Raw genomic sequence first — 144,179 nt, forward strand, 5'->3', positions numbered from 1 at the left:
AATTTGGAAAAATAAGATTCTCAGTACGAAACTTTGCAACAATAAGACACTTTAAAAATCTTTGCAAAATTAGGACTTTTGAATGTGTATTAGACAAAAATACCCCCACTTTTCAGTTGACTCTCTCTCCGTGTTCTTCCTTCTTCTTTTTTAATAGGTCTTTCCTTCTCTCTCTGTTACTCTATATATAAAGTACATATATATATATTTATCTACTATTTTTTTTCTTTAACCACTCTCTATAACCTAAATATATGTATATATATTGTTCACGTTCAATGATTGAGTTCAAGAGATGTGGGTCTCTTTCCTTCTCTTTCCATTGTGTATGTATTATACATGTACTGTGTGTTTTTGCATTAATGGGAGAGGAGAAGAATCAGATGGCGGCCATGTATAGAAAAAAGAGTAAAACGACCTCAGTGACGGCCATGGCGTTGCTGATATATCGGTTAACAGATATCAATTAACAATTAATAAATATTTGTTAAAATATTAAAAATTTGAATTTAAATTGAATTAACATTAATTAGTTTAATTAATTTTTTTATCTTCAGTTCAATTTATTCTAGGTATTCTAAAAGTTTGAATTTTTCATTTGGTTTGAAGACTAATATTCTATAAATGAGAATCGAAGGAAACAGTAATTGTGAATGGAGTGGTTATTAAGTAGGGATGACAATTGCAACTGAAATCGTGGGGAATCGAACCGAAACCGAACCAGTCAACGCGGTTAAAAATCGTTTGACTGGGTAATGGTTTGGTTCGGGGAAAAACCGAACACTGTTTCAATGGATATGGTTTGGTTATGGTTTTCACTAAAACCAAACCAAAACCCGAACTGAATGGTGGGTAACCGAACCAAACCGAATATATATAATATATTATATATATAATATAATATATATATAATATATATTATATACAACCCCGTCCACTTGAGCCCAGCCCACCTGAGACTAGCCCACCCTAGCCCAATTGCCTTGCTTGCAAACCCTTCTCCCCTTCTCTTCTCCTTTCTCTCTCAACCTCGCTCTCACTCTCTCTCACCCTCGCTACCTCTCGCTCGTCCGCCCGCTCTCGCCCTTGCTCTCTACATGTCTCTTGCTCTTGCTCGCTCTCGCTGGATCTCTCTTGCTCTCGCTAGGGCTTGGCCTCTCTTGCTCTCGCTCGCCCTCGATCTCTCTCACCCCTTCTGCCTCATTTCTCTTGCTCCTCCGTGTGAGCTCGCCAATCGCCCTCGCTCTCTGCATCTCTCTTGCTCTCACTTGCTCTCGCTAGGGCTTGGCCCCTCTTGCTCTCGCTTGCCCTCGATCTCTCTCACCCTCGTTGCCTCTCACTCTCTGCCTCATCTCTCTTCATATTAATTTATTTTTTATATTTATAATTTTGTTAGATGGAGTTGGCTCATTCATTTCAGATGGATATGCATCAATTTACGAAGAATATATTAATGTTGTTGATGAAAGTATTAACTTTCGTAACTAATTTTTTTAGCTTACATTACAATTTAATTATGCACATATTAATTTATTGATCTTAACAATTGTAGGTTTGGAAATGTGATTTTATATCCAATAAGTTTTGTAACTTTATGCAAGAATAAGGTAACTTTATTAGAATTTATCTTTGTTTGTTGTGAAATTATCAAAAAAAATTATGAATGCTATCTGTCTTTGTTTGTTGATATGGATTAAACTAAAAAAACTATGGTTAAACTGAAACCGAACCGAAATCGAATGATTTGGTTATGGTTTTAAATTTTTAAAACCAAATGGGTAATGGTTTGGTTTTGGTTTTAGTAATTTAAGTTTGGTTTGGTTATGGTTTTGACAAAAACCAAAACCAAATCGAACCATTTCCAACCCTATTATTAAGGTACAATTTACTTAGAACAAACTTAGTTAATTACTTTCAATTTGATTATTTTGATAAGAAAGAAGATAGAGGGTTTATATATAAAAATATTTTGATAAATTTTTTATATTTTAACAGATATCTGTTATGAATCTCGATTAACCAATATCATATTGGTTAATCGATATCTGTTAATAACTGATATCGATTAACCGGCATTTGTTAACAATCGATATTGATTAATCGATATCTGTTAACAACCGATATCGCATAACTGACATCTGTTAATAACCGATATCTCTTAACCGGCATCTGTTAACCACCGATATCAGTGAAGCGATATCTGTTAATCGATATCCTTAGCAGTTATTATTTAATCGATATCTGTTAAAGATATCTATTAAACAAATATCGGTTAAAAATATCAAAATTTTGAATTTGAATTGAATTAACATTAATTAATTTGATTCAATTTTTTTTTTAATCTTCAGTTCAATTTAATTTGGGTATTATAAAAGTTTAAATTTTCCATTTGATTTGAAGACTAATATTCTGTAAATGATAATCGAAGGAAACAGTAATCATGAATGAAGTGGTTATTAATGTACCATTTACTTAGAGAAATTGAGTTAATTACGTTCAATTCAATTCGATTAACAGATATTGGTTAACAGATATTGCTTAACAATATCAGTCGTTAACAGATGTCAGTTAAGCGATATCGATTGTTAATTGATATTGATTAAGCGATATCGGTTGTTAACTGATATCGATTAACCGATATCAGTTGTTAATAGATATTGATTAACCGATATGATATTGGTTAATCGAGATCCATAACAGATATCTGTTAAAATATCAAAAATTTATCAAAATATTTTTATATATAAATCCTCTATCTTTTTTCTTATCAAAATAATCGAATTGAACGTAATTAACTAAGTTTGTTCTAAGTAAATTGTAACATAATAACCACTCTATTCACAATTACTGTTTGAATTTCTCATTTGAAAATTCTGTTAAATTAATTAATTAATGTTAATTCAATTTAAATTCAAAATTTTAATATTTTAACTGATATTTATTAACTGTTAATCGATATCTGTTAATTGATATCAATTAACTGATATATCGGCAACGTCATGGTCGTCGCTGCGGTCGCTTTACTTTTTTTTCTGTACATGGCCGTCATTTGGTTCTTCTCCTCTCCCATCAACGCAAAAACACACAGTACATGTATAATACATATATACACAATGGAAAGAAAAGGAGAGAGACCCACGTACCTTAAACTCAATTATTGAACATGAACAATATATACACAAATATTTAGGTTATAGAGAATGGTTAAAGAAAAAAAATAATAGGTAAATATATATGTATATTTTATATATAGAATAATAGAGAGAGAAGGAAATACCTGCTAAAAAGGAAGAAGAGAGAGAGAGAGTAAACTGAAAAGTGGGGATATTTTTATCCAAATTCGAAAGTTCTAGTTTTACAAAGATTGTTAAGGTCTCTTATTTTTGCAAAGTTTCCTACTAAGAGTCCTATTTTTCCAAATGTCCCGAGACCTATAAAGCCACCGCTCTCACCCCATTGTAGGTGTGAAAAGTTTTTGAGGACCAAAGGGGCACCGACTCTCTCCCAGGGGAAGCCCCACTAATGGAGTCTGCGTCTGCAGGGGATGATTTGGGGAATTTATTAACACAAAATTATTTATGGGTCAGAGAAGAAGGTGGTTCTGGTTGGTGGGTCTTGCTCAATTTTCTCTACACACCATCTTCCTTGTCCCCACTCCAATCCCGGAACCCTCCACCATTTGCGAGAGAGAGAGAGAGAGGGCAAGAAAGTTACTGGTAAACAGAAAACCAATTTAAAAGATAATTGAAATTCTTGCAGATACGGCAGCAATATAGTTGCTGCTTTCTTCCTTCGCTTTAAAGTCGACACCATCCACAGACACCGAGAGAGAGAGAGAGAGAGAGAGAGAGAGAGAGTTCTTCTTCAGATCTGTGTCTGAGTTTCTTCTTGACTCGGGTTGACTCGATTTGGAATGGTTCCTTCTACAGCTTAACTCTCAACTGGTTAAAGAGAAGACGACGACGACGACGACAATGTCTTGGAAGAGCAGAGGAGCCGAGACAACTTCGAAGAGTGTTGTTTCGCGGAAACTGACTCTTCTGCTCTGTATCGGATGCTTCTGCGCCGGAATGCTCTTCACCGACAGGTGGGCTTCGATCTGTCTTTGTTTGAGTTCGCAATTCAATTCGTTTCTTCTATTGGTTCATATAGCGAATGCGTTAATTTAATGAAGTGGGTTCCGAATTTCGCGTTCGTATTTAGGAATTTTGGCTTCTAGTAACGTTTGTAGTCGCTATATAAGAATTTTGACTTGGAAATCGTGAGAATCTTTCTTTGTTTCCGCTCTCATCGGTGTAGGTTTTTGTCAATTTGCTGTGCTATGGACTTGTGATTGCGTCGAATTTGCTATTATTGGCCATGGTTGGGCGTCATTCATGCTATTTTTTCTCTATTTTGAGTCTAGTTGTAGGTATTGATTTATATCCAATTGAATATAAAGATTTGGAAGGATCCAAGGTTTTGTTACCAATTTACAGGTTCCATCCGAGCTGAGGTTTGAATGTTAGACTTAGTACTATATCTGCCATGTTCTCGTTTCTGCGGGTGAAAGGATAATGCTAATTATGTAGTTAATTCTTCTGACACCTTAATCCTTAGGTTACCTTGTTTTATTTTCTTTTTGTCACGACAGATTGAATGCTGCAATTTTATCTTATGATGACCAAAGCCTTCCCTACATGCTTACTAGAAAAAACCCAAAAAAGAAAAAGTGACAAAACGAAGCCTCATAATGAGGAAGACATCGTATGAATGTGTAAAATATTTTTTAGGATTATTATTGTTGGCAAATTGCATAAACAAAATATTTGAATTCTAATCCCCTGTTGCATTGATGCTGATACCAGTGTCTAAGTGTGAGGATTTGTTCCATCTCAGATTCGCCAGTGATTATAAATATACAGTTGTGGACTAATTCTATATATTTTGGCAATATGTACAAGATTGACATATTGTTGACAGCTTGTTTAAAGGTCTCTAGGAAATCTTGAAGATGCATAATAGAGGTTTTGTAGGAGTGTCAAGATCAAAGTCGTTAAGCAATAGTCCTTCTTTCTATGATCAAGATTAAAGGGTGGTGATTCTATTTCAGTTCTTGATAGACTCAGAAGTCCCTTGGATTCAACACTTGAGCAATTGTTATTCAATTGAATCCTCGACCTGCTATGAAGTCAGAGAAACTTAGTTGATACAAGAAGAGCACACCACCTAAGGATCGATAGGGACTTAAATAACTGTTGGGTTTATAGATTGTTTCTGATAGCAGTATTTAGCTGAACCAAATTCCATAAAATTTTCCTTTACGGTCCTTATAAGGTTTTCTGCATAAAAATTCTTTTTACACGTGATTGGTTGTAAATGTTTTAATTGAATAATTAATTAATTTAACCAATACACTAAGCCTCCGCATTATTGGTAAGGCATAGTAGATAGTGAATAATTAATTTAACCAATACACTAAGCCTCCACATTATTGGCGAGGCATAGTAGATAGTGAATTATTCATTTATTTATTTTCTCAATTGGTACCATACCATACATATTTCTTTTCAACATCGTTTGCTTCTTGGGATGCCAGATGAGTGAAAGAAAAGTACTTTGGTTCCTATATACAAGAACAAAGGAGATGTTCAAAACTGTGAAAATTACAGAGGAATTAAGTTAATGAGCCATACCATGAAACTTTGGGAGAGAGTAATAAAGTAGAGACCCAGAAAAGAAACAGATGTCTCGAAAAATTAGTTTGGTTTCATGCCTGGTAGGTCAATAATGAAAGCTATATACCTACTGAGGCACCTAATGGAAAGATATCAGGATCATCAGAAGGACTTGCATATGGTGTTTATAGATTTAGAAAAGTCCTATGATAAGGTCCCTAGAGAAGTATTATGGAGGGTTTTAGAGAAGAAATGAGTCTGAATAGCCTATATACAAGTCCTTAAGGACATGTATCACAGTGCAGAGACAAGGGTCAGAACAGGCAGAGGAGATACTGAACCGTTTAAAATTACAATAAGACTGCATCAAGCTTCTGCACTAAGTCCATACTTATTTGCTTTAGTAATTGATGAACTCACTAAACACATTCAGACAGAGGTGCCATGGTGTATGCTATTTGCAGATAACATAGTGTTGGTGGATGAAACAAAAGAGAGTGAACACTAAACTTGAGTTGTGGAAAAACAATTTAGAATCTAAGGGATTTAAATTAAGTAGAAGGAAAACAGAATATATGGAATGCAAATTTAGTAAGAATACAAGAGTGGAGGATGTTATAATAAAATTAGAAGACCAAATTATACAAAGAAAATACCATTTTCGATATTTGGGATCAATCATTCAAAAAGATGGAGAAATTCACGAGGATGTCACGCATAGAATTAAGGCAGGTTGGCTAAAATGGAAAAATACATCGAGAGTGTTATGTGATGGTAAAATCTCATTAAAACTGAAAGGAAAATTTTATAGGACAACTATAAGACCAGTTTTGTTGTATGACTCAAAATGTTGGACAGTCAAATACCAGTATGACCAAAAGACGAGCGTAGTGGAGATGAGAATGCTAAGATGGATGTGCGACTATACAATAAAGATAAAATTAGAAATGAAATTATTCGTAATAAGGTAGAAGTAGTGCCAATCGAGAAGAAGATGAGAGAAACTAGACTAAGATGGTTCAGTTATGTGAGAAGAAGATCAAGAGACGTTTCTGTGAGAAGAGTTGATGAAATAGAACAATTAGTCAAAAAAAGAAGTAGAGGCAAATTCAAAAAGACTTTGGGAGAGACATTAAAGTTTGATATGAAGTGTATGGGCCTAAATGAAGATATGAAAAAAGACAAAAATACATAGAAGTCTAGAATTCTTGTAGCCGACCCCACATAGTGGGATAAAGGTTGGATATGTTGTTGTGTTATTGTTGTTGTTGTATTGTTTGCTTCTTGGAAACCTATATGCTTAAATCAATTTGGACCAAGTATATGTGGACCTTCTCTTCCTTTCTGTGTCTTGTTTTGGTCCAAGTGCCTCAGCTAACTGCACCACCTGATGGTAGAACTTGGGCAGTGGGTTAAGTTTTCTGTTGTAAGCGAGAACTTAAGAGCTGCAGAGGTCCAAGTCTGCAAGCTAAGAGTTCTTGTCAGTGAGGTACTTGCACTTAAAACCATAGGAAGCAATCATCTATATCTGGGCCATGAATGGATACCATGTCATTCTGTACTTCTTCATTTAATTGGGTAGCGATACATAGCTTCTTGCATATAGATGTTATTATAATCGCTAATCAGGGTGCCTTGGTAACAGGATGTGGACAGTGCCAGAAGCTAAAGGAATTCCAAGGAAAATGGGGAACGAAGATGAAAGGCTAAAAATTTTGGATGGGTGTGATCCAAATCTAGTGAGGACTTCTATTTACTGTTTTGAGAAATTTCTTTTCCGTAGTTTCTCATTTGGAGGTTAATGGCATTCTAAATTGATTTCTCTTTTATGATTTTACCAGAAGGATGGAAAGGAAGAGTCAAAGGACATATTAGGGGAGGTGTCAAAAACTCATCATGCTATACAGTAAGCTAACTAGTATTCTTTATAGCTGGAATTTGTTCAGGTTGAAAATACTTTAATTTATTCATTGACATTAATGTCAAATTTTTGGCTATATATGGTGTGCAGAACACTTGATAAAACAATTTCGAATTTAGAGATGGAATTAGCTGCTGCAAGGGCTGCCCAGGATTCTATTCTTACTGGTTCTCCCATATCTGGAGACTTGACGATTGCAGAGCCTACTAAGAAAAGAAAATATCTCATGGTCATAGGTATCAACACTGCTTTTAGCAGCCGAAAGAGAAGAGACTCAGTCCGTGCTACATGGATGCCACAAGGTTCCTAAAAGCCCCTCACTTTACTTAATTGCCTTCTGATTGCTTAATTTGGTACATGACTGCTACTATTTTTTCAAATTTACTTGAAACAGGTGATAAAAGGAAGAAACTCGAGGAAGAAAAGGGTATCATAATCCGATTTGTAATAGGTCACAGGTAGGTGATGGTACAAGTTGATCGAGTATATCTATCTCTTATATTTAGTCACTTTTATGCTTTATCCATGAGCACTTTTGTCAATCAAATGCTTTTTACACATTAAAGCCTGGGATGTGGTCTTTGTTATCTTATCTTTTGGAAAATCATTTATTGGTTTCATAGAAGCTCTATTGGGAAGAGAAATGCAAATTAAATACTCAAGAAGTCTCGTGCCTGCAAATACTACTGCAATTGTAATTAATGGTCCAAAGTTTCTTGTTTGCCTCTGTAAGTACACTAGAGAACCATTGATAGGATTTGAGCAAACTAAATAGCAAAGTGGTGATGATGCAACTTAATTTTGAACACACGTGTCTCACCTTTTGTATTGTTCTTGGTGTGGATTTTGGTTTGGTGGGTACAGGTGGATTAACTAGTTAGGTTTAAAAACTGTTTTATCTATTTGTGAGTACTTTTTTTGAATATTTTTATCATATTTATTATTTTTTACTTGAAAATAAAATGTAGGGGTCATGATTAAAATGCTTTGGACCAGTGAAAAGAGGATTGGTAGAAGCTTCTGCGAAGCAAGTGGATGAAAAAATGAAAGAAATTTGTAGCAAAAGAGGGAGAGGAAGACGACAAAAAAAAAAAAAATGGAGAGAAACTCTTGGACACGGCACAGGATATAGTAGCCTACTAGTCTTAGAGAAGTTTTGGCCACGGATAGAGATGCATGGAGGTCTAGAATTAAAGTAGCCAACCCCACTTACTATTCTCAGTATATAGGTTTGGTATTTTGTGCCTTATTTTCCTTGTTTGTTGAAGAGAATCCCTCCTGAAAATTGATAATAAGAATCCATTTCTCTTTTGTCTGTTTCATGATAACAAGAAATGAGAAAGATTCACTATTTTGCTCAAATGGAGGAAGTCAGTGCACAATTTAGGCCATAATATTTAAGAAATTGAGAATTTCTTGTGTGAATATTCATGTTGTATAATCTCTAGCATGACTTATGATGGATTCAAATTAATTTTCTCCCTCCTTTCCATTTGGTCATTTGGGTACCAGTGCTACTTCAGGTGGTATTCTTGATAGAGCTATTGAAGCAGAAGATAGGAAGCACGGAGACTTTTTGAGGCTGGTACTGATGTTCTGTCTTGTTTTGTTTACTTTTTTTGATATTAGATGTATCAACCATTTGTTACCTCCACGCTACTGCTTGCTGTCTCTCACATACTCTTGCACGGACCTTCATTCACATTCATTTTCTTGAACACACGTTGGTGCAGATTCGCAACACACACACAGCACAGAGTCTTTTATACATCTGTCCAGAAGAGTGGCTTAAGGAATGTGTACTAGTGCATTTTTAGTCAAAGAAAGCTTGATTTTCCCTAATCAGCCATGTTACAATATGACTAGGAACATGTTGAGGGGTATCTTGAACTGTCAGCCAAGACAAAGGCATATTTCACTACAGCTGCGGCTCTGTGGGATGCAGATTTCTATGTCAAGGTTGATGATGATGTTCATGTAAATATAGGTAAATATGTGGATATAAACTAACCTTCTCTGAAAGTGGATAATGGATTTTCTCTGTATTTTCTTATTTATGTCGAGAATTCCTCTAATTATTTGGTCTTCTTGAACTAACTTTTCTTTTTTTCTTTTTTTTCTTTTTGGTTCTCTTATAACCCACTTTTCTTGTTAAACAGTAGAATACATATATTTTATGCAACCCACTGTCCATAACCTTCTCATGATTCTTGGTTAGATGTTAAAAGTATTGTTTTTGTTTTTTTTAGTATCGGCACAACCTAACATGAACTATGCATCCTTGTATACCATAATATAGACATCCCTGAAAGAAAAATGACAATAAATCTTGCACTCGGATTTGGTATATAACAGTTTTTTTTTTATGTCTGACATCTGTTCTCATATTGCAGCAACACTTGGCGCAACTTTAGTGAGGCATCGGTCCAAACCCCGGGTGTATATTGGATGCATGAAATCTGGCCCTGTCCTTGCTCAGAAGTAAGCAAATCATTTTAAATTATGGTCGCGGCAATCTCAGTAAATTGCTCTGCCTGTTACATGTTCTTTAATGTATTTCTATTTGCTTGTTAACCATGGGTAGAGGAGTAAGATATCATGAACCTGAGTACTGGAAATTTGGTGAAGAGGGAAACAAGTATTTCCGTCATGCTACAGGACAGCTATATGCTATTTCAAGAGATTTGGCTACATATATATCAATAAATCAGTAAGTGACCTTTGGACTTGCAAATTTAAAGTCACATGCTTTATTAATTTTCTCTAATGTCTTTTTACTCTTTACTGTATTCATCACAGGCATGTGCTACACAAGTATGCCAATGAGGATGTTTCCTTAGGATCTTGGTTTATTGGATTGGACGTGGAACATATAGATGACCGGAGATTATGTTGCGGAACCCCACCTGGTAATCATATATTTCTTCCTAGAAATACTTTGTGTTCCTATCACAGTTCTTGGACAGATTGGAGTCGTAAACAATTATTCATTAGCCAAAAAGTATGCCATGAATTTGGTTTTCGGGAGGCAAAATGAATCATGTTTTTGGGCTTTGGCTAAATGATTTTTCTTCCTGTTTCCATAACTTGCTGCAAAAATTTTCAACTGTTTTCTTACTTGTCCAGAATCAGCCATAATCATCAAAAGCTCAATCGAACACATGAACTGACTGCTTCCTTTTACACCTTGTCATGATTAGTCCAATTCTCTTGATGACAAATGAAAGAGATGCAATTGGGCTTCTAATGGGCAGTTCAATAATTAACCTTGCTTGAAGTGAAGGGTGAACTATGATCATTAGATATCCTGATTTGAGTATTGTGATCAATTTGTTCTCCTGTTATCAAATAATTCAAATTCTTTTCCATCGCTTGATCTTTTATCACTAGGATATGTTCAGGCACTACATAGTGAGAGGTTCCCTACTGGCTTAGCCCACTTGAATTGATTCACCTGCTTGGTGTCCTAGTGAGGATAATAACTAGAATCAATATCTATATCACCCGATTTACGAACTGTGTTATTGCCATGAAAAAAATAAAGAGTGGAGAATAGAAGAACTAATGTTTTGATGTTAGTGCATATAAACTTTGTAGCATCTGAAACTAACCTTTGGTAATATCGATTCGTACCACAGATTGTGAGTGGAAAGCTCAGGCTGGCAATATCTGTGTTGCTTCCTTCGATTGGACCTGCAGTGGGATCTGCAGATCTGCTGACCGGATCAAGGAGGTTCACCGCCGGTGTGGGGAAGGTGAAAATACTTTGTGGAGCGCAGTTTTCTAACAAGCAAAATCTCTTCCAACCTCTGGAGGAGGCAACAGATCCAATCTTGTATCTACAACCAGAAACAGGTCAATACACGAGCTTGTATCAGGATTATGATCACGATGAATTGTGACACGAACTTGTAAAATATGAGTGTAGGAGAGAGCGTGAGAGGGGCTGAAGGATTCTTCTCCGTTTTAGCCAAGGAGAGAGCCTTACAGCAACACGATAGAGGAGCAAGACTGTGTAAAGCCCCAATTGGAGGGCCATATTCTTTCTTGGACATTAGTATCACAATAAGTAGCAATTCAGGACTGGCATGTGCTGCTCTTTGCTTCATCTGTTTGAAACTTTGATTAGTTTGATCTCCTTTCCTTAGTGATTAAAGGCCCTATCTTTCATGTATCTTATCTATGAGACTTATGGGCTTGAGTTGGATTCACTCAAGCATCTGTTGTGTTGAATCTTTTGAATTTTGCTTAAGATTTGGAAGTTGCTGATGGAATGGAGCATCCAAATGGCTCCTTTTGAGCTTTAGGGGTGGATGCTATGAAACTGAGCCTCAAGCTGGTTTAAGAGTTGTTACATCTTTTACCAACTGCCATGTTGGTCTTTTTTTGGTAGGCAGCTATGAAAGGACACCAATTAGGAGGGCAAACTTTCTTAATAATAGTAAGATTACTTCTATCACGGTTTAAGTTGTGAAAATAGTTTAAATATAAAGAAAAAATAAAATAATATATAAAATGAGTCTTAGTTTAAATGTAAAGAAAGAATAAAATAATATATAAAATGAGTTCTTTTTTTTTTGTTACCTTCATATAGCGAGGAATTTTATGCATCAATAATATCATATTTTTGTTATTTTATGTAAAGAATTTATAGTACATTATGTGCTTGGAATTTAAGTTAATTTTAAGAGTACATTTGATTGCAAGCATGGAATTTGGGTGAAAAAAAAATATTTTCTTGCCAATTGAATTGCTTAGAATTAAATTCTAGGGAAAATGCCAATTGAAGGTGTTTGATTAGCTTAATTTTTTACCTAGAAATTATTATATTTTTCTAACTTTTGGTATTTGAGTGCTATTATTTTTCATAAAAATAGTCATTTTTTCTAACTTTTGGTGTTTGATTGTCATTATTTTTCCTAGAAAATTGATATTTTTTATGAAAAATACCTTTTTTACCTTGAAATTTATTCATTTTTAGTATTAAATTTTACATTAATATAATATATATTAATAAATTATACACAATTATTTTATAATACATTTTGGGTTAATAAGTGCAATCAAACACTATAAAAGTTAGAATTTAGGTGGAAAATACTTATTTTCCATAGAAAATAAGTGCAATCAAACATGTCGTGTTTAAATAAATATCACATGCAAATTAGGTGGTTTTTGGGTAGAAAAATTAGCTCTACCAAATAATTTGTAGCTCCTGATTTTTTTTCATTAGTGTTTGATTAACTATTATATATATATAAAACTATAAAAGATTGATTAAATTTGAATTTTTTTATGTAAATAAAAATTTTATTAAAACAAAAACATAAAGTATTTACAGTTTAAAGATAAGACATATCTCGAGTTTCATAGCAAAAAAATTTATAGTTTAAAATGCTATACTTTAACATTCCTAAGCACTTAAAGACTTTTGATATGAATGTTAACATTTGTGATGCTAACACCCAATTATTCATTAGTAAAATATTTGAGAATCACATAAAACTTGAAATTATCGGTGCACAAATATCCTTAAACATTATAAGGTATATTCGCACGAATAACAACATTTATAATGAAAATATTCGATTACTCCCTAATTTGAATTTTTTTTATATATAATAGTTATTAAACACTAAAATTTATCTTAATTTAATTTACAAAATCTATATGGGAAGAGAAAAATGGATAGAATGAGAAATAGAGGAGGAGGTTGTCGCCTCATTGTCATAAAGATTGTCATTTCTAATAAATCAAGTGTACTCTCGACCCTTCCACTGAATTTTAAAAGTATTTATTATTTTTTTAATCCAATAATTGGGCCTAGAAAATTGGGCCATACAAATGGTTTGGCGTTTAACTTAAATGAGTTGGGTCAACAGTTGAGGGTGTCGGCCCACAAAGGCCCTCGTGGGCCACCTACTGGGCTTTGATCGGCTAATTGTTATTTATTACTAATATTTATATATATTTTTATTATTCTTTATTACTAAATAAAAGTAAAAAATTGCAAATTTATAATTTTAAATGTACAAAATCTAAAATAATATATTGAGATAATATTAATTACTAAATAATACTTTAAACAATTTTATTGTCTCAAAATTTTTACAAATGCAAACTTACAAAATAAATACAAATTTGTAGTTTTGAAATTGTAATATATAAAATTATAATTAATACACTAAAACAATATTTATATTAAATATTATCTCAATATATTTTTTTGTCATTAAAAATACATATTTTTGTTTATTGGGCCTTGAGCCATGCCTAGTAGGAGATATCTAAAGTTTAGTTTACTCAGACTACCTAAATTGAATTGATCGAACTTGTTGGTTCGATTTGATTTTTTTTCTTGGATCGGTTTGGTTCATTTAATCTTTTTCAAAAATTCAATTATTAATTTTCAGTTTAGTTTTTTAGTTAGAAAAATCAAACTATGCTATTTTGATATTTATAAACATTATTTTTTTTGACTTTGTGTGTTTTCTATCGGTTATTTCAACTCTCTTTATTTATTTTTATATTTCTTCAATTTACCTTTGATTTTTTTAGTTATCAGTTAGTTTAATTTTTTGAGTTAATCAATCTGTTTGGTTCTGTTTTACTTCTCGATTTGATTTAATCGGATAGTGGACACCCCTAATGCCTAAAATGGCTCAATCTAATTCACTTGACATCCTTAATTTGACCATATGATAAAAAAATATATGATATTTCTTGGTTTAACAAATGAAAAATAAGCGAAGAGCCACAAATATAAGGATGGTAAAAATTCAAAAATATACAAAGAACTACAAACAACTTCAGTGTTAACTTATAAGTAAAGGAGTTAGAAATGACATTTTTTAATATTATGAGTTTGATGGTCTCACTAATTCTTGATAGTTTTATAGAAGGTGAACTAATTATGTTGCTAACAAGATCTTATCAAAATATATGAGTGGCTTACCTAAACGTGTTAAAAAGACGAGTAAGTTTTATATCCTCTTGCTTAACAACAAAAGGAAGAGAGAGTGAGAGAGAAAAAGTATAATCAAATTAATTTTTTTTTGTAAAAATGTTATTTGAGTGACATTCATAAAAATTAGGGGTGTGCACAGTGCAGTTTGGGCAGTTTAACAGGGATTTAATACGCCAAACTGCATGTGCGGTTTGGCATTAAACCAGACCGCGCGGTCTGGTTTGGTGTGCACAAACCGCACCAGATCGCATCGCAGTTTCCACGGTTTGGTGCTTCTTTATTGTTTCATTTGGTGTTTCCTCTACTAGTTTATAAATTTTTAATTAAAATATAAAAATCAATGCATAAAATCATAGTTTTTAAATTTTTATAGTATCTTGGAGTTTAAAACTAAAATAAGTTACAATCTAATAAAAAATACAAATTTAAAAGTTTAAAATCTACAACATAACCACATGTTCATAATATAAAAATAACACAAAAATCCACAATATAATTCATGGTCAAGAAAGCATATATTTTTAATTTATTTTTTTAAATTTTAAATAATTAGATATTTTTAATTTTTTTATTAATATACTATTTGGCCGGTTTGGTTTTAACCAAATTAAAAAAACCACAAACCGCACGGTTTGAGAATTTCTCAAACCGTGCCGAACCGCACCCCCAAAAAACCGCGCAGTTTGGTGCGGTGCGGTTTGGTGTAGGCTGTTTCCATGGTTTGATCATTTTTTTGCACATCCCTAATAAAAACAGGTATGAACTCAGATTCGGGTCAGGGACCCGAGTTATTTGCCCATAAAAAGGGCTCTGGGTCGAGATTCAGATTCAGATTTGCAAGGAAAAAACTGCATGTAGCAGTTGAACACGGAGAAATAGATTCCACAATTGCAAAAACTCTCTCAAAAAGTTTTCTTTGCATTTTTGAAGTGAGGATTTTAAACTATGAATAAAATGATTTTCATTTTGTGATTTTGTTTAACCAGTAATTCAACCTTACTCAAAGATCTATATAATTTCTGCTAAAAAAAGATAAGTATGTTTTTACTATTTTCATTTATGGTTTCATATACTGATATACCAGTAATTTTTCTTACAATATATATATATATATATATATATAATTTTAATCTCTTAAATAACGTTACTTAGTGTATATTAATCAATGTTAATATAGCAATTTAAATATAATGATTACGTGAGATTACTCATTTAATTCTTTCAACACAATAACTTGATAAGGTGTGTCCCATCATTATATTAGGAGATTAAATTTTTTATGTATATATATAATGAAGAATTAATATTAGCTGAAAAATACAAGGAGGCCAGATGTTCCCTTTCTGGTGCATGGATAGACACAGCTGAGTGATTCAAATGGACTGCCTTCATTTCATGATTATATGTGGAAGGAAAGTGTTGGTGTTGGCAATAATTAATACCTATTTCACCAACCCATTGACACTATCAATGGCAATAATTAATACTCATTTCACCATCCCATTGACACTGTCAATGGTAGCATTCACACTTCGTTTATTTCATTGCACCACAGGTTCTACATTATTCTTCCTTCCTTTCAAACCTACCTATGATTTATATATATATATATATTAGAAGTGTGATATGTGTTATGTATTTATAAAAAATAAAATTAAATAAAATTTTATTGGATGACATTTTACCATTACAACTTATTTTTTAAATTTATTTTAAGTAAAATTTTTAAGCAAGATGAATTTGATTATAGTGTTGTCTGATAAATTGATTACTATATAAAACTTATGACATAAGGGGTAGTTTAGGAAAATATTTTAACGACGGTTTTTTAACATGAAAATAAGGTGTTTATTTATATAATAGCAGGGGCGAATTCAAGAATTTATGTTGGATGAGATTTAATGTAAAAAAGTTCTTATGTAACTAAAAAATTAATATAAGAAATTTTTACTAAACTTGTGATCGACGAGTTTTTGAAATAAAAAATTTATTTACAACGAAATCTACACCTATTGTGAGAACAAATTCTCTTTCGATATAAAGTGTTATACAATCAGCAAGGAAGTCATTTTTCATTTTGTTACGAAGTGATTGAATTCAGTTTACTTCGTTGCTATTGAGTTTCTCTCCTAATGTTGAATTGAATGTGGAGACTATTATTTGTATTTGTTTGAAATTAACGATAGGATTTCGATAGATTTGATCTTTAGCATACAATTTTTTTATTTATAAATGGGTTATGATCAGAAGTATAGAGTTACACAACACATATTTTGACCTAGCTTATTATTAATTTTTATATATTAAAAAGTTGAATCTAATAGTAGACTGCCCTAAGCTGATCACTAGGAGATCCGTCCCTATATAATAGTATAGATATATTAATTAGAAGTGTGATCAATGTGGTGTTGCAAGTAAAAAAATAAAATATTTTAAATAAAAGTTTATCATATGGTAATTGATAGGAGTGTTCATTTAATTGGTTTGATTATCAAATCAATCAAAATCCTAAAATCAAATGGATTAAAATTTTATAAAAAATCGAATCAAACCGACGAAGCAAACCAAAAAATAAAAAATCGAAAAATCAGAACAAATACAAAAAAATGAAAATATCAAAAAATGCAAAAAAAAACAAACAAATAGAAAAAAAAAACCAAAAAAACTGAACTGGACAAATGAAAAAAGAAAAAAACTGAAAAAATACTAAATAAACCAAAAAAAAACCCAAAATGGAAAATTTCTGTTGGTTCGATTATTTTAATTTTTTCAATACAAAATCTGAATTGAACCGAAATTGTCAAATTTGATAGCAAAACTGAACTTACCCGTAACTAAAACTGACTAGTAGTCCAATTGACCCTTAGTTGTAATTGGATTCTTTTATTTTAAATAAAATAAAATTTGATATGATCTAATTAATTCAATTCTCAACTGAAAATAATGAGTTTAAATCTCATTGAAAGAATTAGTTTTTTTAAATCAAAATATATAAAATAATAAAATTTCATAACATCAAAATAACTTATATATATATATAAATCCTCAACATCCACGTCATCTTGAATAATTGAGTGGACATAAGTAATTGAATAATGGAAAGCATGGTTGCTATCCCAATTCCCTCCACTGTCACATGAGTCCTGGCAAATTAAAGCTGACTTTAAGGCAGACACTTTGATAGCATATACAATTGCACAACAAACCCAATGAATGCAATATGCCTTTCACACCAAAGAAGAAAACCCATATTCTTTCTTCATCATGGGTCTTCCATGTTAGGATGGCCCTTTAAATTTTGTTTTAATGGAAATTAAATTTTTAAGATAAAATCCACTTTTAGTTTAGAATAGAGATTCTGATAAATATCGAAGTCCTAATCTAATTAAGAATATAGTCCAATATTAATTGAATTATACTTAGAGTGATGTGTTTTGGATCACGGTTCACTTATAAAAAAAAAAAAAATAGGCTTATGAATAAACAAACTTAAAAGATAAAAAAGAAAACCATGAAAGATCGGGAGACCCTCCTATCTAAGTCTCCCGAAGACTCATTTCGATAATTCTCGTGTGGGTGTTAAGATTCTCCGAGAGAGTGATAAGTTTGTCAGAAACTCTCTAACTGTAGTCTCGATCAAAGCATGCTAACTAATTTATGAAACTGATGTCTTGAAAATCAAAACAAATGATCTTGAAAAATGTAGATACTCTTTTATCTATCAACTTCAATCGTTATAAATATGGATGACTCCCCCTCTAAGTACATATATAAGAAATCTTACATAAACTATCTGAATACTTTTTAGTTTTTTGGCTGAGATTGACCTAAACATTAGAAGCTTCGCATGAAAAACACCTTGTGTTTTTTATTGTTTTCTATCTTGCAATCTCCCGAAGACTTGCAAAAGATTCTCCAATAAAATAAATTCATTGTTGTATCAAGACAATAGTATTGAGATTGACTATGTCTTCAAATTTTGGCTAATCTATTATCGAGACCTTAGAAGAATGAACTAAGTGTATGTGGAGATACCGAACCACTATAAATTATCTTGTGTCTCATTTATTTATTTTTGTTATTTCTTGTGGCTTATATTTATTATTAATCTCAAACATAATTTATTATATCTATCAAATATATATTTTTTCATAAAATCATTAATCAATAAAATTTATTAAAATTGAGAAAAATTTTAATCATTCAATTCACCCATCTTCTTTTGAGTAGCCATATTCTAAAAGACTAACATACTTCACACCTAAAAAGAAGAAAGTTACAAGACTTTCTTCTTTCGTTTCTCGACGCTGAAACAAGACCAAGGGGGAAGGAGAGCCCACGGGCATAGCACTGATGGTTCACAGGGTAGAAGATTACATCAAATGATGTAGGTTCGAGTCATGCAGCCGCAGTGTTGAGAATTTTATCCTCTTGTGGGGGTGGTTTCTTGTGATCACTATGCAATGTGTCTCCTACTTTGGGGGCCGTTATGTTCCGTGATTAACCCCTCTCATGTGCGTGGGGCAGTGTGTGGGGGCCCTTAAGGTGAGGATTTTACCTTTTGTACCCAAGACCGAGGGGGGAAGAGGGAAGAGTCGTGCGTAAAAGAGGGGGAAGAGGGAGAAAGAGAAATAGAAAGAAAAAAGAAAAAGAATGGTGTTATCGAAGGATATACATATTCAGTGTTATTCAGTGTTGTTGCAATTGCAAAGAAGATGTGAAAAAGCCCGCTCAAAACTCATTTGTTAGTCACGTTTTTTTAACAAAAGACTTTCTTTCTTTCACCATTGACTGAAACATTGAACTTACAATCCACTAATTATTATTTACTATTATTGGACTGTATAAACATGGCTAGTCATCCTTTTTTTCCTGATTTTTCCTTAAACTTAAACGTCTCTTGTATCTATTACCTAACCATCTAGCTCTTGTTGTCGGGTCTTCTCCCAAATAAAAAATAATAGTAAAAAGAATTATCGAAGGGAAAGAAGAAAAACCCAAAGGGTTTGTTCACACTCGTTTGAACGCGCATTTAGATTGCTCTAGAGTTTCTAAATTTTGCCACAATTAATGATCCACATTCAATTCTTGAATACTATTCATGGTTTGCAACCTTAATACACGAAAAGAGTTTATATAATTTAAATAATGTATTACACAACAAATATGATGATATATGAGAATGTACAAATGGTCAGTTAGATTACTGAATTGGCTAAAATTTATTAATTAATTAAATTGAATCGGAGAGTAAAATTGAACTGAACTGACTAATTAATCCAAAAAATAGAACTTAACCGATAACTGAAAAAACTGAATCAAACTGATTAAATTGAAGAAACGCAAAAAAATCGAAGAAAATTGAAATCACTAATAGAAAATACACAAAATCGAAGAAAATGATGTTGATTTATAAATATCAAAATAATATCGTTTTAAAATTCGGTCAGTTTGGTTAGTTTGGTACTTCTAACCAAAAAATCAAATCGAAAACTGAAAACTGAACTTTTGAGAAAAATTAATTGAACCAAATCAATGCAAGAAAAAAATCGAATTGAACTGACAATTAGTTCGAATAAATCGAACTTTTGCTCTCTCCTGATGATACATACTATTTAAATTATATAAAATTCTTTTCATATTATACAAAGTACCTAAATTGCAAGAAAATGAAAATAAGAAATGGATATGATATGAAACGAAAATGAGAAAATAATATTTTTTTTCAAAAATAGGAAATAGAAATGCATGAAAATGAGTAAATAAAAAAATATAAGACTCTTTTTATAAATATAATTTTTAATATAAAAAATAATAAAAATAAATATAAATTTCATAAAAATAAAAATAGACATAAATTCTATCATTCATGAACATGACTTATTAATTAAAAATACAATAAAAAATAATTAAACATAATATAAATAATAAATTTAAAATTTTATTTATTTTTAAAAAATAATAAATTTAAATTTTTGTGTTAAAAATGAAAAAAATCCATCTCTAACATGTTCATAGATGAAAATGCATTTTTAACACTTTTTTAATATTACAAAAAGACTCAAAATGTTTCAAAATTAATAAAAATAACTCGAAAATATTTTTTAATATTTTAAAAATATTAAAATTATGCTCCAAAATATTTTTGTGCATCATGACAAACCACCTGTGTGAATAAACATTTTACAATTTTCAGAGAGATTAAGTGTATCCGATAGCTATGATGACTTTTGAAAATAAAAAGATAATTTGAGGTGACCTTGCAAGACCAGTCCAACATGAGTCCAAACGTGGCACAAGTGGACAGGACCAACTCAAACATTCACACCCAAACTCTTTCTCTATCTAATTTTTAATTTCTTCACTTCTTGTTTGGGACGGTTTGATCCTAAACAATATTAGTAGACTCGATTGTGATAATTTTGATATTTTGTTTCGCGTGATTACATGATTAATAATGTTATCATTCGAAAATAATAATAAATTTATTAATTAAAAATATCATCATCAAATTATTTGATTTCTATAAGAAAAAACGTAATCATATTGTGTAGAATAATTTCTGTGCAAACACTCTGATGCTTAAGTGAGCCACAAAACTTCACAGAAGACTTGAATGCAGTATTGAAATCAATATCAAAGGCGTATTGTCTTTAGAATAAGGGCTCATATATTTATAAAAGAGTATGAAGCTTTCTAAGATTTATTAGAATTAAGATTTTTTCGTATAATGTCTATCTTGATATTCCAAAATTCATTAGGATTAGAATTCTTTATGGATAATGTCTTTCCTTTTCGCAAAACTCTCAAAGGGATTTTCGAATGTTAAAATTATCTAGTTTGTGTTTTGTTCAGGAACCCTTCCCAATCAAGGAAAAACTTACCGAACAAGCTCCAAATTGGATCTTGGTTATGATCTATTGGGAACAATAATAGTCCATCAGCATAGATCTCTAGGAAATTGAAGTCGTCAGATCTTTCGATGTTATGATTTTTGGGAGACTGTAAATGTCTCTTGTGTTTTAATGTCCAAGAGAGTATTTGATCTCTCGATATTTTGCATGTCACTAGTAGTCATATTTATTGGGAACAGTAATCTATGTTGCACGAAAACACCTCATAGGTGCCGTTTTTCCGTTTCGGAAACGTTTCTTATTCATATTTCGGACCCTATTTATGCCTATTTTTTAGAAAAACATTCGTTTCCACGTTTCCATTTCCTATCTGAAACGTTTCTCGTTTTCGTTTTCGTGCAACATAGACAGTAATAGTCCATCAGCATAGATCTCTAGAAAATTGTAATGGTCATATCTTTCGATGTTATGATTTTTGGAAGAACGTAAAGGTCTCTTGTGTTTTAATGTCTAAGAGAGTATTTGATCTCTTGATATTTTGCATGTCACTAGTAGTCATATTTATTCCTTTAATATTTGGTGTGACTATTGCAAGCGATATGACTAACTTTTAGGAATACTTTTAGTACCACAAATGTTGAGCAAATCCATTTCTCAATTAGCAAATTAAGTTAATTGTTGAAACATTGGTATTTAATAATATTGGTGATGGTTGGTGTTGTTCTTCATTAGGTTTATTTGAAGTCAAGTGCATCTCGTTGTTTTTTTTTTAACCTAAGTTTGTTCAAGACCAGCTCTATTTGTAAAGCAAGGCTCAATCTTTTAGTATTTTTTCGATGATCAAATCAATCTTGATATCTGAATTGAAGTAAAGTATCGATGCACAATAATTGATGTACCTATCTTTTGGAATTTATGCTTTTATATAAGAGGCCGAAGAAAGCTCACAATCATGAATTCAGATCTACTATCCTTATTTTATGTTCTCTTAGCTATCTCCCCAATAAAAATAAGACACATTACCAAATTAATACACATCACAAAACAGTGATTATCCCAAACTAATGGCATAAAATTTAATGTTATTCTTCCAAAATCTATTTTGCAATTAACATGAAACATAAATGCGTGGAAATGAATAAATAAAAAAATATATGAGTCTTTTTGTAAATATAATTTTTAATATAAAAAATTATAAAAGTAGTTATTCAATTAAAAAATAAACATAAATTTCATAAAAATAAAAATAAACATAAATTCTATCATCTATGAAGCATGGATTATTAATTAAAAATAAATTAAAAATAATTAAACATAATACAAATAATAAATTTAAAAATTTACTTATTTTTAAAAATAAATAATAAATTTAAAAATTTTGTGTTAGAAATAGAAAAGTTCAATCTTTAACCTATTTCATCTTTAACATGTTCATGAATGGAAATGAATTTTTGATATTTTTTAATATTATAAAAAAATTTAAAAACATTTCTAAATTATAAAAATAGTTCAAAATATTTTTTTAATATTTCAAAAATATTAAAACAAAGCCTAAAATATTTCTGTTCATCATAACAAACCATTTGTGTGAATAAATATTTTACAATTTTCAGAGAAATTAATTGTATCCGATAGCTTAAGATGACTTTTGAAAATTAAAAAATAATTTGACGTGACCTTGCAAGACCAGATCAACATGAGTCCAAACGTGGTACACAAGTTGACATGATTGACTCAAACATTCACACTCCAATAGTCTTGCCTGTCCACATTAGGCATTTTTTATGTTATTCGATACTAACATGTCAAACATTTCGTAATCCTCTACCCAAGAGAGAACCCTCCCTCCCCTCAAAAATTAAAACTCTTTGTTTAGCCCCCTTTCAATAAAATTATGTCAGTCGAGTGCGATTTTGTTCATCCCGGGATAAACATAACTCCCAGCACTTTGGGATTAAAAGTAATAGAGGGACATTCCCAAATACAAATCAAAGTACTGTTCTTCTGTTACTTTTAACTCCCAAAATGTTGGGGGTTATGTTCACCCTGTTAAAGGGGGTGAACAAAATCGCACTCATGTCAGTCGACTCTTACCCTCAAATCATAACTTTCATTTCAAATCATGTCAGTGGTTCTCTACCCCCAAATCAGAACTCTCATTTTGCCCCCCAAGTAGCATTTAAGTCTCAGCTTTTCTCTCGAAACTTCTCTTCATTTAAACACCACCTCCCTTAAAAGATTTCTCACTCCCTTTTTTGAAAATTTTTCACTTTATTATTTTTATTAATTTTAGTAATTTATTTTTCATCTTTTTCTACCCTAATATATTTCATTCTGCCACCACTTTTGGTATATTATTCATATTTTTTATTTTGTTGCTCAAATGACACTTAATTATTTATATTTAATTTTTATCAGCTTTGGAGTGTTAATTTTCACTAGCTTAAAAAATCATTAATTAACTAGCACATAATAAATTTTACCTCCCTCATTTTACCTAATAAGCATCGTCATTTATTGGTAGTATTAAAGCCTTAATTTGTGGTTAATTTATTAATATGCCTTGTATTGCCTTAATATGTTATTTTTAACTAGAGTGTAACTTTTTTTGTAAGAATGAAATCACAAAGTTCTGATAATGTGTATCTTCATCAAGTCTTCATTGGTCAAATTTTGAAAATTGGTCAGATATTTGAATCATGAGGAGACATACACCTTTTACAATGCATATGCACAAGAAATGAGTTTTAGTATTCGAATGGCAAACAACAAAAAGAATAAGGAAACGGGTGAAACCATATGGAAGTTATTTGTTTGCTCTAAGGAGGGAAAAACAAACGAGACCTATCAGATGGGTTGTAAAAATGTTGTGTCATGGGCTGCTGAAAGAAACCGTGGACATGCACAAGTTAAGTGCAATGCTAGATTGTCAGTGGTGAAACAACAAGCTGGCAATAGTTGGGTGATTAGACAATTTGTGGAGGAATATAACCATGGTCTAATTACTCCCAGCAGAGTACATTTGTTAATATCACACCAAAATGTCTCAGCCATAAAAAAGGCACTTGCTTAATAATTTTCAGAAGCCAATATACCAACATGTTAACAATTGCGACTCATGGAGATAGAGTCGGGCGATCCATCATCAATGGGTTATACTGAGAGAAATGTCAAGAATTATGAAAGGGATTTATGTCAACAACAAATGGGTCATGATGTTGAAACACTAATTGAGCATTTCACATTTGAGAGAAAAAAAATCTAAACTTTTCCTTTGATTACGATACGGACTCGAACAATATGATGCTTCGTTGTTTTTAGGCTGATTTTGAGTCAAGAAGATCATATGCCTTTGTGGTGTTCGATACAACATACAACACCAACAAATACTCGATGATTTTTGCCCCATTTGTTGGTGTAAACCACCATGGCCAGACCATTATCTTTGGTTGCAGATTATTAAGTGATGAGATGACCAAATCATTTGTTTGGTTGTTCTTGAAGTTCCTAGAAGCCATGCCAAACCAAGCGGCCTTTACTGTTATAATCACTGATCAAGATGCTGCAATTTCAAAGGCTATCTCGATGGTTGCCATTCATTCTACACCGATTTTGCTTGTGGCATATTTTGAACAAGTTTTTTGAAAAAATCAACACCATGCTGTATAAGGAACAATATCACAAGCTGATAAATATCATTAAATAGTTTGAATAGCGATGGACTGAGATAATAGAGACCACCAATTTGGGCAATAATGAATGGTTGATCAACATGTACGAAATATGCAATCGAGGAGTGCTAGCGTATGTCAAATATGTATTCAGTGCAGGAATGTCTAGCAACCAAAGGGTTGAGAACAGTTACTCATTTTTGAAGAGATATGTCAACAAAAATAACTTATTGATTGATTTCATCACACGTTTCAATAGAGCGTTAGCTCATCAACGCCATGAGGAATTAGTTGACAACTATATTAATCTTAGTGAACTAAGGTTGACCTTAGTTTTTATGATGGAGCAATAGATGGTACAGATATATACGAAATATATATTTGTGTTGTTCTAAAAGAAAGTTGAGCAAAGTGACTTATACATTTGTTCAAAGATATCAAAGACAAAAGTATCGAGATTGACTGTTTTCAAATTTTGGCTATTCAATTATCGAGACTTTGGAAAAATGAACTAGGTGTGTGTGGAGATACCGAACCATTATAAATTATCTTGTGCCTCATTTATTTATTTTTGTTATTTCTTGTGACTTACATTTATTATTAATTTCAAACATAATTTATTATATCTATCAAATATATATTTTTTCATAAAATCATTAATTAAGAATATTTATTAAAATTAAAAAAAAATTAATCACTCAATTCACCTCCCTAGTAGCCATATCCTAAAAGACCAACATATTTTACACCTAAGAAGAAATTTACGTTTGAATTAAATTTGGAGATAGAAAGTCTTCTTTCTTCTTTCGTTCCTCTACGCTGAAACAAGACCAAGGGGGAAGGAGGGAAGGTCGTGCGCAAAAGTGGGGGAAGGGAGAGAAGAGGAAGAGAAAAAGAATAAGAATAGTGTTATTGAAGGATATACATATTCAGTGTTGTTGCAATTGCGAAGAAGATGTGAAGAAGCCCACCTAAAACTCATTTGTTAGTCCCATTTTTTTGAACTAAAGATTTCTTTCTTTCCCCATTGACTGAAACATTGAACTTAGAATCCACTAATTATTATTTTTTTCCCAATTATCAACTATCATTGAACAGAATAAACATGGCTAGTCATCATTTTTCCTGATTTTTCCTTAAACTTAACGTCTCTTGTATCTATATACTTAACCATCTAGCTCTTGTTGTCGGGTCTTCTTCCAAATAAAAAATAATAATAAAAAGAATTATCAAAGGGAAGGAAGAAAAACCCAAAGGGTTTGTTCACACTTGTTTGAACGAGCATTTAGATTGCTCTAGAGGTTCTAAATTTTGCCACAATGATCCACATTCAGTTCTTGAATACTATTCATGGTTTGCAACCTTAATACACGAAAAGAGTTTTATATATTATAAATAATATATTACACAACAAATATGATGATATATGGGTACGTGCAAACGGTCGGTTCGATTATCAAATTAATTGAAATCTATTACTCGATTAAACCGAATCAAAGAACAAATTGATTAAATTGAAGAAACACAAAAAAATTGAAGAAAATCCAAACAACTAATAGAAAACACACAAAATTGAATAAAACAATTATAAACATCAAAACAACATCATTTTAAAATTTAGTTAGTTCGATTATTCCAACCCAAAAACTCAAATCGAAAATCAAAAACTGAACTTTAAGAAAAATGAATTGAATTGAACCGATGTAAGAAAAATATCAAATTGAACCGATGAGTTCAATTAATTCAGATAAATCAAACTTTTACTCTTTTCTAGTTCTAACGTTGAAATTGTTGTCGAGAAAAATACATAAGAGGGGGGTGAATTAGATTTTTTAAAAATTAATAATTTTAACTCTTTTAAAAATTCTTAAATTTTTTATCTTAATATATGATGATTGTAGTAAGATTGATAATAATAAAATCACACAACTACAAAAAACACGAGAAATTTATAAAGATTCAACTCTAAAGAGCCTAATCTTTTCTCCCAAGACTTATCTTAAGGTTTCATTAGAAAGAATGAATATTAGCTTTTAATTAAAACTAGAACCAATATATACAATTCCTTGTCTAAGCAAGAATTACTAGCACACTACTAGCAAATACAATTCCCTTACACAATAAGTGAGTAAAAGTAACAAACTTACAATTAGAGACAATTACAAACAAGTCACCAACGGTTGAGAATTCCATCAGCTAGCACACTTCCAATACTTTAAACATTCTCACTCTTGTTTAAATACTCTATTAAGTTTGTTCTACCTTGAGTTTCCATACTTACCCTATATATATACACCTTCCAAACAAACTAACTAAAAGGGTTAATGTGAAATTTGAAATTCAAAAATTGTTTAGATTTTGTCAAATAACAAGAAACAAAATAAGAAAATATGTCTAAAAATAACTCATATTTAATTCAAAATAAATTTACTTTTTGTATGAGAAATCAATCTTTGAAAATTCAAATATAAGCTTTTGAGACACAAATAATTAAAATAAGGAAACATGTTTAAAAGTAATTCACTTTTAATTTAAAATAAATTTACTTTTTACATAAGAAAGAAATATATTTATCAAAATATGAAAATTCAAATATAAGGGCCTGTTCTCTTTGTTGTTTTCGGGCCGTTTTTTGTTTTCGATTTTTCAAAACACCCAAAACGTGTTTACTTACCCATTCTCAAAAATGCATTTTTCTAAACACAAAAAAAATTTACACACAAAACTCAAAACAACAAAATCCTGTTTTGGCCGTTTTCAGCCAAAACCAGTGAAAAATTCCAAAACATGGAAAACACCTCTTGGTCATTTTCTCTTCCAACTCTTTTCTCCCTTCTCCTTCTCTTCAAGCTCAGCCTCTTCTCTTCCAGCTCTCTTCTCCCTTCTCTTTCTCTTCAAGCTCGGTCGTCACTGCCATCACTACCATCCACGCCCGCCACGCCTAGATCCGTCGTCCACGCCCACCACCGCCACGCCCAGATCCGCCGTCCACGCCCGCCATCGCCACCGCCCTCTACCATTTCTTCATTCCGCTACCACCTCTGCCATTTCTTCCTTCCGCCACCGCCTCTTCCATTTCTTCCTTCCTTCACCGCCTCACCCAAATCCATTGTCCACGCCCGCCACTGCCACCACCACGCCCAGATCCGCCGTCCATGCCTGCCACAGCCACCGCCCTTTGCCATTTCTTCCTTCCGCCACCGCCTCTGCCATTTCTTCCTTCATTCACCGCCTCACACGACCTCTGCCATTCTTCCTTCCTTGACTTTTATGATTTATAATTTTTTTTAATATTTATGTTGTGATAATCTAAATCTGTAGATAATTTCAATTTGTTGATAAAAAAAATTATTATGAAATTAATAGTTGAGTCAAATTAAAAATAATTTTAGGAAGTATTTTGTAATTTTAATACATTACATATGATTAAATTATTAGTTATCTCTAATATTATATTTTAAATTTTTTAAATTAAATTTATAACTTATTAATAAATATTTATAATTTACTTTGAATCAATTTTTTTAAATAAAATATCATAAAATAACATTTTACAAAATTTTAAAATAAACGTGTTTTCCAATTTTCTATTTTAAGAAATAATTTTTTAGAATGATAAAAAGAACGTATTTTTAAAATTTTCAAAATAGACACTTAAAACACAAAATTAAAAATGAATTCAAAACTCAAAACTGAAAAATTGAAACACAAAAAGAATATCACCTAAGCTTTTAAGACATAAATAATTAAAATAATAAAATATATCTAAAAATAATTTATTTTTAATTTAAAATAAATTTACATTTTACGTGAATAAAAAATATATTTATCAAGATAAGACAACTCATCTCTAATTCAAAATAAGAGATACAAATCCATGTTGCAATTGCGAAGAAGACGTGAAGAAGCCCACTTAAAACTCATTTGTTAGTCGCATTTTTTGAACAAAAGACTTTCTTTATTTCCCCATTGACTGAAACATTGAACTTACAATCCACTAATTATTATTTTTTTCCCAATTATCAACTATCATTGAACAGAATAAACATGGCTAGTCATCCTTTTTCCTGATTTTTCCTTAAACTTAACGTACGTCTCTTGTATCTATCTACTTAACCATCTAGCTCTTGTTGTCGGGTCTTCTCCCAAATAAAATAATAAAAAGAATTATCAAAGGGAAGGAAGAAAAACCCAAAGGGTTTGTTCACACTTGTTTGAACGTGCATTTAGATTGCTCTAGAGGTTCTAAATTTTGCCACCATTAATGATCCACATTCAATTCTTGAATTCTATTCATGGTTTGCAACCTTAATACACGAAAAGAGTTTTATATAATATAAAAAAGGTATTACACAACAAATATGATGATACATAGAAGTGTACAAATAGTTAGTTCAGTTATCAAACAGATCAAAATTTACTAATCAATTAAATTGAACTGATGAGCACAACTGAACCAACTGATCATTAATCAAAAAAATCAAACAACCGATAATTGAAAAAATTAAACCGAATTGATTAAACCGAAGAAATGAAAAAAAAATCAAAGAAACTTGAAGTCACCAATAGAAATTACACAAAATCGAATAAAATGACGTCGTTTTATAAATATCAAAATAATATCATTTTAGATTTGGTCAGTTCGGTTAGTTTGGTTCTTCTAACCAAAAAATCAAACTGAAAACCAAAAAATTGAACTTTTGAGAAAAATTAACTGAACCAAACCGATGCAAAAAAAAAAAAAAAAAAAAATTGAATCAATACAAGAAAAAAATCGAGTCGAACTGACAATTAATTCAAGTAAACTGAACTTTTGCTCTCCTCTGATGATACATACTATTTAGATTATATAAAATACTTTTCTTATCATACAAAGTATCTAGATTGCATGGAAATGAAAATAGGAAACAAATATGATACAAAATAAAAACTAAAATGAAAAAATAATATTTTCTTAAAAATAAGAAACAGAAATGCCTGAAAATGAGTAAATAAAAAAATATAAGAGCTTTTTATAAATATAATTTTTAATATAAAAATAGTTATTCAATCAAAAAATAAACATAAATTCTATTGAAACATGACTTATTAATTTAAAATAAATTAAAAAATTAAAAAATAATTAAACATAATACAAATAATAAATTTAAAATTTTTGTGTTAGAGACAAAAAAAAGTTTTATCTTTAGCCTATTCCATCTCTAACATGTTCACGGATGAAAACGCGTTTTCAATATTTTTTTTAATATTATAAAAGGACTCAAAATAATTTTAAAATTAGAAAAAAAGTTTAAAAATATTTTTTTGACATTTCAAAAATAATAAAACAAAGCCCAAAATATTTGTGTGCATCATAACAAACCACCTGTGTGAATAAATATTTTACAATTTTCAGAGAAATTAACTGTATCCGATAGCTAAGATGACTTTTAAAATTAAAAGATAATTTGACGTGACCTTGCAAAGACCAGATCAACATGAGTCCAAACGTGGTACACAAGTTAACAGGATTGACTCAAACATTCACACCCACAATATCTCTTCCATCAACATCTCACAGAAATTCTTGCAAACTCCAGAGACTTCTTGCTAATGTACACATTTTCAAGCTCCAAGTTTAAATCTAGTAATTTTTTATGATGCACAAACTATATTTTTCTTTCTTCCATTGCTTCATGTACAGGCTCAAAATATTTTTGTTCTTGATTTACCATTTGGTCCTTCTCTTCCTGTAAAATTTTAAGATTATCTTCAGTGGCATAATTCATATATATAATTGTTGCTTGATTATCTTCAAGTGACAGCACTGCCTCATTGGATGAGGCTATGTTGTGTCCCATTTTCATGGTTGATGCTTCATTATATTCAAGCAGTGTAGCCTCTTTAGACTCAGAAATTGGCTTCAAGTCTTTATGATGATAGGTACTAATAGAATAAGTACCATCAAGTCTTAATTAAGTTCCAATCAATATTCAATCACCTCATTTTCATCTCCCAATAAGCCACCAATACAAATACTCTACAAGCATCTCATTTTCATTTACATCTCTCATGTTCAAGACTAACTACGTCATTTTTTCAAACAGCTGGTGTGCATTACTTCTCTATCTCCCGTCTCCTCCCCAATTTGAGCCACAATGCCCACAACTCTTTTAAAATGAGTTTCGATATTTGGAACAACTCTTTCAAAATGAGATTATGCTATTTCGAGATGAAATCGACCAACCAAGTAGCTTTAAATGAGAAAAGAAAGAAACATAGCCATTTTGTAATCCCATTCGGTTTTCTTGAAATTAATTAAAAATTCATTGTTGAAGGAAGGAATTTATGTGAGATGATAGAGGAAATTGTGAGTTCATCAAAGAAGAGATGATTTAATTTCAGAAAGAAGACGAACATTTTGCTGAAGAAGAGAAAGAATAGAAAATCGTGTTAATTGTAAAATGGAATTTGGAAGAAAAATCGTTAACTGATTTTCCTATCAATTGCAAAATGGATTTTAAAAGAAGACGAAATTGAATGAGAAGGGAAGATGAAAAGATGGATTTTTTTCAGTTAATTGTAGAATGAATTTTGGAAGAAGAACGTCAAGTTTTTTACTATTAGTTTGGGATAATCTTTGTTTGGTGGCGTGTATTAATTTAGTGATGTGGATTACTTTTATTGGGAAGACAACTACGAGAACAATAAATAGGGACAATAGATTTGGACTCCACAATCATGTGGATTTTTAGAGAAAATTTAAGTAAATATAAGATTTTGTATAGTGATAAAATTAAGTTAATTCTAATTTAAAAGTCAAGAATTCAAAATTTGTTGATAGAGTTTATTTTAATGTTTTGAAATAAAATAATAATTAATTACAAAAAAAAAAGTAATACAACTTCGACTCATATACCAATGATATAACAAACTTTAAATGTTAATAAATTTACATTTAAAGTAATAGTTTTTCTAAATGAATTCAAAAGGTAACGCTGATAAAGATTTTCTTTGACGATTGTACATATTTTCTCTCTTAATGTTAGAAAAATTATATATTTTTATTAATTATTTAAATATTTTAATTTAATTTTTTATCGTGAGACTCAGGATATACCCTAATCTCAAGTTATAGACTTTTTTCTGATTACTTTTAATGATATTTTTAGTTATAAAAAATATATTTCTTAAATAATCTTATTGTTATATAAAAATATTTTTTAAAAATAAATTATAACTATTAAATCCACTTAATGTATTTTTATTTAAATTAATTTATACAAACAAAATATAAAAGGAGATCACACATAACGTGACAAGTCACTCATAAATTGTCAAAGGGATGGGGCCCACAGCCCCAGTCAAACTCAACACGTCCGGATCCGGCTTTCACATTTCCGCCACGCGCAAGTCCAGCACCGACCGCAATTATTTTTCTAAAAATATTTAATTTTAAAAGATATCATTTATATTAAGAGAAAAGCTAATAAAAAATTATTTAAAAGAGTCTGACAACTATTTTTATTTTATTATTTTATTTTATTTTATTTTGCTTTGCTGGCCTTTATAAAGGGCTATGTTCTATCCACTTCAGCTCCACTCAGCACCGCCAACGCCAAGGCCTTGGTTTCGGTTTCGATTCGGTTTCAGGAAGGAATGGGAACGGCTTTCTGTCTCTGGTTCCTCTGCTTCCTGGACTTGGTCTTCATCTTCTCCGATACTCTCGCCGGAGCTCAACCACAAGTTCCGGCCGTTTACGTGTTCGGCGACTCCCTGGTGGACGTCGGCAACAACAATCACCTGAAGCTCTCGCTCGCCAAAGCCGATTTCCCGCACAACGGCGTCGACTATCCCGGCAAGAAGCCGACAGGACGCTTCAGCAACGGCAAGAATATTGCCGATTTTCTAGGTAATTCTCGATCGGCCTGACCTGTAGAAATTACAACTTCAGATTAAAGTTAACTTTAATTACTGCATTCACTTTCTTAATATCTTTTCGATCGAGTTAGTTCGATCGGACTTTATGATTCGACGGGGAATCTTGGATGGATGATTGATTTCTTTATACTTTTCGCATATATAATTCCGCGCCTTCTTTCTCTTTGCCTTTTTACTTTTATTGTTGCTTTTACGTTGAGTTCCTGCAGCAATCGCGTTGAGTGAACATTTCTGTCTCCTCAAATTCTCGTACTCGTAGCATACCCCCCCCCGCTCTCTCTCTCTCTCTCTCTCTCTCTCTCTCTCTCTCTCGTGATGTGATCATCTGTAACTGTAACAGCAGATAAATTATTATGCGGCGCGTTTATCACTACTTATTGTTAAAAATCAATATAAAAGAATATTGAATTTTGTATTTAATAAAATTATTAAATTAAGTTATAGAATAAAATCAAAAAATCATTGTTTATTTACTTCGTTGTTCAATAAATGATGTCGATCTGAGTTTTTAAGCTGCTATTAGCTGTTGAATGAATCTCACCAGAATTTTCACTTGAGTTCATTTCGGTCACAGGAATTTTCATTAACAAACTTTGCAGTTTTACTTGATCATTTATTTTTCCTTTTCTCTTCTAATTTCTTCTCTTTCTAAACATACGTCATCATTTCATTGAATTGTTCTAGGGATGTCTTTGTATCGCTGTTTTTGTGTGTGGTTGTGGGGTCCTCATTGACTGTACCTTTTCATGTTTAGTTAATCAGTTATTGTTTTTTTATCAAAAAAGAGTCACTGAATAGTATATAAATTTTAAAAATTGATGGGAGTGATAGTTTTAGTGACATGAATGTTGGAATATATAGAGAAAAATCTTGTCTTCAAGGATGAAGTAAATTTATTAAGCTACCTTTAAAGAACAACTCATGTATTTGCATGTGTCTTGTTGACAAATAATAAAAAGGTGATTGTCATTTTATTTAACTCAAATTTAAAAGATGAGTCAATAAAATTCAATTCTCGAGTCTTAATAATAAAAAATTTAGTCTTTATAGTAGAAATTCAGAGTTATCTCTATTTGATCAAATTAATTCTTTGTCAATTCAAGATAATCGAGCTTGAGAACCTCAAATATAACTCTTGAATATCTCGATACACTTCACTTTAATATGACCTCTATTAGCAAAGTTCGATGTCATCTCAATCCGACCCAACAAATTCTTAGTTAGTTCAAGATAATCGTTTGTAGGAACTTCGAAGTTAACTCCGAATATCTCAACTCACTTCGTTTATAACTAAATTATATGACTTATAAGTGTTCGTTATACTCTTATCATTCACTCTATATTAACTTTAACTTGAGCATCAAATGCATACTAGCAGAATTAGTCTTGCTCTTCTTTCTGTAAATGTTCACATCGAAACAAACCTTAATGATCGACCCTAACCACCCTCAACAACCATCTTCTCTCATATTTAGGTCCTTGTTGGTCTCTCACAATAAGACTATCTTAGGTGTAAGGGTAAAGTGTGTAATAATGATGATGTAATCGAAGCCTACATGTGTAATACCGATCAATCCCATAGATAGTATCTAGGCATAGTTGAAAAGGTTATCATGAACTCATCTTTGTAAAACTTAAAACTTAATGGGTTGGGTTTATTCCATTTGCGTCACTTGACCATATATCGTATAGAAATTAGGCCTGCTGCTTCTCCATTACTTATTTATAAAGCCACATGAGTTTTTATAAAAATAATTCAAATTACTAGAAATTTAAGTAAAATTTAGTCAATATATAGTTATATAAATCATTAAACATCATCATTATTAAAAAAAGCAAAAAATCACAATTACGTGACTTTAGCAATACTATTTTTGCATAAACTTTTGTAAGTATTTTTTTCTGGTAAAATATTTATGATCTAAGATTAGTGCAATTATGTTTTTTCCCCTTGTTTTTTTTTCTTTTTTTAGATCAAAAGTTTTATTCAAGATGGAAATTTATTGAGAAAATAGTTTATTTATTTGGAAACTAATTAATTGTTGGGCAGCTGAGAAAGTGGGATTACAGACTTCACCACCATATCTTGCATCGAAATCTAACAAGAGCGGCGGGTTTCCGATCACCGGCGTTAGCTTTGCCTCGGGAGGTGCCGGAATCTTCAACGGCACCGACGAACGATATGTAAGTCAAAATCAACTCAATTTTGTGTCTTTTTCTTCTATTCCCGGACTTTTAGAATATACTGATGCAATGGGACCTTACTTGGCTATCAAAAACGCGTTGCGCACTTAGCCATAAATCAGGTAAAAATATTAAGTAAATGAGGCCGTAGTGAAATTACTACTATATTGCTTGATGCATGGCTTGACTTCTCAAATTCAAAATTTTCTAGGCAGAGTCGTTCACTGTCCTATTTGATCCCAGGAAGCTGTTAAAAGTAATTTATCAGATTTCTAAAATTTAGTGATGTGATATTTATTGGTCTAAATAAATATTTAACGAGTTGGGTCAGGTGGGCGCATGAGCCTCCTAACCCAAGAAATTGTTATTCCTACAAAAATATAATTATTTAATTACACCTTAAATTCTTATGTCATAATTACATAAAGAGTAAAGTGTTATCAATAAATTATTTAGTGGTATGGTAACACACCCATACCCATAGTTGGCATGAAAAATGTTTAAATTCAAAAATAAAGTATAATAAACATACATTGATTAGTAATATATTTAATATTTTTTAATCATTAAGCAACTTAGCACCTACCCAATAGCAAATACCTATTAATTTCTTTTTAAAGAAAAGAGGCAGTGTCATAGAATTAAGGATAAATTTAAATTTTTAAAAAGTTATTAGCATTAATGTTATCAAAAACATATATTGAAATTTTCTCCCATTATCATTTTATTTTTTTTTCCTCCCAAATTGGGAGTGATAAAACATAAAAGGCATATAGAACGAATAGATGAAAATTATTATTATTATCAATTTTCATTTTATTTTATTTTATTACTAAAGTTTCCTCCATATGAGAAGAACCTTATTTCATTCATTTTCATTTGTTCCACCAAATGATGAGATCCAAATAGGATTGAATTCCACATCAATATATAACATATATGTTGAAGAGATTTAGGAAATTAGGACATATTAGTTAGTCTAAGAAATTTAAAAGACAACTCCAATCGATATTTTTATATTTTAAAAAGACATAGCATTTATTTTTAAAACATTTAAAAATTCTCAAAAGTAATGTTTTATAAAAAAACAAAAATTATTTCGTGAAACTAAATAAACACTTAGGTGGCATTACGTACAAAAAAAAAATTTGGTATTATAATATATAATATATAATTTTTATTATATATAAACACAACAATGTTACTTTTTTAAGATTTTAATTCATATTCTTTCATGCACGCCAAACACAAGAATTTTATTTTTTTTCTTGAATATAATTTTCAAAAAATAATATTTAAAAAAATAAAAATTAAGAATACACCAAATGCCACGTTAAATTGTGGTGATTTCTTTTTCTAAATCCCAGTTATGTTGCAGCGTAACATTCTCGTTTGTTTCCCCACCCTGACCCTCCTCATTTATTTATCTATATGCAGAGACAATCGATTCCGTTAACGAAGCAAATAGAGTACCACTCGATTGTGTACGAGAATCTGGTACAAGAGCTGGGATCCGGGCCTGCGCTGGACCACCTATCGAGGTCCCTCTTCACCGTCGTGATTGGGAGCAACGATCTGCTCGGCTACTTCAAATCTGGGTCCGATCTTCCCAAGAAGACCCCGCCACAGCAGTACGTCGATTCCATGGCCCTCACCCTAAAACAAGGCCTAAAGGTACACCTTGCCTAATATTATCTTTTTGTATTTAACATTAACATGATTTTATAACTTAATCAAAATTATTTTTTTATTTTTAATTCTAATTAAAAGAATTTGATAACAACTGTCTTTAAAAACTTGATGGTAAAATACTATTGAAATATGATTCCATATTTATATTCAAATATTCTTTTTTTTTCTCATATTAGAATAGAAAGGCCGAATAAAAGTTGAATAACACAGTCAAAATTTTTCTTATTTTTGAAATTGTTTATTAATTTTTTTTTAAGTTTTTACCTATTTATCTCCTAATTTTGAAATCTATTATCATGTTACATTGTCACTATTTTTTTATTAAAATTATACCATAACTGTCGCGTACACTATGAATTTGAAATAATAAGAAATGAATTTTTGAAAATTAAAATTTTTAGAATAATTCAAAATCAAACTAATTAAAAGTGACATTTTTTTTTGGATGAGTTACTCGAAAAGAAAGTACTTATTCAAATAATTTACAATTAGGAAAATAATCATCATTACACTATTTTAATACTATTTTTATATAGAAATATGTAAAAAGAAAAAATCATCATCTTCTATATGGGTAATTCTAAGGCACTCCAAGGATGTCGATGCTTCTACACCCAAATTGCATCATGCTATTTTATTTTTATATTATTATATTCTTTCGTGTTACACTACACCCTTATTATTTGTGCACTGCATCTTTCATTTTAAGCCGACCCTTTTGGGCAATGATACCCAAATGCCGCAATGCCCTCTTCTTATTATTGTGTTGGTTGGATCAGCGGATGCATGATTTTGGTGCACGCAAGTATGTGATTCTTGGGGTAGGGTCAATAGGGTGTTGCCCCTCACAGAGGAATCAGAACAAGAGTGGAGAGTGCAATGAGGAAGCCAATTACTGGTCTTCTAAGTATAACGACGGCCTCAAGTTGATGCTTCAGGCGCTCAAGTCAGAGCTCAAGGACATGGACTACTCCTACGTTGACACCTACAATGTCTTTGATAGCTTTGTTCAGAGACCTACCACCTACGGTATATATACATCCTTTACTTATTCCCATGAAAATTATACATACATGGCATTAATTACTATGAGAGCGACCATTAATGGCGCCACTAATGTCATGTGTCATTTCTAAGAGTTTTACTACAGAGTCAGACGCGCTTATCGAGCGCCTTACAGAAAGGGGGCAAAAAGATAAAATTAACCCCTCAAACTTTGCAAATTTGCAAAGTATTGCCCTTGCTCTTTGCTCGTTCCCTCCCATGGCCGCACCTCCGCTGCCTTCTCTTTTTTGCGACGCCTCGTGGCCTCACGGCCGTCACCTCGCTGCCATCGCCGCCTCTTCTCGCCTCCCGACGACAGCGAGGCATCGCGAAAAGGAGAAGGCAACGGAGGCGCGGCCATGGAAGGGGAGTGAGTACAGTAAGGGCAGGGACAATGCTTTGCAAATTTGCAAAGTTTGAGGGGACAATTTTGTCTTTTTGCCCCCTTTTTGTAAGGCTCTCAGTAACCCTCTCGGGCTCCCAAGACTTTTCCCATTTTTGGTCATGGATTTGAGTTATAAAAATAATTTTCTTATATAAAAGTAAGGATAAGATTGTGGATAGCAATGAAGTAAAATTGTATACCAAAATGACACTTTTGATTCTTAGAAAAGTGAGTATTAGTAGTGACAATAAGATTATGAGAAGTCACGAGTTCGAGATATTGAACATTTTTTTAACAAAAGTAAATATGTAAGAGTACATACAAAAATAATCTTTCTAATCCTTGAAAAGCAGAAGGCCACATGTAATGAAGGAGATGCAGTTTTATAGTGTTAAAACATAAGGTTAAGTCGCTCTACTTTTTGCCTAGATTTGGTTCTTTGGCAACCAACATGCATCAGAGTGTGCATAAACATGTACTTGATAATGTGGGGACTTCTATCTTTGTTCTATTTCAGGATTTACTGAAGTGAAAGCTGCATGTTGTGGGTTGGGAAACCTAAGAGCCGAAGTTCCTTGCATACCAGTCTCCAGCTACTGCTCCAACAGAAGTGACCATGTCTTCTGGGATCTCTACCATCCCACAGAAGCAGCAGCTCGCTTTTTTATCAACACGGTTTTCAATGGATCGCAGCAGTTTGCAATCCCCATAAATGTTAGGCAGCTAATTGCCGCATAAACTTAGTGGGATAAACAACTTTATACATGTAAACGGCCTTATTTCTATATCACAGAGGATAAAACCATAGCTATTTTTTGAGACGATCCAAAGTTCAGTCGAATACATATTCATCCAAATAATTCAACCAACAATTTCTCAAATGAATTGGGCATATGGAACTATATTTTTATGCATTTATGTATGTCATCAATCAAGATAACAGATATGCCAAATTGCAAAATTCTTTGATCAGATAGAAACTGATTATACTGCTCAAATATTGATGCCAAAAGAAGAACAATTTTCGATCTTAGCAGTTCATTGCGAAAATCCTAAATGTGGAGGAAATCATGACAAGCTCCAACTTACCTGTACTCATGAATTCATAGATGGGCAAAGATGAGGGCCGCTCTCGTGTTTTCAGGAAAATTTAATGAGGAAAGATATCCTGGAAGAAGAGGTTAAGATCTCCCTTGAGAGCATCAAAGTTTAACATCTTGTCAACTGCATCCTGCATTTGGTTCAAAAAAGAAAAAAAAAAGTTTTAATATGAAAGAGATTGGAAAACTCAAATTAATAGAGCCTGAAACCCAGCTTCTGAAGACATGGCACCTGGTATTGCTGATCTTGAGCTGATATCTTCTCGTTGCGGACTCGCTCAATGTGCTTATTTGTTCCGATGGCATCTAACACGAATGCTGCTCTCTTTATAACTTCCTCAGGAACACCTGTTCAGAGCATCTATTAAACATCTTGCAATAGATGAGGAATACGAGTATTGTTATCGGATTAAACACTAACACAGTAAGCAGAATAGAGAAATACAGTTCTGACCTCACTGGGTTTTACAGGGCATTTTTAAGAGTTCCAAGAGGAAAGAAAGAAGGGGGGGGGGGGGGGGGGGGGGGGCATGCACTGAAACACTGAATAATACTGATGTGCCTGCCTGGTTTAATTCTATGCCTTGCAGAAATGACCTCATTTCGTGTGCAAGCAAACTGATATTTCCCCAGAATCTACAGTTCTCTAACAGACCATGTGGCCATCTCAACAAAACAAAACAGAAGATACAGGACAAAGGTAATACAAATGTTAATGCAATGACCTCAATGTATGTCATGCTTGCACATCATTAACAGCAGACACCTCCAAATTGTCATGTACCTAGGGTTTATTCTGGGGTTTTAAGAGATAATTGGAAGGAATTGAGGGAGATAGATCAGAAGAAATGGGGAAGGAATTCAGGAAGAACAGAGACGGGGAGAGATTAGGGAGAACCGAGAGAAAGAGAGGAAAATTGAGAGAGATAGAAACCAGATTCGTCTGAATAATACTCTTCGACGCCTTGAATTATGCTGGATCAGTCTTATATACTGATCCAAGAAGCAGTGATTTGGCACCAATAGGGCTGCCAAATATTTTAAATCAAGTACAACTGAAGGCTGTTGCCTTCTAGGTACAACTGCTGGCTAACCTCTAACAGCCTTCTAGGTACAACTGCTGGCTAACCTCTAAGTACAACCGTGTACATGCTATTGAAAGGTACAATCAAAACTAACAGCAGGTACATGACACAAATTTGTTGATCTATTTTTTTTTTTTTTTTACTTCAATATTCCTGATGCTTAGTTGTGATATAAAGAATTATGAGCATGGATTCAATTCTGTAGTTTTAGTCCATCAAGGCCTTCAGTTGACATCAGTTCCTCCACAATATTTATGACAGCTCTCTGCTACTCATATGCTTCGATCTCCTAATCTAATGTCAATAGACATTGTCATGCTAACTCCTATAACTCTGCTTATGTGATTTATGCTTCAGGCCCAAATGTTGAGTTTAACAAGCACCTGTTTAGCGATCAAAAAAATAAAGAGTACATGTCACTGTAGAGCAAATCAATATTTTGCATTGCCAATGCAATAGCAAACAAGTTGAAGAAATACAACAAAAGATGAGAGTATCCTGCCCTGAAATTCTGACCATATTATTTGGAACGTACCGGCAAGTAATGCACAATGTAACCCTGCAAGATATGAACTGAACTACGTGAGTCACTTATTTCATATATGGTATCTGCCACAGAACAAAAGATATTTACACACCGTAGCTAAGAAGTGCATGTCCAGGAACAAGCCTGCATGGAAAAAGGAGACAAGTGGATTCTATCAAACTAATTTCTTGGAATAATCACGGAGTATATCAATTACTGGTGTTAAGACATGCTAAAACTTGTCTACGAAAATATCCTCATAACCACTAGTATGGCTAACAGAACATTCAACATTTTCATGCCACCATGAAATAATCTCTCAAACTTAAACAGTGGGAAGGTTCTATAGACAATGCCGACTAATTTGACAAATGACCAATATTAGAAAACTTAAAAGAAACCACCATCTACAGAAGAGTGGGGGCAGGGGGAACGAGAGCTGAGATCTCTAATCAACAACGCTCCATGAATGCAGCATGTTTATGATAGATTTGCTTGAGAATAATTTAACAGTCAAGAATCACTTACCTGTATAGAAATACAATTTCTTCAACATCTGTATTGTCATCTGGTCTTAGCACACTCATGGTGTAATACTTAATTTTTTCAGACTGGATCAATGAATTAAATCAAAATCTCACTTTCTTAAAATAGTAATAATTTAAAAGAGCACAAAAGAACTGTGCCTGAAAGTATGCCAGTTCATACCTCCAGTAAGCAACTATCATAAAATATCTCGGTCAAATGAGTGCAGACCAAAACCTGTAAATTAGTATTGCATATTCCATTACAAGTTTCCCCACAGACAAATGTGGACATGATAATAGAATTTCTAACAGTTTTGAAGATCTAAAAATAATGACCTCTTGCTCAAGGGTAGCAATATAGATGCTGTATCTTATTTTCTTTTTATTTGATTAATTTATTTCCATGCAACTTATGCAGAATGTTGTTGTCAACAATATCAGAAATCTTTATCATACTGCTTATTGAATTATTACCATATCTTTTTTGACCATATAGAACACTGTTACACAAATGAACTGCAAAATTCACAAATCCCTTTCTTCTTTAAACCAATAATAAAAAAAAAAAACATAAGCAAGACAAAAAAGAAAGGAAGGTTCTTCATTGTTGTTTCTGTTAGCATTTTGAGCGTTGGCAATTAGTAGACAACAACTCCAAGGAAAGACCAATTTAAATATCTTGGGTCAATCATTCAAAAAGATAGGGCAGATTAATGAGGAGGTTACACATAGAATTAGGGCAGGCTGGTTAAAACGGAAAAGTGAATATGGCATTTCATGTGATGGAAAGATTCCACTAAAGCTAAAAGGAAAATTTTATAAGATAGCTATGAGAGTAGCTTTGTCATATGGCACATAATGTTGGGCAGTAAAGAACCAACATGTGCAAAATATGATCTCAGAATACTTATACTTGGATACTTCTGGGATCATGTAAACCTGATGATCTCCAGAAATTCTTTTTTAACATTTAAGTCATTATTTATGAATTCGAGTTGCTTAGCTAGTCAGAGTATCAAACCTTTGGAGGGTCGGAGCAATTGGCAAAATGATTCATAGTTCCACCCAGTAGACCTACACCATCTGAAATCAATATCATGACCTGATTACAATGGCTTCAAAGTTACATTTACTGCCTGACACATCCTGCGCACATAAGTATATTCAGAAGGCTAACCTTCAGTAAGAGTGCCTTTACCAAATTCATCCAACAAGCATAAAGATCGAGGAGTTGCATGCCTGCATTAGTTTGGATCATCAATGTTGACAAATAGATTTGAGAAAATTAGAAAATCATTTCCCATACACAATATCTGTCCATAAAAAATGAAGTAACATAGGCTGAACAGCCAAGAAAAGAATTTACTGGACTTATCACAAAAACCAAATGCCAAGGATGCAAGAAGTAGGTGTTTTCTGTATGATCACATTTTCCTTTATCTTTTTGCCTTATTACTACTTATAGTCAAGGTTTATGTGAATTCTGTTCAAATTTTAGTATCATTCTCCTCAATCAAATTTTGTTACAGAGAGAAGTAATTAACCATGTTCTACTAAGCATATGTCAAACATTAAAATGTCTTAGGATTTGTTCGCAAATTATGCCATAATTATTGTTTTGTACATTTGTTTAGTTCGAGACTATTCATAATTAAAAATATATGTCCTTGCAGTTCATAAAATATTTAATTCTGGTTGAATTTACTTCTCAATTATTTAATTATAACCTTTATGTTGAGAGATCAATACACCTTAGAAAAATAATTTTCCAATTACTAAACTTGTATAGCATTTATACTAATACCAGTTTTTGTTTCCAAACAAAAAGTTTATGCTTTTCCAATTCTTTTATCCTTTCCCTCGTGTTTCAGAAATGTCTTAGAAACATTTATGTTTTGGAGATTAAAAAAAAGCACATAGAAACTGCATTTTGATCCTTGGAGTACATTGTATTAGTTTTCAGAGGAAATTGTTGGAGTATACCTAAGCATAATTCCTACTTGATGCAGATCAATCATAAATGTTGACTGCTCAGCCATCATAAGTTTGCTTCCCATTGCACAGAATATCCTATTATTCAGAAGTCTGTTAAGTACACTTGCTTTCTTGATAAAATATTTGAGCCAAGTACAGAGAAATAAACTATCCCCAAAAGATGGAAAGGTAAGTATCAAACCTGTCAGTCAAGCCCACAGTAGCAGCATCTGCTGGCACAAAACTTCCAATGTGGGAAAGGAAAACAATTAAAGCTACCTGAAAAAACATCTCACAGAGCATATTTTTAAGTTTGTGATTGAAGTTTATATTAGCATCCATACACCAGTGGCAGCTCATAAGTAAAATCATATAGAAGTATTGGTATCTAAATGAACTCAAGATGTCCAAAAAAAGTGATTTGAGACAAGTACAAGATTTGGTCATGGAAATTTTACAGAACATCATCATGTATTGCCTGATACTACAAAAGCATAGAATGCCTTAGTTAAATGGTAAATAACTACGGGACACCAAAGAAGTATTATTTATTTAGTTAATTGGGTCAAACATAAGAAGAAATACCAACAAAGCCATCTTATAGCCAATAACCAAAATTTTTGTGACAGGACACAGAGAATTCTATTAAATAAGGATTTCCATAGCAAGATTGTACATAGGTACCGACATAACAGAACATAAAACAGTGTAACAATCAAATGTTTGACACACAGAAAATAACTTCTCATGTCAACAGATAAAACTATTAATGATGTAACATATAGAATAAATGAACTTAAAAGGATATTTTACATAAGAACTCAAATTAGGGACTAACATGAACACCAAAGGCAATATGTAAGCATTTAGACACAACATATATCTACTGACAGATGCATGTAGAGACCTAAAAAGGCATATTCTTCTTATAGAAGAACATAACAACTATTTACCTGCTTTATGTAGATACTTTTCCCCGAATAATTGGGACCTGTAATGATGTTAACCCTTCCTGAAAATACTTGATTTTGTTAGTTTCTAAAAACATAACCAGCATGGTAGAAAAAGATAGATTTTTCTTGAGTCAAAGACAACCATATAAGGAACAGTCAACCAGAAATACCATCATGATCGATCTTTGTATCATTTGGGATGAAGGTGTCTACTGTAATTTCCTGCAAGACATGTCTGGATGAAATCGTTATTAGAAAACTATAGGTAGAGAATTTTTTTTTTTTTTTTTGTTTCCTCTTTTTTCAAAGAAAAAAATTCTATTAGAATATGACACTTCACACGGTCTATAGAGTCTAACCTTCCATTCCGTATCTCAAGCAAGTTCTCCATACTCAAAATTGGCCTCACGTAATTGTTTTGGCGTGCAACCAGTGCAAGTGATAGAAGGCTGAGGGAGTAGTGAGGAAATATGTGATGTAAAGCAATAAAAAATGCAGAAACTTCAAAGAAAAATTACAATGCCAATAAAGCACAACTAACTAAATTACCAATCAAGTTCGGCTGCAAAACTCACAGCCTTGAGAAGATGTGCTGCAAATAGAAGAATGCGTGACACCAAGTCTCTAGTAATTGCCCTCTCCATGTCTTCAAAGGAACAAAAGATCATCATCAACATGTTCTTTAAAACAGACAGAAAAAAAGGAATCATCAAATCATTACTCTTCCAATTGGTCTACAATAAGGTTATAGAAGATTTTATATTAAGAATTATCGTGGTGCATGTGCTCAGCAAAGTGGTGCATCGCTTATGGTAAAATGAATGGTAGGGCTTTCTAACCTTCTGTACAACTGCTTAGAGTTTATCAATGTTATCTCAATATATTTAATTTTTTATTCAATAAGCACACACATTTATAGAAATTGTCCTTGGGACTAACACATAGCAGGCAAGAAAATTAAACAAACACACCTAAGATTTTGTGATACATATCTCCAAGAAGGCTATCCAACTCTCTTGTCTTGGAGGTGCGATAGAAGTATTTTTTGGTGTCACCATCTTCATCTGAGAACTAAATTAAGCACATAAATTTTAGAGTTGACAAGAAAAAAATTCCCATTTACATAAACTATACGTGCAATTCATGTTATTGGTTGACTTACTACAAATTCAAAATCTTGAAGACTTGCTAGTGTAGTTTCAGTAAGTTTTTCTCCAAAAATGCACATCAGGTATCCTACAAATGAGCAAACAAAAATCTAATAACAATCAAACATACTGAAGCTTGCTTGAAGCAACTGATATGGGCACCTTAGCTAATTCCTTGAGAATAATAATGAGAACACAAAAGAGAGGAAAAGATAAAATGTCATAAAAATTTCCTAACACAATAAGAATATACAAGTAAACTTTTGATGTTGTGCTTAGGAATAATCAGTAGTCCAAAAAAGGGTGAAAAGCAAAGTACCAGGTCTAGAATTCTGGTTTGAATTACTTTTGCAATACATATTCATAATTTGACGGCCATTATGTAGAAACTCAAAAATATATTTACATGAGGGCTACAAAAACCCTACGATCCTAGCCCTTGAATATATTATGATCTTATTTAATCTAGATCTTTCAACCTAATTAAAAGACACATGATTATATGTGTTAAATTGTTAACCATCTCATCTAAATGCTTAAACTCTTAGATAGAGGGTTAACTTTATCTTTCATATTATTATTTTACTCTCAACATGCCCCCTCATGTGTGGCCACGCTTGACTCTAAAACTGGTCCAAACACGTGTAACTAATTAAATATTGGGCTAGAGGTCGAATTTGAAATCAAGACCTTTGCCTACTTTAATACCATGTTAACTTGTTAGCCACCATCTCATCTAAAAGCTTAAGCTCTTAGATAGAAGGTTAATTGTATCTTTTATATTACAATTTTACTCTCAACAATATGGATTTTAGTTTACCAATCATCTCAAAAGAAGAAATACTATCCTCATGTTGCTGTTGCAGCAAAGAAGAACAAGAAGAGAAAAATGCCTGTATTTAGTCTGCTCTTGGTTGGAGTCAGTCTGGCAAAGTCTCAGAATTTTTCCCCATGAATACAATGACTGAAGAAATCTACAATCTCTCTCCATTTTCTCAATTTGGGAAATCACCCCCTGGACCACAAGGCCAACCACCATAATACAGACAGCAAATTGGCCACATTTTAACCTAAAATATTGCACATGTAGAACCAGATAGCAATACTACCCAATCCTATATCCTCACCTACTAAGAGCCTAAAATAAAACTACTTTTTGTGCAATCAAGATCAATAGTATCATATGATTCCAAGATCCAGATCAAGATTTTGATATCTATGCCTAGGAAACTATTTACGTTTTTAGTTTCACCACACAGTATTAGCATAAATACCAATGTTTCAGTCATACTAGAAAATCCATAATTTCAGACATTCATTAGCATCCACAATGCTGTCACTGAGACAATATGCTGCCCTATCTGCTTATCTAGAACACCTACACTTATTTCCTAACAGATTCATCTGTAAGATATCATACAATATTCTTCAATATAATGCAAAGGATCCAAGTGCTGCACTTGAAGAGTGAATATTTTGTCAGCAATTATTGAATGCCATTTTATTATACATAAAAAGGAAGGTTACAAGAACCAAAGAAATAAAGTAACAAGAGAAACAAAGCTGGACACTCTGGACCTAGTCAAAATCTGGAAACCTTGATCAATATGTAGATGGAATCATCCATTAAACTTTTGTAAATTTTTAAAATGGTATTGAAATATAACCAACCTATTTGATGTATATAAACAATGGAAGGAAGAAACTTTTCTCCAGACATACTAGGAAGTCTATCAAGTTCCAATGACAAAACCTGTAAAGCACTGGTTTCATTAAAACATATGTGGACTCAATTCCATTTTGTGGATCAATTCAGTCTGCAACTACCTCTTCCAGAAATTCTGGTAATTCCTCATATATTTGCCTCAGCTCATCCAACTAATGTTCAACATGAAGAAATGATTTGTCAGTGGTGAAAACAAAAGGCAGCCGCAATTAATAATAGAACACAAACCAAATATTACAAGGGACCTCACACCAGGAGTAAGCTAAACTTCTGTATTTCATAATTGGAACAAAATAAGAGAATATGGGAAGCACCGAGACACCAAAAAATCCTTTTAAGGGGCTTTAATTCATGAAATAAGCACACAGCAAGATTTATTACCTCATCGCAAAACCCATCCTTCACCAATGTCTCATAACCTTTGTCCTTGCTTCTGTTTACATCAATAACACCAATTGCCTACACAAACAGACAAGTAAAAGAAAAATTTTATAACACAACCAAAAAAGAAAAGCAATAACAAATAAAGAACAAACTACTAGGAAAATGAAAAAAATTAATAAATCTCAAAAACAATAAAACACAGTACTTCATAAATGAAGCCCTTTTTAACTGGATATCATCTGAGAAAGCAATTGCAAGAAATCTTATGGTCTATGTGGTGCTGAAGACAGCAAGTATGCTCAAGTGGTTCCTGTTGTATTAATTTTGATGGTGTTTTGATGATAAACATTGTTTACACAAAACTTTAATAAATAGAATTGAAACATTCATTTTGATCTTGTATTTCAAAGACAAATGTCAAAACTGTCGACTAAATGATTTTACCTGTCAACCGATTGTTGTATTATCTCTTTGACAAAGTTTTTCAAAGTTAAATTTGTCGACCAGTCTTTGCATACTGTTGACAGATCTCCAAAACTGTCGATCGATTCTTTAAACAGTCAACCATTCAAAATACATGCTCTCAATTGTTTGCTGTCGACAATTTCTATAACATTTACAGTTAAAAGTTTCATTAAATTGTTGATTGGTTTTACTATACTATTGACCTACCTGACCAAAAATTAAAAAAATTTGTCGACCGATTGTCAAACCAATCGACCGTTTTGTTGTAAAAATTTAAACCGCTAATTGTACTTAATCACTAGGTTAACTTAGTTTTTTTACTCTAACGGCTAGAACTTTCAAATGGACGACGAAGCCTATAAATTTGAAGCTCAAAGGAGAGAAGTTGACTATTGGGCTTTCAAATTTCAGATAATATATTCTCAAGTGACATTGTGCTTCAATTTTTCACTCTTGTTCTCTGTCAAGGTTCTTTTTTTTATTGTAATTTCTTTTCAAAGCCTTGTATTAGCTAGATTTCTGAGAGAGTGGTGTGTTTTTGATAGTTGTTATTCTTGTTATCTTTCTTGTATTGTATACTTCCTAGCAAGTTGTGCTAGAAGAACTAGCTTGTGTGCTAGTTGGTTTAATAGGTTGTGGTTTGCAACCTGAAGCTTATTTAGTGGATTTCAAAATCTCTAGATAAGAGCTAGAGTAGTGGATGTAGGCTGGGTTGAACCAAACCACTCTAAAATTGTTGTCTCTTGTGCATTTTCATCTTTTCTATCTTGGTATTACTTATCTCACTTCAAAGATTACTGTTTTGTTGACAAAATCTTGATACTTTTTAGAAAATTTTCAGAACAAACAATTTTTACAAGCACCCAATTCACCTCCCCTCTGGGGTGTGTGGTTCCATACTACTGTATCATTCTAACAGTTCCCTCTTGGGCCTAAAATAAAATGGTAGAACAGGTGGACAGCATGTTTAGGTTGACATATCACATAGAGAGGGAAAAAAGAAGTGTGGCAAAGGGTGAATGACAGAAATTTAAATAAAAATTTACGGCTGCTTCTAACATTTATTCCATTTCTTCTTAATATTAGCCAAACCACTGGTTTACAACAAATCATACACTGAAACTTGTAAAGAAAGTAGAGGAAAAGATCTTTACAAAGCCAAGAACATAGATATTGGTTGCCATAGAACAGTAGAAACTGGTACAGAAATCCCGAGAAAGAGTTGGCATGTTAACTTCTCATTGAAACAGTAGTTAATGACATCAAGCAGAAGCTCTTAATAACCTGCTAACTATTCAGAGCAAGTCCTGCAAACTGCTGGACATAATTAATAACTGAAAAATGTGCATATGCTTTACCCGCATGGGCCATACCCGCAACCCTAGACCTTTTCACAGTTTCAGACTTTTTTACTCTTAAGGATTATTAAGGAAAAAAACTATGACCAAATTTAATCAATACAAAAACTTTAAGCTTTCCTTCTTTTCTTATTTTTCCCTCTTTCTTACATCAAACAAAAAATTCTTATAAACAATTAGAGATAATATCAAAAGCATACTTTCAAACTAGAGTTGTTACTAAATCAAATGGACATTAGTTGTACATGAGCAGTAGTAGTACTTCCATAGCAGACAGAACCAGTAAAGCAGGCAGATTTTCAAGCATCTCATTAAGATATTGGCTGGTTTTGAACCCAGATTAAAAGATAAAACTGTAAGAAAGCTTTCTTGACAGATGAATCTGGCTGTATCAAAATTACAATACAGCTCAACAAAATGTTTATGGAATTAAGATAACTAACCAACTCATATACATAAGCCAATTCCATTGAGATAAATGAACCGGCCTGCAAATGAATTTCAACATGTAGAAAAGTAACATTTCTGGAGAATATTAACATGATGTGAAATTCTAGAACTGCTACAACTGATGGCATTCATACTTTTTCAACAATGTCCAAATTCAAAGTCTTCACTTGTTCTGAAAGGTTTCCAGAAATGCCAACTTCAAATATCATGTTCACGTGCAGGAGTGAAGAGATGCTCTACAAGTGTAGAATGGATTACTTTTCCAGTTCTATTGCTCAAGTAGATGATATAAACATTCAACTTGCAGATATCAAATTGATCAGTTCAAATTGTTGATGCCTATAATTATAAGCTTTTTTGCAGTTTTCACAAGTAGCAAGCTCTTAATCTACTGAAGTTTGTTTTCTCATCTCCTGAAAAAAGCCACAAAAGAAGTAATATTCAGAAGAAAAACAAAGACTACCATCTATAGGGAATATACAATCTAAAAAATCCAGTCTCATTCATGTGAGCCAAAACACATAGTTCAATGCCCTCCTTTTTCTTTTTTCTTTTTTTGAAATAAGTGAGCACAAATATGATATTAATAAAACTAAAAGAGAAATACAACAATCCTTAGAAAAACACTGACACCCCCCCCCCCCCCCCCCGCCCCCCCAAACACCAGCCATTAGGGAGACCTGGACAACCCAAACTGCCTTCATAACTAACCAGCCTAGTAGAGAGAGAAGAACTTATCGGCCAAGAACTGAAGCAAACATGATGACATGGTACCCAGAGTAAGGAAAAGATGGCTCCACAGCCCTAACCCAAGCCACTAACTAGGCTAGCACCAAGTTAAAGATATCAACCGCACTAGACCCCCGATCCTTGAAGACTAACCTGTTATGCTCCAGCCACACTGTCCATAGCGCCACATGAAAAAGAGACTTCCATATCTTCCTTTGCACTTTACCCCAAGCAAAATAATCCCTCTGATCAAATAGACCGCCAACCGAGCTCGGACAAACCCACTCATAACCCCACCATCTAAAAATTTAATTCATTTTCTTTTTTCAAATCAATTACAAGATAGGAAGACATAATTCATTTTCTTAAGTGAAATTTTAAGGAAAGTAAAGTTGGAGGTGCCAAATTTGGAAGCAGTTGGAAGTGCCAATGGCCAACAAGATGTGAGCTGAATATCAAAGCGAAAGTACCACCATGAATTCCTTAAAAGCTCAATTATTTGAAAGAAAACTTAGTCCCTCTTCACTTCCCACCCTTGACATGAAAGGAAACTGTTCTCTGAACAAACTATAGATATATGAGAATTGCCAGATCAAGAGTAATGGTTAACATTTTTCTATCAGCTTAGAGTTAGAACATATAGCACATGCAGAACATAGAGGAAACTATACCTTCAAAAAAGATGTCCAATCACCAGTTGTACATGCAGAACTTGGGGAATTGAATTTCTTCCACATGCAAAATAGAAATAGTGTTCCAATAAAACATAGATTCATGATAAAAAGCAGAATGCGAAAACCTTTCAGACGCATCATTTTGAATGAAACAGAAACATATAACTGTTAGTTATGTGCTATGACAGCAAACTTAGGCAAAGCCAGAGTATAGAAAATGTCTCATTTCAAAGAAATTAACAAATAATGATGATGATGATAAAGGCAATAAAAAAATTGTGAGACCTTTAAACTGATTTCAAAGTCTGCAGACGCTCAAAAAAGAGGGGAAAAAATATCAGGGAAAAAAAGTTAGCAGTTCAGATGTGATAAACTGAAAAGTGTGTTCAGAAATATTGTCCACAGAAAATGGAAAACTGAAAAGTGTGTTCAACTGAGAATTTTCTAAACAGAAAACTCTAGTTTCCAGTTTACCAAATTTAAAATTGACTGTTGGAACTGTTTTCTTAACACCACCACCCCCCCCCCCCCCCCCCCCCCCCCCGCCCCCCAAAAAAAAGTGTTTTTTTCCATGTTTTCAAAATAGAAAACATGGGTTTCTAGCTCAACTAAAATTAATATATTTATATTAATATCAATATAAATGGTAAAATAATATTTTAAAGTTAACTAATAATAAGTAGCAAAAAATATTATCAACAAAAATATTGGTATTATAAAATTTCCAATATTGTAGAAAATGATTTAAACTTATAATCAAATTATATAATTAGCAATATCATGAACAAATTAGATTGATAATGTTATAAAGTTAACATTAATAGCAATATTATTATAAATTAACATCAAAATATTAGCAATGTTATAAATATTGTATTGATAGCATTAATTTTATAACAATTCCAATGTAATTAATACTATTTAATATTATAGTAGTGTTATTATCTATGAAAGTTTTACATGTGATGATTGGGAGAAGAATAAATATTTTTGCCTCCAAGAAACCAGATGGGTTGGTGAGAATGCTAAAATGTTGGGTCAAGATATAAAGTTTGGTGCACAAGAAAAGACCACAGGAGAAATGTGGTATGGATTGTCATTGATAAGGCTTTAAAGGAAGAGGTAGTGGAGTAAAAAGGTTGGGTGATAGGATTATTGCTATTGAAATTGCTCTAGGGGAGGAGAGTATGAATATTATCTATGCATATACACAAGAAGTTGGATTGAGGGAGGTGATAAAGGCAAAAATTTAGGAGGATGCAGAGAGGTTGTTGCAAGAAATACTTAAAAGCTAGAAGGTCATTATTATGGAGGTAATTTGAAGGTAGAGGAGTGAATAAGTATAATTATGTGCAAAGAGGTTATGGCTTTGGAGAAAAGAATAATGGGGGAAAGTTATTTTGGATTTTGCAATGGCACATAATCTCATAATATAGTCGTGTTTCCTTGTTGTACAGATTGGATTCACAATATCAACTATGTGATGGAACGTAACCATATCAACTATCTTCATTTACCTCCATCTCATGAAATTTTTTTGTTGAGAGTAAAAATAATAATATAAAAAATAAAGTTAACCCTCTATCTAAGAGTTTAAGCTTTTAAATGAGATGGTGGTTAACATTTCAAAATGGTATTAGAGTAGACAAAGGTCTTGAGTTCAAATCTCATCACTAACCCAATATTTCATTTGTTACACGTGTTTAGACTAGTTATGCAGAGAAGTTTGGCCACACGTGAGGGGGCATGTTGAGAGTACAAATAATATAATAAAAGATAAGTTAATCCTCTATCTACTACCTTAAGCTTTAAGATGAGATGGTGATTAACACTTCAACATTTTCCATGTGAAGATGGTACCAAAACTTTATCTCGTCATTCTCTAGCTAAAGGGTTGTGTTAGAAAGGGCATCTAGCATAAAATTTTACCACATTGTTATTTTGCATGGATTTGCATTGTCAATATGACTTTTAGAAGTCAATTGACATTATGAATGTCTTGCCACCAACCCAAACTTGGTTAAGATAAGGTGGTGGTGGTGTTGATGATGGTGATGATATAACCTCATTATAGCTAATACATTCTTTACGAAATAAGATGAATGTTTGATTCGATATAAAAGTGGTTTTTTAACTACCCAAATAGACTTCTTTCTTATGAGGTAAAAGATTATTTGTCTTGCAAGGATTGTAAAGTTATACCGAGAGAGTACCTAACCACTTAACATAGGCTTATTGTCCTTGATTCCGTATCAACAAGTGGGAAAAGAAGGATGATAAGAAAAAGAAGGTATTTGTGGTTGCCAAAATTATTCAATGTCATCCTTAAATCAAAGAGGTTGCAAATGGAAAGGGAATGCCCTAGTACCTACTTGTACGAACAAAGGAGATATTCAAAGTTATGGAAATTACAAAGGGATTAAGATATGAGCCACAATATGAAACTTTGGGAGATAGCGATTAAGCAAAAACTAAGAAGACAAATCAAGGTGTTTGAAAACTAATTTGGTTTCATGCTTGGTAGGCAAATAGTGGAAGTCGCCATATACATGCTAGGCACTTGATGGAAAGATCTAGATAAACAAAATAATGTACGTAATGATGTTTATAATTTCAGAAAAAACTTAAGATGATGTCTCTAGAGAAGTCTTATCGAGGGGCATAGAGAACAAAATCAGTTTGAATTGATAATATATAAGGCTACTAAAGACATGTAACATGGAAGATAAATGTACATGTGGAAGAGATATTCAAGCTTTACCAATAACAATTGGATTGCACCAAAAATTTGCATTAAGCTCTCATCTCTTTACCCCGATAACAGATGAACTCCCTAAACACATATAGGTAGCAGTGTTTTGGCATATACTATTTGAAAATGACACAATCTTGGTGGATGAGGCAAAAGAATATGAAAATACTAAGCTTGAGATATTGAGGAACACGTTAGAATCCAAATGTTTTAAGTTGAACAGATTGAAAATTGAATATATGGAATGTATATTTAGTAAAAATGTACATGTCAATGATAGTATGGTGAGACTTGAAGATTAGGTCATCCCGATCAACTTTGATATCTTGGATCTATCCTCTAAAAAATGGAGACTAACGAGGATGTTACCTATAGAATTAAGGTAAGATGGTTAAAAAGGAAAAGTTGTCTGACATATTATGTGATTGTAATATCTTGTTAAAGTTAAAAGGAAAATTATAAGATGGCTATAAGACTAGTTTTTGTTGCATGGCATGAAATGTTGTGCAATAAAGAACCAATATGTGCAAAATATGAACATTGTTGAGAGTAAAAATAATAATATAATGATAAAGTTAACCTTTTATCTAATAATTTAAACTTTTAGATGAGATGGTAATTAACCATTTAACAAACGTAGTGGAGATGAGTGTATTATGATGGATTTGCGATCATATAAGAAAGGATAAAATTAAAAATAAGGTTATCGATAATAAGAGTGGCTTCTATTGAAGATAAGATGGGTGAGATATGATTAAGATAGTTTGGACATATGAAGAGAAAAGTAATAGAAGCTCCTTGTGAGGAGAGTGGATCGGATGAAGACGTTTTTAGCAAAAGAGAGGAAGATCAAGAAAAGCTTGGTGGGGAACTCTTAGGTAAGATACTAGTTGTAAGGGCCTTACAAAAGATATGGTCATAGATCAAGATGGTTGGCAAACTAGAATTCATGTTGCCAACTCCACCTAGTGGGATTAAGATTTGGTATGTCTAGCTATTATAGTAGTATTATTAATAACATTGCATTTCATTTTGTAAGAATTAAACAGGTGCTATATAACCACTTCTAACATATTTTTTCAGATTCAAGATAAGAAAAAAAAATTAATTCAACAATTTAATGTGTTTTCCAAAGTTTCATTCAAAAAGGAAAACTAAAGATTAAGTGAAAAACTGGGGATAGAAAATGAACAAATATTTTATAATTAACAAGGACCTTAGCATATCTATTAAAAATGTGAGAGTCCCCTGTTAATTATCACAGATTGACACCTCCTGTTTCAAATTGAGAAATAAAGGTAGAGGTTTGATTCTAGGATAAGGCATAACCCAAGTTATGGGAAGAAGGAAGATCAAAAGAAAGTATATGAATGCACCTTCAGTATGTGGGGTATATCCTTGACAGACTTCAGAGTCTCCCGTAAAGAAGCTAATAATTCTTCAGAATGGTGGAAGAATGATATCTTCAATCTGTCAAGGAAGGACTATAACAGTTGCAGCTACAGATTTCAAATGTGTAGGAAGCATTCTTAGTCCATGATCAGTTTATAATTATGTAAAGTACTTCATGATAGAGTTAGATTTCTGGATCTCATATACCCAGGCTTGGCTTCAGCTAGTTAATCTTCAGCAAAGCTCATCTCAGTCAAGCCATCAGGTTACCTAGCCTTGTTCTGGCAATTTAATGGAACAATTTAGTACTGATAAGTAAATCTCAAGGCTGTCTGGGTTAGGAAGGATACAGCATTTAGTCGACCATTAAGATCATTGAGATCTAGTATAGGCCTCAAGAACCAGCTCCTAGTGCAAGGTAAACTGTCATCCAGGGCCTTGGTTTAAAATAACAAGAGGTAGGACGAGTAAATTTCTCAGTCTCTCTTTACCTCAACAGACGTCTACCCATTGGCGTTACACACTGAAATAAGCACATTTATTTAGCCCAAATCTAAATATTGTTTAAGAGTTGAAAAGCAAATAGCTCCTGCATACCTTATTCATCATCCCAAAAACAGAAAACCTGCATAAAAACTAAATACAGATAATCCACAGGAAGAGATATTTATGATAGACAAATCGTCAGGAACTCGTTTCAGCATGTTACCCTTCCTTTGCTCTACCAATGCCCATATGGCTTGGATGCTTGTCTATTTGGAATATTTGCAATGCCTCATGAGCAACAGCATCTACCTTCAGAAATTTATCTCTGAGTCTGTAGTAAAGTCTTGCCTTGGAACAAAGTTCGATGTAGAAAGGAAATATGAAAAAAGAAAATATAGCAAGAGCTTGTTTGATTGTGATTTTGTGTTTGTTTTCAAAATTTTGTAACCAAAAACAAAAAATCCTATTTGATTGCCTATTTTGTTTTCAAAATTTTCAAAATTTTGCTATTAGTACAATATGATATTGGTACCGAGCACTACCAATTACCAAGGTACCATTTTGGATTTATAATAAATTATAAAATATATAAACATAATAAAAATGCCATAACCTAACATAAACATATAATCTAGACAATATAACAATTTTGCTTAAACAAAATAAATAATGTTTTCATTTTTTGCACAGCTTTGAGACTGATGAAAGGCTTAGAGTTTTGACTTTTGCCTACACTAAGTGAGAATAAAAGGTCAAATATGAAAAATAAAATAAAAAATTAGATTATCTAGAGAAAAAAAATTGCTTGGGGACAAATACCGAGCAGTCGATATCTTAAGATTTTGACCAATACCACCTAGTGCGACTAGTATTGACCAATATCTAGACTGAAATGGTACCAAGCATATTTAGTACCATTTTATGACTGATATGAGACACACCACCCAGCACTGGTCGGTACGATACAACATTGACAACTATGGTTTCACTCGTATTGATGCTCAACAACCACCACTAATTTGATCCTCACTAGAGATGTTGAACGAGATGGCTTAACTCGATGTCAAGACCTAGTCTTGAATCTAGGGTTTTTTAGAATAGAATTGAGAAGGAAGAATGGAAGAAAGAAACGGAAAGCGAATAGAGAGAACATGGAGGAAAACAGAGAGAAAATTGAGAGAGAAATGAGAAACTGAATTCAGTACTTGATTGATTGATTCTCCAAACAGATTGTCAATAGTTACAAATCAGTTACAAGTTGCAACTGATCCTGTACAGAAATAATCTGCTGCAGCTGACATACAAAATAAACTGCTACACCCTACTAAAACCCTATGAACTTGACACTCGACTCAGACCAACCCATGGGCCTTGATGAGTCAGGCCTATCTAATAACCTGTGGGCCTTGACTATAAGCTCATTTTATTTTATTATTTTTAAACTACAATACATTTTGTAACTTTAAAATAGCTTTCACTATAGTGGCTACAAAATGGTTGTAAACTAGTTGTTTCTATCTTCTAGGACACTTGCTATCAGAATTAATGTTGTAAATCCCATAGAATTGTTGTTTCTAATATTGGGACAAGGCATTCACTTAAAGCTCGACCCATTCAACATCTCTACTCCTCACCAATCAACCAACATTCAACTATTGTCTATTATTCGATTTACTGCTCACCTTCAAATTGATCTTTTTTTACAACAAAGAACATGTTTAGCTTTTATTTTTAAAATTTTGAAAACTGACAGTATTATCAAACAAAAAGATCAGTTTTCATGTTTTTAACATAAAATGAAAAGTGAATATAGAAAACTGAAAACAGAAATTAAGAACAAAACTAAAAATTGACAACTCTCTCAAACAGGCCTAAGATTTTGGTAAGAAAGACAACATTAGGAAGATACAATGAGATCTCTGTGACAGAGTCAATTGTAATTGTAGTTCCAGCTTCCTTTTGTTCAATGGTATCTATGATCCTTTCATTCTCAAGTATGGCCAAAAGTCCTCCGCTTGCACGAACTTGAAGTTCACTTCCCATGTCCATCATAGAACTAAGCTGCACCATGAAAAGCAAACAATATTTCAAATAGTAATAGGATCAAGAAACCTGTACTTCAAAAGTTTAAGAACTTATGAGATTAAGATACTTTATGTCCAATCACAGAAAAAACAACAGAAAGGATAATTAAAGAAACATATGTAAAAGTGTAGAGTATTGTAATTGTTCGACAAGTATTTCCATGCATTAGGATTAAATAGTAGGACATGCGGGATAAAGGAAAAAGCATCTCAGTAAGTATATGTGTTGGAGGAAAAAATGCCAGGTTGGACATGAAAATCTATCAAACTGAAATTCTAACAGATACTGATAGAAGCAAACAACTGAACATGAGAGAGAGAGAGAGAGAATCATTTAAACTGTAAATTATTAGTCCCATGAAAGTGATACATGTAGAAGATGATAATCTCTATGGAAAATAACAAGTGTAAACAGTTGTGATACTCTACCTCTCAATATTATGTGAAGCTCTATTCTATTTAAGAATCAAGTAAAATCATCAAATGATTTTCGAAACCTATAAGATAGGTTTCACTACCAGTTTCAAAAGAACGTCTCACCAATGTTGGGGCAACTGACTTCCAATTCACAACATTGTGCATTTTGGTAAAAAGAACTAAAAAAACGGCAGAATTAATAATACAACAACACAAGTCTTAATCCACTAGGTGGGATTGCCTATATGAATTCTAGATCTCCAGCCATCTACAATGAATCGTTAAAATATCTACAGAAAGTCATTGCTCTTTCCAGAAATAGACTAGACCATCCAACAATTTCTGTAGAAGATCAACCTACTTGGTGCTAGCACTGTGCTTTTATGCAGACATTCTTTTTTCATTTTTGTCTTTTCATGCAGTGGAGAAGAGTTCACATTAGTGTAAGTTGTCCTGCTCACCCATTTTTCTGTTTCAATCCTCCACCCACCAATTAAGAAGAAAAAAATCAAATAAACTAAATGGGCAATGGAATAAATTTTATGATTAGCTGAATGCCCAGGAACAAATTTATTGTCAATGTAAACAACTGAATAAATTCTTCCTTCTATTAATATGTACATATACAAGTCCTCTTATAGAGATGAGGATTATACAACATAGGAAAGATTACAATACATGAAAGAAGGAAAGATTACATATACACAATTCTAGGAAAGTTTCCTAAGTTGGAATTAAGAAAGTCTCCTAATCTAGATTTAGAAAATTCTAAAAAACATAAGATCAGAGCAACATTAATTTCTCTTCCGGATAATGAGCTATTCTTTCCTTTTTTTTCATTTTGTTAATCCTTCAAGAATCAACACTCCCCCTCAAGTTAGTGAATAAATATCTATCATTCCCAACTTGCCTATTAAGTCTTCAAACCTTCTAGCAATCAGCTCCTTTGTTAAAACATCAGCCACTTGTTCTTCAAATGGAACATAAGGAATATGAATTAGACCCGCATCTTAGACCCGCATCCAACTTCTCCTTTATAAAATGTCGGTCTATTTCTATATGTTTTGTCCTGTCATGCTGAACAAGATCATATACAATACTAATGGTTGATTGATTATCACAAAATAACTTGATTGGACCTTGAATCTGAACTTTCAAATCCTCTAGGATAATCCTTAGACATAGTAATTCACATAGACCAAGGGTCATAGACCTAAATTCTACTTTTGCACTAGACCTGGCCACAATGTTTTGCTTCTTTCTCCTCCAGGACACAAGATTCTCACCTAAAAACACACAATATCCAGTTGTAGACCTTCTATTAGTAAAGGATCCTGCATAATCTGCATCTATGAAGCATTTAACATCCAATTCAGCACCTGTTCTGAACAAGATACCTTTGCCTGGTGTTGTTTGTAGATAGCATAGTATCTTCCTTACTGTCTACATATGCTCCTCAGTTGGGTAGTGCATGAACTGACTTACTAGACTGACAGCAAAAGCAATGTTAGGTCTAGCATGTGAGAGATATATCAAGCGCCCCACTAACCTTTGGTGTAACACCCCACTTTTCCCAAGCGTGCGTTAACCCGAGATATCGAGGATATTTTTTTTTCCACACATTCACTCAATCCAATACACATAAATCAATCCCCAATAATCTCGTTCTACCTTCTCAGCATATCAAACTTAATAATCAATAAGCTAAAACAGGTAACATCATCATAAATATGGAAGCAAAATCAAAACCTCAAATGATACATAATTGCAAACAGTTTGTTTATAACATAGAAACCGTACCATCGTTTTACATCACATCCTCAAATATGTAAATAACGGCTACATCTCGAAAACCTCTTTTCCCTTAGCATCGTTGCTTTTACTTAAAACGTTTGAATATTTCAGGGACATAATCCAAATTAGATACTAAATCATCTAAGTAAAGGTTCAAAAACATTTTCATGAATATATGCAAGACCATGAAACAAACCGACATTTGGAATGATTGGAAAAGATCTTAGAAGATTTGGAATGGTTGGAGAAGATTTTAGAAGGTTTGAAATGATTGGAATATCTTAGGAGATTTGGAAAAGATTTGAAATGATTGAGAAATATTATAATATAATATAACATACATGGTGGCCAAGTTTCAAGGCCTATAAATAGGAGACACCATTTGGAGAAGTGGGAGAAGGAATGGAGAAAGGATAAAGATTTAATTCCTTGAATATATACGATGGCCAAGGTACGTTAAGATTCAGATTTGAGAACTGTTAGAAGCCTAGCATGAGAATCAAGGTTGGGCACGAGATTCGAGGTGTTCTAAGTTTCGTTCAAGGTGAGTGGTTCTGTCAAAAAACTAGTTTTGTTACATGTGAATGGTTGAACCTGTGAATGGTTGTTTTCATGTGGGAGTTTCGTTTCAAAATGTTTTATACATGTGCATTGAATTTTGTGCATTAAATTATGTGCATTGAAATGTTGATTTATATGATGCATTGAACCATAGTATGTGTTGTTAGCATTGGCATGTTTATGTGTTGTCCATGTGGGATGTCAACCTGGTATATAGCCCTCGAGTGATAGCACTAGGGAAGTGTGCCAAGGAATAATGTTTACTTGTGGCGAGGCTGAGAGTGGACACCACCCTAGGTTGGCTCAAGTGGTGGGGCTAAAAATGGACACCACCCTAAGTTCCTTTGAGTGATAGCATTATTTCCGAGGTGGACGTGGATTCCCAACGTTAGTGTTGATGTGATCCTCTTGTGGCCAGGGTTGGGTTGTGCTGTGTTATGCTAATGTGGTTATGTTGCCTTTAGAGAGATTGCTCTTTCCTCGCAGTATGGGTTAAGCGCTGTATGAGATTCTCTTGAGTTGGGACATTTCTAAAATCTTCTCCAATCATTCCAAATCTTCTCCCAAGTGGCCAATGGTGGCTTGCCACGTGTCCCTAAGATTTTCTTCACTCATTTCAAATCTTCTCCCAAGTGGTTAATGGTGGCTTGCCACGTGTCCCTAGACTTTAAATAAGGTTTGAACTCCAAAGTGATACAAAACTGGAATGGAATGTTGTTTAAAATCCAAAAATGATCCAAAGCTGTATTGAAATGTAAACTCACATTCGCAACCTCATCATGACTTCCAATAGTTAGTTGGTTCAGTTCGCTGCTCCAATGGTCTAGTTACAGAGTTTCAAGAATTACACTTTGGTTTGAATTTTTCGGGTAATTGCACTTAGACCCCTTACAACTTGGTCCCTAGCTATTTTTTAATTGCACTTATGCCCCTAGAGAAAGAATTTATTACGCTAATACCCCAAGGTTTTAGGTAAATTGCACTTTTACCCGAACTTCAATATTTACGATTTTGCCCCTACCTCAGAAACTGAACTTCTCCCTTAAGACCTTCATAACCCTTTGAAATGTCCTACTTCCTCAAATATTTGAATTTAAAAATCTCGGTTATTACATCATATTTCAGTCTAACAATCTCAGGTGTTACATCTGGTATCTTCCCTTATCCATTGGTTGACTGCTAAGGCTTTCCCTCAATTTAATATTAGGCTCTATTGGAATGCTGGCTCTTTTTCCTCCCAGTAAACCTAGTTCAGTTAACAAATCCAAGATATACTTGCGTTGGGATAGAGAAATTCCTACCTTAGAGAAAACCACCTCTATAAATATTTGAGTGTACCAAGGTCTTTAATCTCAAATTCCCGAGCCAAATTATCCTTGAGGACTTTTTGTTCTTCACCATCATTCCCTATAACAATGATGTCATCCACATAAACTAGCAAGGTTGTCACCTTCTCTTCCCTTGAGTGTTTAATAAATAGGGAATGATCACCTCCATGGTTGTTAAACTCCCGATTTTACGGGTACGATTTTACGATTTTTTACACCGAAAACCCTTACGATTTTGAAGTTAAACCACACTCGATTTTACGATTTTACATGTCAAAGACCCTCTTACGATTTTACAATTTTAACAACCTTGATCACCTCTGCTTTAGTGATATCCCATAGATCTCATTACCTTAGAAAATCTATCAAACCAAGCTCATGGGGACTACTTGAGGCCATAGAGGGTCTTTTTAAGCCTACATACCTTGCATGAATCTTCTTTCTAGAATCCTAGAGGTAATTTCATGAACACTTCCTCCTCTAAATCCCCATATAGAAATGCACTCTTTACATTTAGCTGTTGTAACTGCCATCCATAATAAGCTGCTAGCGATAAAAGTATTCTTACCGTTGTCATTTTTGCCACATGAGCAAAAGTCTCAAAGTAGTCTACTCCATAGGATTGAGTATAGCCTTTAACCATTAGCCGAGCTTTATACCTCTCCAAGGTTCCATCTGCATTGTATTTTAGATTAAAAACCCACCTACAACCTACTGGAACAACCCCCTTTGGTCTAGGTACTAGCTCCCAGGTTTGATTCTTGTTTAATGCTCTCATTTCCTCTAGCATAGCTTGCTTCTAGTTTTGATCTTTTAGAGCCTCATCAACTGTCCTAGGAATGACAACGGTATCCAAGGATGTTAGGATTTTGTGCTTTTTGGGAGAGACGATGGTAAGAAATATAATTAGCCAATAGATGTTGAGTACAGCTTCTAACCCCTTTTCTTACAGCAATAGGGAGATCCAAATCACTAGGAATAGGGTTAGAAGGAATCGAGGGTTGAATGAATTCAGTATCTAGACTGAGGTCTGATGTTGATTCAAGCTAAGGATCTAGAATAGGCTGAGATCTTCTCTTGAATACATAAGGAGAGCCCTTAAACCTGACCGAGGATGGCAGTTGTTGAGTTGCTTGATTAGGTACGTCCTATTCACTGGAACTTGGTGAGTGAGTAGATGTGATAGGCTAATTAGTCTCTAACAGCTTACTAGAGCTTAAAGGAACTAACTCTAAGCTAGGAAGAACACCACTAGCACCTTGGTCAACATACTTCAGATTCTCCCCCTAGGGACCAACACTAGAGGAGCCAAAGAATGGTTGAGATTCAACAAAAGTTACATCCTTTAACACATAGAATTTTCTAGTGGAAGGATGATAACATTTGTATCATTTCTGAGTAGGGGAGTAATCAAGGAAGATACACCTAAGAGCTCTAGGGTCAAGTTTATATCAATGAAGTTTGGGAACATGAACAAAGGACACACAGCCAATCACCCTAAGAGGAAGAGGAGTATGCAAACTCATGTATGGAAAGTAGAAGGATAAACATTGGAGATGACTCTAATGGTTTAGAATTTTAGAGGGAACCTAGTTGAGCAAGTAGGCTGCTGTTAGGACTGCCTCTCCCTAGAAATGTTTAGGAACATGATGATGGTGGAGAAGGGCTTTAGTGAGGAGATGTCTCATCTTCCATTCAGCTACTCCATTTTGTTGAGGAGTATCTATGCAGGAAGACTCATGGACAATTGATGAGGTCACCAATCAAGACCCAGCCCAAAGCCGACCCGACCCAAATTGGGCAGCCCAAACAATAGCACTAGAACAGTAGCGAAACTTCATAAGTTATAGGATTCTATTTCATGTTTGATTAGAGTTTTATTTCTATTAGGATTCTAGTTGAATTTTGTTTACAAGTATTAGATGGATTAGCCAAACTCTATAAATATACCTAGAAGCTAGGGGTTGTAATCAATTTTCTTTATTTAATAAATTCCAACAAACCAGTTTAGTTTTTTCCAGCAAGCAGCTTCGGTTCTTACTCCTAGTTGAGAGTCCAGCTTTGATCATTGAAGTTTGTTCTCTCGAGGGTACTTGAAACTTATTGTTTCAAGGGTTTTTTTGTGTGTTTTCTTTATACAAGCGCTACATGTTGCGTTAAGTGGTATCAGAGCGGTTAATCAACCAATTAGATGACCAATCTTAAAGGTAACGGTAGCAACCAGCCTCGTGACGGTGATCAGGGGTTGTCCGCGGTTTGGAGAGTAATTGAAGAGTAGCGGAAAGTAACTCGTACTATCCAGCAATAATTGAAGCAAATTAACAACCAATTGGACTCCTTACTACAAGTTGATGATGATAGGAACCTAAATAATATGGTGAATCAAGTCGGAGCAAGAAAACCACTATCACAATCCCGAAAGTGATAGTGTAAGCCACCTTCTAATTTGACATGAATTAGGAAGGTCAATAGGGATCTTAGGAGAAGACGAAGCAGAAGACGAAGCAGGTGAGAGAGAGATTAGAGAGGGAAGAAAAGAGAGAAGAGAAAACAGAGAGAAGTTAATAGAGAAAGAGGATAGAATTCTTCTGATTTTTCATAGTCGTTACAAGTTGGGTCCAGAGGGTATATAAGCCTCTAGCATGGGTGCTACCACAACAGATCCCACCCCTAATAACCAACTCTTTTGTCTTTTGCCAGGCCCCCTTTACATGTGGACCATTCCCTTAAAATATCCTATCCCTTACAGTTGTAATATCCAAATGAATACAAATGCATAAATTAAATGAAAACGTAACAACATAGCATCAAAGAAAAGACTACTAAGACAGTTTAAATTCATTAATAACGGTTGATGTTGCGCCATTGTCACCATGTGTGACAATTGCCCCTCTCTTAAAAGATTTCTTGTCCTCAAGAAATGCTAAGGAGGCTGGCTGCCCTGGGGAATCACTGAAGGAGGCTTGGAAAATATTCCTAGGTGTTTCTTCCCTTGTCCTCGCCCTGCCACTTGACCAACACCTGAATGAGAGGGACCCTATGGTTATGGATCACTCTCCTATCCAATATTGCCTCTGGTTCTTCCACCCTTTTCTTTTCCTTAGGCAAGGGTGGTAGCTCGGGATTGACCTGCTCCTTACCTGATAACCTTTTTAAGAGAGACACATGAAAGATGGGATGCATTCGGGACCCTTCAAGAAGTTGCAACTGGTAAGCCACCTTTCCAACCTTAGCTATGATAGAGAACATACCAAAATACTAGGGGAGTCAATTTAGTAACCGGTCCTTGAGCAAGGGATTTCAAATGGGGGTGCCTCAACTGCAAATAAACCTTCTCCCCATCCTCCAATTCTCTGTCACTTCTACTCCAATCTGCATATTGTTTCATTTTGTTTTGGGCCGAGGCCAATTCCTGCTTGAGCTGTCTAAGTACCACCCTCCTTTGCAGCAAATATTCTTCCACTGAAGCAACTATAGTCTGCCCTCCTATGGCTGGTAATATTGGGGGTTTGTAACCATAATTAGCTTCAAACGGAGACATTTTTAGGGTGGTGTGGTGGGTAGAGTTATACCACCACTGGGCCAAAGCAAGCCATTTGTGCCACTGGTTAGGGTGTAAGATACAAATGCACCTAGGATAGGTTTCTAAACTTTGATTAACCCTCTCTGTTTGCCCATCCGTTTGAGGGTGGTAGGCAGCTGACATGTTGAGTTTTATCCCAATTGACCTCATCAGTTCTTGCCAAACAATGCTGGTGAATATCTTGTCCCTGTCTGATATGATAACACTCGGCACCCCATGCAAAGCCACTATTTTGTCCATGAAAGCTCTGGCCACCTCTTGGGCCGTATAGGGATGAGCCAACCTAATAAAGTGTGCAAATTTAGTGAACCTATCGACCACCACTAGCACACTATCTGTTGCGAACAAACAACACAAACCTTAGGGTATTCACCGAATACGTTCAATCACAGATTGAAGATAGCAAAGACAGGAAACACAATAACAAACATACACATAAAATGAAACGAAAGCAAAAACAAAAACAACAAAAGGGAGACAAGGATTTTTACCGTGGTTCACCCAAAAATAGGGTTATGTCCACGTTGTGCTCTGGTGAGAAGAGCTCACTGCACTAAGTAGAGAATCGGAGATTACACCCTCTCAAAACCCTCTCAAATACTCTCTGTACAAACAATGGTTCGCTAACAAAATGCCCAATAATCACAAATACAAATTAAAGGCAGAACCTATCGAACCATAGAACAAAATAAAGCTATACAGAGCATTTACAAAGAATGCAAAAAAGAACCCACCAGAAAACCCTAGCCCGAAGCTAAGACGAGAACCCTCGTGATCTTTCTCTTTCTTTCTCCCCTTTTCTTTTCTTTCTTTTCGTCTAACGGTTCACATCCCGAGGAGCGAGATTGAAAGCGACAATGGATGGCTGGATTGCATCTCATAGAGCTTGGATGAGCGACTGGGATCAGATCGTGCAACACGATTGATTATTCCAACAGAAAGGCTATCGAGCGAAGGACAATCAGGCTCCTTCAGGGAGCGGCAGATGGTTGCCGAGTGTTACCATCCAACAAGCGCCACATGGCAACCTACGGTTGCCACACACAGCCATCCAATTCTGCTAAGTATAACGACACCGTTTGGTGCTTCAACACCATCACTATCCTTCCCTTCCAACTTGGGTAATCCCTCAATGAAATGCATGGACACACTAGTCCAAGCTTGGTTGGGTACTGGTAAGGGTTGGAGCAACCCGAGGTAAGCAACATTTTCATACTTGCACCTCTTGCAAGTATCACAAGATAATACAAACTCCCTCACATCAGTCTTTAATTTTGGCCAGTGGAATAGCTACTTCACCCTTAAATAAGTGTTTTGTACCCCTGAATGTCCCCCTAAGGGAGACTCATGCAGCGACTGTAATATTGTTTTCCTCATGTCCTCTTCACTACCTATGACCACTCTGCCCTGTAGTGGCAACATCCCTTCTCTTAAGAGTATAACCCCCAGTTCTTTGTGGTCTCACGGCCATTCCTTGTATGAGTTCTTGCACCTGCTCATCCCCTTCATAACTATCCACTACCTCGTTACACCAATCCGACACTACCATAGTAATGGCTGCCAAATTTTCGTCTTCATAACACCTTGAGAGGGCATCTATTGTCACATTCTCCTTGCCCTTCCAGTATTGTATTGAATAGTCTAACCCAATTAATTTAGCCATCCCCTTCTTTTGTAGTTGAGTTTGCAATTTTTGTTGCAATAAGAATTTCAAGCTCTCATGATTTGTCTTAATTATGAATTTACCCCCTTCTAAGTAATGACGCCATTTATCCACAGGCATTAGAATAAATAAGAATTCTTTCTCATATATACTTAGGCCCACATGTCTACCACTTAGAGCTCGACTTAAGAAGGCTAAGGGTCTTCCTTTCTGGGACAATACCACCCTAATGCCACTCTCACAAGCATTTGTTTCTACCACAAACGGTTGGCTAAAATTGGGCAACCCCAAAACTGGAACCTTACTCACTGCCCTCTTCAACTTTTCAAAGGTTGTCTCGGCCTCCTACCCCCAATTAAAGCTTCCCTTCTATAGGAGTTCGGTTAAAGGTTTGCTTATAATCCCATATCCTTTAACAAATCGACGATAATAACCCATTAGCCCAAGGAATCCTCTCGAGGCCCTCACGGTTGTGGGTTTGGGCCAAGCCAACATGGCTTCCACTTTTTTAGGGTCGATGCTAATCCCTTCTCCAGAAATTAAATGCCCCAAGTACTCCACTTCATTTTGCCCAAATGCACATTTTGACCTTTTGATAAAAAGTTGGTTAGCTCTAAGGACCTCCAGGGTGGTTTTGAGGTGAGATATATGTTGGTCCAAGGTAGGGCTATATACAAGGATGTCGTCAAAGAATACTAGGACAAATTTTCTTAGGAAGGCTCAAAAATTTGGTTTATGAGGAACTGAAATGTAGTTGGGGTATTGATGAGCCCAAATGGCATCACAAAAAATTCAAAATGGCCGTGGTGTGTCCTAAAAGTGGTTTTAGGGACATCTTCGAGCTTCATTTTGATCTAATGGTAGCCGAACCTAAGGTCAAGTTTTGAAAAGAAAAGAGCATCATGTTGTTCATCCATCAAGTCCTCAACTACGGGTATAGGGAATTTATCTCTAATGGTTAAGGAATTCAATTTGCGATAGTCAACACAAAAAGGCCAAGATCCATCCTTTTTTTTAATTAGGAGGACAAACGAGGCAAAAGGGCTTTGGCTATGTCTTATGAAAGATTGGTTTAACATATCCTTCACCATCTTTTCAATTTCGGTTTTCTAGGTTGGGGAGTACCTATAGGACCTGATGTTGATGGGTTCCGCATTAGGCTTCAGATTTATGGAGTTATCCAAGGTTCGGGTAGGAGGTAAGGTTGTGGGTTCAACAAATAAGTCCTTGTAACTATCCAACAATTCATCAATTAGGTGCTAAGAATGTACTTGGTCAAGTTTCTGGGGCTGAGATGTGACTGTCACGTGCACCTCCCCACGCAGCTCTTTTTCGAGCTCTCCCTCCATTGCCACAAGTGAACCTTCCCCCACAGCCACTAGTGAGAACAATTGGGACAGTTGACACCATTTGTTCTTAAGCATTTTGTGCTGAATCTAGCCTTGATCCTAGAATATTCTAGGATCAGTTTTCTATGTAAATATCATGTAAATATAGAAAGGTAATAATGGTAGGATGCTTACAATTATTTATTTCCTTCTTTACTAGTAATCCTCTCCTTAAAAGAGGATGTTGTACACAATTATTTTGTATCAATGAAGAGATTTCTGGGTCTGATTTCTAAGTTGGTATCAGAGCCAAAATCAAATCACAGCCTTACACTGTGAAAAAACCCTAGGCTGCTCTGTCAGTCATCTGAAATCACCAAGTCGCCAACGCCTCTCCAACAGCGACCCTTAGTTGCTGCCAACCTCAGATCTGTCGGCCTCTCTCCATCGGCAACTCTAAGTCGCCATCCCAAACAACACCGACGCCGCCGACCGCATTCCCAGACGCTGCTGGCCGATCGCAATTCCTGTGCTGCCGCTCGCGATCCCTGTGTTGCTGGCCGATCGCGATTCTCGTGCTGCCACTCGCGAATCCCTGTGCTGGCCGATCGCGATTCCAGCGTCGTCTCCTTCCAAAGCTGTTATCTCCACCTCCCAGTGCTGCTGCTGCTACCTCCCAGAGTCGTCGCTGCCTTGTCTCAGTGTCGCCTCCTTCCAGCACTGCTATCTCCACCTTCCAGCACTGTTGTTGCTGCCTCCCAGAAGTAGTTGTTGTCCTTACACTAGCAGTTTCTTCCCTGATCGTATCAAGCAGTTTATTATTTCTCAGCCATGTCCGAAGTTACCTCTGAAATCTCCGCCGTTGTTGTCCCAACAAAAATGCCAGCAACCCAACCAACCCATTCTGTCCAAATCACTACTATCCGCTTAAATGGTGATAACTTTCTTCGTTGGTCTCAATCAGTCCGGATGTATATCCGTGGGCAAGGGAAAATTGGCTATCTTACCGGAGACAAGAAGGAACCTGCAGTGGATGACCCATCCCATTCTATTTAGGATGCTGAAAACTCCATGGTAATGACATGGCTAGTCAATTCCATGGATGAAGATATCAGTTCCAATTATATGTGCTATTCTACTGCAAAGGAATTGTGGGACAATGTCAATCAGATGTACTCTGACCTGGGGAATCAATCTCAGGTTTTTGAATTAACTTTGAAACTGGGAGAGATCCAACAAGGAGATAATTCTGTCACTAAGTACTTCCATTCTTTGAAGCGACTGTGGCAAGATCTTGATCTCTTCAACACATATGAGTGGAAATTTACAAATGATTGCAACCACCACAAGAAACTAGTTGAAGATAGCCGTATTTACAAGTTTCTGGCTGGCCTTAATATCGAGTTTGATGAAGTGCGAGGAAGGATCATTGGCCGGTCTCCTCTTCCACCTATTGGTGACGTATTTGCCGAAGTTAGAAGAGAGGAAAGTCGAAGGAGTGTCATGCTAGGAAAAAATGCCACTGGTGAGTCACTTGAAAATTCTGCCCTAATTGCTGATTCTACTGCCTACAAGGCTGCAAATTACCAGCGTCAAAGCAATGAGCGACCTCGGGTCTGGTGTGACCATTGTAACAAGCCACGCCATACTCGTGAAACTTGTTGGAAAATTCATGGCAAACCTGTTAATTGGAATAGCAGTAAGCAAGGAGACAGGAGCCACCGTGGGGTCCCTACTGCTAATGTGATCGATACCAGTCCCTTCAACAAAGAGCAAATTGATCAACTTTTGCAGCTGTTAAAATCCAATTCCTCATCTGGTATTCCTAGTGTTTCCTTGGCACACACAGGTAGAAAACCTAATGCCCTTTCTTGTCTTCATTTCTCTCCATGGGTTATAGATTCCGGAGCCTCTGATCATATGACTAGTCCTTCTCATTTTTTTAATACCTATACTCCTTGCTCTGGAAATGAAAAAATCAGAATTGCCGATGGTAGTTTTTCACCTATTGCCGGCAAAGGACTTATTAAACTGACTGCGAATATTATCTCACTTCTGTCCTTCATGTTCCTAACTTAGCTTGCAATCTTTTGTCAGTTAGTAAACTATACAAAGATTCTAATTGTCGTGCTACTTTCTTTGACTCTCATTGTGAATTTCAGGACCAGAGTTTAGGGACGATGATTGGGCGTACTAGGATGATTGATGGTCTATACTACTTTGATGACATCTCTGTTGGTAATAAAAAAGCTCAGGGCTTTAGTAGTATTAGTTCAATTCTTGTTCCAGATACAATTATGCTATGGCATCTTAGACTAGGCCATCCTAATTTTGCCTATTTGAAACGTTTATTTCCTGAATTGTTTAAAGGAATGGATTATTCACTTTTTCAATGTGACAGTTGCATCTTGGCAAAAAATCATCGGTCTACATATTTACCAAAACCCTACCAAGCATCCAAACCTTTTTATATAATTCATAGTGATGTTTGGGGTCCATCTAAAATTTCTACTCTCTCTGGAAAACGGTGGTATATTACCTTTATTGATGATCATACACGTCTGTGTTGGGTTTATTTGATGCACAAAAAATCAGAAGTGGAATACTTAATCACATATAAAAATATCACCTCAAGCACCCAAATAGATTACTTCCTCATGAGACAAGAGGATCGGTTATGTTGTAGGAATTGTAAGGTGATACCAGGAGAGTGTTTGACTACTCAACATAGACTTCTAGTACTTGACGTCCAAGTAAGAAATTGGAAGAGAAAAAATCACATAAAACAAAATCCAAGAATCAGGTGGTGGAATTTAAAAGGGGAGAAACAACTAATCTTCAAAGAAAAATTAAGGGGTAGAAGGGAATGGAATGGAGAAAGACAGACAAACCAAATGTGGAAAGAAATGGCTAATGCTCTGAGAAGCACGGCAAAGGTAGTCCTTGGAGAGACAAATGGTAGAGCCCCTAACCTTAAGGAGTCTTGGTGGTGGAATGAAGAGGTACAATTGAAAATTAAAAATAAGAAAACTTGCTATAAGGCGGTATATCAATGCAACAATGAAGAAAATCAAAAAAATTATAAAGAAGCAAAAAGGCAGCAAAAAAAGCTGTTAGTGAAGCAAGGTCAAAAGCATATGAGAATCTATATAAACGACTTGATACAAAAGATGGAGAAAGGGATATATATAAATTAGCTAAAGCAAGAGAAAAAAAACACAGGATTTAAATCAAGTGAAATGCATAAAAGATGACAATCAAAATGTTTTAGTAAATGAGGGAGCGATTAAGGAGAGAGGGAAGGAGTATTTCACAAAATTATTCAATGATGGTGGTGACACAAGAGTTAGGTTGGGACATCTTAGTAACTCCGAAGGGAATGTGAGCTACACATTCTATTGACGCATAAGTTCAAATGAAATAAGGCAAGCATTAAAAAAGATGAAAAATCATAAGGCAGTGGGACCAGATAATATACCAATAGAAGCATGGAAATGCATGGGAGAAGAGGGCATCTCCTGGCTAACGCAACTATTTAACGCCATCCTTAAATCAAAAAAGATGTCAGATGAGTGGAGGAATAGTGCTTTGGTTCCTATATATAAGAACAAAGGAGATGTTCAAAACTGTAAAAATTATAGAGGAATTAAGTTAATGAGTCATACCATGAAACTCTGGGAGAGAGTAATAGAGCAGAGGCTTAGAAAGGAAACAAAGGTGTCAGCAAATCAGTTTGGTTTCATGCCTGGTAGGTCAACAATGGAAGCTATATATTTACTGAGGCGTCTAATGGAAAGGTATCGAGATCATCAGAAGGACCTACATATGGTGTTTATAGATCTAGAAAAGACCTATGATAGGGTCCCAAGAGAAGTATTATGGAGGGTTTTAGAGAAGAAATGAGTCAAAATAGCCTATATACAAGCCCTTAAGGACATGTATCATGGTGTAGAGACAAGGGTCAGAACATGCGGAGGGGATACTGAACCATTTACAACTACAATAGGACTGCATCAAGGTTCTGTACTAAGTCCATACTTATTTGCCCTAGTAATGGATGAACTCACTAAAGATATTCAGACAGATGTGCTATGGTGTATGCTATTTGCAGACGACATAGTGTTGGTGGATGAAACAAAAGAAGGAGTGAACACTAAGCTTGAGTTGTGGAGAAACAATTTAGAATCTAAGGGATTTAAATTAAGTAGAAAGAAAACAGAATATATGAAATGCAAATTTAGTAAAAATGCAAGAGTGGATGATGTTATAATAAAATTAGAAGACCAAATCTTACAAAGAAAAGACCATTTTCGATATTTGGGATCAGTGATTCAAAAAGATGGAGAAATCCATGAGGATGTCGCACATAGAATTAAGGCAGGTTGGCTAAAATGGAGAAATGCATCGGGGGTGTTATGTGATGGTAAAATCCCATTAAAATTGAAAGGAAAATTTTATAGGACAGCTATAAGACCAGTCTTGCTGTATGGCTCAGAATATTGGGCAGTCAAATACCAGCATGAGCAAAAGACGAGTGTAGCGGAAATGAGGATGTTAAGATGGATGTGCGGACATACAAGAAAGGATAAAATTAGAAATGAAGTTATTCGTAATAAGGTAGGAGTAGTGCCAATCGAGGAGAAGATGAGAGAGACTAGACTAAGATGATTTGGTCATGTGAGAAGGAGACTAAGAGACGCTCCTGTGAGGAGAGTTGATGAAATGGAACAATTAGTCACAAAAAGAGGTAGAGGTAAACCCAAGAAGACTTTGGGAGAGACATTAAAATTTGATATGAAATATATGGATCTAAATGAGGATATGACAAAAGACAGAAATACATGGAAGTCTAGAATTCATGTAGCCGACCCCACATAGTGGGATAAAGGCTGGATATGTTGTTGTTGTTGTTGTATGGTTGAAAATCAATTTCAAACCAAAATTAGTATTTTACACTCTAATAATGGCACCGAGAATTTTAATGAGCACTTGGGGGGATTTTTTGAAAGCTAAAGGTATTCACCATACATCTACTTGTCGAAACACTCCTCAACAAAATGGCATTGCTGAACGAAAAAATAGGCATTTACTCGAAGTCGCACGTGCCATAATGTTTTCTATGCATATTCCAAAATATTTGTGAGGTGAAGCTGTTTTGACGGCCTCCAATTTGATAAACAGGATGCCCACTAAAGTGTTAAAGTACAAAACCCCTCTAGAGTGCCTAAAAGAAGTTTTTCCCAACACTCGGTTACATTCGGATCTTCCTATCAAAGTTTTTGGGTGTACTGTGTATGTTCATATCCCTAATCAATTTCGTTCCAAACTTGACCCTAGGGCTATCAAATGTGTTTTTTTTGGTTATGCCTCATATAAAAAAAGCTATAAGTGTTATGATCCTCACACCAAAAAAATCCATATCAGTATGGATGTTTCGTTTTTCGAAAAACAACCTTATTTTACCCAAAATTCTCTTCAGGGGGAGACACGTGAAGTTGACGATAATTTTTGGGATGTTTCTATCCCACTCCCAAATGCAATTTGCCCTACTCAAGAACCAAATGTTTCTAATAATGGTCACTTAGGAGATTCTGGTTCTTTGGTGCCAAGTAAAGGAGTTTCTCATGCAGGGAGAGAAGTACTACAAATCAATCATCATGATCTAAATTCTGAGCTTCAGGTTTATACTAGGCAGAGATTTCATCAAAGGAACAAAGACGTAAATGTCAACTCTGCACAAAACCAATCTGAAAACCCGAGCAATGGCACTGTAAGTTCAAGAAATCATACTTCAACGTCTAGTTTGCTTCCTTCAATTGTACCCAATGGTTCCCCAGTTGATTCTTCAAATATTAACAATTATTCTCCTACTATTCCTGATCTTGATATTCTTATAGCAATTAGGAAAGGTGTTAGAAGTTGCACACAACATCCTATTGCTAAATATCTCTCTTACCATAGACTATCAAAAAATCATAAAGCCTTCACATCTAGGATTTCACACTTGTTTGTTCCAAGGAATATACAGGAAGCGTTGAATGATCCGAATTGGAAATTAGCAGTCACAGAAGAGATGAATGCTCTAAGGCGAAGTGGCACTTGGGAGATAGTCTACCTGCCCAAAGGCAAGAAAATAGTAGGATGTAAGTGGGTATTTACAATAAAATGTAAGGCTGATGGGAGTGTTGATAGGTACAAAACCAGACTAGTGGCTAAAGGCTTCACCCAAACTTATGGGATTGACTATCAGGAAACCTTTGCTCCTGTTGCTAAAATAAACTCTATCAGAGTCCTGTTGTCTCTTGCAATAAATTCAGATTGGCCTCTACACCAGCTTGATGTCAAAAATGCGTTTCTTAATGGTGATCTTGAAGAGGAGGTCTTCATGAGTTTGCCTCCAGGATTTGAAAAGAAATTTGGGAGCGACAAAGTATGTAGACTAAAGAAATCCCTGTACGGTCTCAAACAGTCACCGAGAGCATGGTTTGAACGCTTTGGAAAGGCAATTACCAGTTATGGCTTTCTTCAGAGTCAGGCAGATCACACTATATTTTATAAACACTCAAAAGATGGTAAAGTTGCAATTTTGATTGTTTATGTTAACAACATTATTTTAACTGGTGATGATGAGACAGAGTTAGCAGCCCTCAAGAAGAAACTTGCGAAGGAGTTCCAAATTAAAGACTTGGGAATTCTAAAATACTTTCTTGGAATGGAGTTTGCAAGATCCAAAGAAGGTATTTTTGTCAATCAGAGAAAATATGTACTTGATCTTCTTGGAGAGACAGGTTTACTTGGCTGCAGGATGTCGGAGACTCCCATTGAGCCTAATGTGAAACTACAAGCTACTAAAGCTGAAGAAGTGAAGAACAGGGAACAATATCAAAGACTTGTGGGCAAGTTAATTTACTTGTCTCATACGCGGCCTGATATTGCCTTTGCAATTAGTATGGCAAGTCAATTTATGCACTCACCAGGACCAGAGCATTTCGAGGTGGTCTACAGAATTCTAAGATATCTAAAAGGGACACCTGGCAAAGGGCTAATGTTCAAGAAACATGGTCACCTGCAAGTTGAGATCTACACTGATGCAGATTGGGCAGGAAGTATTGATGATAGAAGATCTACTTCAGGCTATTGTTCATTTGTTGGGGGAAACTTAGTCACCTGGCGAAGTAAAAAACAAAATGTGGTGGCTAGAAGTAGTGCAGAAACAGAGTTTAGAGCTGTTGCCCATGAAATTTGTGAGGGAATGTGGATCAAACGAATACTTGAAGAGCTGAAGTTTTCTCACCCTGTACCTATAAAAGTCTATTGTGACAACAAGGCTGCTATTTCTATAGCTCATAATCCAGTATTACATGACCGTACAAAACATATAGAGGTGGACAAACATTTCATTAAGGAGAAGATCGATGCTAGAATAATATGCATGCCATACCTTCCAACAACAGAACAAATTGCTGATGTTCTAACTAAGGGTCTACACAAGAAGCAATTTGATAAACTTATTGGCAAGTTGGCTATGGAAGACATCTACAAACCAGCTTGAGGGGGAGTGCTGGAATTGTGCTGAATCTAGCCTTGATCCTAGAATATTCTAGGATCAGTTGTCTATGTAAATATCATGTAAATATAGAGAGGTAATAATGGTAGGATGCTTACAATTATTTCTTTCCTTCTTTACTAGTAATCCTCTCCTTAAAAGATGATGTTGTACACAATTATTTTGTATCAATGAAGAGATTTCTAGGTCTGATTTCTAAGTTTTTGTGTAGTTTCTTTCTCAAGATCATCTTGCAGGATCCCGATTTCCTTTCCCCGATCAGTGTCATTTTCCTCCCTCCATTGTCAAAAGAAACCTCCATCCTATTGAAGTCAAAACTGATGGGGCTTACTCCCTTCATCCAGTTAACCCCCAACACCACATCACATCCCCTTAATTGTAGTAGCCTCAAATCCGCCTCAAATTTCTCTCCTTGCATCTCCTAAGTAAATCTGTGGCATGCTGATTTGCTAAGTACCCTACTGCCATTTGCGACTGTCACACTTAGGGGTTGAGTCCCTTGGAGCGGACATTTAAGCCTCTTAGTTGTCCTTTCATCAAGGAAGCTATGTGTGCTTCCACTATCAATTAGGATTAGTAAGCCATGATTCTTCATATTCCCTACTACCTTAATTATCTTGTTGTTGGTCACTCCCTTGAGTGCATGCAATGAAATTTCTCCATTCTCTTCTTATGATTCACCACTCTCCTCTACTTCCTCTTTTGACCCCTTAGCTTCATCCTCCTCTTCCCTTTCCAACAATAGAATTTGCCTTTTACATTGATGCCCGAAATGGTACTTATCCCCACATCTAAAACAGAAGCCAACCAATCTTCTTTGCTCTCTTAATTGCTCCCCATAAGGCACTATGCTGGGCCCTGCCCCCTGTTTCGTACTCCCTCCACTCTTGCCAACTTCTCGGCTAACATACTTGCCTCCCCCATTGGTTGGTCCCCCCAATAACCCCTTATGTTGTTGTCGCTGCTTTTTCATAAATGCTTCTACAATCATTTCTTGTAACCTTGCACTCTCAGCCGCTTGTTCTACTATTTGGAACATAATCATCTTTACCATTGGCCTTATGTCCTCACTAAGCCCACTCAAGAAGCTTGACATGAAATAAGCTTCAGTCAGGTGTGGGTTTTGTTGAGTCATATAGGATCTCAAATCCTCAAATCTCTTTAAGTACACTTCTACACTTCCAATTTGTCTTAGCTTGTTGAACTCCTCAATGGTGTCCACCCTATTCCTTTCTCCGAACCTTTCACATAGTTTGGTCACAAACTCTTCCCAAGTGAATTCATTCTGCACACTTACACACCCCTGGAACCAGGCATCAATAGCCTCATTAAAGTAGGCTATAGTGAGTGTTACTCGCTACCTCATTAGCACATTGTTCCACTCAAAGACCCTCTCTCCATCTAGGGCATGATGAACCCCTAGTGCTACCCATTAGGCGCACCATTCCTATCCTTACCCACCACTCCTTCCAAAATTTCTTCAAGGTCAGCCTCTATTTCTGCATTGGCACAGCCCCTATTTCCCTCATTTCTATCTTTAGGGGGAATTTATTCAGCCATCCTTACCTGGTTTTGTCGTGTGAATATTACCATAAATTGTTGCATGTCATCCCACAACCTAGCCATCGATCCATCTAGCCTCTGTTCCAAACCTTCCAAGGCCCCTTCCATCCTGCTATCCATTGCCCAGATCGCCTCTCGGTTTTGGGCTTCTCCAGCCTCCATCTGGCCCATCCTATTCTGGAGCTCGGTCATCGTCGAGCTAACCTGCTACAATTGCATTTCAAAATTCCTCATGCGGGTTCCGTCCGCCATCCTTGCTTCTACTAATATGCCTAGGATTGGTGCTCCAATACCAATTTGTCACAATCCCGAAAGTGACAATGTAAGCCGCCTTCTAATTCGATATGAATTAGGAAGGTTAGTAGGGATCTTAGGAGAAGACAAAGCAGGTGAGAGAGAGATTAGAGAGGAAAGAAAAGAGAAGAGAAAACAGAGAGAAGTTAACAGAGAAAGGGGACAGAATTCTTCTGATTTTTCATAGTCTTTATAAGTTGGGTCCAAAGGGTATATAAGCCTCTAGCATGGGTGCTGCCATAGCCAATAGACATGGCATGACTGATACATGTGTCCTTCAAGCGTCCAACTCTAAATAAATAGAAAAAAATAGGACATGTTTGAATGGGCACCAAGCATAAGTTCAGGAGTATTCATATTCGACATGGCATCAAACAAGGCATGGCCACCTCTTAGAAGTGTATGCTTCTCAGTACCCTTCATGGGAGACTATCTTTCGACATTATTTCAACTTTTAGCATTAGTTGCATGAAGATAAGAAGGTTAGGAAAAAAGGTATGCAGAGACAACAAAAGACATCCTAGACTACACACACATACAAGTCTGAAGAAGCTTTTTTGAGTTAAATTCTTATGCACATGTGAATCTAACTGCAGAAACACAAGCATGCACACATAGAAAGGCTGAAAGACGATAGGTTTAGGCCATCTTTGTAATGTAAATATCATGCGAGTTCAGATAGACTACTACTTGCACACAATTACAGAAGCATGACTTGGACATCACTTCCCTAACTTGGAAGTTCAATTCAAGATAGCAAAACTTGCATCATTGAACCAGAAGCTGTATGTGCAAGTCTGAAACTTACAAAACTAATTCTCTCCTTGATGTTCAATCCATCATCCATCCCTGTTACCCGAAGATATATCAATCTGTCAAATGAAAGAGTTAATTATAAAAGCAATAAGAGTGGAAATGGACCTTTCTTTTTCAGGAAAGGGGGGGGGGGGGGGGGGGGGGGGGATATAGAAGAGAATAGAATTATTAGTTTTAAAATGATAAAGCAACATTTGTGGAACAGCTGGTTTGTAAATATAAATGACCTATTACTAAAAAGATAGCTTAACTGGTTATTTGACATTCTTAACCATTGAACTGTAGTTTGAAGAATTAGTACCGATGGGTGGATGGCCATATGCAAGTATAGTGACTCAAACAGTAATAACTATTCCAAACAAAAATTCATAATGCATCAAAATAGATTTAATCTATGGGTACAAAGATATCATTAAGTTCATATCCAGATTTTGTCTGTGTACAAAAAGATGCTAGACCCATAGCTACTAGTTGATGACATAACTTCACCAACTATTGACAAGGTTACTCTTGATCTTCCATAACCAGCTAGTTCCTGGCAATAAGTAAATAAAACCTACATGAATAACAAATCTAAAGGATATCTTCGAGCATTGGCCCAATGCAGCCTGATTATGAGCAGGAACTAGCGCTACAGGGCAGTGCAAATACAGGCTGTGAGGCCCTGAAATTTTCAATTTAAGGAAAGTGATTTAAAAACAAATAAAAATAAAAAGATTTTATTTTATTTAACCGGGTCACAGTTGCCAGCCTAAATGGAAGCCCACTCCCATCTGGATGGCCCACAGGCCTTGTTCAAAGCCTAGACTGGCCACATGCAGCCCGTTAGGGCTGTGACCTTCCATTTAAGAAAGGGAAACCAAAGAGGGTTTAACCCTCATCCGGCCATACCTGAGTGTATACGCTGATATACACACCCATTAGTAAGCTGGGTTGCACATTTGTGGTGTTCATGGCTAAGGAGTACATTTTGGGTTCCATTGATATTAGTTTGGAGTTGCCATATAATATGAGTAGGTTATTTGAGAAATTTCAAGATATTATACCTAGTGAGCCTCCTAGTGACCCATGAGATATATTCAGCATGCCATTGATTTAGTTCAAGGGTCTCAATTACCTAATCTGTCAATTATAGGATGAACCCTGCAAAGTGTGCTGAGTTAAATAGGCAAGTAGATGAACTTTAGGCCAAGGGATTTGTTCATTATAACCCCAGTCCTTGTGTTGTACTTGCCCTCTTAACCCCCTAAGAAAGATAGATCTCGACAAATGTGTGTGGACAGCAAAGCTATCAACAAAATCGCCATTAAGTATAGGTTTCCCATTGTAAGGTTAGAGGATATGTTGGCCAATCCTAGTTGGTTGTCAAAAATAGACTTGCATAGTGGGTATCACAATATTTGCATAAAGTTGAAAGAGATGAGTGGAAAACTACCTTTAAGACCCAGGATGGACTTTGTGAATGGTTGGTTATCCCCTTTGGGTTGTCCAATCCTCCTAGTACTTTCATGAGGATTATTATACAAGTCCTAAAACCTTTCATAGGAAAGTTCTTGATTATCTACTTTGATCACATCTTGATTTTTAGCAAGTCTGAAGAAGAGCATCCAAGACAACTCAAACAAGTTTTCCTTACTCTTTTTTATTTTTTTTGGAAAGAAGGTTTGATTAGATTATATTAATGCATAAAAGCAAGGCCACTGGAAGCATTGATACGAACAACCCTACACAAAATGAACAATCTCCAAGAAAACCTGAACTAAACAGAGAAATAGATGCTAAAATCCAAACCCCAGCAACGACAGAAATCACTATCAAGCTACATCAAGAATTCAACACCCCCAAAGCCTGAACCGCACCTGTTGCCAGAAATAAGAAACAGAGTTCATTACCACGCTCCAGCAATATGAACAGATTCAACAGAAACAAATGGCAAAGTTTTCCTTACTTAAGTGTAGCAAAATTATATGTTAACCATAAGAAATGCTTTTTCTGCAGGCCCAAGTGCTTCTCTTAGGTTTCATTGTTTCTGCCCAAGATATACAGTTAACCTTGAGAAAGTTCAAGCTACTAAAAAGCGGCTTGAACCTAAGACTGTGTAAGATTCTCTTCATGGTTTGGCTACTTTTTAGTGGAGATTTATCATAGGATTTAGTACAATTATGGCTCCTATCACAAACTGTTTGAAGAAAGGAGAATTTCATTGGTATCATTCAACAGCTCAAGCCTTTAATGAGATCAAACAAAACATGACCATTGCACCGGCCTTAAGGCATCCTGATTTTAGTAAAATATTTTATGTTGTTTGTGATGCATCTGGTAGTGGTATTGGCGGTGTCTTTAGCCAGGAGGGTTAACTCATAGAATTCTTTAGGCACTGAATGAGGCCAAACAAAGGTATTCTGTTTATGATAAAGAATTCAACACTGTTGTCTAGCCTTTTCGTCATTGGAGGTATTATTTGTTGCCACAAGATTTTGTCCTATACTCTAATCATCAAGCACTTAGATATTTGTACCTAAAAGAAGTTGAATACCAGACATGTTAGGTGTTTTGAGTTCCTTAGCGAGTATACTTCTATCCTTGGGAATTGCTTTGGAGTGGATAACAAAGTTGTCAATGTTCTTAGCAAGATAGCACCCTTTTCAGGTGATAACCGAGAGATTATTGGTTTAGACATGGTGAAGGATGTTTATCCTACTTGTCCTAATTTTGGTATGAATTACCACGAGTTTAGTGAAGGTAATCCTTGATCTTTCATTGACTTTGTCATTCAAGAGGGTTATTTATTTAGGGGGACCAAGTTGTGCATGCCATGGACTTCATTTTATGACTTCCTAGTTTGGGAAATGCATGCATGTGGATTAGCAAGCTTGGGAAAGAAAAAACTATGGCACTACACATGGCACCTAGCTAAGCCTAAGAAGAATAACACTGGCTTGTACACTCCTCTTCCCATTCCACACACACCTTGGAGAGATGTGAACACGGATTTTGTCCTTGGATTGCCCAAGACTACTTGAAGGCATGACTCCATTTTTGTTATAGTGGATAGGTTCTCCAAGATGGCATATTTCCTTCCTTGTAGTAAAACAACCAATGCTTCACATGTGCCAACTTGTTCTTTCAAGAGATAGTTAAATTGCATGGTTTACCTTATTCCATTGTGTATGAAAGGACTGTCAAGGTTTCATTTATTTATTTATTTTTGAAACATGGAGAAAAGGGAATGTCAATTTTGTTAGTTTAAAAATCACTTCTAGTTTCCACCCCAAGACTGATGGCCAAACTAAAGTTGTTACCAAAGCTTGGAGATGTTTCATTGGTATTTGATTTTCTTATGTCCTTGGATTTTCTTATGTTCTTAGGGATTTTTCTGTTTTGGATTGGTATGATTGCTTTCTCTAGCATCTCTATCGTAATCCTAGAGGTCTTTCCCTTACCCAAGCATATCAAGATTGGGCTAGCCGAGATCAGCCCATCTAGATTGCCCCAGCCTGGGCTAGCCCGTATGGGCTTGACTGAGCTTGGATTAGCCCACCTAGGTTAACTGAGACAGCCCTGGCTTGGTGCCAAACCCAATCCACCAAGGCCTAAAAGCCCAGTTGGTCCAAGCTGACTGTCAATGCCTAGAGACCCACCAATAACTCGAACCATCCTGATTTGTAAGACCAGGGTTATTTCAACTTGTTTTGTCCATTCACATTAAAGTCCATTCATTGGGTCATGTCCCTTTTTGCATCATCAGGATTGTATAAGGCCATTTTGTTTCATCTCTGTTGGTATTGAAGATAGATTCTTGATGGTTTTTATTCTTATGTACAGAAGCACCTAACAAGCCTTTAGTAGGGTCTAGTTGACCCCGTATTTTTTCCACCGCACCATGAGTACTAGGATTATGTTATGTGGGAACATTTTTCCATCATGACTTAATATGGACATCCAACTTTCTATTTGTTTCAATTGTAGATTGTTGTTTGATTTCATTAATGTTTGTTGTTAATTGATGACATGGCTGCCACATAAACTCACAACTAGAAAGAAAGAGAGAACCACCAGCCATACAAACACTCAACAACGGTGGTCAGTATCTCTCAATGGTGGTGAATAACTATGTAGGTCATGTTTGATAATGTTGGAGATGGAGTTTTTGAAGGCAGCGGTGGTAAAGGCAGCTTTATAGGTGTGGATGGCAGGTTTTGGGAGGGTTATGGGGAAGAGCAAAGAGGGTTTTGGAGATGGGTGTAATGGCAGTCCACAATTGACACTAAAGAAAGTTCGAGTGTGGCTCTTGAAAAAATTAAAAGTTCGATCTAAAATTGAAAACACACTAAAGTTTTTTTTCTTTTTTCTTTTTTCTTTTTTTGTAATTTATCCTTTCTGTGTGTACATTTTGTTTATTCTTACGTCAATTGACATGATAATACATCACATGTTTGCACCATCTTTAGGTTATTCATTCTATTTATGTGACCATTTGGTTCAGATTTATTTATGGACTTTCCAGTCATTCATCTGATTGATGTTTCCATTGGCCATTTAGTTATTACAAGCTTGTGATCCCAAGTAGGCCCCCACCACATCCTCAAGACTCGTGTCATCCAAACACTAGAAAAGATCAATCACCTAACAAGGTCATAGGATACTTCCAAGTGAAAAAGATGGTTTCCCTCATTCATCAAGGAATGAAAAGAAACTATCATTTTCAAATTACAAAGATTAAGCATATGGAGAATTCATGCATGTTTCTAAACAATCAAATAGATCTGTACTACACGTTCACAATTAGAAGTTCACAAATGGATATGTTTTGAAGAAGAGACAAAAAGTGTTGAATATTTTATTCATGTGTTAGGTATATATACAACTCTACAAGGTACCACTTAGAAAAGCCAATAACTATATACAAGGTTAAGCATGTACAACACTATAAAACTACCAGTATAGTTTGCGGTTATGATCATTTCTTTGACTTTTCTTTAAATATTCTGGATCTTTTGGCAGATACATACCTCATAGAACTTGAAAAACACTTTTAACCCGCCTAATGTATACAAATGAACAAAGCCCAAACATACCAACAGAAGAGAAAGGGTAAGAACTGCCCTTTGCTTATGTTCTATACCTGTGCCATGCTTGCTCATAGCTGAATAATGAGCTTTTCATAAGCTTCACTGGAACCTCACATGTTCCATCTGCATCATTTCAAAGTGTAAACAATGCCCAAACAAGCTTATAATTTAACCCATCAAGCAGATACAAGCAGCATACCATGTCGTTGCAAAGCCACTAAAAGGGACTCTTCAGTTTTAGTGCTTGCATAAATGATCAAAGGCTTGGCTTGATATTTTACTGAAACAGCTTGATTCACAAGTATTTATAAGATGCATGAAAATAAACATGATGAGAGAACTATTAGATCCTATGAAAATGAAAATGAAAATGGAAATAAGAAAGGTAGAATAACAAGAAGAAATTCCAATTGAAAAAATACCAAATCAAAGTCCTCCATTTGAGGTCTTACGCAATGCAAAGCCAAATTTGCAAGATTTATGAAATTCATACCCATATCTATTAGAGGAAAATCCTGTCTGCCATCTTCCCAAACTTCCATCACATAGAGTTGGCGAACACTTGAATTGTAGTAAGAGATTCCAATTCTGTTAATAAAAGTTGTCAAAGCCTCAATCATTTATCATATGAAACCAGAGATCAATTTAGGAACAAAGAAACAAAAATGCATATCCTACATTTTATAACCAACTACATTGTCTTCCCAGTAGTGTTCGTTGGAGTTGGAACTCAGGCTCATTATGTTTCTTTTTTCTTTTTCCATGTGGGAATAGCCTCTTTGCAAAAAGAAAAGAAAAACAAAAGAAAGAAAGGGGAATTTTGCAAACAAAAAACAAGCCTCTCCTAACTCTCTCAAAGCAGGGAGCCTCATTTCATTGAGGACACCCTTTTTATGATCCCCATAATTTATTTGTAAACAAGCCCTTTTATTAGTCTGAAGAGTATATCAAACACTCACATATCATGAGTATCCAACATTTTGGGGGAAAGGGGAAGGAAGGATGCAGAGAAAGGGGAGGGAAGGAGATCTTTCTATGATCAACAAAACCAACAGTTGATAGCATATACCATACGCAGAAATAGTGTAGTCTATATGAATCCAAGTCAAGCAAAAATAAGAAAAGGAAATAAAGATGCACATGGCAGCTGATATTTAGCAGAAATTTTGTGCCTTCCTTAAATAGTACTTCCTCATTGCAGCAATACAAGGGCAAGGTAAAAAAAGAAGCCTTCAATACACGTCAGCTCGGTTGGTAAAACACTCATCCCTATTGGGGTTATGGGGCCCCAGCATTCCTTCTATGCGCTCGCAGTATTTGGTATCTCCCCGAGGCTTAACATCTCGACCCATTGGCACCCAAAGGGTGCGGCCCCTCAATACATGTCAGCTTGGTTGGTAAAACACTCATCCCTGTGTCACGGAAGGGGTCCTAGGACGGATACACTTTGTAGCTACAAGTCTTGGTTTATTTTTTGCTTACTTTCGTTATTTCCAATTACTGTAATTCTGTTAAATTCCTTGTTGTATTTGCCTTAGTCATATTAGCTGGAAGATTCCCCACGTGGAGGGAATTAGAATAGGACAAGAAGCGGTTATAACCGCATGGAGGAGGGAATCTGCTGTAGAAGCTCCCCACCGCCGAGTGCTATATATTCCCAACTGGTTAGAGTAAGAAGAATTAATGAGAATATCAGAATTGTTTCTCCTCTCTCATTCTTAACTCTCTCTCTCATTCTCGTTCTCTCCCTCCCTTGCTCTGTTCCGTTTTGTGTTAGTCGAATCCCACTCCTAACTCAATCTGAGCTAGGAGCAGTGGTCTTCACGGGGGTGCCATGACAATTTGGTATCAGAGCCACCTTTCCTTGGACAACCGAGAAGGAAGTCGGTAATGGCAAAAGGTACTCGTATGAAGAACCTGGAATCACAACTCCAACAGACCAGCTCGGCCACGACCGACTGTCAAAATCGGATCGACCAGCTGGAGTTAGGAGCTACCCATAACCATGAGGCTATCATGGCGTTGGACAGACGAATGGAGAACTCCATGGATTGAATGGAGCGGAGGCTGGAAGGGTCCATCGTCCGAGTGCAAGATGAATTGAGTGCTCAAATGCAATAGTTCATGGTTACGTTCGCCCGCCAGAACCCAATCAGGCTGTCTCTTGATTTTCCACTTCGAGAGCGCACAGAACCAATCCTATAGAGGAATGAAGTTAACGGGGAACGCGGCACCTCGGAGATCAGAGCGGACCCAGAAGAGGAGTTGACTGGATTGATGGACAGGGCTTGAGACAGGCCTATTAACCCTCACGCAGGATTTCCGATGCCTCAGATGGATATTCCCACCTTCGAGGGAATTAATCCTCGGTGGTGGCTAAGGAAGTGCGAAAGGATGTTTAAGTGGTATGGCATCCCTGAAGGGCAGAGAGTACCCCTGGCTACGGCTCATTTTAATGAAGTGGTGGATGCCTGGTATCAAGGAAGCCTTCCACAGGGTAGGATCTACACTTGGGGGGAATTCTCTGAGAAGGTGCAAGAGGTTCAAGGAAAGAAGTATGGAGGATGTTGTGGAGGAGTTTAACAAACTGAGGCAAATCGGAAGTGTGGAGAACTACCAAAGGCGCTTTGAGGAATTGAGATCTTTCATGATCCAGCACAATCCTCACCTCTCGGAGGCTTATTTTGTGTCAAGTTACTTAAGTGGCCTTAATGACGAGCTCAGACCAATGGTGAAGGTGTTGAGACCCCGATCAATTGAGCAAGCCTCCGAAAAAGCTAGGCTGCAGGAGATGGTGGTGGAAGCCTTAATGAGAAAGCAGAGACAGTAAACGAGGGGCATAGTTGGAGGGCCACCTAATGTTGCGGGAAGACACTCCAACCGGGATCAGGTGAGAGGAAGTAGTGGGGTGAGAGGGGTGGCAGGCCCCAACCCAACTTCTTTTGGAGAACAACTAAGGGAGCAAAGAAGGCTGGCGGGATTGTGTTTCCGGTGTGGAGAGAAGTATCATGTGAGCCATCAGTGCAAAAGGCAGATACTGTTGCTGGAAGATAATGAGGAGCCTGAACAAGCAGTAACAGAGGAAGAAGAGGAGGAGGAGGCTAAAGAGGATAATGGGGAGATATCCATCCATGCCTTGAAGGGGGTACCTAACAGTAAAATAATGAAGGTAGAAGGTCGAGTTAAGGGGAAAGGTCTGATGGTCTTAATTGACAGTGGGAGTACCCACAGTTTTTTAGATGAAGGCACGGCCAATAAGCTGGGGTGTCAGCTCACTGGGACGCCTCCTCTGAGTGTGATCGTGGCCAATGGCCAGCAAGTGATGAGTACATCAGCGTGCAATGGATTTCGCTGGGAGATGCAGGGCGAACCCTACGAAGCAGACCTCAGATTGTTACAACTGGGGGGATGTGACGTGGTGCTGGGGGTGGATTGGATGAAGGGAGTAAGTCCGATCAGTTTTGATTTTAATCGAATGGAGGTGTCATTTGAAAAGGAAGGAAGGAGAATGATACTGGCAGAAGGCAAGGAAACCGGAGCATACAAAATGATGACAGGAAGGAGGCTACAGAAGGTGCTCAAGGGGAAATGGAGTCAGCTAGCCAATCTATTCTCCATCATAACTTCGAAGGAAGTTCCAGGAGGGCATGGGAAGGCCTACCTAACGATCAGCTCAACTAGGGAGCCCTCTGACCAGGTAAATCACTTAGATTGCATTAATGAATTGTTAGCAGATTATGAGGACCTGTGCATGGAACCTAATTCCCTACCTCCCGCCAGACCATATGACCATACCATTCACCTAAAGCCGAACACTGAACCCATTAATGTAAGATCCTATTGGTACCCACCTCTCCAAAAGACTGAAATAGAGAAAATGGTTCGAGAAATGCTACAACAGTCCCTTATCAGGCCCAGCCAAAGCCCCTTTGCGTCACCCGTCCTATTAGTCAAAAAGAAAGATGGGTCATAGCGATTTTGTGTGGACTATCGCCAATTTAATGCCATAACCATTAAAGATAAGTTCCCTATACCCTTGGTGGAAGACCTCTTAGATGAACTTCACCACGCCAAAATCTTTTCAAAGCTTGACTTGCGTTCGGGGTATCACCAAATTAGGATGAGACCGGATGATGTACATAAGACAGCCTTTAGGACCCATCACGGACACTTTGAGTTCTTGGTAATGCCATTTGGGCTTACCAACGCCCCGGCCCCTTTTCAGTCCCTAATGAACCGGATATTTGAACCTTATCTTCGGAAATTTATTCTTATGTTCTTTGATGACATCTTAGTTTACAGTCCTTCCCTTAGCCAGCACCTAATTCACCTCAAAATCAGCTTGGAAATCCTCAAGTCTAACCAGCTTTTCATTAAAAAATCTAAGTGTGCATTTGGTCAAGGGCAAGTGGAGTATTTAGGGCACATTATATCCAAGGGAGGGGTTAGTACAGATCCAAAGAAGGTGGAGGCAATGGTGTCCTGGCCGAGGCCTCAGTCCATGAGAGCTTTGAGGGGATTCCTCGGCCTAATTGGATATTACTACGGTTTGTGAAAAATTATGGAATTATCAGCAAACCACTAACCGAACTACTTAAAAAGGGGAACTTCAGCTAGGAATCAGAGGCGGAGAGGGCTTTTGAGGAGCTTAAGAAAGCTATGAGCAGAGTGCCTGTGTTGGGGCTACCTGATTTTAGCAAGCCCTTTGTCTTGGAGACTGACGCATGTGGAACGGGAGTGGGGGCAATCCTGGTGCAAGAAGGGAGGCCCCTGGCTTTCTTGAGCCAAGCTTTAGGCTCGCAACATGTGGGGCTGAGTATATATGAGAAAGAGTTCATTGCGGTGCTAATGGCTGTTGATAAATGGAGGCACTACTTGGAAGCAGGGAGGTTTACGATTAAAACGAATCATGAGAGTTTGAAGTTTTTACTACAACAAAAACTACAAACACAGTTGCAAAGGAAGGGCATGGCCAAATTAATGGGATTGGACTACTTGATACAATACCGAAAAGGGAAAGAAAATGTGGTTGCTGATGCATTATCAAGGTGTCATGAGGAGGGGAGTGTGGCAGCCATAACTACTGTGATCCCAGAATGGTGCCAACTAGGGGTGTTCAAAAAAACCGGTGCACCGCGGAAACCGGCCAAACCAAACCGAACCGAACCAAACCGATCCGATCAGTTTTTTTTTTGGCGGTCAAAAACGGTTTGGATTCTGTCCAAACCACATGGTTTGCGGTTTGGACAGTTTGCAATTTGGTTTTAAACCGAACCACCCAAGAAAATAATAAAAAAAATTATAAAAAAATTATTATTATAAAAATCTAATAATTGGCGGCCCATCCTATTTATTTTTTACACTATTTTGTCTTTATTTTTTGCTCCTATTTATTTACATTTAATTGTCTTTATTTACCAATATTTGTGTCTTTATTTACCATTTTTAAATATCTTTTTTAGTGATTTTAAATAGCATTTCAAACCGCGGTTTGGCCGAACCCAAACTAGACCGCAGTCTTGTTTGGTTGAAAAACCGCACTAGCGATTTGGCGTGTTGAAAATGATTCAGACCGGCCAAACCGCACCGCGAACACCCCTAGTGCCAACAGGTAATCGAGAGTTATGAAGGGGATACAACAGTGAAGGAGTTGCTGGAAAAGTTGGCCATAGGATCAGAAGGAGTTGAAGGATATACGCTGGTGGATGGAATGTTAAGGCATCAGGGCAGGATTGTCATTGGAAACAAAGAAGATCTCAAGAAGAAAATCCTGCAGTCATTACATGAATCTCCTTTGGGAGGGCACTCGGGCATCCAAAATACTTACCTCCGGGTGAAACAACTCTTCCATTAGCCCGGGCTGAGAGCTGAGGTAAGAAGGTTTGTGTTGGGTTGTGACATTTGTAGGAGGTGTAAGGCTGAGAATGTGGCCTATCTGGGGCTACTACAACTGCTCTCAGTGCCCGAGCAAGCTTGGTCTAGCATCTCTATGGATTTCGTTGAGGGCCTGCCCAGATCTGAGGGGAAAGATAGTATTATGGTGGTGGTTGATCGATTCACGAAATTTGCTCATTTTATAGGGTTAGCCCACCCTTATACCAAGAAGTGGCCAGAATTTTCATGGATCAGGTGGCAGCCTTGCATGGGGTTCCCACTACTATTATCTCCGACCGAGACAAGGTTTTTACAAGCGCCCTATGGAAAGAACTTATGAAGGCATTGGGTGTTAAGCTAAACATGTCTTCAGCCTATCATCCTCAGACGGATAGCAACACTGAACGGGTCAACTAAGGTTTGGAGAATTATTTAAGGTGCATCTACATCTTGCAGCCCAAGAGTTGGCACAGGTGGCTGTCTTTAGCCCAATGGTGGTACAACTCCAGCCAACACTCCTCCCTAAAGGTGTCTCCCTTCGAGGCTCTCTTCAGTTATAAGCCTCCTTTACTACCAACTTCAGGAGAACATTCCACTGCGGCCTCAGTGGAAGAGTACTTGCAGCATAGAAGAGAGGTATTGCAGCAGCTCAAACAAGAACTGGTCGCGGCTCAAAACAGAATGAAGCAAGCTACAGATAAGAAGAGAAGTGATAGGGAATTTGAAGTCGAGGAAAAAGTCTACTTGAGGTTAAGGAGGCACCACCTCAAGGCTATCACTAAAAAGCGGGTCTCAAAGCTTGCCCCTAGATATTTTGGCCCTTTTCCCATATTGGAAAGGATAGGAAAGGTGGCCTATCGACTGCAACTTCCAAAGGGAACTCGAATCCACCCAGTTTTCCATGTCTCCCTGTTAAAGGCAGCCGTAGGGACCGAGCAAGTGAATCCCGCGATGCCCAATCTTTCTGAGGGAGAGGATAACCTGGAAGAACCGGAAGCTATTTTGGATAGGCAAGTAATTCACAATCAAGGGGTTCCACTCATTCAAGTATTGGTGAAATGGCAGGGGGGTGCAGCAGGAAGCGAGACTTGAGAATACTTGCCTAGCTTGCTTACACGATTTCCCAGAGCTGCCAGTCTTCTCGACATTTCTTGAGGACAAGAAAGCTCTAAGGAGGGGGGAATTGTCACAAAAGGGGTCCTAGGATGGATACACTTTGTAGCTACGAGTCTTGGTTTATTTTTTGCTTACTTTCATTATTTCCAATTGCTGTAATTCTGTTAAATTCCTTGTTGTATTTGCCTTAGTCATATTAGCTGGAAGATTCCCCACGTGGAGGGAATTAGAATAGGACAAGAAGCGGTTATAACCACATGGAGGAGGGAATCTGCTGTAGTAGCTCCCCACCGCCGAGTGCTATATATTCCCAGCTGGTTAGAGTAAGAAGAATTAATGAGAATATCATAATTGTTTCTCCTCTCTCATTCTTAACTCTCTCTCTCATTCTCGTTCTCTCCCTTCCTTGCTCTGTTCCGTTTTGTGTTAGTCGAACCCCACTCCTAACTCAATCCGAGCTAGGAGCAGTGGTCTTCACAGGGGTGCCGTGACACCCTGTTAGGGTAATGGGGCCCCAGCATTCCTTCTATGCGCTCGCGGTATTTGGTAACTCCCCAAGGCTTAACATCCCAACCCATTGGCACCCAAAGGGTGCAACCCCTCACGTCCGCCTCCCACTTAGTGTGGGGTTCTGAGCTAGCAGACATTATGGAAATAAAGTTGCGCCTCAGCTAACAATTTAAACTTTTGGCCTAGCAGTAAGCACTTGATCTTGGGGTTCTACAATCCCCTATGCTTACCATTTTTCACATGAACTTTTGAATAAGTGCATTAGAATATAAAATTCCAGAATGTGAAAAATAGAATGCAATAATCCATGAACATGAAAGAGAGAAATTTCAATCTACAAGACACACATAAATATTGTTGCTGCTTTATTTGTTCTCACAAGATCATTATTAACATTTTAGGTATCATTTTTCTGTTGAATTGAAAATCAAATATAAAATTATAACTCAAGATATAGCAATTTTTGTACAATTTTTCATGATCCTCATCTCATCGTTGGAAACTAAATATAAGTCAACTTTTTCCAACATTAGTTTTCACACACAAAATTTGTGTACATTGGAAAGGAAGGAAACAAAAAAAGGAGGGGGAAAAAAGAAGGAAAAACCTTACCGCTGACTGTGTGCAATGCAAGCCATATAGACCTGCATGAATGGGAAACTCTATTATTATCATGAATAAAAGGTGGTGACAGGGAATGTACATAAGTCACATGTTATCTCACACACAATAAACTCAAAAGAGATGCAAAGATCAACTACTGTGTCGTGTACCTAGGGTTTGGATTGGAATCGGAGGGATCCGAGTGAATTAAGACTAATAACATAACTGGATTGAGGGAGAATTAGACAGCAGGAAGGAGATTATAAACAGGAATGAGGGAGAGTTGCAGAAGAACAGAGAGGAGGAGAGAAATTAGCAGAAGAGGAGGGAGAAATTAGAGAGAATTCGTAAGAGGGAATTTGAGACAATTCAATATCAATTCAAAGCATACATTCTCATCCTCAGTTGTGGCTTATATATAGTCTAACAGTCTCCCATATGCACCCATGTGCAATACAAACGGTAAGCCTAACTGCCTATAGCTAAGGGCAATTATCTATAACAGAAAAGAAGGAAAATTATAATTATTGTGTAATGCATGTGAGCTAACTACTATTATAATGACAATTATAGCTTTGGGGATCCTTGGGGTTGTGACATACTGGAAATGATTTTTAAAATGTTGCAACTCAAAAAAGTTAAATGAAGGAAATAATATGACAAACTTTGAAATTGCAGTTCTCAATAGCTGCTTGGGATATTGAGAAATACAATCTATGGCATGTATTTCTCAATAGTCTACATGCCAGTCACTTATTCAACAAAATAAACCTTTTGTTCCTCCTGATTAAACTAAAAGTAATTTTTGGAGCTTTATTTTAGGAATTCCCATGAAAATAAGCCAAAATTTTTACAAACTAACGTGTAGTTCCATGATATAATTACGCATGATACTTTGGGTTTCCCTTTCAACATCTCCCTTTCGTTTCAGTAATAAAGAAATCATTTTAAACTGCCAAAAGTTCTATATAAAACACATGCTAAACAAACAAGAAAAGAAAAGCAAAAAGAATAATATAAATATATATGCACATATATAAGGTGAGAGAGATCAGTACTGCATCTGAAGTTGCCTGTTGCAACCATGATGAAATGACAAGGATAAACGTTCCTGTTTTCTTTCTTTTTTTCTTGTTAGTGTCTATGCCAACATTGCAAGAGCCTAGATTCAAACATCCATCAAAAGTGCTGAGAGATTCCAGGTCAGAACATAGTCTTTTTGAGCCAGAACGAGTAGCCTAATCCACAACTGCGCACAGATCGATTTGGTTGCCGAAACAATTATAGGAAATAGAAAGATAACTAATTGATTTTTTCTTTCCTTCGTTCTTTTCTTCTTGAAAATACCAAAATCTACAATCACCAAATAAATCCATACTCTCTTCTCCCTACGTTCCTTCATTTTCTCAGCAGCCAAGTTAACAATAACAAAGCATCCAAGCAAGACTCAAACAGCAATGCATAGACTGAAACTAACAAAATCTGTAGAATTGGAACGGTTTTCCTGAACTCAAGTTAGATATCGGATTTGATTACACCAAACATGACCTATGCATAAATGTGGAATGCTTCTCGCATTCGAGTCAAAAAACAGACGAACTAACAAAAACCAAAACCTACAATCACCGAATAAGTCCGTGCTTGCTCTTCTTTAACTTCCACCATTTCCTTAGCAGCCAAATTAAAAACAGCCAAACCATGCAAGCAAGAATCAAACAGCAATACTTGGATTGGAACTAATAAAATCTGTAGAATCGGAAGGGATTCCCTGAATGGAAGTTAGAAATTGGATTTGATTACACCAAAGATGAGCTACTATAAATCCGGAATGCTTGTTGCGTTAGAGAGAAATCAGAGTAATAAAACAGAGGAAACTGAAGCAACTTTCAGGAAACCGACCTGAGATTCCACTTCTGTTTCGCCGACTTGCTCCATTTTCCTGTAATCAAACCTTCAAACAGAATGATTTCTCTAGATCCAAACTACATAAACATACATATAATGGGAGAGAAAGGGCTGGGGAATGCGCTTGCCCGTCCGCTAAAGAAACCAGCTGGCGGTTTAGTGACATACATACACATACGTGTATATTCATGATTATACGTAAATATCATGTATATGTGGCAAAAGGCATAAAAATGACCCCAATTTTGGTCTTTTACCCATTTGGTCCCTCCAACTTTAAGTGGACATATTGTGTGTCTGAACTTTTAATTTTGAAATAATCATACACTTCATTTGACGACGTATTATGTGTGACTTACACACATTCTAACATGAACCTATTCATTAACCGAATCAATGAGAGAGTGGTTTGTGTAATGAGGTGGAAGGATTATCGTATGACGGACCTAAGTCTCAACATTGCAAAAGAAGAGACGAGACCGACAGTAAAGGATGTTGTAAAGGTCGGAGCCGATGACCCGACCTTCTAAACAAGAAAGGTGAAGACGAGGACGAAGACCGCCCTGACAATACTCAATACCGTTAATTCACAACTCTATTTACTCCATGTCATCATCAATTCACAAACACAAATGAGGTTCAGTTGCCATCAATTCAATAACACAAATCAACATTTTCATGCTCAATGCCACCATCGATTAACAAACACAAACTTGGTTAAGACATTATCGTGGTAGATTTAACCTCAAACAAGGTGAGTCGATGACGAGAAATGCGAGACCATGGTTGGTTGGTGGAAAGAAATGTGAAAAGTCGGTCGACGGCAAGGAATATGAGAAGTCGATTGGCAGCAGAAGTTAAATTTACTCAAAAATATAAGTATAAGTGCGTAACGAAACAACGAAAAATTTAAGTTGCCAAACAAAAAAACATTAAAGTACAAGTACAAAATTGATTTAATAATGTAAGTACATAAATATAATTAAAATAACAACAAAATTTGAGTGACCACACCAAACAAACAAAAAAAAAAGGTAAAAATACAAAGCCAAAAATATGGATTTGGCCCATAAATATTATTATATGTTAGCGGTAACGTTATATTTGTAAATATATTTTAAAATATTTGTAAATGTTGCCACCTCTTAATAGTAAGGTTATATTTGTAAATATATTTAAAAATATTACATGATTATTAATAAGTTTAACAAAATAAATTTTATCACCTGTTAGTGATAAGATTATATTTGTAGATATATTCAAAAATATTTGTAAATGTTGTCGAGAGGGTTTTATTTATAAATATGTTTAAAAAATATTACATCTTAACAAATTAAATGCTGTCACCTCCTAGTGATAAGATACTATTTGTAAATATATTTAAAAAATATTTATAAATGTTGTCACCTTTTAATGATAAGATTATATTTATATATTAGTAAATTATGTCTTTGATATAAACTGGTTACTATACTTCAGTTCTTGTCACCGTAATTATTAAACTTCTATTTATATTCAAATGCAGTTATTTTTTTTATTTTTCATTCAATTCTATTAGTGAATATTGGGGTATTATATATTAAGTTAATTATATATTAAGTTAATTATACCGTAGAATAATTTGAAAATTTATATTAATATATATCATGTTAACTATCGTTAATAAAATTAAACAAAACATCAAAAGATGAATAAAATTTTAATATGACTCAAATTTCAGTGATTCAAGTGACAAAAATTAAATTGTAATAATTAGTATATCATAAAATACAAAATTCAGAAACAAGTGTTGTAATTTAGAGTGAGTTTAATCTTATCATTAATATGTGATGGCATTTGATTAGTTTAGGACATTATTGTTTTTTTTTTTTTGTGGGCGGTGTATTTGAAGTATAACATCTCAAGTGTTCTCCAATACGTATACTATCTCAAACTAATATTTTTGAAATGACTATGTTATTGGTATTCTTTGAACTACATAATGCATCATAAATGATAAAAATATTCATTGCGTCTTATTGTTTTGAGTGAAGGGTATTTTAGTAATACACTTCACCACCTCATCACCTCGCCTCATAGCCTTAGGTGAGAGATTTTTTAGATATTTTAACTACATTATTATGTAGTTCAAAGTGTAAGATATGATGTATCAATAGTATTTTTTATTTTGAAATAAATAAACTTTATCTTTTATCAAGATATATTATGTGAAGAATCATACTATTAGTACCCCTTAGGTTACACCTTAGGCTACACAAGGTATCATAAATGACAAAAATATATTTCGCACATCACTGCCTCACCTCATTGTCTCGCACCGCCTCACCATCTTGGGTGAGAAATATTTTAGTCATGCAGCTCACTACCTCACAGCATTTTACTGTCTCATCTCATCGCATTAGGTGATGGGTATTTTAAATATTTTAATTATATTACGTAATCTAAGATATAAACTATGATGTACCAATAATATTTTTTTGCGTTTGAATAACTTTTCAAGTGACACTGAGTGATCAGCAATGGGAATGTGAAGAAGATGAATAGTTGGTTGATTGTTTGTCTTCTCCAACAATTTGCTTGCAATAAGGTGGCAATGGTCTACAGATACGATGATGTCTCAATGGTTGAATATCTTATATTTTTTATGAAATTGATGATAGTTAAAAGAAGTAGAATTGACAATTGTTAGATTTGGTTGAAAGGTTCTTGATAGATTTTGGAACTCGTCTATATTGATGGATTTTGGTCAACCTGGATTAAAATTTTTAATTTTTATTTTATTTTTAAATTATAGTTGAATTAAATTTAATATAATTTAACTAAAATCAAAATTACGATGTTTTTATTTTAAATAAGCGCCATTAACTCTTTATTTGGACGGAATGGGTGTGGGCACAAAGAAATGAAAGCACATAAAACTTTTAATATCAATTTTAAATTATAGGATATGTCCTTAAAACGGGTCAAACCACACTAAATGTTTATATAATGGCTTATGTCAAGATCCAGATTTATTAGATTCATTATAAATAAATCTAATAAATTAAAACTAAATATTTAATATATCTAGTTCATATCTAAGTCCATTTGCATTCCAATAAATAAGGCATCTGTCACGGCCAGTAAATACCAATCAAGAAAAAGAAACCAATGAGGTACAGAGAAGAATGGGCTGCCATGACGCGTTCTTGGTTAGGTGCCGTTTGGAAAACATTTTCCCAAATAACACCCAGCACCGCTGGTTGATAACATTATTATTATTATTTTTTAAATTCAAGGAATTTTCAAAAAATCATGTTATTTATACAAAGGTGGGTTAGAATCATTTACAAGGCAATAAAAATACTCATTTTACCCTTATAATAAATAATCCAATACCATCTCTCTATCCCTCTGTCTCATTCTCGCTTTTTCTCTCGCACCGTCAACCTAGTGGCAAGACGAGAGGAGGCGACGAGGCGACAGAGGTTGCAGCGGTGAGAGAAGGCGAGGCTGAAAATGACGGCAGGTGATCGGTTGTAGCGACGAGGGAAGGGGGGAGAGAGGGAGAAGAGGATGAACAAATATCGTGATATATCACCTCTATAAAGCATTTTGTAGGAATGCTTCCGTACAAATAGCATTCACCAATTTCAAAACACAATTAATCTTTAGGGTGCTCCTCTTTTCTCCAAAACCCACTATCAGCCTTGCCTTAGCCTATGATATATTGTCAGGTAAATTATAGGCTAAAATTTGAAAATTTCACCATCTCAAAATATATATAAATTATTACAGTTCGCACAAAAATAGATTCAAACTAAAGACGTGTGATAATCCAAGTTTCGAATATGTGCGTGTATCATCTCCAATATAGATTATGGAAATTAAAAATTGAAGGTATGATGTCACAAACGTGTTAAATATTATATAATAACTAATTGTGTGATTTTTGTATAATTTAGATATTTTCAACATTTTTGAATAAGTGTTTGAAAATAACAAATTATTCATATAATTAAGTTAATATAGTTAATGTGGAGAAAAGGTTTACCATTTTATGTTATTGCACTTTTTTAAGATTATATTTGATTGGAGGAAATAATTTTGAATGAAAGGAATTTTGATGTAATAAAATGATAAAAATAATTAGTTGATAAAAATGCAATTTTATATTATAAAAATTGAAAAATCTTATAAAAATAATATTTTTGAACGTTGAAGTTATACTATTTATATTTTATTCGAGACCTTTATTACAATATTTGTGAGATTATAAAAGTTTTTCAAAAAAGTTTTGGAGAGACAATCACCTCCGATTTCTAAAAGCCCATGTCTATTGGAGACATGTTCAATCCATCTCTTAGAGATGTCTTTTCCATCACCACGAGATATAATTTTTATTTTTAACCCAATATTTGGTTTAAGTATTTTAGATTTTTTTGGGATAGATTTTGTTTAACATCCCGCATTGAATGAAAAAAAATACCGAATTAATTTACTCTAATGGATCTATGCGAACTTCTCATGAGTCATCAATCGTTGAGCTACCATAACTAAAGCACGTTTAACTTGAGAGTTATTTATCTACATTCAACATAAAAGATATCCAACTAGTATTTTTTTTTTCTTACTATTCTCGATATATATATGTCGACGTTCAATTTTAGTTGACCGTGATTCGTTAGGCCAGTAGTGAATGAGTAAGTGTCAGATACATGGAGAAAAATAAAATAGAAATAACACAAATAATTTTCATGTGGTTCGGCCAGAACAATACTTATTCCATGACCGTAACCGTATCATGATTATTCTTTCACAGTGACAGTATCTGATTATTCATGTTGGTAATATTTTCTAATGGTATTTTCTCCCCCGATTTATAGCAAGGGGTCTTTACAACTTGCATAAGATATAAAAATATAAAAATGACATAATGGGGGACAAACAGTTATTATCATCTGCATAAAATCGGGAGTGAGATCCTCATTATGAGAAATATGGCTCACCTCAGATAAAGTGAGTGGGTTCCATACATTCGGCTGTATAGCAACTTTGTTGTCTATGCGAGCTGAAGGATTTTAGACCAATGAGCTTAATGGTTAGGCCACCGAATTGAGAACATTACTGGAAACTCGTTAGATATACTGTTGGGAGCTCGTTAGAAATCTTGTTAAGAGCTTGCTTGAAACTAGTTTGATTCCACGATCAGAGCTCGAATTTTAATAACGTATGAAGCTCGCCCTGGTGAGCTCACTTAGGCCTTTTGGACTTTAAGTGGTTGGACTGGCCTACTAGACTAGGTCTAGTCCAAGAGAAGTGGTACGAGAAATATATATAATAATATACTAATTTTTTTAGAGTTCCTTCTTAGACATAACATTGAGCTCTCAGGTATTACATTTTGTCAACATCAATTATAAATTAAAAGATAAATTGAATGGTAAGAAAAATACAAAATTAATAATTGATAAATATAAAATATAACAAAAAAATATCACAAAATACAAAATTTTAGAATTAACGATGTGACGTGATGGTATGGGTTTTATTTTTGACGGTAAGCCATGGGAATCGACGCGGTCTATTCATTCGCTGCATAATCGCGCTCAAATTGTCCCCGATCATTACATGTCAGCTTAAACTTACATCACTTCTTCTTTTCTATTTTCCAATTTCCATCCACTCTACAATGATGTGACGTGAGGCTTCTGCCACTCAACTAATCCCAAATTCAAACTAAAATAAGGATTTTAAAATCATTTTTAAATTTATATTCAAACAAAAATTGTTTTGAAATCGTTATTAAAAATTAATTAAATCACTACCAAATTTAATAATTACGAAATGTTCAACCCGCTTCATAATTACTCTTTCCCTCTTCTCAAGTAATATAATATTATTTATTATTATTTTTTTTATCTCAAACCATATTTATATCTTAATAAACTATTCTTATTATAAATATTTTGTGCGGTTTACTATTAATTGTTAATCAATTTATTTTATTAAAAATAGGTTAATAATATAGTTAATTATTTTATAAAAGACACATGTGATATTTTTATTATTGATAATAATCTAACTAATTGTTAATGAGATATGTGTATCGATTTTTTGAACTTAGGTGCGATTTAAGGCAAAGTACATATCATTATTTAATTAATTCATAATAAAAGAATTAATTAGATAAGTATTTTATTTACTATTAGATCTTTTATTCACTATTTCAAATAATAATTTTGAGTTAAATTTTTTTTATGTCTTATATATTGAATAATGCTAACGATTGCCTATTTAAAAAATAGTGAGAGGGAGATCTTATTATTTAAGATTAATCTTAATTTGAGATCTGAGTTCGTAACTATTATTCTAAATTAAATTAAATTATATAAAATTTTATTTAATAATAAATACACATATATTATCTTTCATCTATATTTGATATTCTATTAATTCATTATCTCCCGGTGAGTTAAATTTTCTATTAATTGATTGCCCAGAATTTTTCCTTTGATTTAGTAAAATAATAATGATAATAATTAACAATAATGATGATGGTTAAGTTGACTACTTGTATTTGGTAATAACGCGGAAGAACATTTGCTCAGCTCTGTTGCCTCCAGCCTCCCCTTCTTTCTCTCGCCAGTCGTCCCTGCCAGCATGCCCTCACTTTGGTCTCTGAAATCGCCACTTGGTTTCACTTAGCGTGCGCACCCCTGGCGCTGGATATGGAGGCGTCGTCCATTGTTTCCAAAGCCAGGACCGCCTTTCATTCTGCGGCCGCTAAAGCCGAGAGAGTCTTCACGGACATCAGAAAATCGGATAATTCATTAACTGACCGAGGTAGGTTCACCGTGAATATTATTTCTGTTATCGATTTTTATCCCAATCGCACACTTCTCTTGTTTACTATCTTTAGAATTTGGATATTTTTTGGCATCTTTCTTGATTTTTCGAGTCATAATTATCCACGTGAAAGCAGACGTCACAGTCGATTCAATCGGAGAAGATTGTGACAGAAAATCTGTTGAATCCTCAGATTCTGATTCTATAAACAACGCCGGCGACTCAAAGGTAAATATTTCGTCTTAATTTTATTTTCTGGTTAAATTTGTTGTTGATTCAGACTGTGATCTTTGTTCAGTAGAAAATGTAGGATGATTAACTGTCATGTTGATTGCTTTTTAGAGGCGTGGTTGTTTGTTTTGATGATGGAAAGCCAAAGGAAAGAAATTGAATTAGGATTTGATGATGTACTGGATTCAATTCAAATAATTTTGTTAGATTACCAAGAAAACCGCCCTAGTGGAGTTGATGAATGGATTAGGGACTTCAATTTTTCTAATCTTCTTTTGGCTTTCCACGTTCGGTAGAAATGCTTGGATCAACGCAAGAATGACAAGCAGTTGCCGTTGTCTGATTATTTGCAGATTTTGCTTCCCGAGGTCTGGAAAAGGAAAAGATATTAAACGTTTTCAATTTTGTTTTTTCCACATTCAAAAGATAGAAAATATGCTTTATGTTATTTTTCATGGGCCAAACGAAAATAGTGGAAAGCTTCCAATACGTTTCTGGTCTAAGGTCACAGAATTTGTTGTAAAAAGAAAAAAAAAGGGTCATAAAATTTTGTAATTTGAAGAATGCAATCATGTCGATGTTGAGTCGTGGATGTATTTATTTATTTCTATTAAATTCCCTTCTTCTATTATTTGCTTACTGTCAATTAGTAGCTTTTTTCCCCTTTTTCTTCCATTTGGTTCATTGTATACTTCTTCAAACTATTATGGTGCAGAGTCGCCAAGAAATAAAATACTTGACAAGAAAACCAGCTCCATTGAAGACAAAGCAGGATTGGCAAGAGAGATTTAAGAACTTCAGAATAGGGAGAAAAGGAGTTGAAGATTTTGAGACAGCTCAACATTCAACCATGGAACTTTTTGATGAAAAAGTGTTTGTCTTGAGCACAAGAGATGCTTTTGAATCAAAGGTGAGATGAGTTGTTGATATCCCCCTCCCCCTTTTTTGAGAGTATGGACATGAGTAACTTTTAGCTTGTAACAGTGCCCAATGCCTCAGGTGTACTTGGGGACTTTGCACATTGGAATGATTCTGACTTTTAATTAACATCCACCATCTGCATTTGTTTTACACTTCAGAAGGACTTCATAGAATTGATTTATGGAACAAATGTGTGATAGTATTCTTGCCTTCTTTACTTGCATGTGGAAGGGATTGTCTTGTACTAAATGGTTTATTTGGTATAGTACTATGAGTGATATTTATGTTCCAATGGGCAGTTAATAACCGACATAGTCGAAAATATTGGGCAGGTAGGATGGGCATGTGCAAAATATGAGTGTATTGAGATGAGGATGTTATGGTGGATGTACTAGCATATTAAAAAAAGACAAAATAAGAAGCATAGTTATACTTGATGAGGTTAGACTAGCACCTATTGAAAATAAGATGTATGAGACATGATTAAGATGGTTTGAATGTGTGAGACAAAGACTGACGGATGCACCTATGAGGCAAAATGGATAAAATGGAGAAGTTTGTAGCAAAAGAGGGAGTGAAAAACGAGATAAAACTTGATGAAAGGCAAGCTTGACATAAAATATAATGGCCTTATAGAGGATATAATTATCGATAGAGATGGTTGGAGGTATAAAATTTATGTAGTCAACTCCACCTAGTGGAGAAAGAGTGGAGTTCACTTATGAGAATAAAGGAAATGTTGTTAAAACTACAATGGGCTTAGGGTAATGAGTTAACTATTTCAAGAAGAAAATACTAAATTCTCTAAGAACCAATTGGTTACATGCCTTGTAGGTCAACAACAAAAGTTGTTTACTCACTGATGTGTCTAATGGAAAGGTCCAAAGAGAAACAAAAGGATTTGCATATGGTGTTTATAAACTTGGAAAAGGCAGAAGATAGAGTATCTAATAACATTTTATAAAGGGTTTTAGAAAAGAAAGGAGCTTGGATTACTTATATACAATTATTAATATATGTATTGTAAGCACAAACTTGTGTTGAGACTTATGGAAATTATACTAAATGTCTTCCAATTACAATGTAATTGAAATTACATTGTATCTACATTTATATTTTACCATTTTTCTCTTTTGATGGATGAACTTACAAAATACATCTAAGAAGAGGTGCCTTAGTGTATGTTATTTGCAAATGGTATTGTCATATGGCCTATGGGTCTGTGGATAATAGAGTAGTAATACCATCTGACAGGGTATAACCATGTTTGGCATCTAAAATGAGATGGGATAACTTAAGCCAAGCCTTAATTTATCCCACAGAGGCGGGATACATTTATATCAGGTCCCTCCTAGGTATTATATCATCCTACTTCTATGGGATTGAATTTTTGTGTGGAGTGAACAATTTTGCCCCTCGTCTCTCTCTCTCCCCATCTCTCTCTTCATTAATGTCAAGCTATAACTTATTCAAGATTTACTATACCAAACATGGGATAGGATTAATTTAAGTTTATACCTCCTTAAAACTTGGGGTACCAAACATAGAATAAGATTATTTAGTCCCATCGCTATGTTATGTCATGCTTAACTTTATCCTATCACTATTTAATCTGGATACCAAATGGACCATTAGTGAATGAGATAAAAAAGGCTGGAATACTAGGTTAGAATTATTGATGCAAATTTTTGAATTGAAAGGCTTCAAGTTGAGTAGGTTAAAAACTGGGTATATAGAATGTAAGTTTGGTAAAAATACATGTGTGAATGATGTCGTAGTACAACCTAAAAGTCAAATTATTGCTAAAAAAAATTACTTTATATATTTCTTATTGATTATTAAAGAAAAGGGAGAAATCATTTAAAGATGTTACCCATAGAATTAAAGCAAAATGATTAAAGCAAAGAAGTGCGTCCAACATTTTATATGATCATAAAATCATCTTTAAAGTTAAAAGAGAAGTTTATTAGATTGGTATAAGACCGTCTTTGTTGTATGGCATGGAATATTTGTTAGTTATGTACCAACATGTACAAAATATTGAGTCTTCTAAGGTGAAAATGTTACAATAGATGTGTAATCATAAAGGCAAAGAAAAATTAGAAATGAGATTATTGTTAATAAAGTTAGAGTTGTGGCTACTGAAGAGAAGATGGTTTAGACATGTGAGGCAAATAGACTCACCTGTGGGATGAATAAAATGGAAGATGTGGGGGAAGAGATAAAGGAAGCTAAAGAAAACTTGGTTGGAAATATTAGATGTAGAGAAAAATGAAACAAGTTGAGAAAATTGTAGATGCTTGATCGATTCTCGAGTAGCATAGGGTATTTATACACAACAAGAAGTTTATCTTCTATATTCTAGGAATATATTTGATTGAATATGTTTTGAAGATAAAATACAACAACAAGAATTTAAAAAACTGCTAAGATATCTTGAATTATTTTGCTGCTTTATTTGCTGCCTTTATTCTTGGAATTTTCCAATCTCCAAATCTCCAAATCACCTTATCACTTTATCCTTTCTTCTCCTATTTTTCAAGCCATAAGATTAGGAGAACAATCCAGCTGTTACTGGAGTTCTCCTTTGAGTAAACTGTTATTTTATTTCCACAATATCTTTGTGATATTTCCAACATTAGATATGACATTACATGTAACGGCTTTACAAAAGATATGTCCATAGATAGAGATGATCAGAGAGCTACAATTCATGTAGTTGACCCCTCCTAGTAGGATTAAGGCTTGTCATAATGATGATGATGATGAGGTGCAATGGAGAAACATGCCGAACCAACATGGTATTAGTTACTTCTTTATGTGCCTACAATTTTGTATAAACGTTTTGTAATGATTTATAGTAATATTCATGATAATTCGTCCCTTGTTCTTTGGCTTTTAACCTTAGGTGACTGATATAATGAACTTCTGGCAAGATTTGATTCAGGAAATAATTAAACCGATTTGGGTTTATTCTAGTTAAGGATCAATGATTATGACAAATCAAATGTACTAATGGACTGACATAACAAAGACCTAGGAAGATATGCTTAGAGAATAGCTTATAGTGTGAATAATGATCTATCTTCAGAGATGTGGGAAGAATTATTTGACCTGTCCAAATGGTCAGGTCTGATGTTGTTTCTTTGATGTTAAAAGTTGTTCTACTAACATTCATTTTGAAGATGGACGTTTTTGGCAGGACAGTAGGGACCGTGAAAGACTATTTATTTTCTGCTTATGCAATGGTTTAAGTACTGTTTCAAACTTTTTAGCACTAGAATCTGTTTCATTTTCTGCTTTTGGATATGAAATTCGTGTAGAACAGAACCGCTTTGGTAATTTAACTTGTGTACCAAATGTGGTATCCACCAAGAAGAGGAGGTGGCATAAACATTAAACATCTAGGATTTGATTTTTTATACAATATAATTAAGTTGGTTCTGATCTGCTTTAGGTGGATTTTGAATATAGTGTGGGTGTCTTCCACAAGTTTGAATGTTCATGATTTCTGAATTAATGAAAATGCTTGCTGTCATCGTTTTCATATTCTTACTGAAAATGATCTATTATGTCTAGATTTTAATTTTTCACAAGTGAAATAATGTTTTTAGGGTTCAGAAACAGGCTCGTCACCTGAACGTATGACCAACACCAGTATTATCCCTCCAGCATCTGTCCTGAAGCAATTGGTTATAGCCTTTGAGTAAGTGTTGTTTGGTTACTCCTTTTTGGTTGACATTTCACTGTTCTTTTGTTTAGTTTTTATTCTTTTGTTCATCATTTACATATGATGCCTCTCTATCATGATATATACAACTTTCTTTCTCTTGTATTTTCAAATGCATGAATCAAAATGAGGCTTTTCCTATTCCGATAATATCATAAAACAAGGGAGTTTTGAAATACTAATTTTTTACTTTGAAATCTGTTTCTGATTCTTGTCCAATATATTGTGTTTAAGAACTTCTTTTCCTTCTCATTTTCTTTCATTCTTTACTTTCTTTTTGTTGAGATAATGTTCAGGGCAGGAAAGAAGTACAAGTCAATGAAAGATCTTCTTGCATCATCCAGAGATTCTTCACCTGTGAGGGAGAGGGCTTTATCTGCTGTAAAGTCATTAATGCTACGTGATAAAGAAGACAAGTTCACAGCTGAGTTTGGTGGGGATGCAAAAGTTCTTTCTTTGTTAAATTCACTGCTTGATGCAGGTATATGTGTAATGTGATGACATTGTATATGCATTTCTCCACTTAATAATTATCACATCATTATTTGTTTGATTACTTCATGTGACCTTTAACTTACCCTTTAATATCTGTAAGATATTAACAGAAAGACAGTTTCCTGGGAGGAAGACTCAATTCGGTTTCGATACACTACCGAGTATGACATCTTTGCCAAAGGACATCCATGGTGCACCTCCAGCAAGTTTTGTTGTTGAACTTTCTGAAGTCATTGGAAGCCTGAAGACCCTACGTAAGATGTCATTGTTTTGGTGCAAGGTTGTTGCTGAAGTAAGTGTATTATTTGTTTTTTCTTTTCCTGCTAACCTAACTTTACTATTTGTGATACATATTATCAAACTCAGTATGAATGGGAAAACTGATATAGGCATGGTTATTGATGCCACTTTGTACCAGCCGCTACCAGCTAAAAAATAATACAAGGAACAGGTTTCATAATAGCAAGTGCATTGGTCTAAGCATGTTGTGGTTCTATTTTGGCATTTTTCGGTTCTATGAACATGCACCAAGCATTTATTTTATGACTTCTAGATTAGAATAAGGTCTTTACTGCATAGATTAATTAAATTGTCTGTTTTAGTGCATGGAAGATATGTTACACACCCCCCCCCCCCCCCCCCCCCCCCCCCCATATAGCTATGCTTGTGATACATTTGAGCTTTTTGGCATCTGATAATTTTCTTGTTATTGCTAAAATTCTAAATCTTTTATTATGAGAAACTCAAGAATTACTCAATAGACCAACAATTTTAGAAGAGAAAGTCTTAAACTCCCCACTTCATAAGGATTGGGAGAGGCTTGTTTTTATGTGCAATCTTACCCTTGCTTTACATAGTGGCTGTTTCCACTAATATGCATATTCATTTGTAAATATAATAGCTATAGGGGTAAATCTAAAAACATACGCCAAAATATGCCAATATTAGGACATATCAAAGCAGTGACAAAATGATGTTATGATGTTTGAATCATGCAGTTATGCTATATATTAGCATGCGTGTATCACTGAGAAAAAAAAGAGAGAAAAAAATGAATAGTCAGTTTATGTGAACTTAGCTGGGAAACTTTTGTACTAGAATTTTCATTTGAGATCCCTCTTGGTCCACAAAGCAATAGTGACTATTCCTTGAAAGAGCTTTGCCCATTTTGGTGAGCTGTTAAAACTTTACCTCTCATGTCTTTCTTGCTCACCCTCATGAAGAATGATATATTGAAAGGTAGAAGAACCAGCTTTATTTTTTATTTTCTCATCACGTTACTTTTTGGTTTGTCAATCAAACTTATAGTACTGTGGTACTGTTATCTATGCACAGAAGAAAGTGCGATTCATGTATTCATAGTTGTCGGGCATGCCTAGTCATGATCACCATTGAGGCACAGTGCCATGCTTGAGCCACTGCCTAGGCGCATGCCTTGTATATATAAGTGTATTTAAACCCTATTTCTTGGCCATTCGTCGTCTTTGATCTGATTTGATTGCATATTCAAAGGAGTCCTCTCAATCAAAGGAGTCCGTTCCTTGGTCGAGTGAGAGAGCAATTCGAGTGACTCTAGCCCTTAGAATCCTTGGGTGGCATTCTAAAGTTTTCCCTATCCTCTGGGGCTACTGGGGGTGGTGGCAAGAGATGGAGCTTTGTCATAGGTATTGGGGATTTTCCCTCTTGACAAGTTTGAGAGAAGACTAAGGATATGAAAGTCCACCCATGTGTGGACCACCAACTTTGCAATGTGTTGCTCTGGAACCTTCCCCTAATGTCATCCCATATTTCATGAGTTGCCCAGACCTCTATTCCATTATCAACTTCTTATCACTCTACAGAATTCTCTGTCTGACCTCCTCCGGACTAGTTTAGTCTCTTTCCACCCCATCACCTTTTGTGGCTCCATATTAGTGGTGTGATATGCCAAGCTCTCACTCCCCCTCTTGCTGCTGGCACCAACCAATCAATAAAAGTTAACAAGAAAAAATAAAAAAAATTTCTTGTGCACCAGACAGAATTAAGAAATCAAAATATTAAAGCATGAATAAATGTAGTGGGTTTGAATGTCTGATGATCTTGTTTGTTTCATGGGTATAAAACTTTTATACAGTTTAAGTATTAGAGTGAGGATATGTAAGGTTAGTATCCAATACATTTTAACATATGAATTGAGGAAGAATTTTAAAGGTTTTAAGGCCAAGTGGGGTTTATTTCATTTATTTCCAAGGACTAAAACCTGGTGAGCTTTTTGGTCCTTACTTTCTGTTTATTTTCAACGAAGGTTCATAGCTTTACTTATACTCCACAGGCATTGATTGCTTCCATAGGTGTTCCTTTAGCGATTTTCTTGAATATTATATATTTGTGCATAAGAAAAATCTAGGTAGTCTCTAAGAGGACATACTCTTCAGTTGTTCTTTCCTTAGTCTTTTGTTTTCCTCTGTTCCCCTTTTTATAAGGATACAAAGGAGTCCCCTCGTACTTGAAGGACCTTTCTGCAAATAGGTAGACTGCAGAGTGTCAATTACATGTTTTGATCTGTAATGATCCTAGTCTTCTGCTAGAGAGTTGGATAGAAAATTCATCTGATCTTTCTTGAGGTAATCACATTCCTATCATTGTGGCATACAACTCTCAGTTTGACCTTTTATGCCATTCATTTAATTTTGTGAATGGGAATGTCTGAATTACATGTTACTTAAGATATAGTATGCCTTTATTATCATGGCATATCTTTAACAATCTCTTTACTATTTTGATTGGATTAGATTTTCTCTTGTGAAAAGGTATATCCTCTTTGATTGGATTTAATTTTCCCCTAAGAAGTGGTATATCTAATGTTTAGAAAGCTAGACCAAGGTATTGAATTAGAAAAGGGAGAGGTTCAGGGTACAACGGTCAGACTTGGGTTGAACTGGGTCCAATCGAGATGTATTTTTATTAAATAATATATATTAATTAAAATTATGATATTAAAATTTAAAACTAAAATCCATTATATAATACTTAATAGGTTTTAAAGTAGAATAGTTATATAAGTGCTGAAACTGTTGGCCGAGTGCAAGGGCCAACTGATCAAAATGACCAGTCAGCCTACATTCCGCCGACAATTTAAGCATCCCTATCATTGTTCTTCAAATTGTATTAAGTAGCTGTCTGTCTAAAATTAGAAAAAAAAAAAGCTTATACTAAAATTACAAATCAAAAATTATAAAAAATTATCCATATTCTAACAAAATGATAGATGGTAAATAGATAGTGGACATCAACTCTTTCCAAATATGTCAAATTATCATTATATTTTTCAACATTTAAAATAAAAAAAAAACCAGAAAAAATACCTTGGCTGGTTCCACCTTGAACCGGACCGGATACTGATTCAACTAGTTGGACCTGCCAGTCCGGTCTAAAACAATGGGTATATCCTCTTTCAAGTAGTTCTTCTATATGAAATATGTTGTTACACTGAATTTTATCACTTTGATATTTCAAGATGAGACCAATTAATGCTACTACATCATTCTTTAGCTGATGGGTTTTTCTGAATCCTTTGACTTGCAGCTGAGAAGACTCTGGTCTGAAGGGCAATATGTTCCTGGCATCCCAACTGATGAAATACCAGATTTGAACTTATGTCTTCTGTATCAGAAGTTACAGGTTATCAATTGTTGCATTTCCAGAAAAAGGCGCCGATCCAACGCTGCTGATTCATTAGAATCTCTAATTAAGCTAGCTAATTCAAACGTTGAACAATCAGCTGCTGTGGAAGGCACTGGTTTGATCACCTCTGGTTTGTATGCTAGAATTAGCACTGAGGAACTTGTCCTCCGACTGGGAGCTGATAAGAAATCTGACAATTTAACAATGTTGGAAACTGGTGAACCCATTTATACCCCTGTTGTGCAGGTTTGACTAATCCATCAAGTTGTACAGATTACATTTTGCACTTCTTCCTCTTGTTCAGATCTATATGTACATATCTATGTAGGAAGAACCTTTGCTTACGGAAGATCTTATGAGAGAAACAGAGGAGCTTGTGCTACGAACAGGGAGGTCAGTGTATCAAGGAAAGGCAATTTTATCTGGGCTATTTTTCTGAACCAACTTTTTTCTTTAGCCTGACAATCCTTCTTAACAATATTGGACATCAAGGTTATTAATTTGACCTTCCCAATCCCTTGCGGCTCCTTTTCCTGGGTGGTCCACTTGGTACTAGAAAGTCTCTTTGAAAAGCGGCTTCCATTTTGAGCTTACAGTTACCTGACTGATAATCAAAAGAACCAAAACATGGAACAGAAAAATATAGGACTTGTTTGGTGACAGTATGATGTTCCTTAAAGTTTGAGCTAGTTCTAGGTTTTATCCTTGATAATTGAAACTCCATGCAGATGACACCCTAATCAATAGATGAGGGAACTGGAATTTTAGAGTTATGAAATCCCGCATCTCATCATATTAAACTTAAATTGGGGTCTGAACTTCTTAAGCAAGCCAAAATTCCGAGTTGGTATTGACTAACAAATGGATTACTGTTTGATGGTTTGCCATTTTGGTAAAGTAAGAGTGTAGGAAAATCACCATATTATCAAATTTGATTGCTAATTACTCATAATTTTTTGGGTTACCATTACTTTTATCAAGTCATATCACCTTTCTTCTTGAGACTTTCTTTGACAACTTGCTGCTTTCCTATGTTCAGTGTTGGTGCCGGGTGTTCACAACTACTCTCAGACATGCAGGCTTTTAAGGTGATACTAATAATGAAATAACTGTTAATTTTTTCATGGATAATGTAGTGTCTGCGTGCCCTGTTGGCTGGTTCTCTCACTATAGTTGTATTATTTTACTGAACTTAACTTGCTTTCTATCTTATGTTAGGCTGCAAACCCAGGTTGCATTTTGGAAGATTTTGTAAGATGGCATTCCCCGCCTGATTGGACAGAAATGGAGCCGAGTGGTACATCTGAAAATGCATTCAGAGATGGTGATTCATCATGTGCAAGAGGTCAACTAAGTAATAGAATGCAAAAAGAAGGTTAATACTCTTATTTTATCATCCACTAGATAAATGAACTTGTCATAGAGAAGAGTGTATTCTGATACTTAGAAGGATACTATGATCAGAGAACAAATTTTGTTTGAATTCCAAGGAGTGGATCTATATAGCATCTTATCTAGGTTTTTCCAGTTATGTTTCTCCGAGTCATGTATGTTATTGCTTGCCTCCTGGTTTTTTTCCAACAGGGGTTTGATAGTTTCAAAATATTTTGCCTTGGCAATTTTATAAGATTAACTAATTGAGTCACAAATTAGTAGCGTATTTCATGAAGAGCTTCGACATCAAATTTTACTTAGTACTGGAGTGCGGTAATAAAACAGCCACGCTGTCTTCATGTAGACCTCCTATCATCAGCTTTGCCTTTACCCAATATAGCCATGTACACTTATCATTTGGAAACAACCTCTTTGCAATAAGCAAGGGTAATGTTGTGTATAAAAATGACTCTAGCTTGACCCTGCTAAGTGGTGAGCCTTGTGCATTGGGGATGTTCTCTTGTCTTTTTTCTGCAAGAAAGTACTCACTCTATAAATGTATGTATATAGATGTACATATACCAATCTGTATGTACGTAAACATAATTTTTTTCTGATGATGGTATTGGTTCTTGTGATAGATTATGGATATTTCATGTGTGGCTATAGATGAGTTTCCTCTGTAATCAGTGGAAACTCTTGTTAGGATGACTTCCTAAATGTCTTGGTCCTAGATAGATTCTCGTCACAGGTTGGTTTTGCAATATCAAATGTGTGATGGAACACAACCATATCAATTTTCTTCATTCACCACCATCTCATGAAACTTTTCCATGTGAAGATGGTGTTGGAACTTTATTTTATTATTCCCTTGCTAGAGGGTTGCACTAGGAAAGACATCTAGTGTAAAATTTTGCCACATTGTTATTTTGCATGTTTTTGTATTGTCAATGTGATTTTTATAAGTTAATTGACATTATGAATGCCACCGACTCTAACTTGGTTAGGATAAGGTGCAATTGATGATGATCATCTATCAAAGAACATATTTATTATGCAGTTCAACTTGATTATTTTTCATTGCACTTCATTCTTGATTTTGTAAGTATTCTCTTAAATTACTGTTTTTCATTTTCCTTTTCTCGCTTTTTTTAGACAAATAATTTGAATAAATTCTTACTGAAGTCATTATAAACTTTTTCAATGGCATATTGTGTTACTCTGAAATGTATATTTGGCAACTTAGTAACATTGGTTCCTATATTTTAATAAATTGTATGAGGTCTTTATCTTTGACGACTGCTTAGCCGTGAATGCTAGCATTTGGGGTGGGTCGTCATGCTGGCATCACTTATTGTAGGTGTTTGGCAAATATGCTGGGCTGCTGGTTGTTGCATTAAACATGCCTTTAATGTCTCTGTAATATTAATAGAATGGTTTTTGCTGAGGTAATACTCTGTGATGATTGAGTATGACAATAGAAATCATCTGAGTTCTGAGTTTGAACTCTCAACATTCATTTCAATTTCACTGGAGCGAATCAGTATCTGCTCGTTTTGATGTGATACTTAAACAAGTGGATGGGGTAATCGCTCCATGCTTAGTTGACTATCATGGCTTTGTATTGTCATTGTGGACCAAAACTCTTTGTTGGACCACTCTGCAAATCAACCAAGGTATTGTAACCTGCTTTTGCATACTCAAGCATAGGAAAATGAACTTTGCAAGATGTAAGTTCATGGATCAAAGAAGCCTAAATAAGCTATTGCATTAAAAGGAAAACAAATTGACTTGGTAGATTGCTGAACTTGGCCATGGTTTTCAATTTTTTCCATTAATATGCATGCTTTTCTTTTCTAATAGATTCTTTTTTTTTTCCCTGAAAGTATTTCCAATGGATCATGGATTTAAAAAATGAGATCCAGGTAAACTGAAATCAAGAAAAACCTTTATATCTTGCTATTAGGTATGGAGGTAAAAGTATAGCTTGTCTGCAACTATATTGTATAAGTGAAGATATGTTCTGAACTTGTTATTAGTCCTTTCCTTCTCTAGGTGGGGAGTTGTGAGTTTTAAAGATGAAAACTTACTTTTCATATGGTGCGCATTTTAATATTGAAATAAAGACCAAAATTTTCAGTAAGTATATCGAGTTAGCAAATTGAAACAAATTTTATAATTACACCACTAAGATTTATATATTATCACACTGTATACTTCCTATTCTAAAATGGTTGCTCTATAATGTCTAGGCAATTTGTGGCGTGAACTGTGGGACACAGCAAAGCCAATACCAGCTGTTAAACAGGCACCCCTCTTTGACGAAGACTTAGCAGTGTGAGTTGGTGGATTTGAGTTTGGCATTATATCAGGCCCTTGGGTTGATCGAATGAAATCATTCAGTTGGTATTAACTACTTTGTGATCTGCTAAACTATAAAATAGTAAATTCAAGTGTTATGACTGATAGGAGTCCTTTGTTTTAAAAGAATGACATTTTTTTTTTTCAAAAAATAGTAATCATGTTTACCTTTCTGATTGTTTCTTTCCACGACCCAAAACAACTAAATTCTGGTCAAAATAAATGTAAAATTGCCCATTTTTAAAGAGAAAACCAAGCCTACCCTTGAGGGTGAGCATAGCAATGTAATGTTGCTCCTTTTTGATTGGAACTCACGGGTTAAGAGTTGTGAAAATAGTCTCTTTGCAAAGAAAGGTTATGGCTGTGCACAGAGGTGAACCTCTCCGCACCCTTGCAAAGCGGGGAGCTTCGTGCACTAAGAATTTTCTTCTTTAAACCAAACTTACCCCTAAAATTTGGATCTCAATTATGTTGAGAAGGATTAATAATGCTCTAATTTGCAGGGAAGACATTCTGAATGATTTGGAGGAGATTCCACCTTCTGAGCTTCTTGGGCAATTGTTTCTCTCTCTTGTAAGTCATAACTAGAACTTCAGCATGCATGATTACGTTTTTCCTCTCTTCTTCTTCTTCTTCTTCTTCTTCTTCTATTTAAGTACATTTCAGTTTCTGATGCTATGTTGGTCATGAACATTTAATCTACATGTACACTTGCATCGTGTCCTTGATGTGATATGTTCTATACCAGTTCCCTTCATATGCAATACAAGCAGCACGTGCACTTTAATACCAGTTCCCACATTTGCTTGGACGGATGTGGGTAAAGAAGTTAGTCCAAAATCAAAATCAAAATCAAAACCAAAATCAAAATCAAAATCAAAACCAAAACCAAAATCAAAATAAAAAACAAAATCAAATTCAAAGTCAAGGCCAAAAACAAAATCAAATCCAAAGTCAAGGCCAAAAACAAAATCATAGATTAAGGATTGGGTCATGGAACATAGGAACATTAACAGGCAAAGCTATGGAAGTGGTGGATGTGATGATTAGGAGAAAAATTAATATTATGTGCCTTCAAGAGACGAGATGGGTAGGGAAAAAAACAAAAACTTTATCAGAAGCTGGATATAAAATATGGTACACAAGAACTGATCGAGCGAAAAATGGAGTGGGGATTATTATGGATAAAAGCTTAATAGATGAGGTAGTGGATGTAAAGAGAATAGGGGATAGGATTATTATGGTGAATATTAGTCTAGGAAGAATGACTATGAATATCTTTAGTACATATGCACCACAAGCGGGGTTAGGTGATGATGTAAAAGCAAAATTCTGGGAGGACCTAGAGGGACTCATACAAATGATACCAAGAGGAGAGAAAGTGATTATAGGAGGTGACTTAAATGGGCACGTGGGTAGAGACGGAAACGGATATAGAGAGGTACACGGAGGGTATGGATTCGGGAAAATTAATAATGAGGGTAAATCTATCCTAGATTTTACTATGGCATATGGGCTCATTATAACCAATACTAGGTTCAAAAAACGGGACGAACACTTAATCACATATAAAAATATCACCTTAAGCACCCAAATAGATTACTTCCTCATGAGACAAGAGGATCGGTTATGTTGTAGGAATTGTAAGGTGATACCGGGAGAATGTTTGACTACTCAACATAGACTTCTAGTACTTGACGTCCAAGTAAGAAATTGGAAGAGAAAAAATCACATAAAACAAAATCCAAGAATCAGGTGGTGGAATTTAAAAGGGGAGAAACAACTAATCTTTAAAGAAAAATTAAGGGGTAGAAGGGAATGGAATGGAGAAAGACAGACAAACCAAATGTGGAAAGAAATGGCTAATGCTCTGAGAAGCACGGCAAAGGTAGTCCTTGGAGAGACAAATGGTAGAGCCCCTAACCTTAAGGAGTCTTGGTGGTGGAATGAAGAGGTACAATTGAAAATTAAAAATAAGAAAACTTGCTATAAGGCGGTATATCAATGCAACAATGAAGAAAATCAAAAAAATTATAAAGAAGCAAAAAAGGCAGAGTTGTTAGTGAAGCAAGGTCAAAAGCATATGAGAATCTATATAAACGACTTGATACAAAAAATGGAGAAAGGGATATATATAAATTAGCTAAAGCAAGAGAAAGAAAAACACTTGATTTAAATCAAGTGAAATGCATAAAAGATGACAATCAAAATGTTTTAGTAAATGAGGGAGCGATTAAGGAGAGATGGAAGGAGTATTTCACAAAATTATTCAATGATGGTGGTGACACAAGAGTTAGGTTGGGACATCTTAGTAACTCCGAAGGGAATGTGAGCTACACATTCTATCGACGCATAAGTTCAAATGAAATAAGGCAAGCATTAAACAAGATGAAAAATCATAAGGCAGTGGGACCAGATAATATAGCAGTAGAAGCATGGAAATGCATGGGAGAAGAGGGCATCTCCTGGCTAACGCAACTATTTAACGCCATCCTTAAATCAAAAAAGATGTCAGATAAGTGGAGGAAGAGTACTTTGGTTCCTATATACAAGAACAAAGGAGATGTTCAAAACTGTGAAAATTATAGAGGAATTAAGTTAATGAGCCATACCATGAAACTCTGGGAGAGAGTAATAGAGCAGAGGCTTAGAAAGGAAACAAAGGTGTCAGAAAATCAGTTTGGTTTCATGCCTGGTAGGTCAACAATGGAAGCTATATATTTACTGAGGCGTCTAATGGAAATGTATCGGGATCATCAGAAAGACCTACATATGGTGTTTATAGATCTAGAAAAGGCCTATGATAGGGTCCCTAGAGAAGTATTATGGAGGGTTTTAGAGAAGAAAGGAGTCAAAATAGCCTATATACAAGCCCTTAAGGACATGTATCATGGTGTAAAGACAAGGGTCAGAACATGCAGAGGAGATACTGAACCATTTACAACTACAATAGGACTGCATCAAGGTTCTGCACTAAGTCCATACTTATTTGCCCTAGTAATGGATGAACTCACTAAAGATATTCAGACAGATGTGCCATGGTGTATGCTATTTGCAGACGACATAGTGTTGGTGGATGAAACAAAAGAAGGAGTGAACACTAAGCTTGAGTTGTGGAGAAACAATTTAGAATCTAAGGGATTTAAATTAAGTAGAAAGAAAACAGAATATATGGAATGCAAATTTAGTAAAAATGCAAGAGTGGATGATGTTATAATAAAATTAGAAGACCAAATTTTACAAAGAAAAGACCATTTTCGATATTTGGGATCAGTGATTCAAAAAGATGGAGAAATCCACGAGGATGTCGCACATAGAATTAAGGCAGGTTGGCTAAAATGGAGAAATGCATCGGGGGTGTTATGTGATGGTAAAATCCCATTAAAATTGAAAGGAAAATTTTATAGGACAACTATAAGACCAGTCTTGCTGTATGGCTCAGAATGTTAGGCAGTCAAATACCAGCATGAGCAAAAGACGAGTGTAGCGGAGATGAGGATGTTAAGATGGATGTGCAGACATACAAGAAAGGATAAAATTAGAAATGAAGTTATTCGTAATAAGGTAGAAGTAGTGCCAATCGAGGAGAAGATGAGAGAAACTAGACTAAGATGGTTTGGTCATGTGAGAAGGAGACTAAGAGACGCTCCTATGAGGAGAGTTGATGAAATGGAACAATTAGTCACAAAAAGAGGTAGAGGTAGACCCAAGAAGACTTTGGGAGAGACATTAAAATTTGATATGAAATATATGGATCTAAATGAGGATATGACAAAAGACAGAAATACATGGAAGTCTAGAATTCATGTAGCCGACCCCATATAGTGGGATAAAGGCTGGATATGTTGTTGTTGTTGGATCAATTTTTAGCACCAGATATTATAGTGTTGGACTAGAGGTCATAAGTTGGTGTTGCAACGTGTGTTCATCTGACCCCCAGAGCTGTGGTGTGGCTTTGAGTTAATCCACCATTTCACAGAAGGTAGCCCAGCTTTAAAGTAGGAGCATTGTGCAATGGGTATGGCCCTACAATTCAGTGTTATTTGTGAGTGTGGCTTAGCCTTGGGAACTAGTTCACCTGAGAAGCAGATTGACAAATGAATCTCCCACAGAAACCTATTTCTGCAATGAGTTATTTATTTATTTTTTTAATTAATGCAAATAAATTAGGAACATTATAGCCCAATAAATGATCCCAACAACAAAACCGATGAAACACTACCAAAAAGTACTTAAAACAAGACCACAATTTGAATCCCAGAACCACATCCAAACATGAAGAATTAGAAGCTGAAAGTGAAACCCTTCTGAAGCAGCAGATCTGCCATATGAAACTGGATTCAGATAGGGACCACTTGTAGGTTTCTTTGGCACATTTTAGGAAGCCTGCAACAGCCAAAGTTTTAAGTGTGTTCTGAAAAGCTTGCAAGTCTGCTGGCCCAGTCTCGTTAGGAGAAATAGGGAACAAGGATCATAGTAGGCTCTCTCTCCTGTCAAGATAGGTTGAAGATTTGCCCGCTTTTTGCATGGGGGTTTATGCACCCAACTTGATATACTGCCAGTTCATCCAACAGTAAAGGCACCGCTCTTATTGCATGCCTGCAAATAGGGCACCATTTTGGATCTACTGTTAGCAAAAGCATGCAATGCCTTTATCAATGCATCACCACAAGACTTTTGGTGTGCCTATATGAGTGTGACTTGAGAGTGAGTGTTTTAAGTTATGGCTCCCTGCTCATGGTACTTGAATATAGAAAAATTCAACTTTGAAATGTACTTTAATTTGTCCCAAGATGATGTCTCTATGCCTCCCTTGGTCAAATTGTTGTTCTTATCATAAATCTTGTTCTGTAGGACTCTTCTGTTGTAGATTGGAGATTATTTTATTTTATTTTTTGTGGGTTGCATGTAATACAGCCACCCTGCATAATGGTCCTGTTCAAGTATGGTGCATGATTTTGTGCACGACAATGTTAGATCTCCTATTATGTCAACGTTTATGTGTTAGCATAATTTTGTGCACGACAATTTTGATTCACGATCCTCTCTTTCTTTCTTTCTATTTTCTTTTTTCTTTTTTTTTTGTGCTTGGCCTTTTCTTCTGATTCATGATCCTTTCAAATGGTATATTCATCTGATTCTAGATCATTCCTTTTGTTTTGTATTATTATGCTAATAATGTCACACTTTCCTTATCTTATAGCTGGGTTCTGGATTTGTAATTGCCGAGGAAAAACTCTCCACAAATAGTAGTTTCTCGAAGATGTTCTATGAGTGCAGAGATTACATCCTTTCATCTTGTCAAGGCAGCATATGGGCTCAGAAAGTTGATGATATATGCCAGGTAGTATCATACAACTGATTTACATAGATTTTGTAATTGCCTGGTTGGATTGTTGTGGAGCTTTGGTCAGAGTTGGTGCTCTTATTGCGTTTCAACTAATTTTTGTACTCTTTTCATAGGGACAATTTATCCCGCCAATTTTGGTCGTATGAGATTTAAGATAGCATTCCTTTATTAGCTAAGCCATTTTGGAATTTGGTTCATTTCTCTTAACTAAATCTATATTTTTGTTCCTATACTTGCATTATTTTATATGGTCATCTAAATTTTTTGTTTTTTCAATTACATTTATAAATTTGTATTTTTGAGTCAATTTAATCTCTATACTTTGATATTTTTTTAATGTGATAGTCCAAATTTTTCGTTATTTCAATTATACTCTTATATTTTTATTTTTGAATCAATTTAATTTCTGTACTTTAATGTGTAAAAAAAGTAAAATGAAATACTTCAATTTGACCTTTTTTTTTTTTATATGTTAAAATATAATGGTTAAATTGACTCTAAAATGTAATTGAAATAATGAGAAATTTATATTGTTATAAAAAAAATATCAAAGTATATGAGTTAAATTGAGTCAAAAATGTAAATATAAAAGTGTAATTGAAATAATAAAAATTTGAGTGATTATAAAAAAAAAAAAGAAAAAAAATTAAAAGTATAAAAGTAAAAATATATATTTGGCCATTTGTCTTTGCACCTATAACAACATATTAACTATATAAATTGTCTACGTTTGGTTAGACAATTTTTTGAATTCAATGTTATTTGATCTAACTTGTACCCTTTAGCCCATCGACTTGGGATTAAGACCAATAATAGATAAGAATCCATATGTGGGGTTTCGTGTCGCTTTGTTGGACACGTGAAAAAAGCCCAAACAAACAGACGGTTTTCCAAAATTCTTGATTTACCTTTGAGACTGATTGGTTTTGAGCTTCTACTACTAGGTCTATGAAACTGTGGAGATGATGCTACTGAAGCCAGAGGAAGTTATGAAGATGGGAAACCAACCCGGAGAAACAACCCCCACCGCCAGCGAACCGAGACGCCGATTCAAGAAGCTCAGCGCCATCTTTGGCAATTCAGGCAAACCATCCAAAGAACAGAAATACGAAGACACCACCACCACCACCACCATCACCGCACCACCACGTGAATCAATTTCCTCCATATTTTCAAAAAAACCTCCTCGGCCCGACGCTTTGTCCGCTGCTGACAAACCCGTTTCCTCTGTTGATAACGGTTGGACAGTCGTTTAACATGATCTCATCGATTTCTCTTGTAAATGTGTATCGATTCAAATCAAAAGCTCAGTGAACATCCATTTGTTTATTTGGGGGGAATTGTTCTTGAATGGAAACAAGACAGGGAAACAAGCTTCCTCGTCCTTCCAGCTGAATTACTTCGAGTCCGAGTCCGAGTCCGATTCCGATTCCGATTCCGACCCTTTGCTGCGATCGTTCTCCGAGGGACTGTCGTCGTCTTTGCTCGTTTGGTCGAACTGGAGATCCCTGGAGATGATCTCTGGCACGACGAAATTGGCGATCCCGTAGGCGAACAGAAGAACCGCGCTGTCAACCACAGGTAGGTTTGTGTTAGGATGGCTTTGATGCCAAATATTTGGATTTTGATCTTATTGACACACAATTTAATTTGGTTCACTCTCTATATCTATATCTATTATTTCATAATAAGATAATTTACTATTTTGTAATTTTACTTAGAAAAATTAGAAAACCCCCCAATTAATTTTATAATTTGGTTTTTTGGTCGAAGAAAACTATAAACTCCCAATGAAAAACTATAAACTCGCAATGATATAGGTTCACGGAAGCTACAAACATTTTTGAAATTTGACAAAACACAAAAATATTATTGAAATTTCATAAATAATATGATTTTGTTTACTTTTATAACTCTAATTATTCTTTTTCTTTATCATTATTAAAATTGATAATATGAGAAAAATGTTTACACATTTCCTTTAATCTTCCTTCTTCCTTCCAAAAAAATGGTCAAAAATTAATAGTTTGTTAACCTCTCTTTCTCTTTAATTTGACGATAATTCAGACTAAAGGAAAAGATTGATAGAAGGCTAAAATCAATAAAGAGAAGATAATAAGGGAGAGAAAAAATACAAAGGTATTTTTGTTAAATTTAAATTTTTAATTGAAATAATACTAGGGAGGAGAGTGTGTCGATCTTTGATATATCTCACACTCTAAAAGTATTTTTGATCATTTATTAAATGTCAAAAATAATAATTAAAAACCTAATAAAAATATTATATTTACAAACAAATTTAATAAACAGTACTCATAAGTTATAGTCACACGTATAAATTCATAATAATTTTATTTAAATTTATAATGGTTTTAATCTAAAATTAATAATAATTTATAATCATGAGTAAATTTATCATTTTGGAGGAAGAAATTGCATCAGCCGAATTAAAAATTATTATGATAGTGAAAGTAGGAGCAAAATGGAAATTTTCTCCGTTCGGCCCGCAATTCAACCGAATAGCATCATCTTGAGGTGTGGCAGTCTTATCGCGTTTACGCTACCTATTTCTATCTTCTATACTTTCGTTTAATGGAGGGACGGGGCTGAAAGAAAGAAAGGAAGGCGAAGGCGAAGACGAGTGACCTGGTTTGGAGCAAGACTGAGATGTCGCCGGACTTCGCCGGGGAGGCGGCGGCCGCGAGAACCAGTGCGGTGCTGGAGACGGCCATCGGCTTCCGACGAGTTCTTCGCCTGGCGAGAGGCGTATCAGGATGGAGCAGTCTCGCTGCGTTGGGCTGTTGCCTGAACTTGGAGCGAGAAAGCGAGGGGAAGAACGGAGAATAGCACTGATGAATGCACCTCATAGCCACGATATTCAGCCCAAGACGCTATCCCTTTCTCTCCAGGTTCTCCTGTTCAGCAAATATGCAGAGAGACGTGTTGCGGCCAAGTGATCGGGGGATAAGGCGCGTTTGGCTGGATAGAAATTGTTGCCATCACGTGCTTTTCAGGTGAGCCGACCCGTGACCACGGAAAAATAAGTTTTGATTTTTTTTTAAATTTTTCATAAAAATAATAAACTAGAGGTCATGTTTAAATGAAAAAAATGAATATAAATTTGAAAACTCTTTATTCTTTTTTCCATTTTTAAACTTTATACTGGTAAGTAAAGAATGTTTTGAAGTAATAACAAGTAACATTGAAATTACCTTAATAGCACTTCAATACTTAAATGAGTATAAGTTTCTAAAAATTATATTACTTATGTATGAGAGAATAATAAATTATTAAATCACGTGAAAGAAAAACAAATAATTGTGCCCAATCTTTTCCCAATGTTAAAAGCACCCACAAATAATTGTGGCTGTGTTTGAACGCACTTTAATGGTTAAGTTAATATAGATTTATATAAAAAAATAAATAAATTAAGTGTGAAGGAATAAATTATTGAATGACAAAAAAAAGTAGTGTCCAATCTCCTTTCAATGTTAAATGTATTTATAAAAAACTACCCTAAGGGGACTCCATAGACCGATGCTTAGGTTAGTATAGTTTCATAAAAATATATATAATTAGGTGTAATGAAATAATAAGTTATTAAATCACATAAAAGGAAAATAAACTAATCTTTGAGTGGTGTCCAACACTTTTCCAATACTAAAAACATCTTATAGGTAAGTTAGTATGATTTAATGAGAGGATAATAAATTTAAGAGAAAATAAATAATTGACTATAAAAAGATGTAGAAGAAACTCAAGACGAATTTTTGGAGAGTGTTTAACACCTCTCCTAGAATGAAAAATATCTATTATGTGGATGACCTTTTGATATCATTATCATCCAACCCGTCTTTAAAAGATATGCACATTTTATAGCATTGGATACGATAAACTTGATATCTTTAAATTCAACACCATATTACTCTAATGGCACTATGTGTTTGTAGACCATCGACTTATTCTTTTTCTTTTCTCCAAATTCTAGTCGTTGGGACCTATTAGTGGTTAATGGATTCTAGTCGATCGGCGGTTAAAGTCATTTATCTTTGATGGGTTCTAAATAATAAATCTAAGTAAAAATAAATAATTGACTATAAAAAGATATAAAATAAAATCAAACAAATCTTTGGAGGGTGTCTAACCTCTCTCCTATAATGAAAGATGGTTTTTTTATGGATGATCTTTTGACATTATTTTCATTCCACTCTTTAGATTCATGTACCAATTCAATCCCTTATTGATTGAATTTGACATCCAACTAGTCCTTTCACATTTTTTAGTGTTGGATGCGATAATCTATATCTTTTTGAATTTAACACCTTATTTGTAACACCCATCTCTCGGGCATCCTCAACACTTAGAGTCAGGCCTGGCCCTGAGCCAAGGCGATCAGTGCGATTGCCCTGCGCCCATTATTTAGGGGGCCCAAAATGATTTTAGTAAATATTATATTATTATAATTATTAATTAATTTAATATTTAAAAAAAAAACCCTGAACACCCAGCCATATATACTAGGCAAACTTCAAGTCCGCTGAAAGTCAACGGACATGAAGTTTGCTTAGTGCTGGCTTGAAGTTCGCTGTCAGCGGACTTGAAGGCGGACTTCAAAGTCCGCCCAGCACTCAAGTCCGCTTAGTGCTTTGGGGCCCTGAATAATATATTAAAATTTAATATATTGAAGTTTAAGTTTGCTGAAAGTTCAAAGTATTTTTAAATTTTAATATATTGAAATTTGAATCATGACAATTTATTTGGCTTGAATGTTAAATTTTTAATTAATTTAGACAAGATAAATCTTAATTGAAAAATAAGAATGAGTTCATCACTAAGTTTAAATATATATGGGGGCCTAATTTTTATTTTTGCCCTGGGCCCTAAACAATTCAGGATCGGCACTGCCTAGAGTGCCCCGGGCAGGGAGCGTCACACGGGAGAGTAGAAACCTAAATATTCACATCATAATATGCATGAAAGAAACTGAAACAAATATTAGACTTTACATAGCATTCATCATTATACAATCCAAAACATGCATGAAGACTTTCATCACTATACAAATATACATTCACAAAAATATTACATTTACTTCAAGAGGAAAATCCTAATACACTAGTCTCCCAAAACACTCCCAAGACTTTTGTTGAGGGCGCCCCGACACACATGGTACTACCCAACCACTTTACTTGGACCAACATCCATTACATCTTTTTGCCCTTATCTGAAATGGTGAGGAATACAAGAGTGAGCTACAAGACTCAGCAAGTAATAAGCATAAAAGAATGATAAAGTTGAAAATAGGACATAGGTTTCGAAATATACAATGTTGTTTTGCTATGTTTCAAAATTTAAGATATGCAGGTTTTGACTCATTTTGAAACCAAAGGGAAACCATCTAATTATTATCCAAATGATTTGAATTTTATACCCATTCGAAGCCTATCAAGTCTAGTTTACAACGCTTCAAATGGTTCATCAATCGAATATCTACATAAAAAGTTATGACAAAAACCGTACAAAGTGCGCAGGCTGACAAACATACATGTTTCAAAACCTACCTGACATGTTTCGAAACTTGGTAAACAGTCTTATATTTCGAAACTTGCATGACATGTTTCGAAATGTATAACTTTGTTTTAGCTATTTTGAAACATTCTGCTTAGGTTTTGAAATGCCAAGCCAATACATTATCACACACATACCCAATGCAAGTTATGCCATGCAACATGCACATTAAAGCCTGTAACACATACATGGCCTCCCGGTCCACATAGTAATCATAATACATACCAGGCTCATGACTGAAACCTGCATCCACAGAAACTGTAATAACTCTGGGGACCATTGGTCCTGCCATACTTATGGCTATAGTCGAATACTTATACATACATAAACCTTCGCCTATGGTCGTTACCAATAGACGCACTCCCCAATTGTCACCGAATGAGTGTAAACCCCAGTCCAGCTAATGCCCACTAGTTTTGGGGGATATCCCGGCAGAGATTCTCCGCACTGCGCTATAATGCTCATGCAATGCAACAATTTCAGTGGCCACATTCAAATGCTCGTGCAATAGATAAAGTATATGCTCCATGCTCACTCATGTGTGAAATGTGGTAAGCTCATATAAATCATGTCCATGATGCACAATTACCACTCTTTCCAAATCATGTCATGCCAAAGCTCTGCATTCATAAAGTTAAAGACATCTACATACCATCATCATTGCCATGCTTTCTTTAAAACTTCATTAGAACTTTGGGCAATTAGAATTATAAGGGTATGCACCCTAGCATTGGTTCAACACATTTTTTGATCATTTGGGACCAACCATGACAAGAATATACAAACACAAGGCATGGGAGAAGACCAATTCTCTATCATGCTTAATTTCAAGAACACACCATTCCTTAAGAATTGTGGTTGAATACAAACCCCACTTAAGCTCATAACAAACATACACAAACTTAGAAGCCTTCAAATTCAAGAATTTACCCAAAATAAAACCGAAACCCTACTTCACCCAAAACTTGATTTCTCTTCCCCAAAACCACTACCAACACATAAACACCATACTTTACAACCTTTATACATTTTCAATTTCTCACTTCAATGCTTCAAATTAAGGAAGTTAACCATAACCTAAAACCCCCCAAATCTAACCCTAAGAGAGAATTTAAATGACCATAGAGAAGATATGAGAAGAGGAATTTGCCTTAATTCTCTTCTAGTTTGGGCACTTGATGATTTTGGAGCCTTAAGAAATAGATTTTGCTTCAAAATTGGAAGGAGAAACTTGAACTTTGAAGGAGGAGAGACCCACGAGAGTCCTTCACGATTGCTTCCATTTTTCTCTGAAATTTTTAGATTTTCTATGCTTATATACTTCTTCCAATTTCCTTTTAATTCCCACCACATAAATTCTTTTAACTTTATTTATTTAAATCCCAACTTAAATCTCCAACCTAGCCTTTAAGTCTTTGACTTTTCTCTTCCCAAGTCCATGCTTCTAGAAGCCAACTTCAATTGCCTTTTTGTCTTCCGAGAACACCACTTCCTCCATCTCAATTTTGGCCTTTTTTTTTTGACTTTTCAACTTTCCTCATACTTGACTTTTCCACTTCCCTCATTCCTACACTAGACTTAAGACTTTTTCTCCAAGCCCACCATTTACTTTGCTTTGAATTTTCAACCACAATTAGACTAACTTTTAATTTTCTATCCCCACATTATACCCACATAATTTACATAATTTATTAGAAATGCATTAAACAAGAAATTTACCTACCCGGCTCTTTGAACAAAAATCACCATTTTTTCCCCGGGCAATCCATCGCTAGCTCTCAATACCTGACAATGATTAGATCAGGCTTCTTAACCCAAATATTTTAATAATTAAATTACCAAAGGAAAATTGGGGCGTAATAATTCTCTCCCCTTTAAGAATTTGGTCCCTTAAATTCATACCTGGTTGCTCAAATAAATGAGGATAGACTCGCTTCATTTCCTCTTCTAGTTCCCACGTTGCTTCTTCCGGGCTATGTCGATGCCATAGAACTTTCACATATGGGATAACTCGATTTCTCAACACCTTTTCTTTGTGATCCAATATGCAGCTAGGGGATTCTTCATAGGACATATCTTCATTAAGCTCTAAGGGATGGAAGTCAATCACGTGTTGAGGATCGGGGATATATTTTCGTAGCATGGAGACGTGGAAAACATTATGGACATTCGCCAACTGAGGGGGCAAAGCTAGTCGATACGCCAAAAGTCCGATATGTTCCAAAATCTTGAAAGGACCCACATAACACGGACTAGGCTTCCCTGACACTCCAAACCTTCGAACTCCTCTTATTAGCATGACTTTCAAAAATACATGATCTCCAATAGAGAACTCTAAATCCCGTCGTTGATGATCTGCATAACTTTTTTGCTTGTCTTGTGCCGCTTTCATCTTAGCTTTTATTTCCCGAATTTTTCTCGTTGTTTGCTCCACTATTTCAGGCCTAAGGAATGCTTTTTCTCTCACTTCTTCCCAACAAAGAGGAGATCGACAAGGTCGTTCGTAAAGGGCTTCATATGGTGCCATGCCAATGCTGGAATGATAACTGTTATTATATGCAAATTCCACAAGCGGCAAATGGTCATCCCAGCTACCTTGAAAATCTAGGACACGTGCTCTTAATATGTCTTCTAAGGTACGAATGGTACGCTCTGTCTAACCATCTATCTGCGGATGAAATGTCGTACTAAACTTTAGCTTGGTTCCCAAGGCGACTTGTAATGCACCCCAAAAATGCGAAGTGAATCTAGGGTCACGGTCTGATATAATGCTAGCAAGCACTCCATGTAATCTAACAATCTCCTCAATGTATATCCGAGCTAGGCAGTGTAATTTATATGTCTTCTTGACAGGCAGAAAATGGGCCGACTTTGTTAATCGATCAACAATCACCCATATGGTATTATGCCCTTTAGAACTCCTCGGCAACCCGGTCACAAAATCTATAGAAATATCGTCCTACTTCCACACATGAATGGGCAATGACTGAACCAGTCCGGCAAGTCGCTGATGCTTTGCTTCCACCTGTTGGCATACTAAGCATCTAGAAACAAATTCGGCTACATCTCTCTTCATGCTAGGCCACCAAAACAAACGATGCAAATTCTGGTACATCTTGGTTGCGCCTGGGTGGACAGTGTAGTGTGCACTATGAGCCTCTGACAGAATCTCTTGCTTCAGTTCCTTATCACCTGGAACACAAATAAGGTCATGAAGTAATAATAGTCTATCTCCCTGCTAGCTATATCCCATAGGGACAAAATCGATTACTCGCTCTAAGACTCTTGCCAATTCTTCATCATCGGGCTGCTGGCCTCGAATTCGGTCCACCAAATCTGACTACACTCCCAAGTAAGCACAGTACATCCCAGACTCCTCCTCAGCTGTAGAGATAGATAGGCCACTCATCTGTTCTATCATCAACCATTCTTGCACCATCATGGCGGCAATGGAGGCTCCCTGACGACTCAATGCGTCTGCCACAACATTTGCTTTGCCAGGGTGATATAGTATTTCACAATCAAAATGTTTAAATAATTCAATCTACATGCATTGCCTCATATTCAGTTCTTTTTGGGAAAATAAATACTTGAGGCTTTTATGATCTGTGTATATCTCTACCTTCTCACCATATAAATAATGCCTCCATATTTTCAATGCAAAAACAACAGCCGCTAATTCTAAATCATGAGTGGGGTAGTTTACCCCATGTTTCTTTAGTTGCCTTGAAGCATAAGCATTTACACGGCCTTCTTGCATTAAAACACATCCTAGGCCCATGTACAAGGCATCATTGTAAATGGTGAACTTTTCCTCACTTCTAGGTATGGCCAACACCTAGGTGGTAGTTAGCTTTCATTTTAATTCTTGAAAAACGGCTTCACATTCTTCATTCCATTCAAACTTTTCATCTTTTCGCGTTAACTTTGTCATAGGAGAGGACAATCGGGCAAAACCCTCAATGAATCTCCGGTAATACCCGGCAAGTCCCAAAAAGTTGCGAATCTCGGTCACTGATGTAGGCCTGGGGCAATCCATAACTGCTTTAACTTTCTCAAGATCTACTGATATACCTTCCCTTGACACGATGTGGCCCAAGAATCCTACATGTTGAAGCCAAAACTCACATTTGCTAAACTTGGCAAACAACTGCTCCTCCCTAAGCCTCTACAACACTGTGGCAAGATACATTATATGCTCCTCGAAGCTAGGAGAGTACACCAAAATATCGTCTATGAAAACAATCACAAAATGATCTAAGTACTCCCGAAACACTCGATTCATCAAGTTCATGAAAACAACAGGGGCGTTCATCAGGTCGAATGGCATCACAACAAACTCGTAATAGCCATAGCGGGTCCGAAAAGCTGTTTTCTGGATATCTTCATCTCTGACTCTCACCTAGTGGTACCCTGATCTCAAATCAATCTTAGAAAAGACTCTTGCCCCTCACAATTGATTAAGTAAATCATCAACTCTTGGAAGATGATACTTGTTCTTTATTGTTGCTTGGTTTAATTGGCGATAATCTATACATAACCTCAATGATCCGTCTTTTTTCCTCACAAATAAGACTAGGGCACCCCATGGAGAAGTACTTAGCCGTATAAACCCTTTCTCAATCAACTCTTGCAATTGAACCTTCAATTCTTTCAGTTCATTAGGCACCATTCTATATGGAGTCTTTGAGATGGCCTAGGTTCCAGGCATTAATTCTACTGAAAATTCTACTTTTCTCCAAGGTGGCAACCTTGGAAGCTCCTCGAGAAATACATCGAGAAAATCACACACCACTGGAACTTCAGATGGTTGCAACTTGTTTCCCCTGTCTACTGTCACAATTTCCAAATAGGCTTCGCAGCCTTGACGCATCAACCTCTCAACCTTCATCACCGAAATCATGGGAGTTATAGACACAGGCTTCACACCTCTGTATACAAGGATAGGTTGGTGAGGTAACTCGAAATAAATTATCTTCCCTCGACAATCAACTTTGGCATGATGACGCGACAACCAATCCATCCCCAAGATAAGATCAAAGTCTTGGAGATCCAATATTACTAAGTCTCCAAGCAGCTTCCTATCATTGACTTCAATCTCACAATCCAATAATACTTTATTGCCCCATAGCTCATTACCTCTTGGGGTAGACACAACCAAATGAAATGGCAATGCGGTCAAAGAATGAGGAACATGACATGCCGCACGCAGTGCAATAAAGGAATGGGTGGATCATGTGTCAAAGAGTACACGAACGTTATGATCATGTAAAAAGAGTATACCTTGGATCGTCTTAGAACCCTTCTCTGCCTCAACCGCTGTAAGGGTAAATACCCAGCCCTGCCCCTAGGGTCCATCCATGGCAACAGAACACTGAGTAGCCGGCGAAGACCCTAATGGAGCTACTCCTAAAGCTCGAGATGCTGCTGGCCTATGACTGCCCCTCTGACTTTGCCCTCGCTGCTGTGGTGGTCGTGAATAAATATTTGCCATGTGCCCCTTCTGACCACATCTGTAGCAAATCACCTCGAGAGTGGATGACACCTCCAAATTCCGAGTGCAGTCTCTACGCACATGCCCGGCCTGACCACACAAATAGCAAATCTGCTGCCCAAAGTAACATGGTCCTCGGTGTTTCTTCCCACAACGGGCACAAGATGGGTACCTCTTTGTATCACGGCTTGAACTAGCTTCACATTTTCTCTTCTTGCTACCAAAAAATCCTTGGGAAGCTCCTGCTCCCCTTGCCAAGGCTTGAGCCGCCTTCCATTCCCCACGGTCTTGCTCAATAGCATAGGCTCTTTGCACCACTGTGGAATAATCTATGACTCTCGCGCTGCCATATGCATGTTGGATCTCTGAGTGCAACCCTCACTGAAATTTGGGCGCTTTCTGCTCTTTTGTAGAAACCAAGTTAGGAGCGTACCTTGCCAATGCGGTAAACTCAGCTTCATATTGGGCTACTGTCTTGTTTTCCTGCACCAGTTCAATAAATTCATATACCTTTTGTTCTTTGAACCAAGCTGAGCAATAGGTCCCGTTGAAAGTATTTTGAAATTCAGTCCAAGTGGGCTCCCTACGCCTGTACCTCTGGTGAACTGTTTTTCACCATCTTTCCGCATCATCTCTTAAAATAAATGTGCCCAGCTGCACCCTTTGGGCATTGCTACATCCCATGGAGCATAGGTGTTTCTCCACTGAAAGCATCCAATTCTCCACTACTGTCACATCTGTGCCCCCATGGAATTTCGGCGGTCGAAGTGCCATAAAATTCTTCAACAACTGGCCACCTTCATTGCTTCCAACTCCTTGCATCGTCGGATTCACTACAGGTTCCTCCACTTGACCCTCATTATTCCCAGCCACATGCTCTTGATGCACTTGTTCTTGCCTAGGCTGATTATTAGCCAGTTTGTTAATAGCTTGTAGAATTCCAGCCAAGGTGTCTTGCATCGCAGCCATCCCTTGACGCAAGTCCCCACTAGACCCTTTTGATGCCCCTATCTTGGCCTTAGACGCTGCATCATGGACAACTACAGCTCTTCCACAGCCTCAAGTTTGTGGTCGTTCCCGTCGAGCACTTAAATAAATTTTAATTAATTTAATTTGATTAACATTTATTTTTGGATGAAAATATTTTCAAGCAAAAAGATTTAAACTTGTAAAAAGGTTTCTAAATAACATCAAATTTCGTATAACCCAAACTTGAAGAAAATCTATGGTAATTTTTCCTGGAAAGAATTGATTGGGATTTCTCCTTTTAGACCTTACAAAACGGCAAACGGCATATGGCGGGGCGACGATCAATGAGGAAGCAGAATGGCGTTTTGGGTAAATTAGGGCGAAAAACAAGGGTTATTATAAGATGGGGAGGAAGAGGAGAGGAGGAGAGCGGTTGAGAGGAGAGGCTGCTAGACGTGCACGTGGCGGCTGTCTGGACCCAATTTCATACGAAGTCGACGTGACGCGTTGCAGAGGAGCCACGTCAAATGTGACCCCATGAGATGCTGACTAATCACTCTCTCACTACTCAATAGTAATATAGTATCCCTAGATATACATCTGTGTTTGTACTTATATTTTTGTGTGAGAGAGAGTGATTCCAAATTGAAGATTCGTTGAATGAGCGGGGAGATGGGTGCATTGGATGGCAACCAGATCTGTGGTTCTATCAATATCATCTGGGTATGTCTCTGTTTCTCTTGATTTGGTCATCTGTTCTCGTTTTCCCACTCCAAATCTCCGACTTGGTTTTGGTATTGAGTCTTCCACTCCGTTTCTTCCATTTTCCGAGCTTCCAAACATGAGGTGTCGTGCTTTTTCTATGCACTGTCTTGTAAAATTCATGAATTCTATTCTACTTAACTTGGGGATAGTGTTGCTGTTTGCTTGTTACTGAGCAGTCAGTGGACTGGTGGATGATTCATAGAGTGGAATATTTTTTTATCGTATTCTTATTTCTGAGCTGGTCTGCAAGATTCTCGATCCATCCAACCGAAAGAATGGTTAGTTAACCAATCGCTGGGGAAATGATTCACTATTTTTGCGGAATTTTCCTCCATGAAGATCTAGACCTTTGGTAGGTCTATGTTAGGTTAAAAATGGTGAAATTTAGTTTATGTATGGTTACATGAAGTTTAATGTGAAGTAAATATTATGACTAACCTTAGGTAGGTTTTTTAAGTGATCCCTTTGTTTGTTTGCTTTTTTTTTTATCGTAATGGGTATTTTTATTTCCAAAAATGATGATTTATGAGATAGATTTGTCCTCAAATTCAAACTAGATAGAGAAAGGGGTAAACTCATCTAGTAAACCCAATCTGATAGAGAAGAAGTCTCTCAGTAATCTTATTTTGAATACAAAGTACAGTTAGAGATAGACCGTGCGGCACAACCCGACAACTAGAGTCATCTAGAGTTGTGAGAATTGGGAGTGTTTACAGTTTTTTTTCATGCGAAAAGTGTATATTAACTGATAATGGGATTATCCTATTATTGTGGGATTGTGGATGTAGGTTTGTTAAGACTGGACTACGTAATTTCTGTCTGATATGACATCTTTGGTGTAGAGAGAGAGTTTAGACACAAACATAGGAAAAAAAGTTTGAGAGAAGTTCTATCTTGATTTTTTGTTTCATGTAACCTAAAAAATCAGGAGGAGAGAAACCCACCAGCCTTTCAATTGCTAGGTCATCGAAGAAGGTCCCCTGCATCCGTCAACCACAAGAGAGACGAAGATGGTCCACCATAGAAGTCCAACTGTTGATTGCAGAAGAGAGAAGCATTGCTGTGTGATCTTGCTAGCTGGATGCAAAGGGAAATACACTAGGAAGCCTATTCTGCCATTATCAATTGAAGAACCCAACTTCGGATGTTCGGAGATTGCTGGAAACGAAAAAAGCTCTGCTAGTTTTGAGTAATTGTTGAAACCTCCTGCGCATCATTGGTTGAAAGAAGTGGAATCCTACAACCAATTGAGCAACCGGACTTGCGGAGGATATCAAAGCTTTGCTGTGAGGACCTAAACAAGGCTAGATTCTATGCAATTGGACCCATTCCTTTTGACTGTTGACCACCACCACAGAAAATGAGTCCACCGGTGTGCATTGTTAGGGCACACAAGAGAGAACACATTTGTCACGACCCCAAGGGTATATTAGTCATAGTACACTACATGTATTAGGTAGGTGCTGTACTTGCTGCCTTACTTGTTTTTACCCTTCAGCTGTTCTAATAACTGAAAGCCTAGACAGTAGTTAAGAGCATGCATATTGTGGAATGATATTTTGAATTCAGTTCTCTCTCTTCTCCTCTGTTTTCCCTCAATTCTCTCTGTTTCTGTTCTGTCTCCCCCTCCATTTCTGCTCTCTCTCCCCTGTATTTTTCTCAATTTCCTTTATAAACCCTAGCCCAACCCTAGGGCATGACAACATTGCTGCTGGCTTGAAGAAATTGATCGGTCCTTGGCCTGTTTTTGGGTTGGTGCATTCATTTTTGTGAATCAATTGATTGATTTGATAGGACTGATAGCATCTGAAGATTCATTTAGACAAGGCTTGTGAGTACCATTAGTTGGTCCTTGTCCTGTGGATAAAGTCCATTGTGTTGGACACTGACGAAGGTTTGGAACTAGTTGGAGAACATTTATGCTTAAAAGTTGCTGACCAACTGGTTTTGTTTGAGGATGGAGTTGTACTTTCTTTGAATGGAAGAATGAGGTAATTTACACGATCATATTAGGCTTTTAATTAGTTAGTGTGCCAGTTACGGAATGTAGATGTGAAGGTGAAGGATGAAGCACAAGCGTTGCTCCTATTAGCATTTTTGCCTTCATCCTACTAACTGTTGGTATAAATAGTGTTAGTTGGGAAGAGCACATTGCAATTGGTTGATGTGATAGTGATGTTACGAGATAATAAAGAATAAAAGGATGATAGGATTTGAGTGCCCCTTACTTGAAGATTAAGAATTGACCATGAAGACTTAAATTTGAGGGAGGAATCAAGGCAAGAGGAGAGATGGCCATCGTGGAAGATAAAGATCTTGGCCAATAGATTTTAGTAATGAGAACTGTTATTACTATAAAAAGATGGGTCATATTAAGAAAGATTGCCCGACATTTATGGAAGACCTGAAGAGTTTGTAGTAATTGTAAGTGAAGAAGGCAAGATGAAGATTGATGATTTCTTAACAAATCTAGCCAGTTCAATTGATAATGAAGATATCTGATTTGCAAATGGTGCAAGCATTGCAACTTGTTATTATATTGAGGATTGCTGGGGGATGGATTTAGTCGCATCGATGCATATATTCAAGGACTGAGCAATGCTTGATACTTTGCAAATTAATGGATTATGGTCACATCAATTTTACCCTCCCCCTTCATTCCCATCCTGCCAAGCTGAGGCTGCCAGTGCATTGTATCTAACCACACTGTGGCAAATCGATACGAGTAGCTAAACAGCTTGCTATACCATACAAAGGCATCTCCAGCCGAACGGTTAGGCAAGACTACGGCGCCTGGGTAAACATCCTGTTTACCAAACAAGACGTCGAGAGTTTCACTTAACCATTCCCCTCCTGCAGCCAAAGTGATAGCGGCTGTAGCATCCACTGGTAATGTGTGGAAAAGGGTAAGCTTTCTATGTGGATAGGACGTGTTGAAGATTGAAGGTGTTGGATCTGTCCATCTGACATTTCAGATTGGAGCTATCAAAAACTTCTGAAGGTGAAGTATGTGTCCTTTGTCAATGCCAACATTATGTCACTAGATGACTAGTGTCTTGTGGATACAAATGGTGTTGGGAAATGATGCAAAGTATCAAAGCAAACAACTTGGTTATGAAATGGGAAGAACATCTACTGCTTAGATGGTCATTCCCTACCTATGGAGGTTGGAAGCAACGATCCAAAGAAGACAAAATTGTGAAGAGAGTTTGGTTTTCTAATGAAGTCAAAGTGTTAAGGGAGTAAATTAAATTGTTAGATAACTACTCAAATTTAAACCAAAGGGTTCACTCATTTGGTTTGCCTAATTTGATAGAGGAAAAGTCTCTGCAATCTTATTTTGAATACAAATAGGGATAGATGGGAGACCTAATCCTATCAAGGTGGTTCTTATAAATATGATACCCATCAGTAGAGTTAGGGATAGAGGATGTACAATGACTCAATAACTAAAGTCATCTAAGTATAAGTTGCTAATTATCTATTATGGTTCATTGTAAGGTATGAAACTTGTCTCACATCGAAAGTTTAGGCTCTTGATGTGGGGTTTATAACTTCTTGGGCACCCTCTTCTTGATAGCTAGCTTTTGAGGGTGAGTTCTACCCAAGGGTTGTAACAGTGATATCAGAGTCAGCTCCATGTCTCCCAATTGCAATCGCGTGGTGACGGAAGTGATGCCGGCATTGCAGTGTTCCGGGACTAGCCGTGGTTAGTGCACAACTTGCCATCGTGGGCGCCGGGATTGCGGAGCGTGGTGATATGTTATGGTCTATTACAGACTTGTCCCACATCAAAAGTTTAGGCTCTTGATGTGGGGTTTATAACCTCTTGGACACGCTCCCCCTGATAGGTAGCTTTTGAGGGTAAGTTCGACCCAAGGGTTATAACATTATCTAGAATTGTGATGATTGAGAGGGTTTAAAATTTTATTTGTACAAAAATTATATTCATTGATTGAGTGGATTTGTCCCATTATTGTGGGATCGAGGACATATTTCTATTGAGACTGAATCGGGTTAAATTTCTGTATCCTTTTTTCGTCTTGATTTCTGTGTGATTTGTGTGATCCAGTCCTAACAAATTCTAAACCTAATATGAACTTTATAGAGAACCTTAGAGACACTGGTTGCAAGCAAGAGTATATATATTTTATAATATGAGAGAACTTTTGTATTTGGTGCACTTTAAATTTTTTCTATGTGGGGAGAAAAATGTGCTTGGAAATTCTGTTTTGTTATTTTTCCTGATATTGAGGGGGGGAAAACTGAATAAGCTGAAAGGAAAAAGGAAGAAGGAAAGAAAGAGAGCTACATCTAAGTAGAAATTATGTTCATTTATTTATTTCCTATCTACTTCTATTGCAATTAGTCTGGTAAAGGACCCATCTTACCCTAAGGCTGTTTGGTTTACAGTCAATGTTAGCTGAAAACTTCCGTGCTTTCTTTGTTACCCCTTTTTCAAGTTTTGATTTTTCTATCACAACAAATTCTTGGTTTCATGCACACACGGAGGTTAAACCCAGAAATGTATTATTGTTCTTTTGAGCAATTAACACTCAAAAATGGTCCTCCTTTGTTGCAGGACTTTCTTGAATCTGGAAAATAAACCAGAAGAAATACTAAAATTAAAGATAGTCTATCTATCTGCCGTGTAAGCAAGTAACTGAAATGGCTGCTGATACTAAACATCCTCATTATTATTCTCATTCCTCTCATTCCAACAATTGGTCACAACCCAGCTGCCTGCCTACTGACCTCCAACACTCGCAGGTACTCTGTTACAAAGCTTTCTCTTTATATTAAAACATTTTGTTCTAATGTCCATGTTTTATTGAATTATTTATGCACTGTATGCAATATGATGATGATGTACTATGTGTTGTTGGATTCAGAAAGGTTTATGATTGTGTACACTTAAATAAATAAATGGACATTGAATGAATAAAAGTCAGGTACTAAGCAAATAAAATTAGGGAATGGTGATACCAAAACTAATAGTTCCATCAAGATAAATGAAAAATGAGTTAATAAGGACCCATTTGGTTGCACTTCAGTTTTCAGTTTCCAATTTCCACTTTCAAGATTGTAGAAACAGAAACAGAAACTGAAAGTTTAGTGTCTGCTTTTGTTTTTTTTTTTTAAAAATTCAAAAAGGTTTGAGAACTTATGATGAAATGGAAACACTGAAACAGTGTTTCCTTTCTTTCCAATCCAGTCCTCATTTTTTACCCAACTCACACCTCATTCTTCATTTTTTCTTCTTCATTTCTTTTCTGTGTCATCTTCATTTTATTTCTTCCATATGCTTTCCCTTTTGTTTGTGCTTGAGCCCTGTGACCCTTTATCCTTCTTCTCATTACTTTTTCTTTTCTTTATTCATTTCTTGTTCTCTTCCTCCTCCATCCCTATTTCTTCTTCATTTCTTTTCCATCAAACACAAATCCTTGTCCGGGTTTGCAATAATTAGATACAGTCTATGTTCAGGCAAGGATGTGGGTTTCGCTAGTGATGGTAAGGAGAAGTTTGGGGGGGGGGGGGGGGGGGGGGGGGGGTAGGGGGGGCAAAAAGAGGAAGAAACAAACAGAAAGGGTAAAAAGAATTTCTATTAAAAAAATATTTTTCCAGCATAAGTGAAATTATACATATATTAATCACCAAATAAAAGAAACAAAATTTATTTCAAGCACTCTATTTAGTTTCATTTTTTTAACATTTTGAAAATAAAATAAATTTATCAAACAACATGTTCCACTTTCATTTTTAACCAAAAACACAAACTGAACACAGAAAATTAAAATCCAAAACTGAAAACTAGAAACTCTATCAAAAGGCTTCTAAGAAATTTGATGTATTGTTAAGAAGTTTAATTAGGAAAAGATTGAGGTTCAGGAAATTTATCAGACTAAAAATATTAGTTAAGAGGTCAACTTAGGAGGTCATTACTTGAGGACTCGTTGACTGCCTTCTTTGGATTACTTGAGGACCAGTTTGTTATTGGGTGGTATAGGGTGGCTGGCTATGGTAACCCATCAAAGGATGAAACTTTTACTGAATGTACTTAGAATTAGAAGGCATAACAAATTTCCATGTAAGCGGCCATTTAAAAGGGAGAGCAACTCTAGAGTGCCTTCTTTGCCTGGATGTCTCATGGTTCAATCCTCACTCTTGACAACTTGAAAGGAAGAAATGCATTCACTAGTGCTACCTGTGCAAGGGGCATGAAGTCAGTGGAACGTCTCCTTTAATATTGCTTGGTGATCCAACAATTGTAGGATCCAATTCTTGCCATTTTGGGGGGTAAGTTGGTAAATGGCAAAGACAGACATGGAGTTATGTGTTGCCAAGATTTGAGAGGGTGCAGATGGTAGAGAGTGTGAGCACAATTGTGCTGTGAGGGCAGTGGCCTCTTTAACTTTAGGTTTTGCTCGTGGACATATGCATCTTATCAAACCACATTAAATCTTTGGGTTACAGAATTTTTTCTGTTTGATTTAATTCTATCAAGTGGTATTAGAGCTGGCAATGAGAGATTATGATACAGAAGTTAGATTCTAATTTAGGCCTTGATTTTGGTTTGAGCAGCAATCTGGTCCTAGCAGATGCCTGTCTCCACTGATTGTTCCTATAATATAACAGGGGTTGAACCAGTCAAACTCACCATCCTTGGACAATTGCAGTATTTAGCCTCTCACAGTGATCAAAAATATTTTTCTTTATTTAGCCGCTCAACTAAGCAATCTAGAGAGACAACTTATTGATTGAAGGAGGAGATATTGGTTCATGTACTAGAAACTTGAATCTATCTGTGGTATGGTTTCATTAGCTGTAACTAACCCAGTTTAAGCTTTTGATCCATTTTGGCTTTTGACATTCAGATTTGACTCAGGTGTTTGTGACATTTTGACTAGGTTTATGTGTTCTGAATTGATTTGTGTAGTTTTAATCTGTTAAATTTTTTGGCATTGGGATGTTACCCAATTTGCAATGTCTTTTGATTTGTTTGAGCTACTTTTTCATGAACTAGTTTTGATTTGTTGACCTGTTTGGGTTTGATGATTCGGTTTAGGTTTGACCCAATTTGGGTTTTGAGCCACATCTTTGCCCTATTAATGGACAAACTCGTTAAACATATCCAAGCAGGGGTGCCTTGGTGTATACTATTGTCTTGGATCAATCATCCAAAAAGGTGGAGAGATTAATGGAGATGCTACCAATATAATTAAGGTAGATGGTTAAAATGGAAAAATGTGCACAATGTTTTATGGGATATTAAAATTTTGTTAAAGCTAAAAGAAAATTTTTATATGATGGCTATAAAACCAGCTTTATTGTATGACATGGAATTTTGAGCATTAAAGCATCTATATGTGCAAAATATGAGTGCAATGGAGATGAGTATGTTGAGATAGATTGGTGGTCATACAAGAAAGGATAAAGTTAAAAATGAAGTTATTCTTAATAAAGTTGTAGTGGCTCTTATTGAAGATAAGATGTATGAAATACGATTAAAATGATTTGGTCATATGAGAAGATCAATAGAGGGTGAGGAGAGCGGATGAAATGGAACAAAATTTTAGCAAAAGAGGTAGTGGAAGACCCAGAAAAACTTGGTGGGAAACTCTTAGATACGAATGAATTTCGAAGGCCATACAAAAGATATAACCATTAGAACTAATGTAGCCAGTGCACCTAGTGGGATTAAAGTTGGACATGTTATTGTTTGTTTGCTTTTGAGCTGTCTAGATTTGACTCTCTTGAGTTTTTTCTATCCAATTTGGTTAAGTTGTCAGTATTTCACTGGGTGTTAGCAATGGCATTTACCAGCACCCCTTTCAAGGTATCGTGGGGAAGGTAGAAATTTTGGTTATTTCATATGTTAGTGAAATCAAAGCCAAAGTGAAGAATTGAGTGTGTCTTGATTTCACAGACCAGCCATAATTATTAGCCCAATTCAGTTTAGAGGAAAAATAGAATTTCCACACTCCAATTTTTCCAATTTATAGAAGGATCAGGGCATCTGTACAACCTATTTGTGTGTGTTTGTGTTTGTTATTTTCTTGTGAGAGGGTGTGGATGGTAAAGAATGCAAGCAAAACTTGTGCTTTGTGGGCACTGGTCTACTTAGGTTTAGGGTTTTGAGGTTTTCTTGATTGTTCCATTACAAATCCCATTTTGACATAATGGAATTTGTTGCTTCTCCTTTGCTTGTGGATATAGGCATCTTGCCACCACTTTAAATCCATTTCTGATGTCCAAATGGTTTAAAAAATATTTTCCTGTTTTAATTTAATCCTAACAATTCCTATGGAAAGAAAGAAACAAAATAGCCTTTGAAAATACATAAGGTTCTTTACGTTTTTCAGGGTAACACTTCTGGTCTCCTTTATCTTGTGTATGCGTATTGAAATGATGTAGGCTGCAGCTTTTTGTACAACCTTTCTTCTTAATGTGGATGGGATTGTTTTGTAAATGGCTTGGTATTTACTCCTGTCTATTTGTCGCTGGGTTGACCCCTTTTGGCACCTTAATGACATTTATAAACTTATCAAAAAATGGGAAAAAAAGTTGTGTCCTTAAAAGTATTGGCTATCAGTGCTGTTATTTTTCTTGTCTACCTTGTTGATCTATTTGAATGTAAAATTGGCAGGAAGTGTATAACTCCAGCCTCCTTGATCATGGTTCAATATCTTTCGGAAGATTTGCTGTGGAGTCACTTTCATGGGAAAAGTGGTCAGTCTTCTCCCATAACAAACGTCAGGAAGAACTGGAGAAGTTCACTGCCCCAGGCCATGTTGCTCAGAAGAAGGCATATTTTGAAGAATATTACAAAAAGATTAGAGCTATGAAGCAATTGCAGGCAGAGCAGCAAGAAAGAAATGCATCAGATCCTTGTGAAGAAGAGCAAAGCCCTACAACTGAAGCCAAAAACAATTTTATTACTGCCCAGACAAAAGAGGACAATAAACATTGTGGTGCTGATGAAATCAAGTTTTCAGAAAATGGCACATCTACTAGCAAAGAATTACTGGCACAAATTGGGAGAGATGAGTCATTAGGCTCTAAGCAACAGAATGATAAGCAGAATGAATATCTTACCTTACAGACAATTGAAGAGGGTCATTTTACAAATAAGGATGCCACAAAATTCGCGCTCTCTGTTGAAAGTTGTTCAAAAACCACCATGCAGGGCAGTGTTGCCTATGATGCGATCAAGCTCAGAGAAAACAAATTGAAGGATCAGGCAGGTCTTTACAAAACTGAGGTATCTTTCTGCCTTTCTCCCCGTTTTGATATTGTGACCTTTTTTCTGGAACTAAGATTTTTGAATAGAAAGACAAATGAAAAAAAAAAAAGAAAAAATTATATATATATGCATGTGCATAACCAATGCATGAGTCTCCTCATTTTGTGAGAGTTGGGAAGAGTTGTTTTTGTACACAAGTCTACTCTTAATAAAAAGATTCTTTTTGCAACTCGAACATGTGATCTACTTGTCATGAAGAAGCAACTTTATTTGCACATAAGAATAATTATTTTTCGTTCTATTTTGTTTTGTTCCACAAAACCTAGTACCTTACATGGTATGGTGAAATCAGAACAAATATGAAGCAGTAAATCACATATGTATCCAGATAAGCTGGCCTTAGTTCCTGCCTAACCAAGGTTCATAGCTACTACGTCTCTAGTTAAAAAGAAGTCATTAACATTGAAGAGAAAGAAATCATCTTGCGGAAGATCACCTGAAGGCAAGACCCTGAAAAGTTTTTTGAAGATTAGAAAGCCAGGAGTGTGGTACATATTGCAGACATAGCAATCTGTCTAACAGAAATTATGTCATTCTTGCAATTTTTTTTTCTTTCAAATATGCTGCAATCATGGTGTTCTAAGGTCTAACCATTGAGTTTATCCCAATTAAGGGAAATCCAACTTTAGGTGGAAGCAAGAAGTTGGACTGCAGAACCAAGAAAGATGTTATTAAGCCAGCTGGGAAGCCTGATTCCTCTCCTCATAAGGACATTGGTGGGAAGAGGGATTATTTGAGCAAAAGAGCTACTCATAAGTCTGCCAGTGACATGAAGTCTGGAAAGCTGCCTTCATGTATTTCGAAGGGTAAACCGGCACCTTCCTCTACTATCATGAGAGGAAGTCTAGCTAAGGCAAATTCAAGTCTGAGAGATGGATTGACTAACAAGGTATTGCTGAGGTTGCTAGTTTATCCAAACAAACACACTGTTGTGCTAGCATATTGAATAGCTATTTCATGGTGTCTGTTCATGCAGAACACACTGAAGGAGATTACTGGGGCAACACCTGTGAGAAACAGAGATTCAGAGAAAAGGAGGTATTCTATTCTACAAAATACCAATCTATTGTCCTGTTTGGCTATAGAACAGTGTTTACTGATAATTCTGACATTTAGGGCTCCGGTGGGGGTTACTGGGAAGTCTTTGCAGTTGACTGGTTGCCACACAAATCTGAGGAAAGGACAATCGGAGAACCAGAGACCAAAATCCATGTAAGTTGTGTTATGCGTGGATCACATTATCAAGTTGCTCCAATTGTTAATTTTGGTCATATTGTTATATAATTCTTTATGACATGGATGAAAACTAAATGTTTTGGCCATGATTAGGCGTACAAGTCTTGCTGCTTGGGGTAAATCAACTGAAAGCCTTGCAACTGAAATTGGCTACAATAATCATGTCAGAGGAGTAAAACAGAAGCAGGTAATTTTAAACCTTCATACTTAACTATAATTTTTCTTTTCTATAACTGATCATGGTAGTCTGTACTGTAGTTATCAGGACTGAATTGGTAATCGCACCAGTTAAAGTGCTCTATTTCAACCATGGTTCAACTGGCCTTGTAATATTAATAATAATAAAAATATTTTACACAAAAATGAATACAAAAGATGTTAGATACACAATGATAATTCCAATAACTTAGGACCGGTCTGATTTTATTTTTATTTTCAATTTTCTGTTTTTCTTCACTTTTCTAGAGAAAGAAACAGAAAATTCCATATGGTGAGTAGTTTTCATTTAAAAAAAATGAACAGAGTTTTCATTTTTGGGGGAAAAATGGAAACACCAAAAATGGTGTTTTTGTGTGCGTATTTACATTTCCATTTGACCAACTAATTACCCCCCTTATCAACTTAACTTCCAACAACTGATCAGCCACACCCCCTTTGTCAACTCAACTACCAACTAGTCATTTTTTGTAGGGGATGGGTATTTTTACCAATGTAAATAACTTTTATATATATAAATATATAATTATCAGATAACATACACACTATTGTTTTTATCAAACAACATTTTCAGTTTTTTTTTTTTTTTCAAAGTTTTGAAAATGATAACATTGTCAAACACAATGTTTAGTTTCTATTTTTTTAAAGAAAATGAACACAAAACAGATAAAAACGAACAGAAAAAGAAAACACATGAAAATTGACAGCAAGATCAAGTAGGCCCATAATAATGTGGAACCATCATGAAACCACATATGCAGCAATGTAGTGAATGGAAACAAAAACACTTTGTCAATCCTGTAATACAAAATGGTGATTATTTTTCACCTAATCCTATAAAATTGATACTTGATCCCGTAGCTAAAAGCCTAAGTAGTTCACTGTCTCTTACAATAAAAATGTGCATAAATTGAGCTAGCAGCAACAAGTTACAAGTTCAGAAGTCACTTATCCAGAATAAAAACAGGTCCAATTTGAAACATTCAGGCTCTAAGTACAACACCACAAGTGCAACTTAGAACAATAGTTCACAATTACACATCCAAAAGTAAAAACAGGTTCCAAATCTGAAAGTTCGACCTTAAGTACAACTCACAATAAAACCAATTCCAGGATGATCAAATCTGGAGAAATTAGAACCAATAATAATATTGTCTAAAAATGTTCTATACTCCATTGTTTGCCTCTACCAGTTGATGACTTCAATCTGTTCCAAAGTCAACATCTCATTAAAAGGTCCAGTAACAATCACAACTCCAAGACCTCCACTCCCATTTCCTTATCATTGTCATCTCTGTCAATATCATCTAACTCACTTAGGTTTGAATCATCATCTTCGTATCAAAGTTTAATGTCTTAGATTGTGAAATTTAAATAAGATAAATTCCATTCAAACCCCTTGTGGTTCGGGCCATTTGCAATGAGACTCTTTGTAGTTTGCTTTTTTTTGCACAAAGACCGAATATGTTACTAATGCTGTTAAAAAAGTGCCCCCCCAAAAAAAACATAGGGACCTTAGAACACATTTTTGAACCACGGGATCTCAATGCAAATGGCCCAAACCACAATGGG

At 35.4% G+C, this 144,179-nt stretch overlaps 7 protein-coding genes across 15 annotated transcripts in view; 4 read left to right on the plus strand and 3 right to left on the minus strand.

Annotated features, from left to right (window-relative positions):
- The first annotated feature begins 3,482 nt into the window (after positions 1 to 3,482).
- On the plus strand, positions 3,483 to 11,752 carry LOC127792568 (probable beta-1,3-galactosyltransferase 2). Its single transcript, XM_052323101.1, has 11 exons — positions 3,483 to 4,087; positions 7,303 to 7,396; positions 7,499 to 7,563; positions 7,669 to 7,880; positions 7,973 to 8,036; positions 9,091 to 9,163; positions 9,445 to 9,565; positions 9,972 to 10,059; positions 10,163 to 10,288; positions 10,378 to 10,487; positions 11,217 to 11,752. The coding sequence occupies exons 1-11, from the start codon at positions 3,975 to 3,977 to the stop codon at positions 11,363 to 11,365; spliced, it is 1,215 nt and encodes a 404-aa protein (XP_052179061.1). The 5' UTR covers positions 3,483 to 3,974; the 3' UTR covers positions 11,366 to 11,752.
- Positions 11,753 to 32,659: 20,907 nt separating this feature from the next.
- On the plus strand, positions 32,660 to 39,112 carry LOC127792414 (GDSL esterase/lipase At5g55050-like). Its single transcript, XM_052322897.1, has 5 exons — positions 32,660 to 32,961; positions 35,041 to 35,174; positions 36,612 to 36,848; positions 37,646 to 37,895; positions 38,813 to 39,112. The coding sequence occupies exons 1-5, from the start codon at positions 32,709 to 32,711 to the stop codon at positions 39,031 to 39,033; spliced, it is 1,095 nt and encodes a 364-aa protein (XP_052178857.1). The 5' UTR covers positions 32,660 to 32,708; the 3' UTR covers positions 39,034 to 39,112.
- A 75-nt stretch (positions 39,113 to 39,187) lies between these two features.
- Positions 39,188 to 94,233, minus strand: LOC127792411 (DNA mismatch repair protein MSH5). Of its 4 annotated transcripts, XM_052322889.1 has the most exons (34): positions 94,097 to 94,233; positions 92,207 to 92,238; positions 84,588 to 84,682; positions 84,294 to 84,374; positions 84,148 to 84,217; positions 79,015 to 79,078; positions 57,934 to 58,085; positions 56,248 to 56,349; positions 56,136 to 56,163; positions 56,030 to 56,061; positions 55,889 to 55,946; positions 55,523 to 55,609; positions 51,392 to 51,448; positions 50,126 to 50,227; positions 49,985 to 50,029; positions 47,716 to 47,793; positions 47,436 to 47,486; positions 47,280 to 47,361; positions 45,623 to 45,696; positions 45,432 to 45,531; positions 45,010 to 45,106; positions 44,820 to 44,909; positions 44,631 to 44,695; positions 44,461 to 44,519; positions 43,710 to 43,786; positions 43,517 to 43,603; positions 42,711 to 42,772; positions 42,555 to 42,616; positions 41,715 to 41,768; positions 41,535 to 41,617; positions 41,119 to 41,150; positions 41,016 to 41,039; positions 39,628 to 39,743; positions 39,188 to 39,526 (listed from the first exon to the last, which is right to left on the minus strand). In XM_052322889.1, the coding sequence occupies exons 1-34, from the start codon at positions 94,130 to 94,132 to the stop codon at positions 39,446 to 39,448; spliced, it is 2,415 nt and encodes an 804-aa protein (XP_052178849.1). In that variant the 5' UTR covers positions 94,133 to 94,233; the 3' UTR covers positions 39,188 to 39,445. The 4 variants fall into 4 exon arrangements, with proteins under 4 accessions (XP_052178849.1, XP_052178846.1, XP_052178845.1 ...); XM_052322886.1 differs by lacking the exons at positions 49,985 to 50,029; positions 50,126 to 50,227; XM_052322885.1 differs by lacking the exons at positions 49,985 to 50,029; positions 50,126 to 50,227 and having other exon boundaries at positions 84,294 to 84,383.
- Positions 94,234 to 100,679: 6,446 nt separating this feature from the next.
- LOC127792412 (uncharacterized) lies at positions 100,680 to 120,370 on the plus strand. Its single transcript, XM_052322890.1, has 14 exons — positions 100,680 to 100,927; positions 101,067 to 101,158; positions 101,877 to 102,071; positions 105,697 to 105,788; positions 106,109 to 106,293; positions 106,418 to 106,599; positions 109,872 to 110,216; positions 110,299 to 110,363; positions 111,010 to 111,058; positions 111,189 to 111,345; positions 113,597 to 113,681; positions 114,209 to 114,278; positions 118,909 to 119,049; positions 120,000 to 120,370. Exons 1-14 carry the CDS (start codon positions 100,813 to 100,815, stop codon positions 120,309 to 120,311), a joined length of 2,085 nt encoding a protein of 694 aa, XP_052178850.1. The 5' UTR covers positions 100,680 to 100,812; the 3' UTR covers positions 120,312 to 120,370.
- Positions 120,326 to 121,922, minus strand: LOC127792416 (uncharacterized). The gene is made up of 2 exons (XM_052322898.1): positions 121,702 to 121,922; positions 120,326 to 120,623 (listed from the first exon to the last, which is right to left on the minus strand). Exons 1-2 carry the CDS (start codon positions 121,920 to 121,922, stop codon positions 120,452 to 120,454), a joined length of 393 nt encoding a protein of 130 aa, XP_052178858.1. The 3' UTR covers positions 120,326 to 120,451.
- Positions 121,923 to 121,927: 5 nt separating this feature from the next.
- Positions 121,928 to 144,179, plus strand: part of LOC127792413 (uncharacterized) — a 24,934-nt gene continuing 2,682 nt past the window's right edge. For 2 of the 6 annotated variants that reach the window (XM_052322891.1, XM_052322895.1), the window contains exons 1-7: positions 131,655 to 131,809; positions 136,434 to 136,621; positions 140,499 to 141,113; positions 141,769 to 142,044; positions 142,132 to 142,193; positions 142,272 to 142,367; positions 142,485 to 142,578. In XM_052322891.1, the coding sequence (XP_052178851.1) occupies positions 136,520 to 136,621; positions 140,499 to 141,113; positions 141,769 to 142,044; positions 142,132 to 142,193; positions 142,272 to 142,367; positions 142,485 to 142,578 (1,245 nt within the window). In that variant the 5' untranslated portion in view covers positions 131,655 to 131,809; positions 136,434 to 136,519. Of the gene's footprint in view, positions 122,070 to 131,654; positions 131,933 to 136,433; positions 136,622 to 140,498; positions 141,114 to 141,768; positions 142,045 to 142,131; positions 142,194 to 142,271; positions 142,368 to 142,484; positions 142,579 to 144,179 lie in introns of those variants that run through there. The other 4 variants (XM_052322894.1, XM_052322896.1, XM_052322893.1 and 1 more) reach the window with 3 other exon arrangements.
- Positions 124,512 to 127,015, minus strand: LOC127792279 (uncharacterized). Its single transcript, XM_052322729.1, has 3 exons — positions 126,526 to 127,015; positions 124,761 to 124,866; positions 124,512 to 124,545 (listed from the first exon to the last, which is right to left on the minus strand). Exons 1-3 carry the CDS (start codon positions 127,013 to 127,015, stop codon positions 124,512 to 124,514), a joined length of 630 nt encoding a protein of 209 aa, XP_052178689.1.

Source organism: Diospyros lotus, chromosome 15 (assembly GCF_014633365.1).
Source record: "Diospyros lotus cultivar Yz01 chromosome 15, ASM1463336v1, whole genome shotgun sequence".
NCBI lineage: Eukaryota > Viridiplantae > Streptophyta > Magnoliopsida > Ericales > Ebenaceae > Diospyros > Diospyros lotus.

Bases quoted from the DNA above. Each gene is read 5' to 3' on its own strand.
- LOC127792414 (XM_052322897.1), top strand. From the start codon at position 32,709: ATGGGAACGGCTTTCTGTCTCTGGTTCCTCTGCTTCCTGGACTTGGTC. The intron at 35,175-36,611 runs GTAAGTCAAAAT...ATCTATATGCAG, and splicing joins ACGGCACCGACGAACGATAT to AGACAATCGATTCCGTTAAC. The intron at 37,896-38,812 runs GTATATATACAT...GTTCTATTTCAG, and splicing joins TCAGAGACCTACCACCTACG to GATTTACTGAAGTGAAAGCT.
- LOC127792279 (XM_052322729.1), bottom strand. From the start codon at position 127,015: ATGAAAGCGGCACAAGACAAGCAAAAAAGTTATGCAGATCATCAACGA. The intron at 124,867-126,525 runs GTATGAATTTAA...CTGTGGATGCAG, and splicing joins TCATTTATTTGAGCAACCAG to GTTTCAGTCATGAGCCTGGT. The intron at 124,546-124,760 runs GTATGTGTGTGA...CTTTTTATGTAG, and splicing joins CATGGCATAACTTGCATTGG to ATATTCGATTGATGAACCAT.
- LOC127792412 (XM_052322890.1), top strand. From the start codon at position 100,813: ATGGAGGCGTCGTCCATTGTTTCCAAAGCCAGGACCGCCTTTCATTCT. The intron at 102,072-105,696 runs GTGAGATGAGTT...TAATGTTTTTAG, and splicing joins GAGATGCTTTTGAATCAAAG to GGTTCAGAAACAGGCTCGTC. The intron at 110,364-111,009 runs GTCAGTGTATCA...TCCTATGTTCAG, and splicing joins CTTGTGCTACGAACAGGGAG to TGTTGGTGCCGGGTGTTCAC.
- LOC127792416 (XM_052322898.1), bottom strand. From the start codon at position 121,922: ATGAGGTGCATTCATCAGTGCTATTCTCCGTTCTTCCCCTCGCTTTCT. The intron at 120,624-121,701 runs GTCACTCGTCTT...TGTGGTTGACAG, and splicing joins TCAGTCTTGCTCCAAACCAG to CGCGGTTCTTCTGTTCGCCT.
- LOC127792411 (XM_052322889.1), bottom strand. From the start codon at position 94,132: ATGGAGCAAGTCGGCGAAACAGAAGTGGAATCTCAG. The intron at 92,239-94,096 runs GTCGGTTTCCTG...CCATTCATGCAG, and splicing joins AAACAGAAGTGGAATCTCAG to GTCTATATGGCTTGCATTGC. The intron at 39,744-41,015 runs GTACGTTCCAAA...TGCTCTGAACAG, and splicing joins ACATTGTGCATTACTTGCCG to GTGTTCCTGAGGAAGTTATA.
- LOC127792568 (XM_052323101.1), top strand. From the start codon at position 3,975: ATGTCTTGGAAGAGCAGAGGAGCCGAGACAACTTCGAAGAGTGTTGTT. The intron at 7,397-7,498 runs GTGAGGACTTCT...TGATTTTACCAG, and splicing joins ATGGGTGTGATCCAAATCTA to AAGGATGGAAAGGAAGAGTC. The intron at 10,488-11,216 runs GTAATCATATAT...TTCGTACCACAG, and splicing joins ATGTTGCGGAACCCCACCTG to ATTGTGAGTGGAAAGCTCAG.